The sequence below is a fragment of the Callithrix jacchus genome, chromosome 9 (genome assembly GCF_049354715.1).
Source record: "Callithrix jacchus isolate 240 chromosome 9, calJac240_pri, whole genome shotgun sequence".
Lineage (NCBI taxonomy): Eukaryota > Metazoa > Chordata > Mammalia > Primates > Cebidae > Callithrix > Callithrix jacchus.
In genome coordinates this window covers 16,163,648-16,276,359 of record NC_133510.1, presented here as the reverse complement: position 1 = coordinate 16,276,359, position 112,712 = coordinate 16,163,648, and the positions used below count along the sequence as shown (strand labels likewise).

General features: G+C 45.8%; 5 protein-coding genes and 2 non-coding genes across 23 annotated transcripts; 4 read left to right on the top strand and 3 right to left on the bottom strand.

Annotated features, from left to right (window-relative positions):
• Window positions 1-13,498: 13,498 nt before the first annotated feature.
• On the bottom strand, window positions 13,499-77,620 carry TULP3 (TUB like protein 3). 4 transcript variants are annotated; one of them, XM_035255464.3, is made up of 12 exons: window positions 62,295-62,394; window positions 43,654-43,795; window positions 39,733-39,784; window positions 30,222-30,381; window positions 28,796-28,936; window positions 22,332-22,429; window positions 21,768-21,971; window positions 19,360-19,472; window positions 18,336-18,450; window positions 16,218-16,316; window positions 15,653-15,824; window positions 13,499-15,084 (listed from the first exon to the last, which is right to left on the bottom strand). In XM_035255464.3, the coding sequence occupies exons 3-12, from the start codon at window positions 39,766-39,768 to the stop codon at window positions 14,951-14,953; spliced, it is 1,272 nt and encodes a 423-aa protein (XP_035111355.1). In that variant the 5' UTR covers window positions 39,769-39,784; window positions 43,654-43,795; window positions 62,295-62,394; the 3' UTR covers window positions 13,499-14,950. The 4 variants fall into 4 exon arrangements, with proteins under 4 accessions (XP_035111355.1, XP_054093999.1, XP_009001666.1 ...); XM_054238024.2 differs by lacking the exons at window positions 43,654-43,795; window positions 62,295-62,394 and adding an exon at window positions 77,529-77,620; XM_009003418.5 differs by lacking the exon at window positions 43,654-43,795.
• On the bottom strand, window positions 23,087-23,149 carry LOC118144665 (U7 small nuclear RNA). The gene has a single exon (XR_004729416.1). It is a non-coding gene; the product is annotated as a U7 small nuclear RNA (small nuclear RNA).
• LOC118144648 (U6 spliceosomal RNA) lies at window positions 35,677-35,780 on the top strand. Its single transcript, XR_004729405.2, has one exon. It is a non-coding gene; the product is annotated as a U6 spliceosomal RNA (small nuclear RNA).
• Window positions 63,897-97,029, bottom strand: RHNO1 (RAD9-HUS1-RAD1 interacting nuclear orphan 1). Of its 5 annotated transcripts, XM_078338453.1 has the most exons (5): window positions 96,929-97,029; window positions 94,456-94,607; window positions 90,329-90,562; window positions 68,963-69,172; window positions 63,897-66,582 (listed from the first exon to the last, which is right to left on the bottom strand). In XM_078338453.1, exons 4-5 carry the CDS (start codon window positions 69,086-69,088, stop codon window positions 66,028-66,030), a joined length of 681 nt encoding a protein of 226 aa, XP_078194579.1. In that variant the 5' UTR covers window positions 69,089-69,172; window positions 90,329-90,562; window positions 94,456-94,607; window positions 96,929-97,029; the 3' UTR covers window positions 63,897-66,027. The 5 variants fall into 5 exon arrangements, with proteins under 5 accessions (XP_078194579.1, XP_078194577.1, XP_035111358.1 ...); XM_078338451.1 differs by lacking the exons at window positions 90,329-90,562; window positions 94,456-94,607; window positions 96,929-97,029 and adding exons at window positions 77,154-77,305; window positions 77,529-77,620 and having other exon boundaries at window positions 68,921-69,172; XM_035255467.3 differs by lacking the exons at window positions 90,329-90,562; window positions 94,456-94,607; window positions 96,929-97,029 and adding an exon at window positions 77,529-77,620 and having other exon boundaries at window positions 68,921-69,172.
• LOC103795134 (ADP-ribosylation factor-like protein 2) lies at window positions 64,200-66,938 on the top strand. The gene has a single exon (XM_035255470.3). The coding sequence runs from the start codon at window positions 64,202-64,204 to the stop codon at window positions 64,757-64,759; it is 558 nt and encodes a 185-aa protein (XP_035111361.1). The 5' UTR covers window positions 64,200-64,201; the 3' UTR covers window positions 64,760-66,938.
• Window positions 77,665-96,480, top strand: FOXM1 (forkhead box M1). Of its 9 annotated transcripts, none has more exons than XM_078338446.1 (9): window positions 77,665-77,919; window positions 81,236-81,784; window positions 83,285-83,433; window positions 86,555-86,746; window positions 88,608-88,736; window positions 89,410-89,454; window positions 90,032-90,101; window positions 90,288-90,463; window positions 94,478-96,480. In XM_078338446.1, the coding sequence occupies exons 2-9, from the start codon at window positions 81,283-81,285 to the stop codon at window positions 95,501-95,503; spliced, it is 2,289 nt and encodes a 762-aa protein (XP_078194572.1). In that variant the 5' UTR covers window positions 77,665-77,919; window positions 81,236-81,282; the 3' UTR covers window positions 95,504-96,480. The 9 variants fall into 9 exon arrangements, with proteins under 9 accessions (XP_078194572.1, XP_035111346.3, XP_017831356.3 ...); XM_035255455.3 differs by having other exon boundaries at window positions 90,029-90,101; XM_017975867.4 differs by having other exon boundaries at window positions 83,282-83,433.
• Window positions 97,030-97,156: 127 nt separating the features above from the next.
• On the top strand, window positions 97,157-106,307 carry TEX52 (testis expressed 52). Of its 2 annotated transcripts, none has more exons than XM_035255465.3 (3): window positions 97,157-97,234; window positions 98,782-99,332; window positions 105,843-106,307. In XM_035255465.3, exons 1-3 carry the CDS (start codon window positions 97,163-97,165, stop codon window positions 106,135-106,137), a joined length of 918 nt encoding a protein of 305 aa, XP_035111356.3. In that variant the 5' UTR covers window positions 97,157-97,162; the 3' UTR covers window positions 106,138-106,307. The 2 variants fall into 2 exon arrangements, with proteins under 2 accessions (XP_035111356.3, XP_035111357.3); XM_035255466.3 differs by having other exon boundaries at window positions 98,782-99,379.
• Window positions 106,308-112,712: the final 6,405 nt, after the last annotated feature.

Below are 112,712 nucleotides of genomic sequence, written 5' to 3'. Positions count from 1 at the left end.
CCCACTACATTAGCCTCCTGAGTAGCTGGGATTACAGGCTTGTACCACCATGCCCAGCTAATTTTTGTATTTTTAGTAGAGGCGGGGTTTCACCATGTTGGCCTGCCAGGATGGTCTTGATCTCTCTCTCTCTTTTTTTTTTTTTGAGATGGAGTTTCGCTCGTTACCCAGGCTGGAGTGCAATGGCGCGATCTCGGCTCACCACAACCTCCTGGGTTCAGGCAATTCTCCTCCCTCAGCCTCCTGAGTAGCTGGGACTACAGGCACGCGCCACCAAGCCCAGCTAATTTTTTGTATTTTTAGTAGAGACGGGGTTTCACCATGTTGACCAGGATGGTCTAGATCTCTTGACCTCGTGATCCACCCACCTCAGCCTCCCAAAGTGCTGGGATTACAGGCGTGAGCCACTGTGCCCGGCCCAGTCTTGATCTCTTGATCTGGTGATCCACCCACCTCAACCTCCCGAAGTGCTGGGATTACAGGTGTGAGCCATTGCGCCTGGCCTTTTTTTTTTTTTTTTTTTTTTTCCCCTGTCACTAGGGCTGGAGTGCCATGGCACAATCTCAGCTCACTGCAACCACCACCTCCCAAGCTCAAGAGATTCTCCTGCCTCGGTCTCCTGAGTAGCTAGGACTACAGGTGCCTGCCACTACATCCAGCTAATTTTTTGTATTTTTAGTATGGACGGGATTTCACCATGTTGGTCAGGCTGGTCTCGATCTCCTGACCTCATGATCTGCCTGCCTCAGCCTCTCAAAGTGCTAGGATTACAGCGTGCCCAGCCTCTACTTGGTTTTAATCAACCAATCCAGGTGCAGTGGCTCACTCTGGAGGCTGAGGCAGGAGAATCTCTTGAGTTCAGGAGCTCAAGCCCAGCCTGGACAATATAGTGAGACCCCCATCTCTAACAAAATAAAAAGAAAATAGGCTGGATGTGGTGGCTCACACCTGTAATCCCAGCACTTTGGGAGGCCAAGGTGGGTGGATCACCTAAGGTCAGGAATTCGAGACCAGCCTGACCAATATGGTTAAACCCTGTCTCTACTGAAAATGTAAAAATTAGCCAGGCGTGGTGGCATGCTCCTGTAGTCCCAGCTACTGGGGAGGCTGAGGCAGGAGACAGGAGAATTGCCTGAATCCTGGAGATGGAGTTTGCAGTGAGCTGAGATCGTGCCACTGCACTCCAACCTAGACAACAGGGCAAGAGTCCATCTCAAAAACTGAAAACTAAAAAAACAAAACCCTTTACAGCTATGACAATATCACATTGTGGTGCTTGCCTGGGCAGCAGGTGTACTAAAATTAGAGACTGACACAGGAGACAAGCCTGGCCCCTGAGCACACAAATTCATGGTCTTCCATTTTAAAAAAAATGTGTGGTAGTTCACACCTGTAATCCTAGCACTTTGGGAGGCCAAGGCGGGCAGATCACCTGAGGTCAGGAGTTTGAGACCAGTCTGGCCAACCATGGAACCCAGGAGGCGGAGATTGCAGTGAGCCGAGATTACGCCACTGCACACCAGCCTGGGCAACAGAGCTAGACTCCGTCTCAAAATAAATAAATAAATAAATAAATGAGCACATCGTGCACCATAAAGATATACAGTTTTCATTTGTTAATTATACCTTAATAAAGCTGGTGGTGGTAGCAGAAAGGTTATACAGAGTTAGGAGAACTCACTGAATAGATTCGGAGTAAACACCATCATTTGAGTCTTCTAGACTTCTCATCCATCCACTCATTATCCTATGTATTTGTTTCAACTATTGCTGACTGCCAGTTTACAACTCTAGAAACTTTTTTCCCCAATAAGTCAAACGGTTCTCCCCAAACAAACAAACAACTGACAGCTGGATTGAATGGCCTAATCAAACAGAGCAAAGACAGATTGTTTCCTAGCTTTTAGGTGAAAGACAAATATTTTCCTTTTTTTTCTTGTTTGAGACAGGGTCTCACTCTGTGGCCTGGGCTGCAGTGTGGTGGTGCAATCAGGGCTCACTGCAGCCTTCGCTTTCTGGGCCCAAGTGATCCTCCCACCTTAGCCTCCCAGGTAGCTGGGACTACAGGTGTGCCCCACTTCACTTGGCTTATTTAAAAACATTTTTTTGTAAAGATAAGATTTCCCTATATGCTCAAGCTGGTCTCAAACTCCTGGCCTCAAGCCTTCTTCTTCCTGCCTTGGACTTCCGAAGTTTTGGGATTACTGGTGTGAGCCGCTGTGCTGGGCCACATCTTGCTTTGGAGAGATCCCCAAAGCTGCTCCCCTACACCCTGGAAAGTATTATGCAATGACTCCTACTGGGCAGCTGGGACTCAGGTGCTTTTCCTTTTTTAACCTCTCCATCCTATATTTCTTAACTTTTTAAATTTTTTTAGTAGAGACAGGGTTTCAGCATTTTGGCCAGGCTGGTCTCCAACTCCTGGCCTCCAGTGATCCACCCACCTTGGCCTCCTAAAGTGCTAGAATTACAGGCATAAGCCACTGAGCCCAGTCTCTATCCTATATTTTTCCTTAAGAGAATCTTCACTTGACATCAGCTGGACTTCATCTTGTGCTTTGAAGGACAAGACAGACCCTTTTCTGTTTTGTTTTGTTTCTTTGAGATGGAGTCTCGCTCTGTCTCCCAGGCTGCAGTACAGTGGTGCTATTTCAGCTCACTGCAACCTCCGCCTCCCAAGTTCAAGTGATTCCCCTGCCTCAGCCTCCCTAGTAGTTGGGATTATGGGCTCCCGCCACCACACCCAGCTAATTTTTGTATTTTTAGTAGAGATGGGGTTTTGCCATGTTGGCCAGGCTGGTCTCGAACTCCTGACCTCAGGTGACCCACCTCCCAAAATGCTGGGATTACAGGCATGAGCCACCGCTCCTGGCCCTGTTTTGTTTTGAGATAGAGTCTCGCTGTGTCAACCAGGTTGGAGTGCAGTGGCAGGATCACGGCTCACTGTAGCCTCAGCCTCCCAGGCTCAAGCTATCCTCCCACCTTGGCAAAACGGACCTTTATCAAAGGGTTTTTTCCCCCCCAACTGTCTATAGAATAAAAGTAGTCAATAATTTGATAAGCCTAATATTAGTTCTATAATGTCTTCATGAAAGAGAAATATAGCCAGATGCAGTGGCTCACTCCTGTAATCCCAGCACTTTGGAAGGCCGAGGCAGGCAGATCATGAGGTTGAAAGATTGAGACCATCCTGGGCAACATGGTGAAACCCAGTCTCTACTAAAAATATGAAAATATAGGCTGGGCGCAGTGGCTCACGCCTGTAATCCCAGCACTTTGGGAGGCCGAGGCGGGTGGATCACGAGGTCAAGAGATCGAGACCATCCTGGTCAATATGGTGAAACCCCCGTCTCTACTAAAAATACAAAAAATTAGCTGGGCATGGTGGCACGTGCCTGTAATCCCAGCTACTCAGGAGGCTGAGGCAGGAGAATTGCCTGAATCCAGGAGGCGGAGGTTGCGGTGAGCCAAGATCATGCCATTGCACTCCAGCCTGGGTAACAAGAGCGGAACTCCGTCTCAAAAAAAAAAAGAAAATATGAAAATATTAGCTGGGCATGGTGGTATGTGCCTTTAGTCCCAGCTATTTGGGAGTCTGAGGCAGGGGAATCACTTGAACCTGGGAGACGGAGGTTGCAGTGAGCTGAGATTTGAGCCACTGCACTCCAGCCTGGTAGCAGAGTGAGACTCCATTTCAAAAAAAGAAAAAGAAAGGCTGAGGCAGGAGGTTCACTGGAGGCCAGGAGTTCGAGACCAGCCTGGGCAACACAAGGAGACCCCCATCTCTTACAAGATTAAAAATAAAATTATATGGGTATGTTGGCATGTGCCTGTAGTCCCAGCTACTTGGGAGGCTGAGGTGGGAAAATTGCTTGAGTCTGGGAGGTTGGGGCTGCAGTGAACATGATTGTATCTCTGCACCCAGCCTGGACAACAGAGCAAGACCCTCTCTCAAAAACAGATGTGAAAGAGAACAGGCCCTAGGTCCACTATCTAGGGAACAGTATATGCTATGGGCTAAATTGTGCCCCCCCAAATTCGTATGCTGAGATCCAAACCCCCAGTACCTCAGAATGTGACTGTGTTGGAGATAAGGCCTTTAAAGAGGTGACTAAGTTAGCACGAGGTCCTAAGGGTGGGCCATAATCCAGTGTAACTGGGGTCCTCATGAAAGAGATTAGGACACAGAACACTCAGACCAAGGGATGATCATGTGAGGAGGACACAGGGAGAAAAGGAGAAAGGCCTCAGAAGAGACCACATCTGCCAGCACCTGCATCCTCCACTTCCAGCCTCCAGAACGGTATGAAATTCATTTCTGTGGTTTGAGCAACCCACTCTGTGGATTTTGTTATGGCAGTGCAGGCTGACTAATTCAGTGTATTCGTATTTCCAGACTGAACAACAGGTTTGCACAGAGGTGGAAGCCTTCTCTGCATAATTCTCAGCGGGATCAGGTTCCTATGGGGGTCTCATCCTCAGCTATCCAGGAGCTTCCTGAAAAAAGTCAAAAGGGAGGAAAGGCTTCCTCCAGTCTTGGCCAGCTAAAATCTTCATCTTCAGTAATCCTGTTTAGTAAAATATTCTGAAAATGAGAGTTAACATCAGTTGTGTGTGACGACCTTGCTGGGGCATTAAACAGAGTTTAAATTCCAGGTTGGCCACCTACTAAGTGAGCCTCAGTTTCCTCATCACTCGTTTTTTCACTCCACATTTATTGGATGTGTGGAAAACAGAGGAGTCATGATGTCTGCCTCTCAAGCTACTGCAAGTGGAACACAGGAGCAGAATTGGTAAGAAGATAGCTTGGGAACCTTTAGTTGAGATTTCTGTAGATCAACCAACTGTCCAACACAGCTTTCTGTGATGATAAAAATGTTCTTGGCCAGATCACTGGAGCACACCTGTAATCCCAGCTACTCAGGTGGCTGACGCACAAGAATTGCTTGAACCCGGGAGGCAAACGTTGAAGTGAGCTGAGATCACATCACGGCACTCCAGCCCTGAGGACAGACAACAACCAAAAAAACTGTTGGGCACAGCGGCTCCCTCCTGTAATCCCAGCACACTGGGAGGCTGAGGCAGATGGATCATGTGAGGTCAGGAGTTTGAGATCAGCCTGGCCAAATGGCGAAAACTCGTCTCTACTAAAAAGACAAAAATCAGCCGGGCATGGTGGCACACACCTGCAATCCCAGTTACATGGGAGGCTGAGGCAGGAGAATTGCTTAAACCTGGGAGGTGAAGGTTTCCGTGAGCAGAGATCACACCACTGCACTCCAACCTGGGCGGCAGAACGAGACTCGATCTCAAAAAATAAAAAAATTTAAAAAAAAGAGAAAATGTTCTCTGCACTGTCCAATGTGGTAGTCACCAGCCACATATGGCTACTGAGGACTTGAAATGTAGCTAGCCTAACTGAAGAACTGAATTTAATGAATTTGAATGTAAATACCCACATGTTGGCCAGCACAGCTGTGCACCATCCAGAGAGAGATGCCCGGCAACAACTGGCTAACACTTGCAAAGCCTGCGAAAAAATTCAGGACTGTGGGAGACAGCAAGTGTAAAGGTGTAAAGTTATGGGAGTTAAGTAAGAAGAATGAGAAAGAAGAGGATTAAGATGACATTAGCCTGGTGTTGGCACACACCTGTAGTCCCAGTTACTTGGGAGGCTGAGGCTGAGGAGGAAGGATTGCTTCAACCCAGGAGGTCAAGGCTGCAGTGAGACATGATTGGCACCATTGCACTCAGTCAGGGTAGCAGAACGAGACCATGTCTCAAAAATTAATTGGCCAGGCATGGTGGCTCAGACCTGTAATCCCAGTACTTTGGGAGGCCAAGGTGGGTGGATTATTTGAAGTCAGGAGTTCGAGACCAGCCTGTTGAACATGGTGAAACCCCATCTCTACTAAAAACATAAAATTAGCCAGGTGCGGTGGCACACGCCTGTAGTCCTGGCTACTCCAGAGGCTGTGGCAGGAGAATCGCTTGAACCCAGGAGGCTGAGGTTGCTGTGAGATAAGGTCACACCACTGTACTCCATCCTGGGCAACAGACTGAGACTCAGCCTCAAAAAAATAAATAAAATAAATAAGTAAACAAAATTAATTAATAGTGGTCATTTCATATAGTTTAATTTTTTTTTGAGCTATTGTCTCACTCTGTCACCCAGGCTGGAGTGCAGTGGCACAATCTCGGCTCACTGCAACCTCCACCTCCCAGGTTCAAGTGATTCTCCTGCCTAAGCCTCCCCAATAGCTGGGACTACAGGCTCATGCCACCACACCTATCCAGTTTTTTTGTGTGTATTTTTAGTAGAGATGGGGTTTCACCGCATTAGCCAGGATAGTCTTGATCTCCTGACCCCGTGATCCAGCCGCCTAGGCCTCTCAAAGTGCTGGGATTACAGGTGTGAGCCACCATTTCTCACCTAAAACTTCTTTTTGAACAATTCCTCCTGGTCATGCATGATGGCACATGCCTATAATCCCAGCACTTTGGGAAGGTGAAGTAGGAGGATCACTGGAGTCCAGGAGTTCGAGACCAGCCTAGGCAACATAGTGAGACCCTCATCCTTACAACAAATTAAAAAACTACTGGGGCATGGTGACGTGTGTCTCTGGTCCCATGTACACAGGAGGCTGAGGCAGGAGGATCAGTGGAGCTCAGGTAACAGGGCTGCAGTAAGTCATGATCGTGCCACTGCACTCCATCCTGGGTGACTGAGACCCTGTTTCAAAAACAAAGAAAAAGATTCCTCCCACATCTGTCTTGCCCTTCATGTGCCCCGAACTGCTCCTAGAGTTAACCCACTTTTTAGTTTCCAGTCTTTCAGTGTTTATGCAAAAATAATAATGGGCTTGCAATTTCCCACCCTTTGTGCACAGAAGGAAGCATATTATATACGTAGTTCTATAGCCTGCTTCTCACTGAATGGATCATGGAGATATCTCTGTATCAGTCAGTACAGTCTTCCTCATGCTTGTTTATTCTCCACAGTATTCCATTGTGGGAAGTACCTTAGTGGGTTTTTTTCTTTTTCCTTTTTTTTTTTTTTTTTTTTTTGAGGCAGAGTCTTCCTCTGTTGCCCAGACTAGAGTGTAGTGGTCTGATCATGGCTCACTGCAGCTTCAATCTCCCCACCTCAAGTGATCCTCCCATTTCAGCCTCCTGAGTAGCTGGGACTACAGGCGTGTGCCACCACATCTGTCTGATTTAAAATATATATATTAAATATATATTAATATATAATTTTTATATATTTATATACCAAATATATATGAATATATATTCATAAGTATATAAAAATACATTAAATATATACATACAGATTTAATATATTAAATATATATTTGTTACATATATTATGTATTTGTATATAATATATAATAAATATATAAACATACATATTATAATATATAATGTAATAAATGTACATATATGTTTTTAAGCAACCCTTTTCTTTTAAGCAACAGGGTCTTGATATGTTGCCCAGGCTGGTCCTGAACTCCTGGGCTCAAGCAATACTCCTGCCTGGACCTCCCAAAGTACTGGGATTAATTACAAGCATAAGCCAACCATGTCCAGCTTTACCTTAGTGTTTTTAACTATAGTTAGGCAATTTGCACATTAATAACGTGTAGTTTTTTTGTTTTTTTCGAGATGGCATCTCACTCTCTCCAGGCTGGAGTGCAGTGTCGTGAGCTGGGCTCTCTACACCCTCCGCCTCCCGGGTTCAAGCAATTCTCCTGCCTCAGCCTCCCGAGTAGCTGGGACTACAGGCGCGCACCACCATGCCCAGCTAATTTTTGTATTTTTAGTAGAGATGGGTTTTCACCATGTTGGCCAGGATGGTCTCCATCTCTTGACGTCATGATCTGCCCACCTCAGCTTCCCAAAGTGCTGGGATTACAGGCGTGAGCCACCACGCCTGGCCTGGGTTTGTTTTTGTTTTTGTTTGTTTTTGAGACAGGGTCTTGCTCTGTCCCTAGACGAGAGTGCAGTGGTACAATCCTAGTACACATAAGCAATCCTCCTACCTCAGCCTCCCAAGTAGCTATGACTACTACTGGTGTGTGCCACCACGCCTGGCCCAAAGATTAAATTTCTCTAGCTCTAGCTCTCTAAATATCTGATACAGAACAACATACAACTGACCAAAGGCAAAATCAGGAAACTTTTCTAAGGTCACGTTCTACCTTAGCTGATATAGTTTCTCCTAAGTAGGCATCAGTAGTTAGAACCACCTTTTTATTTTTTTTTAATTCTTTTTTTTTGAGACAGAGTCTCACTGTGTCACCCCAGCTGGAGTGCAGTCTTGGCTCACTACAACCTCAAGTGTTTCTTGTGCCTCAGCCTTCCAAGTAGCTGGAATTACAGGCATGCACCACCACATCCAGCACAGACACACTTTAAAAATGTTGCCCTGATTCCTAGCCCTCTTCTGCCAGTCACCCTCCTTTCTCCTCAAACCGTTCTTCCTTCCTAATCTTCCTACTCCCAACCTACAGAAGAAAGAACTGCTGGATAACTATTCTTGAAAACTTGAGTTTCACGACAAGGGGAAGAATCTAGGTAGAAAGTGCTTAACTCGATGTTAAACCCTGTGGCTTGAGAGCACCGATATTAAGCTAAAGAGGTACAGTAAAAGCTGGTGATAGACCAGGAAAAAGCCTGCCTCCACCTATGCTCCCACTTTACACCCATGTGGCTTAGCTCATGGCCAAAGCCGTGTTGGGGTGCAGTGTCGAAGGAGCTCAGGCCTGATGGGCCAAAAGACAAGGAACATCCAGGAAGAATCTTGGAGGCCCATTTCAAATATGAAATATTTCAAAAATTTCCATCAACATCAGGGTTAATATTTGTATGGCTGTTACTTCAAGTAAAAACAGAGCGACGGGTACAAAGTGAGGAAAGAGAGGTAGGATCAGGGCTGGGGCCAGCACTGGCATGTGGAGTAACCCAGTTAAATCATGCTGTGCTTCTGTCTTCTCCTCTTGTCCCTGGAAAACCATCTAAATTTGCTTTATAAACACTTACAAGCGATTCTGTATAAGTGCATGGCTAAGAAGATCATTGTTCCATTACATTTTTTCTTAGAGACAGGGTTTCACTCTGCTGCCCAGGCTGGAGTGTAATAGTGTGATCTTGGCTCACTGCAGCCTCCTTGGCTGAAGCCATCCTCCCACCTCAGCCTACTGGGTAGCTGGGACTACATGTTTGTGCCACAATGCTTGACTAATTTATTTTTGTAAATATGGGGTCTCCCTGGCTAGACACAGTAGCTCATGCCTGTAATCCCAGCACTTTGGGAGGTTGAGGCAGGTGGATCATCTGAGGTCAGGAGTTCAAGACCAGCCTGACCAACATAGTGAAACCTTGTCTCTACTAAAAATGCAAAAAATTAGCTGGGCATGGTGGCAGGCACCTGTAATCCCAGCTACTTGGGAGGCTGAGGCAGGAGAATCGCTTGAACCTGGGAGGTGGAGGTTGTGAAAAGCTGAGATCCTGCCACTGCACTCCAGCCTAGGCAACAAGAGCAAGACTCTATCTCAAAAAAAAAGGAAGATGGGGTCTCCCCATGTTGCCCAGACTGGTCTGGAACTCATGGGCTCAAGCAGTCCTCCCATCTTAGCCTTCCAAAGTGCTGAGATTACAGGTGTGAGCCACCGTGCCCAACCCATTGTTCCATTTTGAAAGAGCATTAATAAAAATGATGGCTGGGCACAATGGGTCACACCTGTAATCCCAGCACTTTGGGAGGCTGAGGTGGGAGGATCACTTGGGCCCAGGAGTTCAAGACCAGCCTGGGCAACATGATGAAACCCCATCTCTACAGAATACCAAAAATAAAAATAAAAAATTAGCTGGGCATGGTGGCTCACGCCTGTATCCCAGCTGCTCCGGAGGCTGAAATAGGAGGTTCACTTGAACCCAGGAAGGTCAAAGCTTCAGTGAGCTGAGATCATGCCACTGCACTCCAGCCTGGGTGACAGAGTGAGACCCTGCCTCAAATTAAAAAAAAAAGGATAGATATTTATTCTGTGCCAGCCAGATCCTGGGCATTTTACCTGGAACACCTTAACTAGTTTCTAAACTCCAGAAATGTTAGTGTTCTCAGGCTTTCAGAAGAGAGCCATGGTGTAACACAAGGTGCTTGGTAAGTGCATGGTAATGTGGTCTGCTGCTTTCACTCAGCCCTGGTGACTTCCTCACCTGTGCCGAGTCTGCCCATTTTAACGCACTTGCAACATACATTCCTGGACAGTAGGTGGAGCCATAAAACCACCTACAGTTCCCACAGCACACCTTCATTTGTGGCAGCCCCAGCGTTTTTTTGTTTTGTTTTGTTTTTTTTTGAGACGGAGTTTCGCTCTTGTTACTCAGGCTGGTGTAACAATGGCGCGTGCAATGGCGCGATCTCGGCTCACCGCAACCTCCGCCTCCTGGGTTCAGGCAATTCTCCTGCCTCAGCCTCCTGAGTAGCTGGGATTACAGGCACACTCCACCATGCCCAGCTAATTTTTTTGTGTTTTTAGTAGAGACGGGGTTTTACCATGTTGACCAGGATGGTCTCGATCTCTTGACCTCCTGATCCACCCGCCTTGGCCTCCCAAAGTGCTGGGATTACAGGCGTGAGCCACCGCGCCCAGCCAGCCCCAGCTTTTAATGGATGAGGGGAGTCTCTGGGTTGAGAAAGATTGTGAGACTTTTTTTTTTGAGACTGAGTTTCACTCTTGTTGCCCAGGCTGGAGCGCAATGGCGCGATCTCGGCTCACAGCAACCTCCGCCTCCCGGGTTCAAGTGATTCTCCTGCCTCAGCCTGCGAGTAGCTGGGATTGCAGACATGTGCCACTACGCCCAGCTACTTTAGTATTTTTAGTAGAGACGGGGTTTCGCCATGGTGACCAGGCTGGTCTCTATCTCTTGACCTCTTGATCCACCTGCCTCGGCCTCCCAAAGTACTGGGATCACAGGCGTGAGCCACTGCACCTTGCTGACTGTGAGATTTTTAAAGCATATCCATTGACATGATATGGATATGGATATATGGAGGAGATATAAGCAGGAAAAGAGGCAAAAGGATCCAATATGCCAGTGGTCAGGAAACGTGCCTCAGGAGGTGGCACAGAAACTGGCAAGTCTTTGGCATGCCCCTGGCTGGGGCCTGCGTGGGCCAGACTAAGGGGGCTGTGGACTGAAGAGAGGCAGGCGTTAAACATGCAAACAATTCCCTGGCAGGAGCTGGAGGCTGAGGAAAAAGGCAGCTTCCAACATGCTGGAGTTTTCTCTAGGAGCAAGCTGTGTCTTGAGAGAATTGCTTAGTTACTATAACCAAATTGACAGATGTCAACTTGACTGATAAATCGTACTCGGTAGAATGAAGAGGACATTTCTGAGTACACAATCCTTTTTCTTCTACAATTCCAGTCTCCTCTTCATGGTACCTTCACTGAGGCAATCTGTGCTTTCCCTGAGCTCTGTGTCACCTCTCCTGCTAGCAGTTCTTAGCCATGAGCAGCAGGAAGCTGTCCAGGGTTAACCAGTGAGCTCAGCTCAAAACAGAGGAATGGCAGAGTGTTGTCACCATGAGTGGGGAGAACCATGTAATTCAAGAATGCAAAACTGCCGGGCGCGGTGGCTCATGCCTATAATCCCAGCATTTTGGGACACCGAGGTGGGTGGATCACGAGGTCAAGAGATCGAGATCATCCTGGTCAACATGGTGAAACCCTGTCTTTACTAAAAACACAAAAAATTAGCTGGGCATGGTGGCGCATGCCTGTAATCCCCGCTACTCAGGAGGCTGAGGGAGGAGAATTGCCTGAACCCAGGAGGCGGAGGTTGCGGTGAGCCGAGATCGCGCCATTGCACTCCAGCCTGGGTAACAAGAGCGAAATTCCGTCTCAAAAAGAAAAAAAAGAAGAATGTAAAAGGGCACATAGTTCAAAGCCTCTCATCTATAGATAAAGGAGGCATGTGGCAAATCAATGGCAGAAACAGGGTCAGAACTCAGGGATTTTGCCTTAGTCGTACCATTGTTTCTGCACTTAAAATGCTGCTGGTCTCTGGAAATGAACTGATGCTACTTCACTTCTACGATGTATTAAACTGATCAAAAAGAGCCTTTTGCAGGCCTATTTTTAGACTTGTAAATGACACTTGTTGAAATCTCTCATGTCAATGACCACCAATATGTCCCTGATCATTAGTGTACAGAACTATGTCATAAAGAATCTATTTGGGCCAGGCACCATGGCTTATGCCTGTAATCCCAACACTCTAGAAGGCCAAGGGGAGAGGATCGCTTGAGCCCACAAGTTCAAGACCAACCTGGGGAACATTGTGAAATCTTGTCTCTACCTAAAATAAAAAAATTAGTTGGGGATGGTGGTGCATGCCTCTAGTCTCAACTACTCAGGAGACTGAGGTGGGAGGATGGTTTGAGTCCAGGAGACAGAGGTTGCAGTGAGCTGAGATCACACTACCGCACGCCAGCCTGGGAAACTGCGCGCCTGTATCCCAGCCACTTAGGAGGCTGAGGCAGGGAATCGCTTAAACCCCGGAGGTGGAGGTTGCAGTGATTGCCCCACTCCACTCCAGCCTGGCGAAAGAGCCAGGCTACTTCTAAATTAATAAATAGGCCAGGTTCCGTGGATCACGCCTGTAATCCCAACTGTTTTGGAAGCTGAGGCAAGACCAGGAGCCTGGCCAACATGGTGAAACCCTTTCTCTAGGTAAAATACAAAAAATAGCTGGGTGTGGTAGAACATGTCTGTAGTCCCACCTACTCAGGAGGCTGAGGCATGATAATCACTAGAACCCAGGAAGCAGAGGTTGCAGTGAACCGAGATCATGCCACTGCACTCTAGCCTGGGTGACAGAGCAAGACTCCATCTCGAAAAAAAAAAAAAAGTTTAACAGAGGCAAGCGATGGGTCTATTTCACTATTAGATAGTTCATTTGTCTTGCTGTTGAACCAGTAAGAAATGCCGACAAGAACAAATCTGGGAGGCTGACCTGGGCAGGCATCCAAAGAATATAAACTCTACCCTCTGTGGCCCCTGCTAAGCTCAGCTCTCAGTCCCATCCTCTGTCCAGAAGCCCATGGCTATCATGTGTATAACGCGTCTAGGTAGCCTTTGGAACAAAGCCTCAGTCTGCAGATTTTTGCTCTACACCAGGACGAAAGTTCATATTAGTTATCACCTGGCTTCAAAGAACTGATGTGCTCACTGTGTTACCAAAACATTTTATTTTTTGGCAATTCTCCTGCCTCAGCCTCCTGAGTACCTGGAGGTATAGGTGTGAGCCACCACACACGGTTGATTTTTGTATTCTTAGTCTGGGTTTTGCCATGTTGGCCAGGTTGGTCTCCTGGCCTCAGGTGATCCGCCTACCTCGGCCTCCAAAGTGCTGGGATTACAGGCAATGAGCCACTGCACCTGGCCCAAAACAATAATTGTGATTACAGAACATGACAGTAGGAACTCCATGAGGGATATAAATTAACTTTTATTTCTGTAACATATAAAAGGTATAAATAGGACTTACGTAAAACCAATCACCTGCACATACAATTATGTGTTAGTTTATATATCTCTTGAAACCAGAGGGAGGAGGAGGAAGCAGGATGAGGTCTGGCTGGCCCACCCTAAGTCCTTCCCCAGATGCTGTTGTGTTGGGATAGCTTCTGTGGTGAACCAGGGTGGCCTGCCAGGCAGTGCCTCAGGATGGGGCAGAGGGTGGTGGTGGTGGTGAGGAGGTGAGGCTACTGGGCACTACTGTGAGTGAGGCACTTGGTGGGAAACAGGCCTGAGATGTAAACAGTCTCATCCCCACCCACCAGGTGGGACTTGTTGGCGGGGACGAGCCAAGGGTCTTGCAGCTCCCAGTTGGCTCCTTTACACACTTATCTGATGTGGTGCAGGAACAACAGGCAGGGGTGAGAGGTCAGTCCACAGAAGGGAAGTCTGAGGGAGCAGCTGCCAGGGGTGTCTTGCCCAACAATGGCAAACAGTTTTGTGCACAAGGGATGCAGCTGAACGGTTCTGATGGCAAAGCTCATAGAGCTTCTGCATTCTTGAGATTCGGATACATTCTGGGAAGGGTGAACTGGTATAAGAGTCACGTAATACGTGCAGGGGTATAATAATCCAAAAAACTTAGCAAAACACTTTCTGTGCCTATGAGCCCGGCTTGCGGGAGTCAAGGAGAAAGTCCAAAGCTCCGCCACGTGGGCCAGCAGTCCTCATGTCTGCTGGCTGAGCCTCCCCGAAGCCTCTCCTGCCACCTTTTTTTTTTTTTAAAAAAAGTAAACTAAATAGTCAATACTGCCATCTCTCTTGATAATGACAATGACAAAGTGTTTGCACAGGATGTCTACAGGTGTGTACCTACACACTAATGGATCTGAAGTGATATCGCTTCGGGAGGCACTCCTGGGTTGAAAATGAAGGCAATTATCAAATTACTGTCAGTTTTGACTAAGTCACCTCTAGAGTTTATGCTTTCAGCCTTAAATGAAATGAAGACAATTCTATAAAATTCTCACATAATCGATCACAAATGTGATCACAGCCACTGTGACGAAGATTGGTGCCGGCCAATCGGCTGTGAGGGAATGAAGAGAGGAGAGGAACTGCGATGTCAGTCCCTGGTTCTACGGCGAGTTTCTAAGCACAGGAAATCCCACTCTCACTTCAGGACACCCCAATGTGACAAGAACCTCCCTGTGCTAAGCTGTGATCCCTCACCAAGTCTATGAAACCTGGAAAAGGAGTAAGAGAGTGTGTGTGTGTTTTATATACTCAGGGATCATTCCAAAAGGGGCAAACTATTATTGCTCTTCATGTCCTGGGGCAAGGGAAGGGGAGGGAAGGGGAGGCCACGTCTGCTCCTGCAAGCCCTGTGGGGAGAAAGCCCAGCCCCCAGCTTGATTGTTCTCTCATTCACATGCCAGCTTACTGTCAAAGCTAGAAAGCCCGACGGCAAAGGCCTGTACTGCGCAAAGTGGGTAGCTGTAGTCCAGTGTGAAGACATCATCTGCCACACGTCCGAACTGCATAACTATATAGTCAGCTAGAAACAGAAAGAAATCAGGATGTTAGAAAATAATGTGGTTGCACTAGGGGAAAACTTTTTTTCTTCCTTTTCTTAGGGTTTTGCTCTGTTACCCAGGCTGGAGTGCAGTGGCATGACCAAGGCTCACTGCAGCCTTGACCTCCTGGCACAAGCGATGCTCCCACAGTAGCTGAGATAACAGGTGCCTGCCACCGTGCCCAGCTAATTTTTAAATATTTTTTGTAGAGACAGGGGTTTCACACCACATTGCCCAGGCTGGTCTCGAACTCCTGGGCTCAAGCATCTGCCCAACTTGGCCTCCCAAAGTGCTGGGATTACAGCCATGAGCCATGGTGCCAGCTGACTTTTCTGATGTGCTGTAGCATATCTCTCATACTCCTCTCCCCTCCTCAGCACAGTGACTTATAAGTTTTCTCTACAACTGTAGTTTCATCTTTCCAAAAACCCTGTCTCTCCTCCATGAATATCTCCTATCACTTCCTGTCACATACAGGGAATGTACATTTCCCCATCCTGTAAGAGCATCTATCCTCCGCTTCCTGCCCAACCCCTCCTGGAGGCTTACGGTCATTTTTGTGGACTATCTGGAAGTTCTTCACAGATGCCTGAGTGACCCGGCCACGAAAGTTGAGGACATAGGACTGAGTGTCACTGTTCCAGACGGGGGCCTTGTTGTGCAGTTCAATCAGATTTTCCATAGCTTTGTTCTGCCACCTTGATAGCAAACTGTCATGGTTCTGTCCAAAGGGAAAATCATTATTTTGTACTGGGAACTCTAAGAACTCATTCATTCTCAACTCTCTGAGGTAGAAGGTGGAGCAGGAGAATACTTTCTCCATTTCAGAAAGAGTAAACCAGAAGCAAAGAATGAAAGCCAAAAATGAACAGGTTTTTTTTTTATTATTATTCTATATTATCCAGCATTTCTCTTTGTAGACAAAACAGTTTCAAGGCAACGACTTTGCAACTGCACTTATCCTGAGGTTCTCGAGGGGCAGCTCTCCTAAAGAAGTGTATGGGGCCATGCTCCAGTGTGGGGCTCTGGAAGCTCATTTTTTTTTTTTTAATCTCTCTGTATTGTATTACTGTCTTTTAGAGTCCTTTGCTGATTTAAGTATGTTCTTACTCACGTTTCGTGGCTGATATGGGATCTGCTTATGATTCAGTGTCATTCCAGGAATGATCACAGACATTTTCCTAGGACCTTTAAATCCAAGCACGTTCGTTTCCTGGAAGACAGGAAAATAAGGCAGAACTTGGGAACAGGAAAAAAATAGAGACCACATTCTTTTATAACATGAGACTTTCTTCAGAACGTAAGATGCTAACAATATCAGGTGTACTGGCCAGGTGTAATGGCTCACACCTGTAATTCCAGCACTTTGGGAGGCTGAAGTGGGTGGATCACCTGAGGTCAGGAGTTCGAGACCAGCCTATCCAACATGGTAAAAACCCATCTACACTAAAAATACAAAAATTAGAACGCACAGGGGCAGGCACCAGCTACTTGGGAGGCTGAGGCAGGAGAATTACTTGAACCCAGGAGGCAGAGGCTACAGTGAGCCGAGATCATGCCACTGCACTCCAACCTGGGTGACAGGAGTGAGACTTTGTCTCAAAACAAACAAGTGTACCAAAAATAATTTTATTACTTTGCTGTAAACAGAGACTCAAAAACAGCCACCATGCCCGGCTAATTTTTTTGTATTTTTAGTAGAGACGGGATTTTGCCATGTTGGCCGGGCTGGTCTCAAACTCCTGACTTCAGGTGATCCGCCTTCCCTGGCCTCCCAAAGTGCTGGGATTACAGGCATGAATCCCAAGCCAGGCCACCAAGCAGATTATTATTTTTTAAACAAGATCTCATGCTGTCGCCCAGGCTAGAATGCACAGCGCGATCACAGCTCACTGCAGTCTTGACCATCCCAAGACTCAGGTGATCCTCTTGCCTCAGCGCCCCTAGTAGCTGGGACTCCAGGAGCCTGCCACGATGTCTGGCTAATTTTTGTATTTTTAGTAGAGACGGGGTTTCACCATATTCCCTAGGCTGGTCTCTAGTGGGCTCAAGCAATCTGCCTGCCTCGGCCTCCCAAAGTGCTGGGATTACAGGTGGGAGCCACTGCACCCAGCAAAGCCAAGCAGATTATATATGAGAGCTATAGAGGAAAGGTACTTTACATCAAAGTGTGAAGTCAAATGGTTCTCAGGCATGTAGATAAAACCTCCCAAGAGTCAAATGATGTGATTATTTTCAATTTAAGAAAGTTGAGACTTGAATAAAAAAATCCAGCTGAGATGGGTCAGTTCCTTCTTACTTTCTCTTACTCAACAACTCTTTGAATACCTACTGTGTGCCAGGCCATGTGCCAGTGTGGATATAGCAGTGAGTAAAAGGTCACAGGAGTTTACAACTGGTGGAGATGGTTCATTTTCAACAAATAATAAAAGCACATGTGGGTTACAAATGCCACCAGGACACAGACAAAGGATTGTCAACCACATCTAGTGGAGTACATCAGAAAAGACTTTGATAAGGCAAAAGGCAAGAAAGGGGAAAAGGGAAGGCTCTCCAGGGAGGAAAGATGAGTGGTTGGACAAAGGACTGACAGGAGGACTGCTTGGCTAGTGTGATGGGAAGGGGAGGGAGCCACTAGGAGTCTGAAAAGCAAAGGCTACCATATTAGCTCTGACACAGTGGGTACTCACTAAAAGATGTGAAGCAGAACAGGAGGCTCATCTGGAGCCTTGTTTTAGGAAGATTCATTTGGTAGCAGTAGAGAATGAGCTAGATAGTTCTCAGGTCTTTCCTGGGTGTGAAATAAAAAAGTAAAATAAAACAAATAATAAGATAAAATTTAAAAACAAGTGAACTATAAATGGAAAAAGAGGGAAAAAAAGATTAAAAAGAGAAAAAAGAATAAACTAGATAGGACAAGATTAAAAGCAAAAAAATAGCAACTTTAAATTATTGTAACCTTTGGCCACTGGATAAGAAGTAAAGTCTGCATCAAGTGGCAGCAGAAAAAGAGAAGAGGAAATAAGGGAAGAAATATTCTGAGAGTAAAAAATAATTCAACTTGGCAATTCAAATAACTAAAACTCAAATACATGGAGAATGTGGTATAGCAACAGAAATCATAGAAATAGAAACAAGCTTGCAGAGGGGAGGTTCTTTAGCTATACCAGGTGGAAAGTGCCAGCAGGACAACAGGAGGGCAGGAAGAGGGCCTTGGGAGAGCAGCACTCACATAGGAGATGGCAGCCAGCTCCTGCCGTGTGTGGGCCGTTCCTATCAGACCCCGGCCCTTGATGGGGCAGATACCACGATCATAAACTGTAAACTTGGTCCCCATGAGGTTGGATCTGGAGTCAGGAGAAAAAGTCACCATGATGATCTGTATTTTTTCTCTTACACAAACACAATCTAAGCGAAGGCAGGAAGAAAATGGAAGCCTATTTGCCTATTCTCCAACTATCTAAATGTTCATCATCACTTTTTAAAAAATATCTCATTAAAGCAAGGAAGAAACTGAGATTTTAACTTTTAATTAATTAATTTATTTATTCATTTGAGACAGGGTCTTGCTGTTACCCAGGCTGGAGTGCAGTGGCATGATCATAGCTCACAGCCTCAAACTTCCATGCTCAAGCTATCCATCCACATTAGCCTCCTGAGTAGCTGGGGCTACAGGTAAGCACTGCTACACCTGACTAATTTTTACATTTTTTGAAGAGATGAGGTCTCAGTATATTGTCCAGGCTGGTCTCTAACTCCTAGCCCCAAGTGATCCTCCAACTTTAGCCTCCCCAAATGCTGGGATTACAAGTGTGAGCCATCATACCAGCCTTATTTTTTATTTTTATTTTTGAGACAGAGTCTCACTCTGTCACCCAAGCTGGGCTCCAGTGATGCTATCTTGCCTCACTGCAACCTCTGCCTCTTGGGTTCAAGCAATTCTTGTGCCTTGGCCCACCAGGTAGCTGGAATTATAGGCGTGTGCTCCCACACCCAGCTGATTTTTGTATTTTTAGTAGAAACAGGGTTCCACCATTTGGTCAGGCTGGTCTCCAACTCCTGACCTCAAGTGATCCGCTCACCTTGGCCTCTCAAAGTGCTGGGATTACAGGCATGAGCCGCTGCATCCAACTTTTTTTTTTTTTTAAGATTACAACATCAATATATGCTAGTTGTAACCAAGACATGGACTGTTCTGCAACTCTAGGAATCAGACTATCAGAAAGAATAGGACTGTGATCTAAGGCTGCTTTCACCTAAGCTTGCCGACATAACTTTCTCCTTCACGAGATAAATCAACTGGATCAGTGGAGATAAGGTAGTTGGCTGTTTTGCTCTTTTTCCGCTTTCTAGCTGCAAGAAGAAACATCTGGGAAAAGAAAAAGTGTCAGTCAAAAATGAATTCAAGAGAACCTGCCCCGCCTCCGCCATGGTTGTCCTACCTATTCATTCAGCCAGTGTTTAACAAGTCCCTAGCATATGTCAAGCTGTTCATCTTTGGCTCTTTATCCCTTTTTCTAACTCTCTTATCAGAATTCACTATCAGGGTGTTTTTCCCCATACAATTTTTCTAAATTCACTGGCTTGATTTTCCATATAATTAGTTATAACGTCATCCCTAAAACTTCCAGTTAAAAAAAATCTCCAAAGCTGGGCAAGGTGGCATGAGCCTGTAATCCCAGCTGCTTGGGAGGCTGAGGTAGAGGGATCACTGGAGTTTAGGAGTTCAAGGCCAGCCTGGGCAACCTCACAAAATCCCATAAGTAAATAAATAATCAATGGTCATCCAATGCCATGATTAAGAGTCTTTCCAACTTTAGGAGAGACAGGATCCTGAATACCTTCTCATTCATTACTGTGATGGCTTTCTTTTTGAGACAAGCTCTCACTCTGTCACCCAGGCTAGAGAGCAGTAGCATGATCTCAGATTACTGCCACCTCTGCCTCCCAGGTTCAAGTAATTTTCCTGCCTCAGCCTCCCGAGTATCTGGGACTACAAGTGCATGCCAGCTCCTGGATAAGTTTTTCATTTTTTACTAGAGACAGGGTCTCCTTGTGTTGGCCAGGCTGGTCTCGAGCTCCTGTCCTCAAGTGATCCACCCGCCTCAGCCTCCCAAAGTGCTGGAATTACAGGCGTAAGCCACTGTGCTTGGCCTGTGATAGCTTTCTTAATGCCATGGAGACACAGACAAAGGAATGTCAACCACATCTACTGGAGCACATCAGGAAAGGCTTTGATTAGGCAAAAGACAACAAGGGGAAAAAGGGAAGGCTCTCCGGGGAGGAAATACTCTTTTTCCATGTTGCTGTTGTTTTAAACCACTGTGACTTCAATGGCATGAATACCAACCTATGTACGGATCCTTCCTAAACTCTACTAGACTCGGACCATAACAGGGAAGGAGGAGAGTGGCAGTGGCTAAGCAGCAAGACTTTAGAAACAGGTTGGAATCTGGCTCTGCCACCACTTAGTGCAATTTGGGGTAGGTAAGTCACTCCCTAAGCCCTAGTTACCTCATCTTTAAAGCAGAGATAAGAAATCCTACCTAACAAGGTGGCTACAAGGATTACAGGTGATAATATATATCAACATATATGCTTATGCTTGGTCTGTTGTAAAAACCATTTATTGAGTTTTTACAACAGACCAAGCACAATCAACACCTACTATCATTATCTCATTTCTAGGCTCTTAAAATCATCTGTTAAGACCTGGTATTAATACAAAATTAGTAAAATAAAGTTGTTCATTGGCACGTATTAAATTGGCTCAAACTTATAAAATAAATTAGAACTTCTAGAGTGAGGAAAAAAAGACATTTAACTTATATATTCTTCCATATTTCAAATTATTCCTATTCCCTAAAACTCACTCTCCTTTCACAATGTCATGTTCTACCATAATAAAAAGAAAAACCAAAAGAACACACAGTAACATCCAAAAACTAAATCATGGGAGACAGGTGAAAACAATTACATTAAAAAATACCTGTCCATTTTCCCACATTGTGAATAAAGCTCTTATTTGTGGGGAGGTAGAGCTTGCTGCCTATCAGAACATGAACTCTTTGGAGAAAATGAGAGCACAGCATATGGGGATTAAAAGATATGATCGCCAGGCACCGTGGCTCATGCCTGTAATCCCAACACTCTGGGAGGCCGAGATGGGCAGGTCAGCTGAGGTTGGGAGTTTAAGACCAGCCTGACCAACATATAGAAACCCCATCTCTACAGCCACTCCGGAGGCTGAGGCAGGAGAATTGCCTGAACCCAGGAGGTGGAGGTTGCGGTGAGCCGAGATTGCGCCATTGCACTCCAGCCTGGGTAACAAGAGCAAAACTCTGTCTCAAAAAAAAAAAACCATCTCTACTAAAAATACAAAATTAGCCAACGAGGTAGCGCATGCCTGTAATCCCAGCTACTTGGGAGGCTGAGGCAGGAGAATCGCTTGAACCTGGGAGGTGGAGGTTGCAGGGAGCCAAGATCACACCATTGTACTTCAGCCTAGGTAGCAAGAACAAAACTCTGTCTCAAAAAAAAGATACAATCTACTTCCAGCTGGCTTGATCTAATACCAGAGTTAGGTCCCTAAGGCCCATCAACAGTCTATTCCCATAACATTCTTCTCTCTCTCAAGAGTTTTCTTAGAAATCAATTCTCATACCTTCTGATTTTCTTCTTTTTCCAAGTACATATAGTAGGTGGGGAAGAGGCCTCGATCCATTCCCTTTTTATCCCGGATTATCCGACATCTTACTGTGACACCTTGAGGGGCAGGACTATACACAAAGTCCTCCAGGTCATCTATATCTCCCAGGAGGTTATCAGCTGGCTGGGCTGCAGTAGCAGAACCGGAAGTGGCTGTATCCTGAAACGACAGCCACACATGAGCAACAGGCGGCTGGGACTGAAAATCTTATTCTCTTTGAGAAACACTTAGTGGACAAAGCAACTTAGTGGTTTATCCCTGTCTTCAATCTTCTAACAGAATAAGGAAAACTGGAAAGTGAAATAAGGATATGAATATTCAGAGTAATGAAGAGCTAAGTCTGAAAATGGGACAAAGCCTCACAATAGCTGACCTGAGATAGAAGAAATTAGATCATGAGCTAAATTTGAGCTTACACTTCTGAAGGAATCCTCACTCAGTAATGGTATTTAAATACTGAAGGTATGTTTGAGAAAGAGTCAAATTAGCTCTAATGGAAGAAGTTTCAGAACTACATACGGTTGAATTCTGGCTGCATGCAGAACCGGGTCTTTCTGAACATGCTGACTGGGATGTTCCATCAGTCTCATCATCGAAGTTCACACTTTCAGAGATCTCTAGCAGAAAAGGAAGAAACTGTCAGCACTGCCAACACTGCTTTAAAAAAAGGTCTTTGAAACAAAGATAGTTTTAATTTTCTTGCTTAAAATATTCCTAACTATTCTTTCCCTAAACACAAGAATTTTGTCCAAATACATAAATGAGGCAAATTCATAGAGACAGAAAGTAGAACAGAGGTTAGCAGGGGGTGGGGCAGGGGAGACTGAGGCATCATCCTGCGTGAGTGTGAAGTCTGGGGGTGATGAAAAAGTTCTGGAGGTGGATGGTAGTGACGGCTGCACAACACTGTGGATGCACTTAATGTCACCAAACCTCACACTTAAAAACAATTAAAGTTGTAAATTTTAGGCAGGGCACAGTGGCTGCCTGTACTCCTAGCATTTTGGGAGGCTAAGGCAGAAGGATTGCTTGAGGCCATGAGTTTGAGACTTGTCTCTATAAAAACTTTTTTTAAAAAAATTAGCTGGGCATGATGGTACCTGTGTGTCTGTAGTCCTAGCTAGCTGAGGTGGGTGGATTACTCAAGCCCAGGATTTTGAGGCTAAAGTGAGCTATGCTTGTGCCACTGCACCCCAGCCTGAGCAATAGAATGACACCCGAACTCTTAAAAAAAAAAAAAAACAGTGTACATTTCTTGTTATTTGAAAGGGAAGGGAAGGTTTTCAGTAAAAACAGGAAAACTTGCTAGACAAGTTCTAAAAAGAGCTGTAACACTAGTAACTTTTTTTTTTGAGACAGAGTCTCACTCTGTCACCTAGGCTGGAGTACAGTGGCGTGTTCTCAGCTCACTGCAACCTCCGCTTCCCTGCTTCAAGAGATTCTCTTGCCTCAGCCTCCTGAGTAGCTGGGATTACAGGTATGTGCCACCAAGCCCAGCTCATTATGTATTTTTAGTAGAGACAAGGTTTCACCATGTTGGCCAGGCTGGTCTCGAACTTCTAACTCAGGTGATCTGCCCGCCTCAGTCTCCCAAAGTGCTGGGATTACAGGTATGAGCCACTATGCTCAGCCAACACTAATAACTTTCCCGTTACAATGCATATTTTACCACAATAAAAAAAATTCAGTGTTCTCTACAGTGTTCTCTTCAGCAGTTTTATTCCCCCCAGCATTTTCTTAATCTCTTTCTAGTTAGCTAAATCTAATTAGGAATGTTTGAAATACTAATACTTTGGATTTATGGAGCATCTTTTATAGGAAATTTAAAATTGCTGAATGAAAAACTGTTTTTTCATTTTATGCTTACATTTATTTGAGTTAGAGGAGGAGATATTGCTAGTCTTTTTGTTTTCTTTTCTTTTCTTTTTTTTTTTTTTTGAGACAGAGTCTCACTCTTGCTGTCCAGGCTGGAGGGCAATGGTGCCATCTTGGCTCACTGCAACCTCTGCCTCCCAGGTTCAAGCGATTCTCCTGCCTCAGCCTCCTGAGTAGCTGGGATTACAGGCGCCCGTCACCACTCCCAGCTAATTTTTTTTGTATTTTTAGTAGAGAACCATGTTGGCCAGGATGGTCTTGAAGTCCTGAACTCACATGATCTGCCCACTTCAGCCTCCCAAAGTGCTGGGATTACAGGTGTGAGCCACTGTGCTTGGACCTACTTTTTGTTTTCTATTGTTTCTTGTTTGCTCATGGAGTATATAATCTGGAGGGGAATGCAGATGTCAAATGTGTGTTATAAAAGAATGATGAGCCTCAGATCTATATGTGGGAGTACAGGCTCAGGAAAAGTCATTTCCCCAAGAGACAGAGGCAGAGCAGGACCTAAACTAAATTCCCTTGTCTCTGATCTGGTATCTGCAGGGTGAAGTTATCCTTCATGTAATAGTTGAAATGGTCCTCAAATCATGGATTTACAAATGGAATTAACAATGGTGTGACTTTGTTGGCCAAGTGCAGTGGCTCACACCTGTAATCCCAACACTTTGGGAGGCCAAGCAAGGCAGATCATGAGGTCAAGAGATCAAGACCATCCTGGTCAACATGGTGAAACCTATCTCTACTAAAAATAAAAAAAAATAAAAAAAAAAACATTAGCTGGGCATGATGGCGCACGCCTGTAGTCCCAGCTACTTCGCAGGCTGAGGCAGGAGAATCGCTTGAACCTGGGAGGCAGAGGTTGCTGTGAACAGAGATCGGGCCACTGTACTCCAGCCTCACGACAGTAAAACTCCATCTCAAAAAAAAAACATTAGTGTGGGTTTTTTCTCTGAACCACTTCTTGTGCACTTCAACCATCTCAGAAAGGAAAAATGATTTATTTTTACATGGTACATAAATGGATTGGTATTAGCTTTACTGAAGAACACAAGGATAAGACAAAGGTCAATTTAAAAAAACCAATCTCAAGTGAAAACATAGGCCCACACAAAAGTTTATAAATGAATGTTCAGGCCGGGCGTGGTGGCTCACACCTGTAATCCCAACACTTTGTGAGGCCGAGGTGGGTGGATCACTTGAGGTCAGGAGTTCGAAACCAGCCTGTCCAATGTGGTGAAACCCCATCTCTACTTAAAATACAAAATTAGCCGGGCATGGTGTTGCATGCCTGTAATCCAAGCTACTCGGGAGGCTGAGGCAGGAGAATCGCTTGAACCTGGGAGGCAGAGGTTGTAGTGAGCCAAGATCGTGCCACTGCACTCCAGCCTGGGCAACAAGAGCAAAACTCCATCTCAAAAAAAAAAAAAAAAAATGAGTGTTCATAGCAACATTATTCCTAACAGTTGGGAGAGTGGGAACAATCAAATGTCCATCAGCTGATCAACAAAATGTGGTTTATCCATACAATGAAGTGTTATCCAACAATAAAAAGGAATGAAGTACTGACACTGGTTATAACATGAAGGAATCTTGAAAACATACTAAGTAAAATCCCAGACACACAAAAAAACAAGTATTGTATAATTCTATTACTATGAAACTTCCAGAACAGACAAATCTACAGAGACAGAAAGTAGGCTGGTGGCTGCCTGGTGGCTGCTGAGGAGATTGAAGGGAAATGGGAAGTGACTGTTAATGGCTATGAGGTTTCTTTTGGGGGTGATGAAAATTTTGTAAAATTGATTGTGAATATAGTTGTGGAACTCTGTACTAAAAACCAATTTATTGTTCACTTTATTTATATATTTATTTTGACGGAGAATCTTGCTCTTGTAGCCCAGGCTGGAGTGCACTGCTGCGATCTCTGCTCACCTGCAACCTCCGCCCCTGGGGTTCAAGCAATCCTGCTGCCTCAGCTTCCTGAATAGCTGGGATTACAAGCACCCACCACCACACCCAGCTAATTTTTTTCGTATTTTTAGCGGAGACAGGGTTTAAGCATGTTGGCCAGGCTGGTCTCAAACTCCCGACCTCAAGTGATCCGCCCACCTCTGCCTCCCAAAGTGCTAGGATTATAGGAGGGAGCACCCAGACTGTATTGTTCACTTTAAATGGATGAGTTTTATGGTCTGTAATTTATGTCTCAAAAGAACTGTTACTTTAAAAAATTATTTGGTTTGTGAAGGATATTTTTCCTTCTGCTCTCTAAAATGTTAACTACTTATTATTATTATCATTTGAGATAGGGTTTCACTCTGTTGCCCAGGTTGGAATGCAGTGGCCGAATCACAGCTGCTCACTGTAGCCTCAACTTTCCGGGCTCAAGCAATCCTCACATCTCAGCCTCCTGAGTAGCTGGGACTACACCATGTCCAGCTAATTTTTTGTAGAGACAGGGTTTCACCAAGTTGCCCAGACTGATCTCAAACTCCTGAGTTCACGTGATCTACCCACCTCGGCTTCCCACAGTGCTGGGATTACAGACATGAGCCACCACACCTGGCACCCCCACTTTTATTTGGTAGCAAAAAGGCAGAAAACTCTTGAGATATCACTATCATATGGATATCTACATCTATTACTATGTTTGCAAAATGCCATTTTCAAGTCATCAAAAGAACCAGAGGAACGGCCGGGCGCAGTGGCTCATGCCTGTAATCCTAGCACTTTGGGAGGCCAAGGCGGGTGGATCACCCGAGTTCAAGACCAGCCTGGCCAACATGGTGAAAACCTGCCTCTAATAAAAACACAAAAATTAGCCAGGGGTGGTGGCGTGTGCTTGTAATCCCAGCTACTCTCGAGGCTGAGGCAGGAGAACTACTTGAACCTGGGAGGCAGAGGTTGCAATGAGCCGAGTTTGCGCCACTGTACCCCAGCCCAGGTGACAGTGTGGAGCTCCATCTCAAAAAACAAAAAGTCCCTCACAGGTTATTGTTATTTTTTTTAATTAATTTTTTTTTTTAAGAAGGGTCTTACTCTACACACAGGCTAGAGTGCAGCAGCACAATCTTGGCTCACTGCAGCCTCAAACTCCCAGGCTCAAGGAGTCCTCCCACCTCAGCCTCCCAAAGTGCTGGCGTTATAGGCATGAGCCACTCTGCCCAACCCAAATTTTTTTTAGTTTTTAGAGACATGGTTTCATTCTGTCACCCAGGCTGGAGTGATGTGGCACGATCATCATAGCTCACTGCATCCTTAATAACCTGGGCTCGAGCAATCCTCCCGCCACAACCTCTCAAGTAGCTGGGACTACCAGCATGTACTGCCGTCCCCAGCTAATTACAAAATTTCATTTTGGTAGACTGGGTCTTGCTATGTTGCCCTGGCTGGCCAACATCTAACTTCAAGTGAGCCTCTCAACTTGGCCTCTTAAAGTGCTGGGATTACAGGTGTGAGCCACTGTGCCCAGCGTTCTATTACTCCTTAAAGTCCCAACTTCTTATGTGATCTATCAGGTCCCATATAATTAGAGCCCACTTCCCTCTCCTGGCTCACCTCTCTACATCCCCCTTCCTTCCCTATGACCACATATCCTGAGCTGCTGCCATTCTGAACTGGCCAGCACTTCTTCCCGTATCAGGCAGTAGCTCAGATGTCACTTCCTCTAGAAAGGTTCCCAACCCTCCAAGTGAGGTTTTCAGGCCCTCTCAGGACCTTGATTTTCTAGCTCGAGCCTATTTAAGTGCATGAAGCTTCATAAGGGCAGGAACCATGTTTATTCTTATATCCTAAGTACCTAGAATAATGCCTGAGATATGGTATGTACTCAAAATATATTTTCTTTCTTTACTTTTTTTTGTTGAGACAGGATCTGTCACCCAGGCTGGAGTGCAGTGGTGCCATCTCAAGCTTAGTGCAACCTCCGTTTCCCAGGCTTAATCGATCCTTCTGCCTCAGCCCCTCAAGTAGCTGCAACTACAGGTGTGCACCACTGCACCTGGCCAATTTCTTTTCTTCCTGCATTTTTTGTAGAGATGTTTCTCCATGTTTCCCAGGCTGGTCTTGAGCCCCTGGACTCAAGTGATCTGCCTGCCTCAGCCTCCCAAAGTGTTAGGATTACAGGAATGAGCCATCATGCCTGGCCTCAAAACATACTTTTTTTTTTTTTTTTTTTGGAGAAGTTTCACTCTTGTTGCCCAGGCTGGAGTGCAATGGTGCAATCTTGGCTCACTGCCACCTCCACCTCCTGGGTTCAAGTGATTCTCCCGCCTCAGCCTCCCAAGTAGCTGGGATTACAGGTACCCACCACCACAACTGACTAATCTTTTTCTATTTTTAGGAGAGAGGGTTTCATCATGTTGGCCAGGTTGGTCTTGAACTCCTGACCTTCAGGTGATCCACCCACCTCAGCCTCTCAAAGTGTTGGATTACAGGCATGAGACACTACACCCAGGCAAAACATAATTTCTAAATAAGTGAATATATGAAGTTGTTTAAACGTTCATCTATTCTACCATTCCATGCTAGGTTCTCCTGATTTATATATCCCAGGACCTAGCAATGTTTGCCTAATGCAAAGTAGGTACCCAATGGATATTTATTCATTATTAAGCTTCAGTTTTCTCTTCTGAAAAGGGGATGCTTGACCCCTTCTCATTATAAAATTATTTTTTTAAAAAGGAAAGCAGACTACAAGGGATCTTTGAAATGTATGGGAATATTTATGGAAATGAGAGCTCCAACTAGCAGAAAGGCTGTCAATCATCACAAACTATGAAGTGGAGGCAGAGTAGAGGGGGTTGAGTGACAACTCTGTCAGAAAAGGGTGGGAACTAAAAATAGTTAAAAGGAGAGAAACAGTCATCTATGGTAGCTAACATTTTATATTTAGTTACCTTATTTTTCTCAGGCAATAGTATAAATACTACCATTGCTGAAAATGACCAATATTCAGATGTAAAAGATGCTTAATACTGTCACCTATGTGTGGCCCTAAACCATGAGTAATTTTGAGTCATGTAGATTGTTAACTATAATGAAAGAAAAGAAAAAGATTACAAATGAGTAAGAAGAAAAATTGCCTTAAAATCATTACTAGTCCTCACCATGCTTTTGGAGATTCTCCTTAAGTCCTGGCTTGGAAACACTAGCCACGGTGTTTTCAGTATCTTCTTCCAGAACAGGGGAGCTTACTGATGGAGCATGAACTCCATCTGGTTTCTGGACAGCAGCTGGACCATCAATACCTAGGGCCAAAATGAAATAAATTTTTAAAAAGGAGCAAAGTATTATTCACTATTTAGTTGGGTAGGTTTGGCATATGTGATCAGAATTAAAAACTACTAAATCATATTATGTCCCCTCCTTTCTTAACATCCATAAGAACTTTTCTTAAGACAGTAGGTCAGAACTGGTCTTCTTTTTTTCTGAGACAGGAACTTACTCTGTCACCCAGGCTGGAGAGCAGTGGTGTAATCACAGCTCACTGAAGCCTCGACTTCCTGGGCTCAAGCAATCCTCCCACTTCAGCCCCCTGAGTAGCTGGGACTACAGGTGTGTGCTACTACACCTGGCTAATTTTTAAATTCTCTGTAGAAATGGATTCTTGTTATGTTGCCCAGCTTAGTGTCAAACACCTGGCCTCAAGTGATCTGCCTGCTTCAGCCTCCCAAAGTGCTGGGATCACAGGCCTAAGCCACCATGCCCAGCCTGGTGTCCATTCCATTAACATGCTCTGTTACTAAGGTAATATGTACCTGAGGCTATACTTCAGAAACTTAAGAATAAGACCAAGAAAACAAAGTGGTACGATTTAAAGGCTCTTATAATCTTACTCTTCCTCTGCCTCCTCACCATCTCAGATGGTCCTCTGAACTATCTTGGAAGAATGAATGCTCTCTACCTATTCCTGGTTTCATGATTCACCTCTGCCATGATTTAACAATCAAAAGCTCCTCAAATAGGTCATTCTAAACTCATTCATCTGGCATCTAGAAAACAACATTTCTGGCTGGGCGCAGTGGCTCATGCCTTTAATCCCAGCACTTTGGGAAGCCAAGGTGGGTGGATCACCTGAGGTCAGGAGTTTGAGACCAGCCTGGCCAATATGGTGAAACCCAATCTCTACTAAAAATATTAAAAAAATAGCCAGGTGTGGTGACGGGCACCTGTAATCCCAGCTACTCAGGGGGCTGAAGTGGGAGGTTGAGGCAGGAGAATCACTTGAATCTGGGAGAAGGAGGCTGCAGTGGGCCAAGATCGTGCCATTGTATTCCACCAGGAGAAAAAAGCAAAACTCCGTCTCAGAAAAAAGAAAACAGTTCTAAAATGGACACAAACGTTAAGGCATCTTCCATTGATTACATCATTTATTTTATTCTCTTCAAAGACCCCAAATGTGATTATAAAAATTTAAGAAGGTACCCAGTAACGGTACTAATATTATCCCTTTGGTCTATCTGAGAATTCTCCTACCTTCTAGGTTTGTGAAAATTGTACCCCAGCAGGAAGTGATGCTGCCTAAATACACACCATGTAAGATGACATTGCTGTGGGGAATATGACAGTTCACCAAAGGAGTCTGCTCCTCATTAGTCCTTGGCTTCGCCCGACGTAGCCTGGCTTCCGGATTGGGCTGCACCATAAACGGCTCAAGGCGCTTTTTCCTTTGCCTCTTCTCAAGTAGTAGCCTCTGGGAAAAAAGTGATATAACAGAGAGCCAGGAAAGTTTTGACAAGACCTAGCCACTTCCAACATTTACAGTTTGTTTTTCACTGATCCTCATAAAACATCTTGTAAATTATTTTTTCCTTACTTAAGAAATGGGAAAACTGAGGCACAGAGAAGAGTAATGATTCAATTATTTCATTAAACAAATACTTTTGAACACCTAACACCTATAAAGATCTATTTAAAATAGTACAATGCATTTTTTTCTTTTTCTGGTTTTTTTTTTTTTTTTTTTTTTTTTTGGAAGACTCTCACTCTGTTGCCCAGGCTGGAGTTCAATGGCACCATCAGAGCTCACTGCAGCCTTGACCTCCAAGGCGTACCCGATCCTTCCACCTCAGCCTCCTGAATATGAACAGCTGGGACTACAGGTGCATGCTACCATGCCCAGCTAACTTTAGTATTTTTTGTGGAGGCCAGTTTCCCCATATTGCCCAGGCTGGTCTCAAACTCCTGAGGCTCAAGCAGTCTGACTGCCTTGGCCTCCCAAAGTATTGGAATTACAGGCATGAGCCACCACACCTACCCCACACAATGCATTTCTAACCAAGCTGAGGCCGTGATCCTAGTCTACTGAAGATGTATGTTAATCATCATAGCGTTATCCAAGCTCAAAACATATAAACACACATACATGGGGAAAGACAGAGGAACACAGCAAGGGTGATTTCTTGAGGTGGTAGACTAAGGCATGATCATTTTCTCTTTTCTAGTTTTTTTTTTTTTTCCAAAGTTTTCTTTTATAACTGGAAGAAAAAAATATTCTCTAAAACTCAAATTATTTCCATGTTTTAAGCAGTCAAAGAGCAGTAAATTTGGCATTCTTGTTTATCTTGCATAATTAGAAATCAAATTTGGGTCAAAGGTGAAGAGAAAAAATGGCAGTTGGAACATATCAAATAGAAAGCAGTCAACTCTATAAATAAAAGCAAGATAAAGGCTATGGTAGCAAGAAAAGTCAGGAAAAAAGCATGAGAGACCAGGAGAGAAAAAAAAAGAATGAAATGGAAAGGAAGGTACTAACACATAGTACAAGTACAAGGGTTTATAGGCATTAGCCACTGTGCCCAGCCTGTCCTTGTTTTTATATACATTTTATTTCATTACAATCCATGTGGTGGGTATGATACTCCATAGAGTCCCAGAGAATTCAGTGAGTTGTCCAAGTCACATAGTGTAAGTGGTAGAGCTGGTAAGAAACTTGGATTTTTTTGTATTTTTAGTAGAGATGAAGTTCACATGTAAGGAAAATATTTTCTATAGAAAAGGAGTTTTCTGCTTGTGGTCTAGAAAAGAGAGGCTGAAGAGCTAGAATTTGATAGGGTTTATCTGATTTGTCCAAGAAAGAAAAATATCTTTTTTTTTTTTTTTTTTTTTTTTTTTGAGACGGAGTCTCACTCTATTGCTCAGGCTGGAGTGCAGTGGCCTGATCTCAGCTCAGTGCAATCTCTGCCTGCTGAGTTCAAGCAATTTTCCTGCCTCAGCCTCCCAAGTGGCTGTTATTACAGGCACATGCCACCTTGCCAAGCTAATTTTTATATTTTTAGTAGAGATGGGGTTTCACCATATTGGCCAGGCTGGTCTCCAACTCCTGACCTCATTCCCTCTGATTCCTTGCTCACCAGTCAGCCCTCTAATTTGCAGCTTAACTTCTTCGTATTCCCAGGAAAAGAGTAGAGATGAATACACATTGAAAGAGTACAGCTCCCCTTGTAAATTAATAACTTGGGATTCTGGTTTTATAACTTACTGGTGTGAGTTTAGTGTGAATTTGTGCCAAAGGACCTGGTTATATTTAGGTTCAATGACAAACTGAACTCTCAGACTTGTAAAGGGCAGACTAGACCCCTAACCACAGTGATCCCGCCAAGGTATCTGGGGAAGTCTCTATCTACTTCAAGACCAATCAAACTCATTTAGATCAATGACTTGAGAAAAAAACAACTGTAGACTCAAACTGTAATTAGGGCCACAGCTACTATACCTCAGTATTGAATAGACTATAACTACTGTCCAAGTTTACAAGTAAGAAAAATGTCATTAAATATATACATGCAAGCTGCCATCTTGGAGAAAACTGTCATGCAGTTTGGGTAAGGGAGGAGAGAACTGCTACTTGTGTTTGAATTTTAACAATGTCAATTCTTACTTCATTTATATTTTACTTCCCTGAAAGCTAAGAGTGCTTTAAACAAGGCTACATAAAGGAAGGACTTATAACCAAGAAAGGGTAAGTCAGGGAGATAGGAAGAAAGCCAAAGTTGATGGTTAGATGCCCTAAAAGCAATTAAAATACACTGCCTTCATGATTTTAAGTGTCATGTAACTAAAATTTAATCACCTTTAAACTTCCTAATTATCTTGGAAATTGAAAATAAAAGAATCTGTCTTCCCAAGAATTTAGTGGTATGTCTTACAATTATTGCCTGGAGGCAAAATACTGAATGGTGATGTCAAAATAAACAATAAGAAAATAAAGGAGATTAGATAGGAGGAAATTTCCATGAAATAAATTTATCCAATAAAATAATAAAGGTCTGGCCTGCGCAATGGCGCATACCTGTAATCCCAGCACTTTGGGAAGCCGAGGCAGGTGGATCGCTTGAGCTCAGGAGTTCATGACCAGCCTGGCCAACAAGGCAGAAACCCTGTCTCTATTAAAAATGCAAAAAATTAGCTGGGCATGGTGGCATGTGCCTGTAGTCCCAGCTATTCAGGAGGCTAAGGCAGAAGAATCGGCTGAACCCGGGAGGTGGAGGTTGCAGTGAGCCTGAGCTGAGATCGCGCCACTGCACTCCAACCTAGCGACAGAGCGAGACTCTGTCCCAAAAAATAAAAAAAATAAATAAATAACTAATCTCCCTGCCCACAAAGGGAGATCATAGGAAGACTAAAAATTTTCAACTAGACTTTTTAAAATATCATTAAGTCCAGTGATGACCTCTCTTAGAGGGTACACACAAACAGATGAGCAACTGGGCTCAAAGGGACTATGTTATACTTTAATCCATTTTCATCAGATGAAATAAACTTTCTCCACCTAATGTGTGTCCATGCCAGGAATATCATAGCAAGAATCAGAAAATCCATTCTGGGCTGGGCATGGTGGCTCAAGCCTGTAATCTCAGCACTTTGGGAGGCTGAGGTGGGCAGATCACTTGAGGCCAGGAGTTCAAGACCAGCCTGGCAAACATGGTGAAATCCCGTCTCTACTAAAAATACAAAAGATTAGCCATGCATGGTGGCATGTGCCTATAGTCCCAGCTACTCCAGAGGCTGAGGCATAAGAATCGCTTGAACCCAGGAGACAGAGGTTGCAGTGAGCCAAGATCATGCCACTGCACTTCAGCCTGGGCAATAGACCAAGACTCTATCTCAAATAAATAAATAAATAAAGACAATCCATTCTGCAGCCAGCTAAGGTGCCCACATACCGTGAAAATAAGAGTATCTTGTCAGGTATGTTGGTTCACACCTGTAATCCTAGCACTTTGGGAGGCCAAGGTGGGTGGATCACTTGAGGCCAGGTGTTCAAGACCAGCCTGGCCAACATAGTGAAACTCCGTCTCTACTAAAAATACAAAAATTAGCCAGGGATGGTGGTGGGTGCCTGTAATCCCAGCGGCTCTGGAGGCTGAGACACAAGAATCGTTTGAACCTGGGAGGCGGAGGTTGCAGTGAGCCAAGATTGTGCCACTGCACTCCAGCCTGGGCGACAGAGCAAGACTCTGTCTCAAAAAAAAAAAAAAAAAGAGTATCCTAGTGAAACCAGTAAAAATAAAAGCACCATTATGTTCAATACAAAAGTATTTCAATAAATGGTGTTGGGATAGCTGGATATCCACATGCTAAAGAATGACGCTGAATCTGTTTCACACTATACACAGCAATTAATTCAAATATACAGTTAGAAGGAATATGTTCAAGTGTTCAATAGCACAAGAAGGTGACTATAGTTAAAACTCATTGATTGACTGATTGATTGGAGATGGAGTCTCACTATGTTGGCCAGGCTGGAGTGCAGTGGGGTGATCTCAACTAACTGTAACCTCTGCCTTCCGGGTTCAAGTGATTCTTCTGCCTCAGCCTCCCAAGTAGCTGGGACTACAGGCTCATGCCACCATGCCTGGCTAATTTTTGTATTTTTAGTAGAGATGAGGTTTTACCATATTGGCCAGGCTCCTGACCTCATGATCCACCCACCTTGGCCTCCCAAAGTGCTGGAATTACAGGCATGAGCTACCACACCCTGCCAAGAATCATTTATTGTATATTTCAAAATAGCTAGAAGATTGGAAATGTTCCCAACACAAAGAAACAATAAATGAGGTGATGGATATCTTAAATAACCTGATCATTACAATAATTTGATCATTACACATTGTGTGCGTGTATCAAATGTCAAATGTACCCCATAAATATGTACAATTATCTATCAGTTTTAAAAATAGGCCACAGAAAGTATAAAAGCAAAAACTATAAAGCTTGGCCAGGAATGATGGCTCATGCTTATTAATCCTAGCACTTTGGGAGGCAGAGGAAGGAGGATCACTCGAGGTCACAAGCTTGAGATCAGGCCGGGAAACACACAAGAGAGCTCATCTCTAAAAATAGGAAGATGAAGAAAAAAAGAAAAATTAGCTAAGTGTGGTGGTGCATGCCTATAGTCTCAGCTACCTGGGAGGTTGAGGTGGGAGGATTGCTTGAGTCCTGGAGGTCAAGGCTTTAGTGAGCGATGACCATAATACTGCACTCCAGCCTGGGTGATAGAGAGCAAGACCCTGTCTCAAAAAAAAAAGGGGGGGCACCACAAACATTAAAAGAAAAATAAAAAGTTTAACATAATTAGTCACTAGGGTAATGCAAATCAAAACTAGGAGATGCCACTTCACACCCACTAAATGGCCCTAAATCACAGACAATAACAAGTGTTGGTAATGTGGAAAAACTGGCCAGACTCAGTAGCTCTTGCCTGTAATCCCAGCACTTTTCGAGGCCAAGGCGGGTGGATCACTTGAAGTCAGGAGTTCGAGACCAGCCTGGTCAACATGGCGAAATCCTGTCTCTACTAAAAATAGAAAAATCAGCTGGGCATGGTGGCGGGCACCTGTAATCCCTGCTTCTTGGGAGGCTGAGGCAGGAGAATCACTTGAACCCAGGAGGCAGAGATTGCAGTGAGCCAAAATTACACCACTGCACTCCAGCCTGGGTGACAGAGTAAGACTCTGTCTCAAAAAAAAAAGACTATGGAAAAACTGTGCTTGCTTTGGCAGCCCATATAGTGAAAACTGGAATGATACAGAGATTAGCATGGCCCCTGCACAAAAACCACACGTGAACTCGTAAAGGTTCCATATTAAAAAAAAAAAAAAAAAAAAAGAAAGCGAAAAAACTGAAAGTTTCATACACTGCTGGTAGGAATGTAAAATGGTTCAGCCTTTTGAAAGAGTCTTGACGGTTCCTTACAATGCTAAACAGAGTTACAATATGACCCAGCAATTCTACTCCTAGGTATATACCCAAAAGAAATGAAAACGGGTCCACACAAAAACTTATTTGCAGATATCCAGAACAGCCTTATTTATAATATGCAAAAAGTGGAGGCAACCCAAAAGTCCATCAACTGATGAATGGATAAACAAAATGTGGTATATCCATATAATGAAATGTTATTTAGCAATAAAAAGGAATGAAGTACTGGCACATTTACAACATGGGTGAACTTTATGCTAAGCCAAAGTGGCCAGACACAAAAGACCACATACTGTATGATTCCATTTCTAAGATCTAAAAATCATTTGCATGCTTTACATAGGTGTATATTTACAGTATGTGAATTATATCTTAATAAAGCTGTTTAAAATCTATGTAGAAGAAAAACAGCCACATGTCAATTATCTGGAGATGTAGAAATTTTAAACATTAAATTCTAAGATTATAATACGAGGAAAGCATGACAGATATGAAACCTAATCAATAATATTGTAAGCTGAATGATGAAAGATGAGTTAAGGGAAGGGAAAGAGCAAGATCTACCTTGTGTCTCTAGTCTAAAGCAGGCAGACTGTCCTGACCACATGCAAATCTCCTTCCTTGGGTGGGTACATCCCTTCAGAACAGGTGAATTAGTCATACCATCATATTTTAATGTGTCAGTATAAAGATCACTTTACAAACTCCACCTGATTTTATTTCAAACATACCAAGCCATGTTCTGACTGACTGCAAACTTGTTTCTACTGGGAATGTAATGACCAGCTAATTCTAACGTACAGTTCACTAGAAAGTCATTCTCAGATTCAGATTTATCATTTATGAGACTGGCTCATATGAAGCAAACTTCAGGAGACTGATTAATTTCAGTTGTTTTTAGCTGTTTCTTATCCTACAAAGCTCGAGAGCAGTGACATTCAACCAAAGAGACACTGCCATAGCAAAATTCCTGAGTCTAATCTAATGTACATCTGGGCAGGGATTCCCCAGCCTCTCCCACCTCCATTGAGGTAACTGCTACGGTGTGCCGTCACCAACGGGTATGCACTGTGTTCCTTGGGCAGGTTAGGTTGGCCTACTCTGGACTGTGAGATTCCCACCAAGATACTGCCCACCTGGGATGCCTGGGCTGAGCTGTGGCCTGGCCTTCCTCAATATGCCTCCATCTTGGCTCTAACTTAGTAGACACTCCTTTTTTTTTTGAGACGGAGTTTCGCTGTTGTTACCCAGACTGGAGTGCAATGGTGCGATCTCGGCTCACTGCAACCTCCACCTCCTGGGTTCAAGCAATTCTCCTGCCTCAGCCTCCCGAGTAGCTGGGACTACAGGCACACGCCACCATGCCCAGCTAATTTTTGTATTTTTAGTAGAGACAGGGTTTCACCATGTTGACCAGGATGGTCTCGATCTCCTGACCTCGTGATCCACCCGCCTTGGCCTCCCAAAGTGCTGGATTACAGGTGTGAGCCACCATGCCCAGCAGTAGACACTCTTAAGATCCTTTCTAACATTCTATTATTTTATTCAGTCTCACCTCACTCTACAGATGAAATGACTGAGGCCAACTGACTTTAAAGACTTTATCTAAAATCGCACAGCTGAATAACGACAGAGCCAGAACTGGAACCAAACACTTCTGACTCCCAGGACAATGTTTTATTCATTATGTGGTGCTGCCTTTGTTGTTATACACAATTTGAATGCTCGGCTTGCATTTGTGGAAATTCCCTTACCTCCAGCTGAGTAACTTCCTTCTTAAAAACCTGTTGGCCTTTCATGGCCCCAATGATATTCTCATACATTTTTTTTTAAGAGATGGAGGGTGGTGTCTTGCTGTGTTGCCCAGACTGAACTAAAACACTTGAGCTCAGGGATCCTTCTGCGCCTCAGCCTCCTGGGCAGCTGGGAGTACAGGTGAACACTAATATGTCAGCTTCTTGTACATTATTTAACACCAAAATTTATATGTCTGGTCCAAAGAGATTTTTTTTTAATTTTAGAAAAGTCCTTTGAAACTCCTAGCCATGTGAAAAACAATTCCCATAAAATTTTATGTCTCTAAATTCACTGACTATCTCTGGAAGATACATTAAAAGTCAGTGGTGGTCACTGATAAATAACTGAGCCAAGTAGAGAGAGATGTTTTCAGCAAACATCACTTTTATATTGTTTGAATTCTTATGTTTTTATTACCTGAGTAAAAACATAATTTAAAAAAATTGTGCTATAGAAAGGCTTATAAAAGTAACATTCATACCACGTGTAGTATTTTCAATGAAAAGAATACAAATTACAAAATATTAGGACCACCTTAAAAAAAACAGAAAATATATCTATATACAAAATTTAAAGACTAATGTCTTAGAACATGCTTGATAGATGAACCATAGATTTGACTTAATGTTAGCAAAGTAGGTACAATTGTGCCTTATGATACTAAGATGCCTAAGAATAAAAATGAATACAAATAAATCAAAAATCTACATTTTTGTACCCACTTCTCCCTAAATTCAATTTGCTCTACAATAGAATGAAGAAAATAAAGGGCTCATCACAATTACTGTGATCTCTGCGGGAAGGGATAAGTGTGTACGTTCGTGTGTGTGTAACAGAATTTTCCCCATGATCATGGTAAATTCGTCTCTTAGTTTTCAATAATACCACCTTTAAAATAATTTATTGGGCTAGAAGTCCCATTATTAGTTCCACCAACCACATAAAGAGAAGACAAAACTTTCGAGACTTTTAATCACCTACTGAATTCACGCATCTTGACTGTTAGCAATCCTAGCTATAGAATTTGCTGAATTAGAATAGATTCATATAAAAAAATAAATATAAATGCAACAAATGCTGCGTATACATTCTAACCTGGCTAAACATGATGATCGCAGCATGTAATGCCACAAAACCGTTCATTTATTCCTTCCTTTGTTCAAATACTTAATGAAGAATTACTACATGTCCAGCACTATGCTGAGAACTTCTCATATAATGGTTATCCAAAATATGCTTGGCTCCTGTTCTCACAAAGCTTAGTCTAATGGAGAAAACAAACTAAATGTGCCAGCAACTCTGTGGAGAAAATTATTCTCCATGCGATTAAGATTTTAAAACAGCACAGCATCAAGTTTCAGATCTGCATTTTAGCATAAGAACAGCATCTTGTAGTTAAGCAAAATTACATGGTAGAGAGGTACTTAAGGTAGGAGAACCAAATGACTACATAGAAATACAATGCTGTCAGTCAAGGTGGCTCATGCCTGCAATCCCAGCACTTCGGGAGGCCGAGGCAGGCAGATCACGAGGTCAAGAGATTGAGACCGTCCTGACCAACATAGTGAAACCCCCATCTCCACTAAAATACAAAAATTAGCTGGGTGTGGTGGCGCATGCCTGTAGTCCCAGCTACTCAGGAGGCTGAGGCAGGAGAATTGCTTGAACCCGGGAGGCGGAGGTTGCAGTGAGCAGAGATTGCGCCACTGTACTCCAGCCTGGCGCCTGGCGGACAGAGTGAGACTCTGTCTCAAAAAAAAAAGAAATACAATGTTAACATTCTTTTAATTTCTCGGAAAGAAACCCAAGGAATTTCTGGTGATTGTAAATCCAAGGCCCATCTTGTTGCTGACATCTTCAAAGCCCTTTGGTTCTGCCATAGCCCAGAGCCTTGGTTCAGTAACCACTAACTCCAGACACCACTTCACAGGTAACCACCTGAACCGTCTCCTTTCCAGTATTCTTTCCATGGTCCTACCAAGGCTTCAGAACATCACGGTTAGTATAGTTGGCCACCTATTTTAAAAGAGGAGACTCTGCTCACCTGATAATCCAGCTTAGCCTGTCGCATCTTCATCATTTCTTCATGGAAGACACTGTTAAAAAAAATAAAGCAAGTATATAAAGAGAAAAATCCTTGTCAATTTCATCTTATGTATGTACTCTTTTTTTTTTTTTGGAGACCTAGTCTCGCTGCTCAGACTAGACTGCAGTGGTGTGATCTCTGCTCAATGCAACCTCTGCCTCCCAGGTTCAAGTGAATCTCCTGCTTCAGCCTCCCAAGTAGTTGGAATTATAGGCACCCAGCACCATGTATTTTTGTATTTGTAGTAGAGACAGGGATTCAACATGTTGGCCAGGCTGGTCTTGAACTCCTGACCTCAGGTGATCTACCCACCTCAGCCTCCCAAAGTTCTGGGATTACAGGCATGAGCCACTATGCTCAGCCTGTATGCACTCTTTTGGGCTATTTGGAACCAATCAATTCTGCCTTATAGAAGGCATCAGCTTCTAGAGGCTGCCCACACTGAATGCACGAGGACTAGCCACCCTTAACACCACATTTATTCCAGAGGACCTGAGGAGACTGAAATATCTCAAGGATAAGAAAAAGGTGAAAATACAGACCCCATACATGAAGGGATTGCTTTTTGTTTTAAACAAGGTGTTAAGCATTATGCTCTGAACACAGTGGTAAGCATTTTACATGGTATTTTGTTTATTCTTTAAAACAGCTCTATGAACTAGTTATCATTAATTTTCACACTTTGAAGATGAAGAAACAGACATGAAGAGCCATGTGTTAAGGTTGAACAGCAGAAACAGACCCAATTCTGGTCTCCTGGCATCTAAATTACATCTGAAAAATCAAATATATTTATTTTTTGTAGTTAGTTCTAAGACTAAGAAAAGTACACCATGTATAGCATCTTACTAGAGCCTTAAGATCTGGGCATTTCATTTAACTCACTCAAGTATGTCATTAATAACATTATTATGCCAGTCACCAAAGAGGACTGTAAGTGTGGATGAAAAGATGGCATTTATTGCCACTGAGAGACAGATCTGCTTGAAGAAAGAAAAAAACAACAAAAATGGAATAAAAGCAGTCTTCAGCTAATAAACCAACCCCTTCTGAACATTTAAAAACCCTCTCTGGGCCGGGCATAGTGGCTTACTCCTATACTCCAAATTCCAGCAATTTGGGAGGCCAAGGTGGGAGGATGATCACAAGGCCAGGAGTTCAACAAGAGCCTGGCCAAGATGGTGAAACCCCGTCTCTACTGAAGATACAAAAAATTAGCTGTGTGTGCTGGTGCACACCTGTAATCCCAGTTATTCAGGAGGCTGAGGCAGGAGCATCGCTTGAACCTGGGAGGCAGAGGTTGCCGTGAGCTGAGATCGTGCCACTGCACTCCAGCCTGGGCAACAGGGAGAGACTCCATCTCAAAAAAAATTCTTTCTGAAGGCTTTTCTATTTTTGAGAATTTCCTAATTTAAGACTTTATTTTGTGACTCATCATTCTTAGAAAGTGTGAAGTATGAAATAAAGCAGAAATGGCTCTCAATTATTTGCATGATAAATGTTAATTGGGAACTTAGTGCAAGAAAAACTGGAACTACAAGGTGCTATTTATACCAAAGCATTTATCTATGGCTTAATGGTGTGCCACTATATTCCTACATTTTAGAAGGTTTATGCATCTTACTAATGCATAGCAACTAGGAATTTGCATGCTGTCTCAAAGACTCTTCTTCATCACTTGTGAGGCAGATATAACAACCCTCAGACACAGACATGGAGGTGCTCTCTGATTTTATGACATGCCCCTCCATTAATTCATTCATGACCTTTATGTTTAAAAAATAAATGGCCACGCGTGGTGGCTCACACTTGTAATCCCAGCACTTGGAGAGACCAAGGTGGGCAGATCACAAGGTCAAGAGATTGAGACCACCCTGGCCAACATGGTGAAACCCCATCTCTACTAAAAATACAAAAAGTAGTTGGGCATGGTGGTGCGTGCCTGTAGTCCCAGCCACACGGGAGGCTGAGGCAGGAGAATCGCTTGAACCTGGGAGGCAGAAGTTGCAGTGAGCCAAGATCGGGCCACTGCACTCCAGCCTGGCGACAGAGTGAGACTGTCTCGAAAACAAACAAAGGCCAGGTGTGGTGGCTCACGCCTGTAATCCCATCACTTTGGGAGGCCGAGGCGGGCGGATCACAAGGTCAAGAGATCGAGACCATCCAGGCCAACATGGTGAAACCCCGTCTCTACTAAAAAATACAAAAAAATTAGCTGGGGGTTGTGGCAAACGCCTGTAGTCCCAGCTACTCGGGAGGCTGAGTCAGGAGAATTGCTTGAATCCAGGAGGCAGAGACTGCAGTGAGCTGAGATTGTGCCATTGTACTCCAGCCTGGCACCTGGCGACAGAACAAGACTCTGTCTCAAAAAACAAACAAATAAACAAACAAAACACTGGGTAGTCAATAAATTATCTCTTTTCTCCCAGCTCCAAAGAAGAACAAATAAACAAAAATGTCAGATATAACAGCCTCTGGCCTTGACTTTGTAGCCCCCATGTTTCACCTAGATATTCCTATGTTTCCTTTAATGTTTTTTTATCTACAGTCACATATTTTTAAATGCCCAATTTAAAAATCTTTCACTAATATAGTACCAAAAGAAAAAAAGATAAAACAAAAATAGAGTGCTAGACTATTACAGGTATTCAGTGTGTATAAATATAAATTTTTTTTATTTTTTTATTTTTGAGACGGAGTTTCGCTCTTGTTACCCAGGCTGGAGTGCAATGGCGCGATCTTGGCTCACCGCAACCTCTGCCTCCTGGGTTCAAGCAATTCTCCTGCCTCAGACTCCCGAGTAGCTGGGATTACAGGTGTGTGCCACCGTGCCCAGCTAATTTTTGTATTTTTAGTAGAGACGAGGTTTCACCTTGTTGACCAGGATGGTCTCGATCTTTTAACCTCGTGATCCACCCACCTTGGCCTCCCAAAGTGCTGGGATTATAGGCGTGAGCCACCACGCCCGGCCTAAATTTTTTTTTTTGAGACAAGAGTCTTGCCCTGCCGCCCAGGTAGAGTATAATGCCGTGAACTCAGCTCACTGCAGCCTCCACCTCCCAGGTTCAAGCCATTCTCATGTCTCAGACTCCCGAGTAGCTAGAACTACAGGTTCGCACCATCATGCCCAGATAATTTTTGTATGTTTTGTAGAGATAGGGTTTTGCCATGTTAGCCAGGCTGGTCTCGAACTCCTTACCTCAAGTGATTTGCCCACCTCAGCCTCCCAAAGTGCTGGGATTACAGGTGTGAGCCACCACACCTGGCCATGTATCAGTATAAATTTTTTTAAGTTCTGTATAAAATGACTAAGACAAATATTTATGAATATTATATAGTAAAAGGAGAACTTGGGAAAAAAAGTACATTGTTATAGACTAGTATTTTTTTTTTATTTAAAAAAAAATTTTGGCCAGGTGTGATGGCTCACACCTCTAATCCCAGTACTTTGGGAGGCCGAGGCAGGTGGATTGCCTGAGCTCAGGAGTTCAAGACCAGCCTGGCCAACAGGGTAAAACCCCGTCTCTACTAAAAACACAAAAATCTAGCTGGATGTGGTGGTGTGTGCCTGTAATCCCAGCGACTCGAGAGGCTGAGGCAGGAGAATCGTGTAAACCCAGGAGCAGAGGTTGCAGTGAGCCGAGATCATGCCACTTGCACTCCAGACCTTGCCTCAAAAAAAGAAAAAAAAATTTTTTTTTTTTCATCATGAACTAGTATTTTCAAACAGCTGCTGCTATGAATGTGTACTCTGTTCTCAACACTAAGCCAAAGGTGTGATGACTTCTGGCTTGGGGGCAAACAAATCATTCCCCACGCACCCATGCTAAAACCTCTTCAAATATGCTAAGTTCTGACATACAACTAAATTTTTCAAACCTTTCTGTTAAGGCCTCAACTAGTGGAAAAAAACAGGTGTCTCTTGGACAGTACAGCTAAACAGTACTTGATTCCTTTCATCAAGCCTGGGCATGCCGAGCAGACAATCTGAACAAATAGGGTATCATCAAAGCATTCTGACCTGAACAGAAGAGACAATAAATACATGTCACATAACTGTAACATTTACATGTCTCCTGCACAGCAAAAGTCACATTTTCCCCGAGTTCTAAGTTTAAATAAATTATAACTTAGAAAGCTATACTTTTAGTTAAATTATAACCTATAAGTATATTTTATAAGGCTGGCAGTGGTGGCTCATGCCTGTAATCCCAGCACTTTGGGAGGCTGAGGTGGGTGGATCAAGAGATTGAGATCATCCTGGCCAAGATGGTGAAACCCTGTCTCTGTTAAAAATATAAAAATTAGTTGGGTGTGGTGGTGCGTGCCTGTAGTCCCAGCTACTCGGGAGGCTGAGGCAGAAGAATCTCTTGAACCCAGGAGGTGGAGACTGCAGTGAGCCGAGATCGCGCCACTGCATTCTAGCCCGGTGACAGAGGAAGACTCCATCTCAAAAAAAAAAAAAAAATTTATAGACATATTCAACTAAAAGTTCTAGTCTAACATGGAATATCACCTTACTAAACTTATATTTTTCTGAGTTAATCTTTTTTTTTCTTTTTTGAGAGTCTTTGTCACCGAGGCTGGAGTACAGAGGCGTGATCTTAGCTCACTGCAACCTCTACCTCCTGGGTTCAAGCAATTCTCCTGCATCAGCCTCCCGAGTAGCTGGGATTACAGGCACCAGCTGTGGAGATGGGGTTTCGCCATGGTGGCCAGGTTGGTCTCGAATTCTTTTTTTTTTTTTTTTTTGAGACAGAGTTTCGCTCTTGTTACTCAGGTTGGAGTGCAATGGCGCAGTCTCGGCTCACCGCAACCTCCGCCTCCAGGATTCAGGCAATTCTCCTGCCTCAGCCTCCTGAGTAGCTGGGATTACAGTCTCGTGCCACCATGCCCAGCTAATTTTTTGTATTCTTAGTAGAGATGGGGTTTCACCATGTTGACCAGGATGGTCTCGATCTCTTGACCTCGTGATCCACCCGCCTCGGCCTCCCAAAGTGCTGGGATTATAGGTATGAGCCGCCAGCCCGGCCTGAATTAATGTTCTCTTTTCCTTCATTTTAACTTAGTTATTGAATAGCAAGCTTAACTATAACCAAGCCTGGTTAATAAATCAACACAAAACAGAAAGAATTCCTATAGGAAAAAAAGAAGTGGAATAACTATTTTTCCTCTTTTTCTCAAAGAAAAGTTCCTATTTGCTTGGTATAAATGGGAAACCCTAAACATATACCTTGAAACACAGAAACACCCAAGCATGGCAGAGAATGCCCACAGAACACCATTCTGAACTATTCTCCAGTTACCAACCAGTACAGGCTAAACTGAAGATACCTGCTAGGCGTGGTGCCATGAGCCTGTGGTCCCAGCTACTCAAAAGTCTGAGGTAGGAGGAGTGCTTGAGCCCAAGAGTTTGAAGGTACAGTGAGCTGTGACTGCACCCCTGCAGGGAAGCCTGAGCGACAGAGGGAGACTCCATCTCAAATAGATATAGATAAGATAGATAGATAAAAATTAACTGAAGATATCTACAAGGCCTTACTAATGCACAGTATACACAAAGAGAATTTTCTGAGAATGTGTCCCATCTCACCCACCTTTATTTATGGACACCAAAAAATCCTAGACTAGAAAAGAGACATTAGTGAAAAACTGATAAAATTCAAATAAGGCCTATGAATTAGTTAACAATACTGATTCTATATTAATTTCCTGATTCTGGTAATGGGACGGGGGCTGTATAAGATGTTAACACTAGGGGAAACTTGGTGAAAGGTATAGAGGGATTCTGTAATATTTTCACAACTTTTCTGTAAGTCTAAAAAGATTTTTTAAAGTCAGCTATAAAAAACATTAGTGATAAATCTAGGTGAAGGACATAGGTTTATCAACTGTGCTTTCTTGCGACTTTTCAGCAAATTTAAATTTTTTCAAAATAAAAAGAGAAAAAAGAATATATGCATTTCGGTAAATTTTTTTCATAGTTGTGGACCGACTACCCTTAAAAATACCACTGCCACTGGGTGCAGTGCCTCACACCTGTAATTTCGGCACTTTGGGAGGCTGTGTGGGCAGATTGCTTGAGGTCAGGAGTTCAAGACCATCCTGACCAACATGGTGAAACCCCATCTCTACTAAAAATACGAAAATTAGGCGGCCTGCGCATGCGCTTTCCTGTGCCCAGCTGGGGAGCCGCAACGTTGGCGCTGTCCAGCTACTGCCACACAGGTAAAAAATAAATAAATAAATAAATAAATAAAAATACAAAAATTAGCTGGGTGTGGTGGTCCACGCCTGTAGTCCCAGCTACTCGAGAGGCTGAGGCACGAGAATCACTTGAACCCAAGAGGCAAAGATTGAAGAGAGCTGAGCTAAGATCACACCATTAAACTCCAGCCTGGGCGACAAAACAAGACTCCATCTCAAAAAAAACAAAAAAATCTCATTGTCCTTTAATCTAGAACCTAAATTATGCTCACACAGTATTTCTAGCGAATGAAGACAGTAGGAATAATGGAGAAATTTGCTCAAGGTAAATAACAGAGAAACTTCAAGCCTACTTTAAAATATTACTCGTTCCATTGCTAGTCTAGTGCTATACTCAACAGACAACGCTGCCAAGTACTTTGAAGCACTGAATAATGTTAATGACCCACAAGAATCTATGATTATGTAACACTCTCCACATTCCTATAAACTTCTCTCAGCCTGTTAAGAGTAAATTTTTGAGCTGCCAGTAACACAAAATCCATCACCACTAAGTAATCAATGTTTCTTGCTGTTTCCTACACTGTGCCAGATAAGGATGCTGTAACCAGCACTCAGCTGCATTTTGGCCAGTGATGCAGGAGGCTAAACAGGCTCCTTCTGTGGTACTGGAGAAAGTAAACACCATCCTTGCCAGGAAAGCAGCAGGATAAGACTTGCAAAAATAAAGGCTTGAGCAACCAGTTGCTTTTCCTGATAGTAACTTGAGTGAAGGCTTCCTTTGGACTTAGAAACTAATCAAGTTATCTTCTTTCATTAAATTAATGCAGTAAGTGCCAGTGTGCGTTGATAAAGAGGACAACTTTGCAGTTTATTTTAGAGAAATTTATCATTGTAAATATTTAGTAATTAGCTGCTGCAAGAAGTTAAAATAAATATAATTTACAAAAATTTAGTTCAACTCAACCTATCGGAAATAAATGTAGTATGTGTGACTAGGAATTATTGCAAAGATACTACATAGAAAAGATGAAGAAAATAAAAAGCTTACCTCGAAAACAGCTATAAAAACAATTTTTTATCCTTAAATCTAGTTATGTATGCTTAATTGAAGATTGACTAATATCTTTTAGGAGAAAAATTGTAGGTATAATTATGGCTTTTACTTAAATTCACATACTTAAAAATCAGCAAGGTGGACTTCAACAAAATGAAAATCTTTTGTTCTTCAAAGATACTGTTATGAAAATTAGAAGTCAAGCCACAAACTAGGGAAAATATTTGCAAAACATATATCTAACAAAAATTTTATAATCTAAAGGAGTCTTACAGATTAATTAAGACAAACAACCTAACTAAAACTTAGAACTAGGCATGGTAGCTCACGCCTGTAATCTCAGCACTTTGGGAGGCCTGGATTTGGAGACCAGCCTGGCCAACATGGTGAAATCCCATCTCTATTGAAAATACAAAAAATTGGCTGGGCGTGGTTGTGCATGCCTGTTTTCCCAGCTACTCTGGAGGCTGAGGCAGGAGAATCAATTGAACCCAGGAGGTGGAGGCTGCAGTGAGCTGAGATTACACAACTGTGCTTCCAGCCTGGGCAACAGAGCGAGACTGTCTCAAAAAATAAAATTAAAAAAAAATTGGGCAAAAGCCTAGGCAACATAGGGAGGCACTGTCTCTACCACACACACATACACAAAATTAGCCAGGTGTGTGGTAGAATGCTCCTGTGGTCCCAGCTACTTGGGAAAATGAGGCAGGAGGATTGTCTGAGCCAGGAAGGTCAAGCCTCCAGTAAATCGTGATTGTGCCACTGCACTCCAGCCTGGGGAACAGAGTGATATCCTGTCTCAAAAAAAAAAAAAAAAAAAAAAGAGGCTGGGGAGGGGGGGCAGGGCAAAAGATTCACAAAATAACTTCTATGAATAGGCAATAAGCATATGTAAAGATATTCAATATGATTAGTCTTTAGGTAAGCATATATTGAAACCACAACATGGCCAGGCACAGTGATTCACACCTGTAATCCAAGCACTTTAGGAGGCAGGAGGATCACTTGAGCCCAGGAGCTCACAACCAGCCCAGGCAACATGGTAAAACCGTCTCTCGAAAAAAAATAAATAAATAAAAATTATCTGGGCTTGGTGGTGCATGCCTTTCGTCCCAGCTACTTGGAAGGCTGAGTTGGGAGGATTGTTTGAGCCCAGGAAGTTGATCTATCATCATACCACTGAACTCCAGACTGGGTGAGAGAGTAAGACACTCTCAAAAAATAAATAAATAAAAAGAAAATAACTGTAAGTAGAAAAAAAATTATCTGTGATGTCTACAGGCACAGAAGAATTCCAGAAGGATATATACAAACTATCAACAATAGTTACCTGAAAGGTAGGGTGTTAAAAAAAAAAGAAAAAGAAAAAAAAGTATTATTCAGAACAGATGTTTAATTAAAAAAAGAGTACTTTATTAATGATATCAGGACATCAGCTGACAAGGGTAGCAGAAGAGGAAAGCTTACCACTCCGCTTAGGCTTTACTTTAGTAATTTCATAGACCCAGTCACCAATCATTATTCCCTTTCAGTTTATGGACACTTAAATTTTGCACTAATAATCTGTTACTGACATATTGATGTTTACACAGGTTACCGTTATACAGGCAACATTTTCAATCCAAGTGCTTCTAACAGTCTTAAGAAAGTGCCTTTATGCTCTAAAAAAAATTGGGGAGAAAGGAGGAAAGTATAGTCCAGAGACCATCTACAGAACAATATTATCTTTAGAAGCCAAGTTTTTTTTTTTTCCTTTTGAGATGGGAGTCTTGCTCAGTCACCCAGGATGGAGTGCAACGGCATGATTTTGGCTCACTACAACCTGCTCCTCCCAGGTCCAAGCGATTCTCCTGCCTTAGCCTCCCTAGTAGCTGGAACCACAGGCATGTGCCACCATGCCCCACCTTTTTTTTTTTTTTTTTTTTTTTTGTATTTTTAGTAGAGATGGGGTTTCACCATGTTGGCCAGGCTAGTCTCAAACTCCTGACCTCAGGTGATTCACCTGCCTCAACCTCCCAATCATGCTGGGATTACAGGTGTGAGCCACCATGCCCATCTCCAAGTTTTATTTTGGAAAATTAAATTCCAGGTTTTATTCCATAATGGAACAGGTTCCATTTGAATATAAAAACAACCCTCACTGCTCTCTTAAATAGTATTCATAGTATGAGTAACTATGACCTTACAGGAAAAAATACTTTTATGATTAAGCACAGGGGCAGCAAACTATAGCCTATAGGCCAAATCTGGCCTGCTGTCAGTTTTTATATTGTCTGTGAGCTAAGAATGAATTCCACATTTTTTTTGTTATGTTTTGAGATGGAGTTTTGCTCTTGTCGCCCAAGCTAGAGTGCAATGGCATGATCTCGGATCACGAACACCTCTGCCTCCCACGTTAAAGCAATCCTCCTGCCTCAGCCTCCTGAGTAGCTGGGATTACAGGCATGCACCACCACCCCGGCTGATTTTCTATTTTTAGTAAAGACTGGGTTTTGTCATGTTGGTCAGGCTTGTCTTGAACTCCTGACCTCAGGTGATCTGTCCCACCTCGACCTCCCAAAGTGCTGAGATTACAGATGTGAGCCATCAAGCCCGGCCTATGGATTTTGCTTTTTTTTTGAGATGGAGTTTCGCTCTTGTTACCCAGGCTGGAGTGCAATGGCGCAATCTCGGCTCACCGCAACCTCCGCCTCCTGGGTTCAGGCAATTCTCCTGCCTCAGCCTCCTGAGTAGCTGGGATCACAGGCACGTGCAACCATGCCCAGCTAATTTTTAGTAGAGACGGGGTTTCACCATGTTGACCAGGATGGTCTCGATCTCTTGACCTCATGATCCACTCGCCTCGGCCTCCCAAAGTGCTGGGATTACAGACGTGAGCCCCGCGCCCGGCTGGGTTTCGCATTTTTAAAAGGTTACAAATATCTGAAGAAAAATATTTTGAGACACGTAAAAATTATACTAAATTCAAATTCTAACCAGGTACAGTGACTCATGCCTGTCATCCTAGCACTTTGGGAGGCCTAAGTAGGCAGAATGCTTGAGGCCAGGAGTTTGAGACTAGCCTGAGCAACATAGTGAGACCCTGTCTCTACAAAAAGTTTAAGAATTAGCCAGGCATGGTGGTACACATCTGTAGTCCCAGCTACTCAGGAGGCTGAGGCAGGAGGATTGCTTGAACCTAGGATTTTGAGGTTGTTGTGGGCTATGATTGCACCACTGCACTCAGCTTGGGCAACATAGTGAAACCCTGTCTCAAAAAAAAAATTATCACTGTGTATGAAGTAATGAATAAAAAAAGAAAAAAATCTTCAAATTCCAGTGTCTATAAATTCTTATTGAAACAGACACATTCATTCACTTACCTATTATCTATGGCTGCTTTTGGGCTACGACAGCCAAACTGAGTAATGAGTAACTGGGACAGAGACTGTATGGCCCACAAAACCAAAAAGATTTGGTCCAGATCTTTACAGAAAAGGATTCTTGGCCAGGGGTGGTGGCACATGGTGCATGCCTATAGTCCCTGCTGCTAGGGAGGCTGAGGTGGGAAGATGGCTTAAGTTTAGGAATTCAAGACCAGCTTGGGCAACAAAGCAAGACCCCTAGCTGAAAAAAAATAATTAAAAATAAAAGGTTGGCTGGCCCCTGGCTTGGCCTTTATTAGTTCAAACTAATTGTAAGTCCCCATTTTTTTTTTCTTTTTTGAGACAGCGTCACCAGGCGGGGAGTGCAGTGACACAATCTTGGCTCACTGCAACCTCTGCCTCCTGGGTTCAAGCGATTCTTCCACCTCAGCCTCCCCAGTAGCTGGGACCACAGGTGCCTGCCACCATGCCTGGCTAATTTTTGTATTTTTAGTAGAGATGGGTTTTACCATGTTGGCCAGAATGGTCTCGATCTCTTGACCTCGTGATCCGCCCGCCTCAGCCTCCCAAAGTGCTGGGATTACAGGTGTGAGCCACTGCAACCGGCCTTCAGTACTTTTTAATACTACAAATGAATGTATTACCTTCAGCTTCACTTCAGTGAGAAGACTAATAATTTCATCATAATACTTTATCACCTTTCAAAAACTTCTGCATAATCTTTCGAATGTTAGAAACCCAGACATTTCTAAGAATTCCCCCTGTATTTAAAAAATCTTTAGGCTGGAGATGGTGGCTCACACCTGTAACCCCAGCACTTCAGGAGGCCGAGGCAGGTGCATCACCTGAGATCAGGAGTTTGAGATCACTCTGGCCAAGTTGGTGAAACCCAATCTCTACTAAAGATACAAAAATTAGCCAGGTATGGTAGCAGGCACCTGTAATCCCAGCTACTCGGGAGGCTGAGGCAAGGAGAATTGCTTGAACCTGGGAAGCGGAGGTTGCCATGAGCTGAGAATGCGCCACTGCACTCCAGCCTGGCAAGAGAGCAAGACTCCATTTCAAAAAAAAAAATCTTCGAAAGTCAAAAATTGCATTGTTACTGAAACACTGCTAAAATATGTTGTCACTCTGCTAGCTGCACTTAAGTACAGGTCCACTTAATGAATACTTAATACTGCATGCCAGGAATTATATTAAATATCTGATTCTCACAATAACCTTTACAAAGCAGGCACTAAAATCTCATTTTACAGAGAGATATGAAACTCACAGATGCTCTAAATGAATTTGGGGAGAAAGGAGGTGAACTCCTTTCATGAGTTTCATATCTCTCTGTAAAATTAGATTATAATACCTACCTTGTAGATTTATTGAAGTTTCTTCCTGCAAAGCTAAATAGCAATAATTTTATTTTTCCAGAAGCATATTTTAAAAATATTTCGGGCCAGTCTTGGTGGTTGACGCCTGTAATCCTAGCCCTTTGGGAGGCTGAGGCAGGTGGATCACTTGAAATTAGGAGTTCAGGACCAGCCTGACCAACATGGAGAAACTCAGTCTCTATAAAAATAAAAAATAATAAATAAATATTTCTCGCTTTCTTGTTACAGCTTTATTTTCTACACATCACAGGAAAAAAAATTTTAAACTTACAACTATCGCTCATATTCTAAAGGTCAAACAGCTGATCAGCGAAAGAGCCAGAATTCAATCACAAGTTTCCCTCCCAATCTACCTGAATGTGTTAAACTACATGACTGAATACATGTATTAAAATGGTCAGCAGAGACAGGAATTTCATTCTCTGGTATATCAAGATCTTCATTAAAAATGCCAGCTGACTTGCTATTTTTGGTAGAACTTCCAAGCCAGTGAATGGATTTTAAAGCAGCCCTGGGGAGGCATGCCCTGAATAATGACATTTAGGTCAACCATGGACTGCATATACAATGGTGGTCCCATAAGATGATAATACCATCTTTTCAGCCTGGCGTATCATGCCTGTAATCCCAGCACTTTGGGAGGCCCAGGCAGGTGGATCACTTGAGGTCAGGAGTTCAAGTCCAGCCTGACCAACATGGTGAAACCCCGTCTCTACGAAAAATACAGCATTAGCTGGGCATGGTGGCACATGCCTGTAATCCCAGCTACTTGGGAGGCTGAGACAGGAGATCTGCTTGGACCTGGGAGGCGGAGGTTGTAGTGAGCCTAGATGTCGACATTGCACTCCAGCCTGGGCAACAAGAGTGAAACTCCATCTCAAAAAAAAAACAAAAAAAATTCTTTTTTAGGAGTAACAGATTGCACCACAGGGCGTAGGTATGCAGTAGGATGTCCCATCAGGGTCCGTGTACACTCCATGATGTTCACACAACAAACTCCACTAATGACACATTTCTCAGAGTTAGGAAACAAGTATGCTTCCCAACTCAACTGACAAATAGGTTCACCTTGTCCAAATCCTAAATGTCAACATTGGAAGGCCACATTTTTACATATACCGATGTTCCAAGAAGAAAATGCTGCTTCTGAGAAAAGACACGAAAGGTCTCATGAGAAGAGTCAGAAAAGAAGTCCTCTGACATATATCCTTCCTCATCTAGGGAGAAATGTTAGTATTCTAGGCTCAGCTGTCTTCTACTTGAAAGACTGCCACAATCCGGAGCTAAATTAATTGAAGCTGGGGAATGAACATCCATTTCCTAAAAGGCCCATTTAGTAGAGACATATTCAGAGCAGGCAGAAATGCTTGGGGAGAGGGAGATAACGAGAAGGAAAAGCTAGCCACTGATTTGAGCATTCACATAGCCCCATAGAATGCAGCAGAGAAAACTATTTTAGAGTAAACCCCTCCTGATTTTGCATGTACCACATAGCAAAAGCAAAAAGCATTCTTTTGAGTGAACTAAACAGAAAGACTATTTAAGATATCTGATTTAACCCAGAAGTTAAAAGAATGCATTTATTCCTTGTAGATTCAAACAGACATTACTCAGAACTTAAGTTCATTCTAACTTTTGCCCAATTCTCCCTTTTCAGGGGTTACATTTTTCTCTCTTCGGGAATGTTATTTATTTTCACTCTTTCTTATTTTTATTACATTTTATTTTTGAGACAGAGTTTCACTCTTATTGCCCAGGCTGGAGTGCAGTGGCGTGATCTCGGCTCACTGCAATCTCTGCCTCCAAGGTTCAAGCAATTCTCCTGCCTCAGCCTCCTGAGCCGCTGGGATTATAGGTGTGCCACCATGCCCGGCTAATTTTTTTTTTTTTGAGACAAAGTTTCACTCTTGTTGCCCAGATTGGATTGCAATGGTGCAATCTCGGCTCACTGCAACCTCCACTTCCTGGGTTCAAGCAATTCTCCTGCCTCAGCCTCCCGAGTAGCTGGGATTACAGTCGTGTGCCACCACGCATGGCTAATGTTTGTATTTTTAGTAGACACAGCTTCTCCATGTTGGTCAAGCTGGTCTTGAACTCCCAACCACAGGTGATCTGCCCACCTCAGCCTCCCAAAGTGCTGGGATTACAGGCATGAGCCACCATGCCTGGGCCTAATTTTTGTATGTTTAATAGAGACGGGATTTTGCCATGTTGGCCAGGCTGGTCTTGAACTCCTGACCTCAGGTGTTCCACCCGCCTCGGCCTCCCAAAGTGCTGGAATTACACGTGTGAGCCACCGCACCTGGCCATAATCAGTATATTATTACCAATCATATGTGCAATTGGCCTCCAGAGTATCTGGAATCAACCTTTTGATAACGTGAGAAAAGAAGAGACAAGAAGCTGAAGCCTCAATTTTACTTCTGATGACATCATTTTACTTGTCACATCATCTTAGGTATAAAATAACCTTTCTGAGCATTAATTTCCCCATCTACAAAATGCAGATGACACCTGCACTTTGCTTTCTTCAGAGTTATAAAGCTCAAAAGAGATAAAATGTGAGAGCGTGATGAAGTCTGAAAAAACACAAATATGTAAGCCATTATTACTGAGACTTTTTTTTCTGAGATGGAATCTCACTCTGTCATCCAGGCTGGACTGCAGTGGTGTGATCTCAGCTCACTGCAACCTCCGCCCGCCTCCTGGGTTCAAGTGATTCTTCCACCTCTGCCTCCTGAGTAGCTGGGACTACAGGTATGCACCCCGACACCTGGCTAATTTTTGTATCTTTTTTTTTTTTTTAGTAGAGACAGGGTTTCACCATATTGGCCAGGCTGGTCTCGAACTCCTGACCTCATGATCCACCTGCCTCCACATCTCAAAAGTGCTGGGATTACAGGTGTGAGCCATCTCGCTCGGCCTATTATTGAGCTTTTTATCTTGACAGATCTCTCTTTTTTTTTGAGACAGAGTCTTGCTCTGTCGCCCAGGCTGGAGTACAGTGGCACGATCTCGGCTCACTGCAACCTCTGTCTCCTGGGATTACAGGCACATGCCACCACGCCAGCTAATTTTTGTATTTTTACAAGAGATAGGGTTTCACCATATTGGCCAGGCTGGTCTCTAATTCCCGACCTCGTGATCCTCCCGCCTCAGCCTCCCAAAGTGCTGGGATTACAGGTGGGGAGGCACGGTACCTGGCCTTGACAGACCTCTGGTTTTTGGTTTTTGTTTTTGAGTCAGTCTTGCTCTGTTGCCAGGCTGGAGTGCAGTGGCATGATCTTGGCTCACTGCAATCTCCGCCTCCTGAGTTCAAGTGATTCCCCTGACTCAGCCTCCCAAGTAGCTGGAACTACAGAAGCTCACCACCACACCTGGCTAATTTTTTATATTTTAGTAAAGACAGTGTTTCATCAGGTTGGCCAGTATGGTTTCTATCTCTTGACCTTGTGATCCACCCGCCTGGGCCTCCCAAAGTACTGGGATTACAGGTATGAGCCACCGTGCCCGATAGACCGATCTCTTTTTAAAAACAAAGCTTTGGCCGGGCCCGGTGGCTCACACCTGTAATCCCAGCATTTTGGGAGGCTCAGGTAGCCAAATTGCTTGAGGTCAGGAGTTCGAGACCATCCTGGTCATCCCACTTAGTAGAGAGGAAATCCCATCTCAAAAAAAAAAAAACCCACAAAAAATTAGCCGGGCATGGTGGCGCATGTCTGTAGTCCTAGCTATTCAGGAGGCTGAGGCAGGAGAATCACTTGAACCCAAGAGGTGGAGGTTGTAGTGATCCAAAATCGTGCCACTGTACTCCAGCCTGGATGAGACAGCAAGACTCCCTCTCAAACAAACAAACAAAAAACACAGCTTAAGGCTGGGCATGGCAGCTCACACCTGTAATCCCAGTGCTTTGGGAGGCTGAGGCAGGCAGACTGCTTGAGCCCAGAAATTTGAGACCAGCATAGGAAACATGTGAGACTCCACCTGAGTAAGAAAAATTATTTTTCAATTTTATTTAAAATTTCTTTTTCTTTTTTTTTTTTTTTTGAGACAGAGTCTCCCTCTGCTGCCCAGGCTGGAGTGCAGTGGCACAATCTTGGCTTACTGCAACCTCCACCTCCTGGGTTCAAGCAATTCTCCTGCCTCAGCTTCCCTGGTAGCTAGGAATACAGGTGCACACTGGCATGCCTGGCTAATTTTTTATATTTTAGTAGAGAGAGGGTTTCACCATGTTGTCCAAGCTGGTCTTGAACTCCTGAGTTTAGGCAATCCGCCCGCCTCGGCCTCCCAAAGTGCTAGGATTACAGGCATGAGCCACCACGCCCAGCCTGAGATCCTGTCTTTAAAAGAGGGGGGAAAAAAAACCAACCCTAAAATACCCAGAAGTAAGGCAGCTTCAACTCCTCTGAGTAATTCAAGCATTCTTTGTTTTTTGAGACAGAGTCTTGTTCTGTCGTCCAGGCTTGAGTGCAGTGGTGCAATATTAGCTTACTGCAACCTCCGCCTCCCAGGTTCAAGCAATTCTGCCTCAGTCTCCTGAGGAGCTAGGATTACAAGTGCCCACCACCATGCCCAGCTGATTTTTTTATGTGTGTTTTGAGTAGATAGGGTTTCACCACATTGGCCAGGCTGGTCTCTAACTTCTGACCCCAAGTGATCTGCCCGCCTCGGCCTCCCAAAGTGCTAGGACTACAGGCATGAGCCATGGCACCCAGCCAATTCAAGCACTGTTTTCCTCTTGTTAAGTCGAAACTAGGCCGGGCATGGTGGCTCACGCCTATAATCCCAGCCCTTTGGGAGGCCAAGGTGGGCAGATCACCTGAGGTCGGGATTTTGAGACTAGTCTGACCAACATGGAGAAACCCCGTCACTATTAAAAACACAAAATTGAACTGGGCGCGGTGGCTCAAGCCTGTAATCCCAGCACTTTGGGATGCTGAGGCGGGTGGATCACGAGGTCAAGAGATCGAGATCATCCTGGTCAACATAGTGAAACCCCGTCTCTACTAAAAATACAAAAAATTAGCTGGGCATGGTGGCGTGTGCCTGTAATCCCAGCTACTCGGGAGGCTGAGGCAGGAGAATTGCCTGAACCCAGGAGGTGGAGGTTGCAGTGAGCCGAGATCGAGCCATTGCACTCCAGCCTGGGTAACAAGAGTGACACTCCGTCTCAAAAAAAAAAAAAAAACACAAAATTAGCCGGGCCTGGTGGTGCATGCCTGTAATCCCAGCTACTTGGGAGGCTGAGGCAGGAGAATCGCTTGAACTTGGGAGGCGGAAGTCTGAGTGAGCTGAGATTGTGCCATTGCACTCCAGCCTGGGCAACAAGAGCAAAACTGTCTCAAAAAAAAAAAAAAAAAGATGAAACTTGAGTTTTTCCTTCACTGGGCACAAATAAAGAGAAAACAGCAGAGTTCCATAGGAAAGAATGAGCGAAGTCAGCAATTAAAACTATTTCAGGTTGGGTGTGGTAGCTCATGCCCGTAATCTCAGTACTTTGGGAGGTCAAGGTGGGAAGATCACTTAGGTCCTAGGAGGTGGACAATAGCATAGGCAACATAGCAACACCGCATCCTTTAAAAAAAAAAAAAAGACTATTCCAAAAAAGTCTGTATCTGCCTATATAGAACAGAAGAACCCTGAAAGAAAAATCTATTACAGATTAGCACTCTTTATTCAGGGATTATTCTTTCCTTTCTAGGTGTGTATGTAGCCTTCACACTTGAAGAAATACATGTATGTTCTTAGATATTATTAGGCCTTTACGGTAGCCTTAATATTTACTAATTATACTGTAGTCAAGTATTAGTTAATCTAAGCATTTTTAAGCACTGGTTAAGTCTGTTTTCTACCACTTAGGTGATCTGATAAAAATTTTTTTAAAAAAGAACATGAGAAAAGATAACAAAACTGGACGGAACATAACTTCCAGCCATGACTACTGTTCTTTTTTTTTTTTTTTTTTTGAGATGGAGTTTTGTTCTTGTTGCCCAGGCTAGGTTGCAATGGCACAGTTTCAGCTCACTGTTACCTCCGTCTCCTGGGTTCAAGCAATTATCTTGCCTCAGCCTCCCAAGTAGCTGGGATTACAGGAGCCTGTCACCATGCCCAGCTAATTTTTGTACTTTTATTAGAAACGGGGTTTCGGCTGGTTGCCGTGACTCACATCTGTAATCCCAGCACTTTGGGAGGCCGAAGCAGGCGGATCACGAGGTCAGGAGTTCGAGACCAGTCTTGGCAACATAGTGAAACCTCATCTCAACTAAAAATACAAAAAAATTAGCTGGGTATGGTGGTGTGCGCAGGTAATCCCAGCTACTCGAGAGGCTAAGGCAGGAGAATCACTTGAACCTGGGAGGTGGAGGTTGCAGTGAGCCGAGATCTCACCATTGCATTCCAGCCCAGGAATGCAATGTAAGTCTCCATCAAAAAAAAGAAAAGAGAAAGAAAAATAAAATATTACACATTAAGAAAGAGGTATGGGGCCAGGCGCGGTGGCTCACGACTATAATCCCAGCACTTTGGGAGGCCGAGGTGGATGGATCACGAGGTCAAGAGATAGAGACCATCCTGGTCAACAAGATGAAACCCTGTCTATACTAAAAATACAAAAATTAGCTGGGCATGGTGGTGCGCACCTGTAGTCCCAGCTACTCGGGAGGCTGAAGCAGGAGAATCGCTTGAACCCAGGAGGCGGAGGTTGCAGTGAGCAGAGATCGAGCCATTGCACTCCAGTCTGGGTAACAACAGCGAAACTCCATCTCAAAAAAAAACAAGAAAAAAAAGAAAGAGGTATGGGAAATTTAAAAAACAAAAAAAAGAAAGAAAGAAACAGGGTTTCACCATGTTGGCCAGGCTGGTCTTGAACTCCTGCACTCAGGTGATTCTCCCATCTCAGCCTCCCAAAGTGATGGGATTACAAGCATGAGCCACCACACCCAACCTACTGTTCATATTTCTAAAGAGAACTCATGGCATATGGATAAACCACAGACTGGGACTTCTTAGATGACTCCAGCTCACAAGGTCACACCACAGCGGGCAGTATGCCTTCAATACTCTATCACTTACAAAAGGCCAGATAGGGCTCAAGTTCCAGTACCAGCCAACCCCTATCATCTCCAGGGAATCTATATTATAAAATGCCTAGCCTCAACAAAGGTCCTGAGTGTTGTTTCAAATTTCATCTCCTATTTTCATTAAATATTTCAGATATAAGAAAAATAGGCCAAGCCTGGTGGCTCACACCTGTAATCCCAGCACTTTGGGAGGATGAGGCAGGAGGATCACTTGAGACCAGTTCAAGACCAGCCTAGGCAACATAATGAGACCTTGTCAATACAAAAAAAAATTTCAAAAAAAATATTTGTAGTTGTTAATATTTCTATTTCGTTTAAAATAAATCTGCCTTATGGTAAAAGTTTAATTCCAAGAGAAAAGAAATTACAGAAAACCTAAAAGTTGGTCATTATCCTTACACCAAAAGGTAGTAATACAAAAAATTCTATCATTGTATTTCATCAAAAACATTAAACAGCCGGGTGCAGTGGCTCATGCCTGTAATCTCAGCACTTTAGGAGGCTGAATCAGGACACTCACCTGAGGTCAAGAGTTCGAGACCAGCCTGGCCAACATGCTGAAAACCCATCTCTATTAAAAATACAAAAATTAGCTGGACATAGTGGTACCTGCCTGTAATCCCAGCTACTCCGAAGGCTGGGGCAGGAAAATCGCTTGAACTTGGGAGGCAGAGGTTGCAGTGAGCCGAGATCACATCATTCCATCATTCCAGCCTGGATGACAAGAGCAAATCTCCATCTCAAAAAAAAAAAAAAGTCTGGGTGCGGTGGCTCATGCCTATAATCCCAGCACTTTGGGAGGCTGAGACAGGTGCATTGCCTGAGCTCAGGAGTTCGAAACCAGCCTGGGCAACACAGTGAAACCCCATCTCTACTAAAGCACAAAAAAAATTAGCCAGGCCTGGTGGCAGATGCCTGTAGTCCTAGATACTCTGGAGGCTGAGGCAGAATTGCAAGAACCCAGAAGGCGGAGGTTGTAGTGAGCCAAGATCAAGCCACCGCACTCCAGCCCGGGCAACAGAGAGAGCCTCCATCTCAAAAAAAAAACAAAACAAAAAAAAAACAAACATTAAACACATAACCTGAAGCCAAAAAAGAGAAAAAAGCAAGAGATTCCCTCTTAGTAACAAATGAGTTAAGCAGTGATAGAAGTTACACTAACATTGGAGGGCAAGAGAAACACTGACTCACACATTCCCCTTTGATGTCAATTTTACAATTTAGGGCCAAGTGCAGTGGCTCAGGCCTGTAATCCCAGCAGTTTTGGAGGCTGAGACAGACAGATCGCTTGAGCTCAGTTTGACACCAGCCTGGGCAACATGAAGAAATCCCGTCTCTACAAAAAATACAAGAAATTAGCTGGGTGGTGTCACACACCTGTGGTCCCAGCTACCAGGGATGCTGAAGTGGGAGGATCGCTTAACCCCAGAGAAACAGAGGTTGTAGTGAGCTGAGATTGTCCACCACAACCCAGCTTGGGTGGCAGAGTGAGACCCTGTCTCAAAAAAAATTAAAATTAAATGAAAATAAAATGAAATTTAAAGAGCTAGTTTCTTTCGGAAGAAAAAGGAGGGAAAACTTACAAATTATACCTTTAAGCTTCAGGACCAATAAATCAAAACCATTTTGCCCACTGGTTCCAATTTTAAAGTCAATCCCCCATTCCTTTTTTTTAATCAAAAATCATGAGTCATCAAACATCTGGTACCCAGGAAATTTACTGATTTAAATTCATTGAATTAAAACTGAGCACCCACAATTGAACAAATATTTTTCGAATTCAACCAGAGATGAACCTTATCTCCCCTAGCACTTACACTTGCAATTGTAGTTTTCTTCCTCGACTTTGGGTGGGCGGGGGTGGGAAGTACAGTGAACAAATTTCAGAGTACAGCTAACCACCTCAATAGAACTTGACGAAAAAGGAAAACAGGTGTTCTTTACCCCCAACAACTTTGTGACAATTTTAAAAAATGGTTTAAAATTATTTAAATATCTACTAAATATCAGACTAAATCCTTATACATCAAATCATTTTTTAAAAGTGGACAGGATCTCACTGTGTTGCCCAGGCTAGAGAGCTCAGTGGCTGATCACAGGAGTTTGGAACTCCAGGTTCAATGAATTCTCCCACCTCTGCCTCTGGAGTAGCTGGAACTACCGGTGCGAACCACCGGCGTGCACCACCGTCAGCTAAATTTTATTTTTTTTTTTAGATGGACTCTCACTCCCAGGCTGGAGTTCAGTGGTGCAATCTCGGCTCACTGTATTCTCCGCCTCCCAGGTTCAAGCAATTCTCCTGCCTCAGTCTCCCGAGTAGCTAGGACGACAGGCACCTGCAACCACGCCTGGCTAAATTTTTTTATACTTTAGTAGAGACGGGGTTTCACTGTGTTGCCCAGGCTGGTCTCGAACTCCTGAGCTCAGGCAATCAGCCCGTCTCGGCCTCCCAAAGTGCTGGGATTACAGCACCGCGCCCGGCCAATTTTTTTTTTTTTTTTTTTTTTTTTTTTTTAAGAAATGAGGATGTGGGGGGGGGGGGTCTCGCCATGTTGTCCAGGCTGGTCTCGAACTCCTCAGCCCAGGTGATCCTCCCGCTTCGGTCTCCCAAAGTGCTGGGGATGACAGGCGTGTTCCACCGCGCCGGGCCCCAAATCTTTGTCTTGGTCATGGAATAAAAAGCAGGGTATACAGTTGGCGTGTAGGACTTAAATCCTCAGATGACGCCAACGTTTCTAACCAATGATTTCAAATGGCTCACCATTAACTTCTCATTAACCCAACGAACAAGAGAGTGACACGCTGAGATTTTGGATCCTTTTTCTCTCCCAGGCTCTCCCTCTAGCAAAGAAAGAGGCGCATAAACAAGAGGTGTGGCCCATTAGCAAATCAGACAGACCGTCCCGAATCAGGGACAACTACTGAAAAGCAGAGAGGAAAAAGAAGAGTTTCGCGTTTCCACTCCTCGGACTCTGCTCCAGAATTCAGCGTTACCCGTCCAAAGCAGCGGCGTCAGAACAAGTTACTAAACGTCACCCGCAGTCTCCCGCTCCGCCTCCCGGGAAGGGCTGGGTCCCCCTCTCGGCTGTGACACCATCGGGTGTATAAGCGGAGTGGGGCCAGCGTGTCTCCCCCGAGAGAAACCCGAGGCCCAGAGGAGCCAAGGGAGCCCGACACGAAAACTACAGAAGTTCCTGAGCAGGGACCTGAACCAAGGTCTCTGCCCACGGCGCGGGCTGTAGAGATGCCGCTGCACTTGAGAAGGGGTCCCCACACGCGAGTGGGGCGAGGGGTCAGTTGAACCAGTCCCCCCCGGGTCGCCAAGTCCCAAGTCCCGCCCTCTCCCCGCAGGACTCCCGGAGAGGACCTCAGCCTTCTGGCTTCGCCTCTCCGCCTCACTCAAGAGGAGACCTGCCAGGCCCTGTCTGACCTGTCGCCGCTGGGACCGAGCAGGCAGCGCGAAGACTCCATGCCTGCCTCGAAGAAGCGCCCACCACCACGTACACACTCTTCGCCACCGTCGCTAGAGTGGCGAGGCTGGCACGCCGCCGCGTCCCGCCTCCTGGCAACCTCATTCCGCACTGTCGCCGCCGCCGATTGGTCCGTGTGCTCGCGGCTCCTGTCTCATTGGCTACTGCCGGGCCCAACGATGCCGGAGGGTTGCTAAGGGGCGGGAGGCGCGCGGGAGTTAAACGCGCCTGCGCGGGGGCGAGGTGACGCGCATCAGGGCTTGGTCCGCTGGAGCGCTTCGTGGGGCCGGGACTGAAGGCGGAAGGATGTGTTTGCCTTGGCTGCGCCCGCCATCCGGTCAGCGGGCGAGTCCGGTCAAAGGAGTCGCCCATACCCCACCAACTGCCACGCACGCAACGGTTCCCCGCAACCCCGCCATTTTTATCGAGCCCACCCAGAGCTCTTCCCGAGGTCTGCCCTGTGAGGATGTCCAGACCTCTGCAGCCTCCCATTCCGGCTCCTGCCCTGATACCAGTGGCCTTCGTGGACCCACTCTCCAGCAGTCACTCCCAGTGAAACGCATCTTGCATAGGCTGGCCTTGACTTTGAACTGCACAGAACTCTTTCAGCCTCCCCTACTCCAGCCCAAACTTTTAGGTCATTCCTAGACCTGCTTTACAGACTCCCCTAAAACACACCAAGGTATCCACTTTTTTTCCTTTTCTTTTTTTGAGACGGTCTCACTCTGGCTCAGACTGCAGTGTGGTGGCCCAGTCTTGGCTCACTGCAACCTCCGCCTCCCAGGCTCAAGTGATTCTCCTGCCCCAGCCTCCGGAGTAGCTGGGATTACAGGCACGGGCCATTACCAGGGGGCTATTTTTCGTATTTTTAGTAGAGACAGCATTTCACCATGTTGGCCAGACTGGTCTTGAACTCCTGACCTCAAATGATCCACCTGCTCCGGCTTCCCAAAGTGCTGGGATTACAGCCATGCTCCGGGCCTGGAAACTCCATCTACCTCTCTAGCACCTGTGGGCCTTCCTCAAACATCCATAGCCCACAGTGAGACCTCATCTAAATGTGTGCTTGTGTCCAATAAATCGCATCCCCAAGTGTCAGTCCCTTCCTGCCGACATGCACATTACCGTCCCTACAAAACATCCCGAGTCCTGACAAGTCACTGCACAAATGGCTTTATGGCATTCCAAGGTCAAAGTTGTTTCCACGTTGGTTTTGAACCTACAAGTAGTACTTCAGAAGGCACACGCTGAGAGTGGAGCGTTACACTGCCTGGCTCAGCCTGCACTCACTGCAGTCAACCAGAGTCAACCATAGTGTCACAGAGTTTGATTTTTTCCATCCATCATGACCATGTGCATAGTTCATTCTCTGCCTCAAATTCCTATCTGCAAAATATACAGAGTAATCTCTGCCTGACCTAGTTGGGGCTGCACCTGACACAGTAGGTTCTTAAATGCTGAATGAATGTGGTTTAATGAGATTCTAGTTTGAGTAAAAGGCCATCTGAGACATTCTGTTGACTTAAGAAGTCCTTCTGCCTTAATTACAATAAATAATATTCTTTGAAAACTTTCCATGTTTATTTACACAGTTTTACAGTTACTCTAAGAAACCATTCTATTTAATATTTACAGATTGTTTCAGTTAGGAAAAAAACTCAAAACACAAGCACTCATCTATGTTCCCTTTATCTACCCTGATCTCATGTAGTCCCTAAAACAGGGCTTGCTGCCCTTCTTGCCTTTCAGCAGATGAGTCAAGGTTGCAGAGGTGGCAGTCAACCATAGAGTCACTTATTTTTTTTCATCCATCAGGTCACAAAAAACTGCCACTGAGCCTGACAGAGTTGGTACTCAAAAACGCAGAATGGGAAGAAACGGTGGCCAGGAGGGGGCTCCGGGGACCATGGGGCTCCTGACCATTCTGAATATGAAGCAGAAAGAGCGGGAGGTGCGACTGCTCATGCTTGGCCTGCACAATGCTGGGAAGACAACCATCCTGAAGAAGTTCAACGGGGAGGACATCGACACCATCTCCCCGACACTGGGCTTCAACATCAAGACCCTGGAGCACCGAGGATTCAAGCTGAACATCTGGGATGTGGGTGGCCAGAAGTCCCTGCAGTCCTACTGGCAGAACTACTTTGAGAGCACCGACGGCCTCATCTGGGTGGTGGACAGCGCGGACCACCAGCGCATGCAGGACTGCCGGCGGGAGCTCCACAGCCTGCTGCTGGAGGAGTGCCTGGCCAGAGCAACCCTACTCATCTCTGCCAACAAGCAGGACCTGCCTAGAGCACTGTCCTCTAATGCCATCCATGAGGCCCTGGAGCTGAACTCCATCCACAGCCACCACTGGTGCATCCAGGGCTGCAGTGCTGTCACCAGGGAGAACCTGCTGCAGGGCAGACTGGCTCCTGGATGACATTTCCAGCCGCATCTTCACATCTGAATGAGCCACTCCAAATGCTCCCCACATAGCAGTCTAGGTCCCCCAACCCTCACCAAACACTATCCACAGAGGGATGGGAGTCAGCCAGCCAGACTAACACCCCGCCTCCTCCACCCCTAACCTGCTGCTGCTACTGCTGCCTGCTGCTGCCCAGTGGCAGAAGGGCTGTGCCCTGGCTGCCTCCCTCGCTCCTAACCTGGCCTTTGGCTGCCATACCAAGAAGAGAGGGCTAGGTAGACAGAAGCTGCCTCTGCTGCTACCGAGGCTGTGGGCCTCATCCTTCACTCAGCTATGAAATAAATCGCTCCTTGTCCTGGAAAAAAAAAAAAAATTGCAAAATGGACCAGGCAATGTGACTCATGCCTGTAATCCCAGCCCTTTGGGAGGCCAAGGCGGGTGGATCACACAGTCAGGAGTTCAAAACCAGACTGGCCAACATGGTAAAACCCCGTCTCTAAAAATAAAAATAAAAATAAATGCAGAGCTATTAAAGGATTAATGAGTAGGGGTTAAGGAAACAAAAACCTTTAGTAGATGGGGTAATATTGCTGTATTACTGACAGAAGCAAGATTCTCTTTTTCTTTAAAAGACAGCGTTTTTAAAACTCTGGCCAACATGTTGGTCAGGCTGGTCTTGAACTCCTGATCTCAGGTGATCCGCCTGCCTTGGCCTCCCAAAGTGCTGAGATCACAGGCGTGAGCCACCATGCCCGGCAAGAAGCAAGATTCTCTTAAAAAACCTTTCTGTACCCATTTATTTACATACATTTTAAACAGTTATTACAAGATACTTTAAAAATTTAAACAGAAAAATATGAAGTGAACAGTTCATGACACTAAACTGATTATGACACAAAGTATTTTAGAAAGGAAATCCTGGCTGGGTGTGGTGGCTTATGTCTGTAATCCAAGGAAGGTTGAGGCAGGCAGATCACTTGAGGTCAGGAGTTTGAGACCAGCCTGGCCAACATGGTAAAACCCTGTCTCTACTAAAAATACAAAAAAAAAAAATTAGCCAGGCATTGTGGCAGGTGCCTATAATCCCAGCTACTGGGGAGGCTAAGACAGGAAAATTCTTGAACCTGGGAAGTGGAGGTTGCAGTGAGATTGCACCATTGCACTCCAGCCTGGGTGACAGAGCAATACAGTATCTCAAAAAAAAAAAAAAAAAGTTCTTGGAATTGAATTCCCTTATGACTCTAGAAAACGTGTCTCCTTTCTATTGAGATTGCTGATGGCAGTCAGCTTTTCACAAGGAATTGGCTTCTGCTCAGTTTCCCTCTCTCTCTGAGATAAGCAAACAGGTGCTGTCGTCTCCTCCATGTGACCTTTATTCCATACTTGTCCTCAGGGGTGTCTTTAACCAGAACAGGTCCAGGCTCCAGGCTACTGGGAGTGCCAGTGTGAAGAGAGCAGCTTGAAAGGTTGTTTTCCTTCTGATCTGGGGGAATGAGTCCTTCCTTCATAGACGATGACTCTGGGGTCTGGATATCAGGTGGAATGAACACATAAGGTAAGCTCTGAAGTGCCTGAGCTGACATGTCCCCACAGCTTTGGGGACTGAGCACTGGAACTAAGGGTCTTCTGGAAACAGGCTTTTCTGATTGACTAGGGAACTCCCTGATTAAGGGGATCCCCAATGTCTCTGAACTGGAAGATTGCGGACTCTCAAAATTTAGCTGTGGAAACTTGGAAGTGGTAGATTTTCGACTTAAATGTCTCGCCCGGTCTTGGTGGTGGTGTTTCTGGTAGGCTGGGAACAAACTTCCTGCTGTTGTATCAAAATCAGGTGATACCTTAAAAAAAAAAAGTGAGGTGAGCCAACTACCAAGTACTAACCTAAGAGAGGAAACTATATCCGATGAGCGGACTCTTAAATCGGAGTCCACTATAGTAATGAACACAGAACTAAAATAGCTGTCTAATGGTATAATAACAGGAAGCTTTGGACAAGTTATTCTGTCTCTGGCTTTCAGTTTCATCATGTGTAGTAAACGGGATGATGTCTCTTTCACTTCATCTCACCATATAGATATAACTTTTTTCCCCCCTGGGATGGAGTCTCACTCCGATGTCTAGGCTGGAGCACAGTGGCACAATCTCAGCTCACTGCAAACTCTGCTTCCCGGGTTCAAGTGATTCTCCTGCCTCAGCATCTTGAGTAGCTGGGACTACAGGCATTCCCCACCATGCCCAGAAATTTTTTTTTTTTGAGACAGAGTTTCGTTCTTGTCACCCAGGCTGGAGTGCAATGGTGAGATTTCTGTTCATGCAACCTCTGCCTCCCTGATACAAGTGAGCCTCCTGCTTCAGCTTCCCATGTAGCTGAGGTTACAGGCATATACCACCAAGCCTAGCTAATTCTTGTATTTGTAGTAGAGACAGGGTTTTACCATGTTGACCAGGCTGGCCTTGAACTCCTAACCTCAGGTGATCCACCCACTTCAGCCTCCCATAGTGCTGGGAATACAGAGGTGAGCCACGGCACACAGCCAATTTTTGTATCTTTAGTAAAGTTGGGGTTTCACCATGTTGCTCAGACTGGTCTCAAACTCCTGACCTCAAGTGATCCATCCAGCTTACCCTCCCAAAGTGCTGGAATTACAGGTGTGAACCACAACACCTGCCCTGGATATAACTTATTTATCTTTAAACTTCATGAAGGTAGAGACCAGCGGTCTTGTTCTTGATTCCCAGCACCCAGCAGAATGCCTGGAACAAAGAAGGCCCTCAGTAAATAATGAATAGCCAACTCCAAGCATAATGGGTGAGAACTAGCAGAGGACCTGGCATATAATGAATATTCAGTAAATGTTCATTCCTATTCTCATCCACAAAATTCTGATGTTTAGGTTTCTTTCACAATCCTGTAGCAGGTACTATGGTTCTTCCAAGCAGTCCTGAATAAGTTATATTTATTAAATATTCCTAAGCCAAGCTTATGCTTTTGTCTGGCCCTTTTGCTATACTACTTCCTTGTTGTATACTAGCTATATTCTCTTCCCAGGGTCTCACTCTGTCACCCAGGCTGGAGTGCAGTGACACAATCTCAGCTCACTACAGCCTTGGCCTCCTGGGCTCAAGTGATCTGCCCTCAAGTAGCTAGGACTACAGGTGTGCACCACCACGCCCAGCTAATTTTTATATTATTTTTAGTAGAGATGGGGTTTCACTCTACATATTGCCCAAGCTGGTCTCAAACTCCTAGGCTCAAGCAGTCCTCCTGCCTTGGCCTCCTAAAGTGCTGGGATTACAGGCATGAGCCACCACAACCAGCCTCTCTTCCCAGGGCTTTTAAGTGGTCAAAATATAATATATGCTATTCTTATGGGGTTTTTATTGTTCAAGGTTCAATCCATTAAACAATAAACAGATTATCTACCTAAATACTCCACCTGTCACATGAAGTTTAGGAAATAATCTCATTTCTTACTTGTTCTGCCATTTATCTGGCTTTCTCATCCAGCTAATAATAAGTAAAAAAACCTTTTTTTTTTTTTTTTTTTGAGACAGAGTTTCGCTCTTGTTACCCAGACTGGAGTGCAATGGCACAATCTCAGCTCACCGCAACCTCCGTCTCCTGGGTTCAAGCAATTCTCCTTCCTCAGCCTCCCGAGTAGCTGGGACTATAGGCGCGCACCACCATGCCCAGCTAATTTTTGTATTTCTAGTAGAGACAGGGTTTCACCTTGTTGACCAGGATGGTCTCGATCTCTTGACCTCGTGATCCACCCACCTCGGCCTCCCGAAGTGCTGGGATTATAGCCGTGAGCGACCGCGCCCGGCCTGTAAAAAAACTTTTACACTGAACTCTTTCAGATGAAAATAGGGAGAGAGAAAGACTCCAGTTCCAACTAATCCATTCCTCAGTTTGAACGGAGAAAAGACAATGTACCAGAGAACATGGTTGGCCACAGACAGAAAGAATACATTAACTCCCTGCCCCTGCCCCCAAGAATCTTATTCTTTGGAGGCCCTGGTTCTAGGGGCAGAAGAGTCAGCATTCTGGAAAACCTAACAGTAAAAGTGGAAGTAATAATCCCATGGCCCTACCCAGGAAGTGATGGTGCTGTGCGAGTCAGCATTCTGGAAAACCTAACAGTAAAAGTCGAAGTAATAATCCCATGGCCCTACCCAGGAAGTGATGGTGCTGTGGTCAATGGGCTTGCTGGGCACCTGTCGAGTGTGAGTGATGGGAAGCTGTGTAGATGCATAGCGGTGTTTGGGGCCCTCCAGTGGTTGTTGGTGGAACAGCAGCTGGGCTTTCTGGGAAGGCTGGCGGCGTTTTTTTCTGGGAGGCATCAACCGGTGAATGAGGAACAGTTAGTAACCACATGATGCTGATAGCCTTCGGGATGGGAGATAGGCTCCAATTCCAACCCATGCCTGTAGAGAAGAAACAAACGCTGGGAACAAATATTCCCTAGATTTTCCTGATCCTCTGCCCGCCAATTCTACTGTAAATCTCAAGGTTGTGGGGAGCACTGCCTCCTAAAGTCTATGCCACCAATCAAAACACAGTATTCATATTCAACATTCATCTAACAAACATTTATTGAGTATGCACTAAATGTCATGCTAGGTGCTGGGAATTAAAAGATGAATAACCATTTATTAAACAATCATTTACTGAGTGCCAAACACTTGTAGTGATACAGAGCTCATCCCTGTTTCAAGGAGCTGAAAGTCTAACAAAGGGAAATGGACATTCACAACACAATGGGAGAATACAATATGGTTCCATTCATTCCAAAGGAAGCTTTCTGGAAAGGGAGATACCTAACCTAGGTATGGAAGGCCTAGAAGAAACAAAAAAGCAAGGACACTCCAACCGGAGGAAGAGCGTACACAAAGGCACAGAGACAAGAAGGAGTATTGTGAATTCTGGGAATTACAAACTCAATGTATCTGGATAGAGTATGAAAAGATAAATGGCAAGAACTGAGGATAAACATGGTGTCAGGGTGAGGTGAAAAAAACAGATGACATGGCCAAGTGTGGTGGCTCACAGCTGTAACCCCAGCACTATGGGAGGCAGAGGCAGGCAGATTACCTGAGGTCAGGAGTTTGAAACCAGCCTGGCCAACATGATGAAACCTCATCTCTATCAAAAATACAAAAATTAGCTGGCCGTGGTGGTGCATGCCTAAGGTCCCAGCTACTCAGGAAGCTGAGGATCACCTGAACCCAGGAGGCAGAGGTTGCAATAAGCTGAGATCACACAACTGCACTCCAACCTGGGCAACAGAGTGAGACTCTGTCTGAAAAAAACGAAACAAAACAAAAAGGATTAGCCAAGTGTGGTGGTGCTCGCCTCTAATCCCAGCTACTCAGGAGGCTGAGGCAGGTGAATCGCTTGAACCTGCGAGGTGGAAGTTGCAGTGAGCCAAGTTCGCCCCACTGCACTCTAGCCTGGGCAACAAAGCAAGACTCTATCTCCAAAAACAAACAAACAAACAAACAAAAACAGATGACACCATATGAGTTTGGACTTTATCCTGAGTAGTCATGGCAGATTTTCAAGCAGAACAATTTGATCCCACCCGGCTTTTTAAAAAATTTTTCACTCTACATAACATCAAATACACACTGAAGTAGACTGAATAATATAATAATGGGCCCTGTGTACCAAACATCCAGCTCCAAAAACTATCAACCAGGCTAATCCTGACTCATCTATACCCCTAGCCACTGCTTCTACCCCCGCATTATGTCGAAGAAAATATGTTCTATTGGCCGGGCACAGTGTCTCATGCCTGTAATCCTAGCACTTTGGAAGGCGAGGAAGGCAGATCACCACAGGTTGGGAGTTCGAGACCAGACTGACCAACGTGGAGAAACCCCATCTCTATTAAAAATACAAAATTAGCCAGGCATGGTGGAGCATGCCTACTCAGGAGGCTGAGGCAAGAGAATCACTCAAACCCAGGAGGCAAAGCTTGCGGTGAGCCAAGATTGCGCCATTGCACTCCAGCATGGGCAAGAAGAGCGAAACTCCATCTCAAAAAAAAAAAAAAAAAAAAAAGTTCTATCATTCCCATGAATACGACTAAATAAAAACATAAACTCCTTAACATTATCAAATACCCAGCCAGTCAGGGAATAAATTTTTTTTTTTTTTTTTTTTTTTTTTTGAGACTGGGTCTCATCTGTCACATAGGCTGGAATACGGTGGCACAATCACAGCTCACTATAGCTTTGAGCTCCCAGGCTCAGGTGATCGTTCCACTTCAGCCTCCCAAGTAGCTGGGACTGTGCCACAACACTGGCTAATTTTGTATTTTTTGTAGAGATAGGGTTTTGTCGTGTTGCCCAGGCTAGTCTTGAATTCCTGAGCTCAAGTGATCTGCCCACCTCAGCCTTCCAAAGTGCTAGGATTACAGATGTGAGCCACCACACCCCAGGTTTTCTTTGTCTTTTTTTTTTTGAGACAGAGTCTCACTCTGTCCTCAGGCTGGAGTGCAGTAGTGTGATCTCGGCTCACTGCAACCTCTGCCTCCCAGGTTCAAGCGATTCTCATGCCTCAGCCTCCGGAGTAGATGGGACTACCGGCGCCCACCACCATGCCCAGATAATTTTTTATATTTTAGTAGAGATGTTAGCCAGGATGGTCTCGGTCTCCTGACCTCATGATCCACCCACCTCAGCTTCCCAAAGTGCTGAGATTACAGGTGTGAGAAACTGCACCAGGCCTTTTTTTTTTTTTTTTTTTTTTTTTTTGAGACAGGGCCTTGCTCTGTCACCCAGGCTTGAATGCAGTGGTGTGATCACGAATCATTGCAGCCTCAACCTCTAGAGACCAAGTGATCCTCCACATCAGCTTCCTGAGTAGCTGGAACTACAAGTGAGCACATTGCACCTGGCTTTTTTTTTTTTTTTTTTTTTTTTTAAGAGACGAGGTCTCCTTGTGTTGCCTAGACTGGTCTCAAACTCATGGGCCCAAGCAATCCTTCCCTCCTCTACCTTCCAAATTGCTGAGATTACTAGTAATTCTTCAGACAGGCCTTCTCTAACAACTATGTCTAAAATAACAATCAATTCAAACCCTTGTTTTATTTGACTCTTCTCTGTACTTTTATCTTTTGAGACAGAGTCTCACTCTTTTACCCAGGCTGAAGTGCAGTAGCTCAATCTTGGTTCACTGCAAGTTCCGCCTCTCAGAAAACGATGTTCCTGCCTCAGCCTCCCAAGTAGCTGGGATTATAGTTGCCTGCCACCACGTCCAGCTAATTTTTATATTTTAAGTAGAGATGAGTTTCACCATTTTGGCCAGGCTGGTCTTGAACTCCTGACCTCAACTGATCTACCCACCTAGGCCTCCCAAAGTACTGGGATTACAAATATAAGTCACCATGCCTGACGCCTCTGATAGCCTTCTGAGTTCCCTGTTTCCTTTTTCCCCACTCCTCTCCAACCTGACTTTTCTTACAAGGTGCCTTGAGCATCTTTTCTTAAAGTTTTATTATTTTTTTTAGAGAGAGAGTCTTGCTTTGTTGCCCAGACTAGTCTCGAACTCCTGGGCTCAAGTAATCCTTCTGCCTCGGCCACCCAAAGTGTTGGGAATATAGGCATGAGCCACCACACCTGCCCCAGATCAACTTTAATGAGAGCTTCTTCAGTGGAATGGTAGGGTGCAAGGTTGAATGCAATAGATAGAGACTTAAGTAAATGAGAGGTGCAGCTGAGCATGCTGGAATGTCACACAACGGAGTAGGTTGGTTCTATATGTTCGTAATCCATTCAATCAACAATAACAAAAAACATGGTTTGACTTACATAATTAGGCAGTAGAGTTACAGGTAAAGAAAAAAGGACAAAGTCTCTATTCTCAAGGAACTAACACCTTATGAAGAACACAAAATACAAATACATCTATTTGTTCATTCACTCACTTGAAAATCTTTAATGAGTGCCTACTGTGTGTTAGGCACTGTTCCAGGTGCTGAAAATATATACCAGAGAATAAAATAAAGCTTCTGCTGTTGTCGTGCTTACATTCTAGTTGGAAAGGGATAAAAAGTATAGAGAGGCCGGGCGTGGTGGCTCATGCCTGTAGTACCAACACTTTGTGGGGCTGAGGCAGGCCCCACACTTGATCACTTGAGGTCAGGAGTTCAAGACTACCTGGCCAACAGGGTGAAACCCATCTCTACTAAAAATACAAAAATTACTTTGGGAGGCCGAGGTGGGTGGATCACGAGGTCAAGAGATCGAGACCATCTTGGTCAACATGGTGAAACCCCGTCTCTACTAAAAATACAAAAAAATTAGCTGGGCATGGTGGGCGCATGCCTATAATCCCAGCTACTCAGGAGGCTGAGGCAGGAGAATTGCCTGAACCCAGGAGGCGGAGGTTGTGGTGAGCCGAGATTGCGCCATTGCACTCCAGCCTGGGTAACAAGAGCGAAACTCCGTCTCAAAAAAAAAAAAAAATACAAAAATACAAAAATTAGCCAGACATCGTGGCATACACCTATAATCCTAGCTACTCGGGAGGCTGAGACAGGACAATTGCTTGAACCTGGGAGGTGGAGGTTGCAGAGAGCCAAGCACCACTGCACTCCAGCCTGGGCAACAGAGTGAGATTTCGTCTGGAAAACAAACAAAAAGCTACCATAGAAATCCAGCGGAAAGATGACAGTGGTAGCAATGGCTATGGCGTTGAAATTCATGACTTGCTGAAAGTCATCAGCTTCAAATGGGTACATTGCTCAGCAATCCTGTTTCCTTGATCAACTCATTCTCCACAAAGATTATGTTAAAATTTCTCCAAGTTATGTACAGTAGCTCATGCCTATAATCCCAGAACTTTAGGAGGCTGAGGTGGGAGGACTGCTTGAGGCCAAGAGTTCAAGACCAGCCTGGGCAACATAGTGACACCTCGTCTTGACTAAAAATTTAAAAGAATAATTAGTTGGACATGGTGGGACACACCTGTCGTCCCAGCTATTTGGGAGGCTGAGGTGGGAGGATCACTTGAGCCTAGGAGTCTGAAGATGCAGTGAGCTATGATCATGCCACTACACTCTAGCCTAGGTGACAGACAGACCCTATCTCGAAAAAAAAAGTGGAAATTTTTGTTTGTTAGTTTTGAAATGAAGTCTCACTCTGTTGCCCAGGCTGGAGTGCAGTTGTGCAATCTAGGCTCACTGTAACCTCTGCTTCCCAGGTTCAAGTAATTCTCCTGCCTCAGTCTCCTGAGTAGCTGGGATTACAAGTACCCATCACCATGCCCAGCTAATTGTTATATTTTTTAGTAGAGATGGGGTTTCGCCATGTTGGCCAGGCTGGTCTTGAACTCCTGACCTCAGGTGATCTGCCAACCTTAGCCTCTGAAAATGCTGGGATTACAGGCCTGAGCCACCACGTCCAGGCTGAAAATTTTTATTTTAATTTTTTAAATTACTGTTAGAGGTGAGTTCCTGCTCTGTTGCCCAGACTGGAGTCCAGTGACATGATCATAACTCACTGCAGTCTCAAACTCCTGGGTTCAAGAGATCCTCTTGCCTTAGGCTCCTGCAGAGCTGGGACTATAGACAAGCACCACCACACCTGGCTGGTTTCTTATTTTATTTTATTTTTTTTAGTGATGGGGTCTTGCTGTGTTGTCCAGGCTGGTCTTGAACTCCTGGGCTCAAGTGATTCTCCTGCCTCAGCCTCCCAAAGTGCTAGAATTACAGGTGTGAATCACCATACCCTGCCCACTTTCTTAGAATGTCAGAACACCCCTTTTCTGTTAACAAATGATTTTACTTCAGACTTGACAACGAATGCAGAAGACATCAAAGGAAATACTCGGATTTTACAGAAAGCAAACACACAAACCTATGCATATCAGCATCTATCTTCTTTCTGCTCTAACTAGAGGTCAGTTCATTCTGGTATCTAAGTCCTTCCCCTCTGGTTGTGCTTCGGAGCTATTCTCACTCTATATACTTTTCTTAGGCAAACTCATCTACCTGTATTTCCGTAACCACCTATAAGTAGATGACTTCAATATTTATATACTCATTTTAGAATTCCTTAAGTTCAGTCCCACTACCTACCTGAACATCAACTAGATATTTCAAATGCACCTCAAATTCAACATGTTTAAGGCTGAGCGCAGTGGCTCACGCCTGTAATCCCAGCACTTTCAGAGGCCAGGGCAGGCGATTGCTTGAGCTCATGAGTTTGAGACCAGACTGGGCAACATAGCGAAACCAGAACTCTACAAAAAATACAATAAATTAGGTGCGCTTGGTGGTGGGCATCTGTAATCCTAGCTACTCAGGAGGCTGGGGTTGGCAGATCACTTGAGCCCAGGAGGCGAAGGTTGCAGTGAGCCGAGATCGCACCACTGCACTCCAGCCTGGACGACAGAGCCAGAAACTGGCTTCAAAAAAAGAAAAGAAAAAAAAATTCAACAAGTTTAAAATTGAACTTGGCCGGTTGCATTGGCTGGCATTACACCTGTAATGCTAGCATTTTAGGAGGTGAAGGTGGGAGGATCCCTTGAGCCCAAGAGTTCAAGATCAATCTGGGCAAGAGTGAGACCTTGTCTCTACAAAAAATACAAAAATTAGCTGGGCATAGTGGCATGTGCCTGTAATCCCAGCCATTCAGGAGACTGAGGTGGGAGGATCACCTAAGCCCAGGAGGCTGAGGCTGTAGTAAGCCAAGGTCATGCCACTGGACTTCAGCCTGGGGGACAGAGCAAGACCCTGTCTCTAAAAAATAAAAAGATAAATAAAAATAAATATATAAAATTTTTTTTAAAAACTGAACTCCGCCGGGCGCAGTGGCTCAGGCGTGTAATCCCAGCACTTTGGGAGTCCGAGCCAGGCGGATCACGAGGTCAGGAGATCGAGACCATCCTGGCCAACATGGTGAAACCCATCTCTACTGAAAATACAAAAATTAGCTAGGTGTGGTGGCACGTGCCTGTAATCCCAGCTACTTGGGAGGCTGAGACAAGAGAATCTCTTGAACCCAGGAGGCAGAGGTGGCTGTGAGCCTAGATCTCACCACTGCACTCCAGTCTGGCAACAGAGCGAGACTCCGTCTCAAACAAAACCAAAAAAACAACTGAACTCATTCTGAGCATTGCTTTGTAGTAAAAAACAAAAACTGAATTCACAGTCATTCCCTGACAACCTCACCGCCACCCCTTGGCCAAAGTGATTATCTTCCAGGGCTCTTGATCAGGGAATGGTGTCATTATTCTTTCAATTATGCAGCCAAATATCTTGACACTTCTATCTTCCCACCTCCCATCCAACCCACCATCAAGCCCTGTCAACTTTACCTTTTAAACACCTTTCATAATGCCCCTTTTTCACTCTCTGTTTCCTTCCTTTTCTTCCTCTCTCCCTGACAACCTTTTTCAAGCTCAAGCAGTTCCTGCCTGGAGTATTGCAATATCCAACTGGTCTGCCCTAATCCACTCTAGCAACCCCTGCTGTAGAGGGACCTTTTAAAATGCAAATCTGACCTCAGTTCACTTCTGCTTCAAGCTTATGATTGATTTCCTTTATTCTTGGATAAGCATAAAACTTCTCAGTATGGCGAAGGCCTGCTTCCTCTGCCTCCAGCTTCAACTCACACCACACTCCACTCAGGCTGATTAGCTCAAACCCCTCAGATATTCCTCACCGTGCTTACTCCTGCCATGCCGCCTTTGCACACCTGATTCCCTCTGCTTATGGAGGTTCCCTCCTTTTTTTGTAAAAGGTACCAGATCTCACACACCAAGCTCTCACGGGAAAAGCCTTTCCTGTCCTACCTCTCAAGATCTCCTTATTGTAAATACTCAAAGTATCATTAAGCTCTACTGTTTCACTTGACAGCAGTAATTCCACTATTGTGTGTTTGTTTGTTTTGGAGATGGTGTCTCCCTCTGTCACTCCCTCCGTCCAGGTTGAAGTGCAGTGGTGTAACAGTTTACCATAGCCTCCACCTCTCCGGCTCAGGTCATCCTCCCACCTCAGCCTCCAGAGTAGCTGGGACTACAGGCACGCACCACCACACCCGGCTAATTTTTAGTAGAGAAGCGGTTTCACCATGTTGGCCAGGCTGGTCTTGAACTCGTGACCTCAATCCATCCACCTGCCTCGGCCTCCTAAAGTGCTAGGGTTACAGGCGTGAGCCACCGTACCCAGCCCACATTTGTTTATTTGATTACTTAAAAACGTCTGAGCCCCTCTCCCAGGATTGGGCTGTGAGTCCAAGGGAAGTTAAGAACCTTGTCTGCCATTGTACCCTCAGGGCCTAGCGGTGCCTGGCACATAGTAGTTGTTCAACTAGACAGGCTAAGTAAATAAATAAAGCACTACAGTCTATTGTATCCGAAGGCTTAGCTTTGGGAGGGGCAAAGACAGGTCAGTACCTTAAGATTTCGCGCGCACGTAGGGCTCAAGGTGCCGACATTTTTTCCAAGATGGAAGAAAGCTGAGATCACACGCAGCCCTCAAAGAACCCTCGGGCTAATCGCGGGGAGCAAATAATCGTTCGCTGTAGGAAAACTGGGTACGATTTCCCCTGGGAAGGAAATCAAGTAAAGCCGACCTTTGAAAAGGGGAGCAGAGCAGTTCGAGGGGAGACAGGGGCGTGTCGCCTGACTTGGCTAGGGCGGCAGGGAAGCGGGCCCAGGGAGCCGGGCCTGTCACGCCGCTTCCGCGCGTCCCCAAACTGTCCCTCTGCTCGCCCACCCACGCCGCGGAGACCCCTCCGGCCCCTCCCTGACCTCACGGCCACCTCTTACCCCACGAACAGGCCAGCGGGCCGCCTTACCAGCCCGGGCCGGCCAGGGCCGCCGCTCCTGTCACACCGCGCCGCGTTCGAGCCCCGAATGCCGAGACAAGCCGGCGCCGATTGGCGACGTTCCGTCACGTGACCTTAACGCTCCGCCGGCGCCAGTTTCAAACAGCGGAACAAACTGAAAGCTCCGGTGCCAGACCCCACCCCCGGCCCCGGCCAGGGACCCCCTCCCTTCCCGGGATCCCCCGGGGTTCCCACCCCGCCCGCACCGCCGGGGACCCGGCCGGTCCGGCGCGAGTCCCCGTCCGGGGTCCGGGCTCGGCCCCCAGGTTGGAGGAGCCCGGAGCCCGCCTTCGGAGCCACGGCCCAACGGCGGCGGCGACTGCAGTCTGGAGGTGAGCGGGATGCAGGAATGGAGTCCCAGGCCTGGCCTAGGCACAGGCGGGGAGCAAGGCCTCCGGGTGCGGAGGTCAGGGCGTCTAGCAGCAGGGCACGGGCCACCAGTGGAGGTTTGGGCCATACGGGGAGAAGGTCTGAGCCAGGGTGCAAATTTTTTCTGCATCCAACCTCCTGGCCTTGGCATTCTCACTACTTAAAGCGCCCCATGGACTTCCCTGAAGTCTGACCTCTGCACCCTGCCCACAGCCTCGGGAGGGCTGGGGTGACCTACTTTCTTCCTTAGGCCGACTGTGGCTGCGATGAAGACTGAGCTTGTACTATATTGAGTCAAAGACCAACATACGTACACACTCCCCTGCTCCCAGGCTGTCTCACCACTAGGCAACACTGCCTCCATCTTACCCTTTGGCCACCACCCTTCTCCTGGTTCTTGAGAATGTAGCAAGATTTCCCCGCTTGGGATGGGGATGGGTCAGAGGAGCCACTCTGGAAGTTTCCCGGGCAAGAAAGTGTCGGCAATAATACTAAGAGGTTGGTCAGGAATTAGAAGAGAAACTTAAGACTTAGATATCCTGTGGAAAAATAACAGTATCTACTGATTGATGCAGGGAGAGAGGGAGGCCTGGAAAGATATGAGGTGAAGGTGAAACAGATTTGAAGGTAGAAGTGTGGAGGGCCTGTGAACTCTATGCAGATGGCAAATGTCAAGAAAGTGCAGTTGCTTTTCAGGGAGACAAGTGTCCTAAAAATGAGACAGCCAAGGCCTGGCGCGGTGGTTCAGGCCTGTAATCCCAGCACTTTGGGAAGCCGAGGCAGGCAGATCACAAGGTCAGGAGATGGAGCCCATCCTGGACAACATGGTGAAACCCCCATCTCTACTAAAAATATACAAAAATTAGCTGGGCATGGTGGCGCACGCCTGTGGTCCCAGCTGCTCGGGAGGCTGAGGCAGAAGAATTGCTTGAACCCATGAGGTGGAGGTTGCAGTGAGCAAGATCGCACCACTGTACTCCAGCCTGGTGCCTGGCAACACAGCAAAACTCTGTCTCAAAAAAAAAAAAAAGAGAGAGAGAAACAGCCAATTCCTCTGTCTCCCATAGTTCCATGAAATAGAATTATACAAGTTTACTTAATAGTAGAATATTCCATATATCTATTAAAATCAGCAAAGGGCCAGACACGGTGGCTCACACCTGTAATGCCAGCACTTTGGGAGGCTGAGATGGGCAGAAGTTTGAGGTCAGGAGTTTGAGACCAGCCTGACCAACATGGTGAAACCCCATCTCTACTAAAAATACAAAATTAGCCAGGTATGGTGGTGCACACCTGTAATCCCAGCTACTTGGGAGGTTGAGGCAGGAGAATCACTTGAACCCAGGAAGGTGGAGGTTGAGGCAGGAGAATCACTTGAACCCAGGAAGGTGGAGGTTGCAGTGAGCCAAGATCGCACCATTGCTCTTCAGCCTGGGCAACAAGAGCAAAACAACATCTCAAAAAAATTTTAAAAATCAGGCTGGGTGTGGTGGCTCACACCTGTAGTCTCAGCTCTTTGCGAGGCTGAGGTGGGTAGATCGCCTGAGGTCAGGAGTTCTAGACCAGCCTGGCCAACGTGGTGAAACACTGTCTCTACTAAAAATACAAAAATTAGCTGGACGTGGTGGTGGGCACCTGTAATCCCAGCTACTCAGGCTGAGGCAGGAGAATCGCTTGAACCTGGGAGACGGAGGTTGCAGTGAGCCGAGATGTAATCCCTGCACTCCAGCCTTGGCAACTGAGCGAGACTCCATCTCAAAAAAAAATAAAGGCTGGGTACAGTGGCTCACACCTGTAATCTGAGCACTTTGGGAGGCTAAGGTGGGTGGATCACCTGAGGAGTTTGAGACCAAACTGGCCAACATGGTGAAACCCCATCTCTGCTAAAAAAAAAAAAAAATTAACTGGCGTGTTGGTGTACGCCTATAATCGCAGCTACTCGGGAGGCTGAGGCAGGAGAATCACTTGAACCTGAGAGGCAGGCAGAGGTGTCAGTGAGCTGAGATCGCGTGCCATTAAATTCCAGCCTGGGTGACAAGAGCAAAACTTTGTCTCAAAAAAAAAATGAACGAAATGCTTAAAAAAGAAAAAGCTACACTGTTAGCATTTGAGAACCACCTTAGTGTATTGATGATAGCACATTCTGGTAGTAAGGAGGCAGGGATTATAGTCTTAGTTCTAGAAAAGAAATTAATGAAGTGGCATGCTTAGAAAGTTAAAATATATGTAGCCATGTGCAAGTACTAAAATGCCATTGGATAAATATAGTACAAATTGTAAAAGAAAACATATTCTTTTAAAATTCGAGCAAGTATAATAGCCTGAGAAATAAATGTCACCCTCTAGAGCTGTTCAGAGCACAAGCTGCACAACTTTACATGGGCCTCCAGTAGAGGTTTCCATTTTATGTGAGGTCTTGTAAACTAGGAGATGATTTTTCCAGTGGTGTGGCAATAGTACAGTCTGCCTTTCTTCCCTGATTCTGTTGCACTGGTCCTATTTACGAAGTAACACAAAAATTAAAAGGCCTGGCTGGGCGCGTAGCTCACGCCTGTAATCCCAGCACTTCGGGAGGCTGAGCTGGGTGGATCACCTGAGGTCAGGAGTTTCAGACCAGCCTGAACAACATGGTGAAACCCTGTTTCTACCAAAAATACAAAAACTAGCCAGGCATGGTGGTGGGTGCCTGTAATCCCAGCTACTTGGGAGGCTGAGGCATGAGAATCGCTTGAACCCAGGAGGTGGAGGTTGCAATGAGCTGAGATCGTGCCATTGCACTCCAGCCTGGGTGACAAAGGCAGACTCTGTCTCAAAAAAAAAAAAAAAAAATTAAAAGGCTTTATCTTAGAATGGATTATGGGATCAGAGTTTTCTCAGGACTCCTAATTACCATATGCTCCTATTCTAGCATCTTCCATTGCTGTCCGTACAGTCATTGCAAGTTATCTATTTATATTATAGTAGGCAATTAGAGAGATTTCCACATTTTTGTAGCTGTCCCATCCATTTCTGTAGCCAAATATTCTGAAGCTTCAAGAAGGAGATCTTTGGCTATCTCCAACCCAGTCCCATTTTTGCCCTTTGAATTGCTTCTGTCTGCTGTAATTTTAGCAATTATTATCGCCTTATTATCTGAGGTCTTTACAAAAGTCCATGGAGCGTTCACCTCTGCCTTTGAGCTCATGTTCCTGGTCATAGGAAGAGGAGCACCATTCTCTTAAAGAACCTCTTCTCAGCCTAAAAAATCTCTGACATCTTGCTGCTCTTTGCATTTTCCAGGGTCCACACTTGTGATTCTCAATGGAGAGTGAAAACACAGATTCATAATGAAAACCAGCCCCCGTCGGCCATTGATTCTCAAAAGACGGCGGTTGCCCCTTCCTGTTCAAAATGGCCCAAGTAAAACATCAGAGGAGGAACCTAAGAGATCCCCTGCCCAACAGGAGCCTAGTCAAGTACAGGCCTCCAAGGAAGTGGCAGAGTCCAGCTCTTGCAAGTTTCCAGCTGGGATCAAGATTATCAACCACCCCACCATGCCCAACACCCAAGTAGTGGCCATCCCCAACAATGCCAATATCCACAGCATCATCACAGCACTGACTGCCAAGGGAAAAGAGAGTGGCAGTAGTGGGCCCAACAAATTCATCCTTATCAGCTGTGGGGGAGCCCCAACTCAGCCTCCAAGACTCCAGCCTCAAATCCAAACCAGCAGTGATGCCAAAAGGACAGAAGTGACCATAGAGACCTTGGGACCAAAACCTGCAACTACGGATATAAATCTTCCTAGATCACCTGAAGCCCTTTGTGGGCAGAAACAGGAGAGCCGTGGTATGTGGTCTTCCAGGCAAAGGGGTGAGGGAGCCCAGCCTTTCCTCTCTAGTGGCAAGGTCTGTAGTCTGTCTTGATGATTGCAACTGTCAGGCATCTGGCCAAGCATGGTGGCTCACGCCTGTAATCCCAGCACTTTGGGAGGCTGGGGCGGGTGGATCACTTGAGGTCAGTAGCTCAAGACTAGCCTGACCAACATGGTGAAACCCGTCTCTACTAAAAATACAAGAAAATTAGCCGAGGGTGGTGGTGTACACCTGTAGTCCCAGCTACTCTGGGGGCTGAAGCAGGAGAATTGCCTCACTGTGTTGCCCAGGCCAGGAAGAGGAGGCTGCAGTGAGCCAAGATCCCACCACTGCACTCAAGCCTGGGTGACAGAGCAAGACTCTGTCTCAAAAAGATCAAAAACAAAACAATCGGGCATCTAGCCTGAGCCAATGAAAATGTCTTTATCCTGAAAGCTTGACCTAGCCCCTTTGGGCACTGTTGAAAGGGTTCCAATTATAATTTAGCATTTCTATTGCTTTCTTTATGTTGGAAAAGGATTTATTATTTCTGTTTATCCTTTCCATTGACCCAAAAGAAAGTAAAAATTTTTTTCCTTTCTTTAAAAAAAATCTTGGCTTGGTGAGGTGGCTCATGCCTATAAATCCCAGCACTTTGGGAGGTCGAGGCAGTTGGATCACCTGAGGTCAGAAGTGGCCCACCTGAGACCAGCCTGACCAAAATAGTGAAACTCCGTCTCTACTAAAAATATAAAACATTAACTGGGCATGGTGGCAGGTGCCTATAATCCCAGCTACTTGGGAGGCTGAAGCAGGAGAATCACTTGAACCCAGAAGGCGGAGATTGCAGTGAGCCAAGATTGCACCACCGTTGCACTCCAACCTGGGCGACAGAAAAAGACTCTGTCTTAAAAAAAAAAAAATCTTTTCTATTTAAAAAAGTTGTTATTCTTTTTTTATTAAGAAGGGGTCTCAAAAAATAAAGAAAAAAGAGGTCTCACTATGTTGCCCAGGCTGGTCTCGAACTCCTGAGCTCAATGGAGCCAACCACAAAGACCTCTCAAAGTGCTGAGATTAGAGGCATGAGCCACAGTGCCCGATCTCATTTTCCTTCTTTTTTTTTTTTCTTGAAACAGAGTTTTGCTCTTGTTGCCCAGGCTAGAGTACAATGGCACAATCTCAGCTCACTGCAATCTCCACCTACCGGGTTCAAGTGATTCTCCTACCTCAGCCTCCCAAGCAGCTGGGACTACAGGTGCCCACCACCATGCCCGGCTAATTTTTTGTATTTTTAGTAGAGGCAGCGTTTCACTATGTTGGCCAGACTGGTCTTGAACTCCTGACCTCAGGTGGTCCACCCGCCTCAGCCTCCCACAGTGCTGGGACTGCAGGCGTGAGCCACTGCACCCAGCCTGCTAGCCACCAATTCTGATGGGCATACTGGGCATCTGATGAGGCAGCTAAGTGGGGTGTTGGATCATTTTCCCTCTAGCAGGTGGTGAGGCAGCAGGCTGCACTATCAACAGTAGCCTCTCCAACATCCAGTGGCTTCGGAACATGAATTCTGATGGACTGGGCTCCTGCAGCATCAAGCAAGAGATGGAGGAAAAGGAGAATTGTCACCTGGAGCAGAGACAGGTTAAGGTGAACTGTTCTGTCCCTCACTAAAGAAATCAGAACCAATGCAGGGAATTCCTAGGAAGGAAAATGGATCAAGTGGCCTGCTGGACCAGAATTTCCATGTTCTGGTATTAGCTCTCCACTTCATGCTATTCTGTATAACTTTTGAGCTACTCTTCTGCCTGGGATCTTTTCTCCTCAGTCTGTGAAATTTCCTTGAGGGCAGATTCCCTTGGTCACTGTATTCCAACCAGCACTGAGTTTAGTATTCTGCCCTTAGTAGGTATTCAGGAAATGATTAAGAGGTCTTCACTTTGGGAATCCACTTGGACTTTAAAGGTGCCTCCCAACAGTATGAATTGAACATAATATAATAAGGTAATTTTATTTGAAGATATAGTATTAATAGCAGATAAAGTTGTATATATATAGTCGTATGTGTGTGTGTATATATATTATATATATTCTTTTATGTGTATATATTATATATATATTCTTTTATGTATATATATTATATATATATTCTTTTATATGTATATATATATTTTGTGAGACAGGGTCTTGCTCTGTTGCCCAGGCTGGAGTACAATGGTGCGATCGCGGCTCTCTGCAACCTCAGCCTCCCTGGCTCAATTGATCTTCCCACCTTAGTTTTCTGAGTAGCTGCATACCACATGCCCACCTAATTTCTGTATTTTTGTAGAGACGGGGTTTCTCCATGTTGCCCAGGCTGATTTCAAACTCCTGGGCTCTAGTGACCCACCTGCCTCAGCTTCCCAAAGTGCTAGAATTACAGGTATGGCTTAGACATGAATTTTAAATACTTCCCCAGCAGTCAAAATTGATCTAACCTAATTGTATAGTCTGGGTTGGTTGGTTTGGTTTTTTTCCACAGTTACCAATATAACACATCTAGATTCTATTGTATATACCTGTTAATCATACATTCAACAGTCTTTATTTTCTTTTTTCCTCAATTTTATTTTAGGTTTGGGGGTACATGTACAGGTTTTTTACATGGGTATATTGTGTGTCACTGGGGTTTGGTATACAAATGATTTTGTCACCCAGGTAGTGAGCACCTGCTAGGTACCTGCTAGGTAGTTTTTCTACCTTCTAACCCTCCACCTCCTCCCACCCTCGACCCTCAAGTAGGCCCTGGTGTCTGTTGTTCCCTTCTTCGTGTTCACGTGTGCTCAGTGTTTAGCTCCTACTTATAAGTGAGAACGTGCAGTGTTTGGTTTTCTGTTCCTGGATTAAATAGCATAGGATAATATTCTCCAGCTCAACAATCTTTAAAAGTTAAAATTTGGCCATGCACTGTGGCTTACGCCTGTGCTTGGGAGGCTGAGGCAGGCAGGTCACCTGACATTGGAGTTCAAGACCAGCCTGACCAATACAGAGAAACCCCATCTCTACTAAAAATACAAAATTAGCCAGGTGTGGTGGGACATGCCTGTAATCCCAGCTACTCGGGAGGATGAGGCAGGAGAATTGCTTAAACCCAGGAGGCAGAGGTTGCTGTGAGCCAAGATCGTGCCATTGAACACCAGCCTAGGCAACAAGCAAAACTCTGTCTCCAAAAAAAAAAAACCAAAAGTGAAAATGTATTAATTGTGCTGTGTACATAAAATTGTGTACTTTAGAAAGTTATATCTCAGTTTTTAAAAATGTAAATGGGACCAGGCACAGTGGCTCACAACTGTAATCCCAGTACTGTGGGAGGCCAAGGTAGGCATATTACTTGAGCCCGGGAGTTCTAGGCCATCCTGGGCAACATAGCAAAACCCTGTCTCTACTAAAAATACCGGAAAAAAAAAACAAAAAACAAAAAAAACCCAGCCAGTCACAGTGGCTCATGCCTGTAATCCCAACATCTGGGAAGCTGAGGCCGGTGGATCACCTGAGGTCAGGAGTTCAAGACCAGCCTGGCCAAGATGGTAAAATCCCATCTCTACTAATAATACAAAAAAATTAGCCAGGTGTGATGGCAGGTACCTGTAATCCCAGCTATTTGGAAGGCTGAGGCAGGAGAATCACTTGAACCCGGGAGGCAGAGGTTGCAGTGAGCTGAGATCACACCATTACGCTCCAGCCTGGGCAACAAAAGTGAAACTCAGTCTCAGAAACAAACAAACAAAAAAATTAGCCAGGCATGGTGGTGTACTCCTGTAGTCCCAGCTTCTTGGAGGCTGAGACAGGAGGATCACCTGAGCCTGGGAAGTCAAGACTGCAATGAGCTGTCTGGCCACTGCCCTCTATCCTGGGTGACAGAGTGAGACCCTTTCTCAAAAAAGAAAAAAAAATGTGAATGATCAGATCTTTGCCTAAAACTTAGCTAACTGTATGTTTTACAGACTCACTGTCTGACTCATACTCTTGGGAATGTTTCTCTCATACAAACATTGAAATGAGATGGGCCAGATGCAGTGGCTCACACCTGTAATCCCAGCACTTTGGGAGGCTGAGGCGGGCAGATCACTTGCGGCTGGGAGTTCAAGACCAGCCTGACCAACATGGTGAAACCCCATCTCTACTGAAAATACAAAATTAGCCGGGTATGGTGGTGCATGCTTGTAATCCCAGCTACTAGGGAGGCTGAGGCAGGAGAATTGCTTGAACCTGGGAGGCGGAGGTTGTGGTAAGCAAAGATCACACCACTGCACTCCAGCCTGGGCAACAAGAGCGAAACTCCGGCTCAATAAAAGAAAGGAAGAAAAAGAAATGAGATGGGTTTATTCACAACACATCCGGAATGAAAATGGGACTAAGACTTAGGTTTCTTGACCCACCAGTCTGAAAAATGGGCGTGTGTTAGTGTAACATCAATGCTTTGAGGATCAAAGTACATACTCAAACTTTCATGAGAAATTTCAACAGGAAGGGACTGGCTTTTCTCCAAAACAAAATGAATAATGACAGAACCAGTTTCTTACTGGCTAGGGTCTAGGCCACTAGGCTAGATCATCTCCAAGATCCTTCCCAACCCTAAAATTTTATTCTATGAAATGGTGTTCTAAGATGAGTTTGTTTCTAGTACAGTCCTATGGAATAAAAGTTTCTCTAGGAGATGTTCTTCAGTGGTTTGGGTTGGGGATAGTTCTCATGAACTCTGTCATGTCATTCACTTTTTCATAACCCTCAGGTTGAGGAGCCTTCGAGACCATCAGCGTCCTGGCAGAACTCTGTGTCTGAGCGGCCACCTTATTCTTACATGGCCATGATACAATTTGCCATCAACAGCACTGAGAGGAAGCGCATGACCTTGAAAGACATCTATACTTGGATTGAGGACCACTTTCCCTATTTTAAACACATTGCCAAGCCAGGCTGGAAGGTAATATGTCCCAATGCAACCAAAATCAAGGTCAGTCTGGCCTGACAGTCTGTCTCCAGTGCTGTGCTGCAGTTTGTATCTGGGGCAGCAGTTAAGTGCAAAGGATGCTAGAACGATAAACACAAATGCATCTTTTGGGCTGTGACTCAATCTTATTGAATTCAGGCAAAATCATTAAAAAGAGCTCTTTACTCTTTACTCATCTGTTACTACCTAAAGTTCATGGAGAGTCTTCAATGCAGCACCCAAGCCCACTTTTCTGTTATGCTCAACAGCAGTCCTAGATACCAGCAGCTAGAGTGGTGAAGTCGTTTTATAAAAATGTCTTGATTAACAAAAAAGAATGCCGCCGGGCGCGGTGGCTCACGCCTGTAATCCAAGCACTTTGGAGGCCAAGGTGGGCGGATCACCTGAGGTCAGGAGTTCAAGACCAGCCTAACCAACATGGTGAAACCCCGTTTTTAAAAATAATTAAATAAAAATAAAATGTAAAAAAAATTAAAAAGAATGCTGTCTGTGAGCCTCATGACCCTAGATGTCACCTCCTATAGCATCACAAAACATTTCTAGCAGGCAGGGGTTTTCCTTTCACTTTATCCATGGAAACACAGACGCCTGGGAGTCAGCGTAGCTCACACAGTTGGTCAGTGTCAGAGCCACAAATAAGGTCTTCTGATGGGTGCTCAATTCCAAGCCAAGTGTGCTTTATTTTCCTTATGGTAGAACTTACTTTTTTTTTTTTTGAGACAGAGTTTCTGTCACTCAGGCTAGAGTGCAATGGCACAATATCAGGTCACTGCAACCTCCACCTTCCAGGTTCAAGCGATTCTCCTGCCTCAGCCTCCTGAGTAGCTGGGACTACACGCATGCACCACCACGCCTGGCTAATTTTGTATTTTTAGTAGAGATGGGTTTTCACCATCTTGGTCAGACTGGTCTTGAACTCCCAACCTCAAATGAATCGCCCACCTCGCCTCCCAAAGTGCTGGGATTACAGGCATGAGCCACCACACCTGGCCCTTCATGATAGAACTCTTAACTTCACTCCCTTACATCAGCTTACTTTCCTAGTTGTTTTTTTTTTGTTTTGAGACAGGGTATCACTCTGGTTGCCTTTTGGCTCATTCTCACTGCAGCCTCAGCCTCCTGGGCTCAAGCTCTTCCCTCCTCAGCCTGCCAAGTAGCTGGGATAACAAGTGCACCACCACAGTTGGCTAACTTTTTTTTTTTTTTTTGAGAGGCAGTTGCCCAGGCTGGTTACTATGTTGCCCAGGCTGCTCTGAACTCCTAGTCTCAAGTACTCCTCCTGCCTTGGCCTCCCAATGCACTGTGACCACACCCAGCCTTAATTTCCTAGTTTCTTTTTTTGCTTCTTTGTTTGAGACAGGGCCTCTCTCTGTCACCCAGGCTGGAGTGCAGTGGTACAATCTCAGCTCACTGCAACCTCTGCCTCCCAGGTTCAAGTGATTCTCCTGCCTCAACCTCCCAAGTAGCTAGGATTACATGTGTGCACCGCCAAGCCCAGCTAATTATATTTTTGGTAGAGATGGGGTTTTGCCGTATTTGCTAGGTCTCACTCTGCTTTTCTAGCTTCTGACAGTTATCCAGGTCTTTTCTTTACCACAATGTGAGGTTGTCATCAGTCTTTATTCCTGTAGAATAGGTGGGTTTATGGGCTGAGGGTAAAAGCTCTGTGGTGTGGAGTGTCAGGAGAGTTGCCAAGAGGCAGGGCTGCAAAGACACCAGACGAAGCCTATGCTGAGCACAGTGGGAGGGGCCTGAGGCTGGTCCCCCTGTGTTGGAAGGGTGATGTTTCTGAGTCTAAAGTAGCTGATAACCAGTTGTCTTGCTCTTCTTCCAGAACTCCATCCGCCACAACCTTTCCCTGCATGACATGTTCGTCCGGGAGACGTCCGCCAATGGCAAGGTCTCCTTCTGGACCATTCACCCCAGTGCCAACCGCTACTTGACATTAGACCAGGTGTTTAAGGTGAGTGCCCTGCTTTCCTCTAAATAGGGCCTAAGTTGGAGGTTGTCATAGCCATCTTAAAAGGAAACAAGTTCTCCTAGTATGCTTTCATTTGGTCAGGGGAGAGTTAGAAGCCAGCCAGCCAAGTAGTGACTTGCACAAAAGCTGCTGAATTAAGTACAGTTGACAAATACCAAATGACACATCTTTGTGCCAAACCAGAGCAAAGAGAGGGCTGTCCTGATCCAACAGAGACGGCTTCCAAGGGCAGTGTTTTTCTAACTTCCCTGTGAATGAGAATTGCCTGGGACATTGTTAAAACACAGCTTCCCACACCCCTCTCTTGCGGCTCTTGATTGAGTGCTTCTGGGATGGGCCCTGGAATTTGTATTTTAGCAACCATCTCAGGTGATCCTTACAAGAAAGTCTGGGAAAGCTTGCTCTAAAAAAGCCCTTCCTTAGGCTGGAGATCAGAAGCTGAGCTACCAGAACGTCGTTTCAAAAAGAAGCTATTTTGGTATTTCAGAGTGCCCATAAGGCTGCTGGTAGCTATAATCATTCTCCTGGGAGGGACAGTTGTCCAGGGTGTCTTTTGTCATCAGTCAGGAAAAGGTGTTTTTCCCACTCTGGTCAGTTGACCATATTAGTGGTAACCTCATCTCATTTCTCTCCCACAATGCCTGGCCGCCACCAGCCACTGGACCCAGGATCTCCACAATTGCCCGAGCACTTGGAATCAGTAAGGTTCTTTCCCTCTGGCTCCGGGCTTGGCCTTGTTTTCCTTTCACTGCTCAGCATGGCTTTAGTGGACAGAGACAAGATGTGACACGGGGAAGGGAGCCTATAGCCATGTGACTGCCAGCCCTAGAAGCAGAAAACTCTCAGGCTCGGGCACACTTTCTTCCCCTCCCATGGGCATCACATGGGTGCATTGAGCTGAGTGGGGCACAGCAGGGGAACGTGCTGCAACAGCCACAAGCGTGTGGCCCCAGCCCCACGGGTGGCAGTTCGTTTGCTCACTTTTGTGCCTGGCTTTTCTTTGCCACGTGTATAGCTACCTGCTCTGGCATCCTTCAAGGGTATTGAGGACATGTGGTTGAGGCAGTAGTTCCACTCTGCCATCATGTGTCTTAGGCCACCCACTAACCACAGCTTTGGAGACTGCTCACCTGCGTCCATCCCCTCAGGTTGGCCTCCTCTCTCTGGGCTGTCGGTTAACTCAAGCATACGCCACCAGAGCAGCCTGTGGGGTTTCTCCATCCCTTCTTTACCTTATTAACACAGGTTTTTTTTCTCTCCCCATCTGCCACAAGCAGCAGCAGAAACGACCCAATCCAGAGCTCCGCCGGAACGTGACCATCAAAACTGAACTCCCCCTGGGCACACGTTAGTATGAGAGAGGGGGTCTCAGGCCTGGTCCTTGTTCTGGGGGCATCTTTAGGGAACCAAACTCCAGGATTCTGTTCCCACCTCAAAGGGATCTGAGCCCAGAGAAGCAGAGCAAAGCTCCTGGGGCTGAGAAGGGGTGTACTCCGTTCCCCCCTGCTCCTGATCTCTCCTGTGTCCTCCTAGGGCGGAAGATGAAGCCACTACTACCACGGGTCAGCTCGTACCTGGTGCCTATCCAGTTCCCAGTGAACCAGTCGCTGGTGTTGCAGCCCTCGGTGAAGGTGCCATTGCCGCTGGCGGCTTCCCTCATGAGCTCAGAGCTCGCCCGCCATAGCAAGCGAGTCCGCATTGCCCCCAAGGTGGGTATCTTCTATTTTCCTCTGAAGAGAGATTCTGGCCAGTGAAAAACGTTGGACCTCCAGTTTGCAAAGCAAAGTGTTCCTCTAGAGCTTATAAATCTAGTTGGGTAGACAAGGCATAAAAACATAGGGAAATGTAATACTATTAGAAAAGCTAAAAAGATACTTGGATTACAACATAAGTGATGTCAGAAGGCCCATAAGTACCTGATGAGTTGGTAAGAATTCAGACAAGGGTGATTGTGGTAGATGGGCTAGGGAGGTAGCCTTAGAAAAAGTGGATTTGAGGCTGGATGCTGTGGCTCACAGTTGTGATTCCGACACCTTGGGAGGCCAAGGCGGCAATATTGCTTGAGGCCAGGAGTTTGAGACCAGCCTGGACAACATAGCGAGACCCCAGTCTCTGCTACAAATGCAAAAAAAATTAGCCAGGGTGGTATTACATGCCTATGGTCCCAGCTACTCAGAAGGCTGAGGCAGAAGCATCACTTGAGCCCAGGAGGTTGAGGCTGCAGTGCACCCTGTTTGCATCATAGCACTCCAGCCTGGGCAACGGAGTGAGACCCTGTCTTGAAAAAGGGGAAAAAAAAGTAGATGTGGGTAAGCAAACAGGTATGGAGAGAGCATGCTAATGGGCAATGTGCCATGGAGGCAAGACATGGAGTTCGTGCCTGGCAGTAGTAGAGTGACTGGGTCAGACTAGCTCAGGGTTTCTCAAGTAAGTCCTATTAATATTTATAGCTGCAGAATTCTTTGTCGGACATGGAGGGGACTGTCCTGTGCATTAGTGTGTTTAGCAGCATCCCTTGGTTTCCCCACTAGATGCCAGTAGCACCCATCAGGTGTGACAATTAAATGCTTCCAGACATTGCCAAATGTCCCCTGGTGGGGAGGGAAGCACCCCTGCTTGAGTGTCACTGGTCTAGCTTGAGGGGAAGGTGAGAAGGGTAAGTTCAGAGCAAACTTGGATCAGTTATCAAATCTGCACTTAACGCTGTTCAAGAGTTTTGTGAGTAAGGGCTTCCCCAGTCCCCCTCAGGGAGATGGAACCAAACCAAACTGAAGGGCTTCCCCTTCAGGGACATGGAAGACTCACGGAGACTAGAGTTTAGAGCGACTTGGGTTTGCTTTTATTTTTTATTTTTTATTTTTTTTTCCAGATTAGTCAGGAAAATTATTTTTTTATAAAATATTTTAGGCCATGCACAGTGGCTCACACCTGTAATCTTAGCATTTTGGGAGGCCAAGGCAGGAGGCTCGCTTGAGGCCAGGAATTCAAGACCAGCCTGGGCAGCAAAGCAAGACCCTCTCTCTAACAACAAAAAAAATGTTTTTAATTAGCCAGGCACTTTTATCTGTACCTGTTGTCCTAGCCACTTGGGAGGTTGATTAGTTGAGCTCCGGAGCTGGAGGCTGCAATGAGCTATAATCGTGCCACTGCACTCCAGCTTAGGCAACAGAATGAGGCCCTGTCTCTAAAAAAAAAAAAAAAATTATTTAATTATATTATAAATAAATGAATATATTGCACAGTTATACAAAGCATACATAATTTAGCATAAATGCATTAGTGTGGTTGTAGCATGGACACTTGTTTTGGTTTTAATGCAGTGGTTTTCTTTTCCCCTTTCCTTCTTTTTGGCTCCCCTCTCCACCCTACCTTCACCCTCATCACCTCTACTTCTGAGATAACATGTTGATAATTTAATATGCTTTATACATGTATAGTATAACTAAGAGCATATTTTATCCATGCTCTTAGTTATACGTGCATAGCGATAGCCATCTTATATGTACACATATAACACATAGAACATTGAAAATGTGATCATGTTGTATATACTTCTCTACATGTCTCTCTCTAACTCAACAATACTTCATGGAGATTCTTCCACGTGACTTGGCATAGTTCTAATTCGTTATTTTCTAATGTCCATAATGTTCCATGATGTGGCTATACCATAAATTTTTCAGCCATTCCATGTTTGTGAACATATTCTGTTTCTCAATTTTTGCTGAATGATACTGCAATAAATATGTCTGCAAGGATCTCTCTTACTAGTGCTTTCATTTCTCTGGGATAAAGTTCCAGATGTGAGATTGCTAGGTGAGAATGTATTTTAAATTCTATTAAATATTGCTATATTGCTTTACAAAAAAGCTGTGATAAGTCATGTTTAAACCAGCAATATATGATAAGATCTGTATCTTTGCCAGCAATTGGTACTATTAGTCTGTTTAATATTTGCCAATCTAATGTGTATAGGTGATATCTTCTTAATTTTTTAAATTTGTATTTAATTTATTTATTTATTTTAAAATTTTTTATTTCCATAGGTTTTGGGGAACAGGTGGTGTTTGGTCACATGAGTTAAGTTCTTTAGTGCTGATCTCAGATTTTGGTGCACCCATTACCCTCTTGTTTAATTTTATCTCTGTTTGTTTATCAGTAAGTCTGAGCACCTTGTCATTATATTTGGTGACTTGAAATTGTCCTCTATCTGAATTGCTTATTTATGGACATTGACCATTTTTCAGGTTTTGTTATCAATATGTGAGAGCTCTTTTTTTTTTTTTTTTTTTTTTTTTTTTGAGAGAGTCTTGCTCTGTCACCCAGGCTGGAGTGCAGTGGTGTGATCTTGGCTCACTGCAACCTCTGCCTCCCGGGTTCAAGCAGTTCTTGTGCCTCAGCCTTCCAAGTAGCTGGGATTGCAGGTGTGCACCAACACACCCTGCTAATCTTTTTTTTTCTTTCTGAGACAGAGTTTCATTCTTGTTGCCCAGGCTGGAGTGCAGTGGTTCAATCTCAGCTCACTGCAACCTCTGCCTCCCAGGTTCAAGCAATTCTCCTGCCTCAGCCTCCCAAGTAGCTGGGATTATAGGCGCATGCCACCATGCCCAGCTAATTTGTTGTATTTTTAGTAGGGACGGGGTTTCGCCATGTTGGCCAGGCTGGTCTTGAACTCCTGATCTCAGGTGATCTGCCTGCCTTGGCCTCCCAAAGTGCTGGGAATACAGGCATGAGCCACCCTGCTGGCCCACTGTGAGAGCTCTTTGTTGTTAAAATGATAACCTTCTGTCTTTTATGCTGAAGCTATTTTTATACCTCTATTGTTTATTTCTTTTCTTTTTTTAAATTTTATTTAGAGACAGAGTCTTGCTATCTTGCCCAGTCTGGAGTGCAGTGGTATAATCATGGCTCACTGCATCTTTCCTTGACCTCCTGGGCTCAAGTGATCCTCCCACCTCAGCCTCCCAAGTAGCTGGGACTACAGGTGCATGCCACCACATCCAGCTAATTTAAAAACTTTTTTTTTGTAGAGATGGGATCTCACTATGTTGCTCACCCTGGTCTCAAACTGGCCTCAGTGTCTCAAAGTGCTGGGATTACAGGCATTATTTCTTAACTTTGTTTATGGTACCTCTTGCCAGAGTAAAATTTTATAATTTTATGTAGTCAAATGTCTCTCTTCTCTTTTACAGCTTCTGAGTTTCCAGTCTTGGTCACGAAGGTCACGCCACCTTCAGATTGTATATGTAGTCTCCTAGATCCTCTTACAGGATTTGTATGGTTTTAAGGTTTTCTTTTTCTTTAAGCCAAATTTAGCAGTTGGGGGGATTGTGTACCAACTTTAGTGACAATAATGTCCCTTCCCAATACCATCAGAGCAGCCTAAGGTTCTAATTTTCATGCGTTAAATCTTCGTATACAGTGTAAGATAGGCATGCAATTGTATTTTCTCTCAGATGAATGCTATTATAATTATGCCAGTACATACTATATATTCTCATCTTTTACCCCAAGAATTGAACTACCAACTTCAGCATACCTGACATTTTCATATTTAATAGATTTTTAAGACTTTTTTTTTTATTGCTCCAGGTTTTCAGCATTTTAAGACTTTAAAACGACACAAAGAGGATCAGTAGCAATATATGATTTTGTGTGTCCTGCCTGGTGACTGCAGGTTGAAGCAAGTGCTCCCTTTCACCTTGTCTCTGTTTCCCTTTCAGGCACTGCTAGCTGAGGAGGGGATAGCTCCTCTTCCTTCTGCAGGTCCAGTGAAAGAGGAGAAACTCCTGTTTGGAGAAGGACTCTCTCCTTTGCTTCCAGTTCAGTCTATCAAGGAGGAAGAAATCCAGCCTGGGGAGGAAATGCCACACTTAGTGAGACCCATCAAAGTGGAGAGCCCTCCCTTGCAAGAGTGGCCCTCCCCAGCCCCATCTTTCAAAGAGGAATCTTCTCCCTCCTGGGAGGATTCGTACCAATCTCCCACCCCAAGACCCAAGAAGTCCTACAGTGGGCTCAGGTCCCCAACCCGGTGTGTCTCGGAAATGCTTGCGATTAAACACAGGGAGAGGAGGGAAATGAGCCGGTCTCGGAGGAAACAGCATCTAATGCCTCCCTGTGTAGATGAGCCAGAGCTGCTCTTCTCAGAGGGGCCCAGTACTTCCCGCTGGGCTACAGAGCTCCCATTCCCAGCAGACTCCTCTGAGCCTGCCTCCCAGCTCAGCTACCCCCAGGGAGAGGGAGGACCTTTTAAGACACCCATTAAGGAAACAATGCCCATCTCCTCTACCCCGAGCAAATCTGTCCTCCCCAGAACCCCTGAATCCTGGATGCTCACGCCCCCAGCCAGAGTAGGGGGGCTGAATTTCAGCCCAGTACAGACCCCCCAGGGTACCTTTGGCCCCTTGCCTGACCCCCTGGGGCTGATGGATCTCAGCACCACCCCACTGAAAAGCATTCCCCCTTTTGAATCACCGCAAAGGCTCCTCAGTTCAGAACCCTTAGACCTTGCCTCCGACCCCTTTGGCAACTCTTCTCCCTCAGATATGGAAGTCCCCAAGCCAGGCTCCCCGGAGCCACAGGTTTCTGGCCTTGCAGCCAATCATTCTCTAACAGAAGGCCTGGTTCTGGACACAATGAATGATAGCCTCAGCAAGATCCTGCTGGACATCAGCTTCCCTGGCCTGGAGGAGGACCCACTGGGCCCTGACAACATCAACTGGTCCCAGCTCATTCCTGACCTGCAGTAGAGCCCTGCCCTTTCCCTTGTGCTCAAGCTGTCCACCACCCTGGGCACTTCTGTGGCTGGGCAGTCCAAGGCTCATTGCACCCCAGGCCTCTGAGTTCGGACAGCAGGCAGAGACTGTTCTGCCACTCCTAGCTCCCTGCTGCCTGATTATGCAAAGGTAGCAGTCATACCCTAGTCGCTGCTGGGACCTTATGCTGCCCAAGAGAATCTGATTCCTCTGTTGTCCCTCCCAGGAGCTGAAGGGTGGGAATGACAAAGGCAATGGTGAAAAGAGATTAGGAACTCCCCAGCCTGTTCCCATTCTGTGCCCAGCAATCTCTCACCTTCCCTGATCTTTGCAGGGTGGCCCTTGTAAATAGTGTAAATTCTCCAAATTATCCTCTAATTATAAATGTAAGCTTATTTCCTTATATCATTATGCAGAGACTGCCAGAAGGTGGGTAGGATGACCAGGAGTTTCAGTTGACTTCTGTTCCTTGCTTTTAGTTCCAAGAGAAGGGAGGACCTGCAGTACACGGTTTCTTCCAGGCCAAGGTACCTGGGTCTCGGGTTCTTTACTGCAGACAGCAGACAAGTGGATCTGCTTGCCAGAGTCCTTTTTGCCCCTCCCTGCCAACCCCATGTTTCCTAGTCAGCTTTCCTGCAAGACATCCTGGTTAAAAAGGTCTTTTGTATTGGGTGAAGAGTTGAAATTGGGGTGGGAGGACGGATGCAACTGAAGCACAGTGTGGGTGCCTAGATATGCGCCATTAGATGTTTCTCTGACAATGTCCCTAATCATAGCAAGGGGACTAGCATTGACGAGAACTCAGGTGGAGGCTTGAGAAGGCTGAAAGGGCCCCTGACCTGCCTGACTTCCTTATCTTGCCCCTCAGCTTTGCAAAGAGCCACCCTAGGCCCCAGCTGACCTCATGGGTGTGAGCTGGCTTGAGAACACTACTGTAACTACCTACTCAATAAAAGCCAGGGTGGACATGCTGGGCTCTGTGGTTTGTTGGTGTCTGACTCCTAAGGAACAAGAAGTGGTTGGAAAGGAAGAGGGTGTTGATGGAGACAATGGTGACAGGGAAAAGGCAAGGCTTCAAGTTAACCCAGAGAAGCACTTGGAGCACACAAAGGGCTTGAGAGGGAATCCCCTCCTTCCTGCCGCTTGCACGGGCACACACATTTCACAACACAAATTGCTAGTTTTCCCAGTGCTAGTCCTGCACAGCTGACCTCTTCCCTGTCATCTCTGACCTTGTTCCTTGAGACCTCTGGGCCTGCTGGTTAACTTAGGCCTTTTGGCCTAAGTTATTATTCCTTAATAAGAGAAAAGCTCACGAGGGGTAGGGCCCCCTGAACATTAAGGCAGGATGGGCCCAGATACAGGTGCTTCATTCCAACTGCCATCCCCACCCTGAGGCTGGGAGCCACTCTGCCCTACCTTTCTGCCCAGCAGCAGCTCCTGTTACCATCTTTTGCAGTCAGAACTTGAGGAGAGCCCTGTCCCCTGCCTGTCTCATCTGTCCAAGGGACAAAAGAGCCTCCAGCAACAGGAGAGGGACTCCTCTATGTGTCATCACTCAGGTAGCATCACCATAGCAACCCTAGGAGTAAACAATGGTGCCAGAAAGGGCTTCCCCATAAAGCCATCCTCCTAGCTCTGAACCCCAGAAGAATGGCCAGTAACCAGCAAAGATCACTCAGAGGGCCAAATCACCCATCTCATGTGGAAGAACCATTCCTGCAGGTAGGGGTGGGCCATCTGTGCTGCCTACCTTTTTGGACCCCACTGGGCTACAGGCTGTCCCCTGTTGTGGGCCAGGCTTTCTCCTAGGGAGCAGACTGCCTGGCCCACACATTTTCTGCTGTTTTCCCCTTTTTGTGCTGTGACACTGGGAACCTGGAGCTCAGAACAGAGAGGAGATGCCTGGCTAGTGCCACATCTCCCAGCCCCAGCCATTGGGATGTTCTTACAGAAATGACTTAGGGGACCAAGCCCAAGAAAGAGGTGGGTTTTTGTAATCAGGAAAGTCCCTGGGGCGAGGCACAGTGGCTCACGCCTGTAATCCCAGCACTTCGGGAGGTCAAAGTGGGCAGATCACCTGAGGTCAAGAGTTTGAGACAAGCCTGGCCAACATGGTAAAACCCTGTCTCTACTAAAAATACAAAATCAGCTGGGCATGGTGGCACAGGTCTGTAATCCCAGCTGCTCGGGAGGCTGAGGCAGGAGAATCACTTGAACCTGAGAGGCAGAGGTTGCACCATTGCACTCCAGCCTGGGCATCAAGAGCCAAACTCCATCTCAAAAAAAAAAGAAAAGAAAAAGAAATGTCCCTGGGGATGAATAGGAGGGAGAAGTATTTTCAAAGAGACACTTCTTTTCTGAGGAGAAATTCATGAAAAATAAAAATAAAAAAAACGCTTCTTGTTGCAGTCAGGCACTGTGCCAAGGCCATTTCATTTCACACGGCATGGTATGCCAAGCAGGAGCACAGACAGAGGGCTTAAGTCCCAGCTGTCACTCAGGCACTCAGCACCCTGCGTGAGTTACCTACCCTCACTGTTTCTTGCTTTCTGCATCTTTGAGATGGGCACAAGAGCAATATTTGTGGGGAGTAAATAAGATGTGTACAAGTATTTAGCACAGTGTCTATATGCATTTGCTGCTGTTTATTTCACAGGGGCAGGGTGCAGAAAGGGGAAGGAGCTGCCATTCTAGATGTTTTCTATACTAGCATTTTAATGAGGAGTGGGACGAAAGCGTCAATGACAGAGAAACCAGTATTGAGAGGAGTCTGGGATGGGAAAACACCTGGCCCTATTTTCTGGGGAAGGAGGTTTCTGGTATGTCACCAAGACCAGGAGCAAGTGAAGGTGGGCTGCTCCCTTGGCATGCTAGGGGCATTTCCCTTCATGATTACCTTCGGCCTGATGTGCCTTCTAAAGAGCACCAGTTCCTGGGTGGGAATGTGGGGACGCCAGAATGGAGGAGGGAGGTGAAGGCAAAGAGTGAAAGCTGAGCACAGAGGATGGGAAGTCAAAGCCAAAATATGGTCAATGGCAGAGAACAAAAGCTGAGTGATCATGAGAATGTTACATTAGAATGATACGGAGCAGCCATAACTTCCGCTGGGTAGGAGAGAGCCGGAGATGTGGCCCCGCCAAGCCTTCTGTGTCCTGATGAGAATCCTGGGCTGGAGGAGGCTGTGCCTGGGAAGGAGATCAGACTGCCTTGCCCACCTTTTTGCGCCCCTGCCCACACAACCTTCCCCGGCTCCCTTTGTCTCTCCCTAGATGGTCCAGGCCAGTGAGAACCTCCTGCCCTCCCAGACGTGGGCTCAGCGTGAGTTCTTCCTGCCCAGTGAGTCCTGGGAGTTCCCTGGTTTCACCCGGCAAGCCTACCACCAGCTGGCCCTGAAGCTGCCGCCCTGCACAGATATGAAGTCCAAGGTGCGGCAGCGGCTCGTCCACCCTTGGAAGGGTGCCACCCAGCACACCTGGGGCTTTCACACGTGGCTGGATGTGGGCCGTCTGCCTGCCACCTTCCCCACCCGGCCTGACAGGCCCTACGATAGCAATGTCTGGCGCTGGCTGACTGACACCAAGGCCCACAGACGTCCCCCCGCAGAGCACCCCATCCCCCCTCCCTCCTGGATGGGGCAAAACAGCTTCCTGACCTTCCTCCACTGTTACTCCACATTCGTGGACAAGAATAGGAAGAAGCAGGTGATTTTCAGGACAGTGAAGGAGTTGAAGGAGGTGGAGAAGCTCAAGTTGAGGAGTGAGGCAAGGGCTCCTCCACTAGATGCCCAGGGCAACATCTGGCCTCCGGCAAACTTCAAGAAGTAAGATGGCGCCTCCTCAGGGAGCCCACCCAGCCTGCCCTGCCCAGGTGACCCCTCCCTCTCTCGGGTTCCTGTTTCTAGCTGGGGACTCTGCCCTTCCCACCTCTGGCCATCTGAAAACCAAACTCTTCTGAGTGTAGCTGGAAGGACAAGGTAGAGACAAAGGAAGGACAGAGAGTGGAGACATGACATTTCACTAAAATCTGGAGGGACAGCTAGGCAGGTGATACCTGCTAGGCACTGGGGATACGGAGAAGTGTGATTCAGTGCCTGCCCTCAAGGAGCTTTGCGAAGAGAGCAATCAAAATAAGGATACTTGTGCAAAGGACCCCAAGTGTGAGACAGAGTGAGTGTTGTAAGGAAGTCAGTTAGTAATGGAAAGAACTGGAGGGAAAGTTGGAGCCCAAAGGCTTGGAGTACAGTTCCAACCCCATCCCCGTGGTGAGGTGCCCAGGTCCTCCAGCTTCAGCTCCATCCATGAAGGGGGATCCTCAGGTACCGACCTCACTGTGGGAGGATAAACTGAGCTAGTGAATAGGTGGAAGAACTCAACAGAAGTTAGACGTTATTACAGAAATTCGGGAGAGAAGGGTTGCAGTGAGCTGGAGTGTCCCTGCAGCAGGGAGGCTTCATGGGGAAGTCGGGGCGGAAACCCTGCAGACAGCTCAAAGCAGTGGCTGGGGCCCTCCAGGCAGAGCTAAGTCACAGCCGAGTCAAGGATGTGAGAGGAGCCGCTGTGAACCCCGCAGCTCCCCCTTCCGGCCACCCGGAGAACTCACGGGTGCTTCCCAACGGTGTCCAGCCCAGGCACTGAGCTTGCAAGAGTAACAGGAAAGCCGGAGGGCAATGAAGAGGGAATGTCTCAAATTCCAATCCCAAGGGCATGGCCAAAGTACTGGGGAGTTGCAGCGGGAGGTTGTGGGGATTCTTAATCTAAAAAAAAAAGGAGGGGGGGCCAGGCGCAGTGGCTCACATCTGTAATCCCAGCATTGTGGGAGGCCAAAGCGGGTGTATCACCTGAGGTCAGGAGTTTGAGACCAGCCTGGCCAACATGGCAGAACCCCATCTCTACTAAAAATACAAAAATCAGCTGAGCATGGTGGCATGTGCCTATAATCCCAGCTACTAGGGGAGGCTGAGGCAGGAGGATTGCTTGGACCTGGGAGGTGAAGGTTTCAGTGAGCTCAGGTTGTGCCACTGCACTCCAGCCTGGGCAACAGAGAGAGAGCCTGCCTCAAAAACAAAACAAAACAAAACAAAAACCGAGGCCAAAGTTTGGTGAGAGATCAGTCCCCTTCTTGGGGACCCAGGCTTCTCCCTGCTGCCCTTGCCCTGAAGATTGCCAATTGCTGATAGGTACTGATCCTGGGCACGCAAAGGGGAGAAAGAGAGCACTCTAGAGCTATTCACAGTGGCAAGACAGTGCCAGGTGGTATTCTGAACACGTCACTGTATTATTTAATCCCCCAGGACCTTCTGACTAGAAACTATTAACCCCATCTTTTTTTTTTTTTTGAGGTGGAGTCTTTCTCTTTTGCCTGGGCTAGAGTGCAATCTCAGCTCACCACAACCTCTGCCTTCTGGGTTCAAGCCATTCTCCCTGCCTCAGCCTCCCAAGTAGCTGGGATTACAGGTGCCCACCGCCACACCTGACTAATTTTTGTATTTTTTAGTAGAGACAGGGTTTTGCCGTGTTGGCCAGGCTGGTCTTGAACTCCCAACCTCAGGTAATCCACCCATCTTGGCCTCCCAAAGTGCTGGGATTACAGGCATGAGCCACTGTGCCAGGCCTCATTAACCCCATTTTACAGGTGGTCTCTCTGCGATGGAGAGGTCAAGTATCTTGTCTAGCCGAGTGTGGTGGCTCAAACCTATAATCCTAACACTTTGGGAGGCCAAAGTGGGAGGATTGCTTAAGGCCAGTTCAAGACCAGCCTGGAGCACCCTGTAAGACCTCGTCTCCACAAAAATATCAAAAAAATAAGCCAGGCATGGTGGCATATGCCTGTAATCCCAGCTACATGGGAGGCTGAAGTGGGAGGACTGTCTGAGCCCAGGAGTTTGAGGCTGCCGTGAGCCATCACCGTGGCACGCACTCCAGCCTGGGCAACATGGTGAGACCCTATCGCAAAAAAAAGTTCCCACAGCAGGGTGGTTACAGGGTCAAATGGCACAGGGCTTAGCGTAGAGAGGGGGCTCAATAGAGGTATCATCATTAGTGTGGTATCTCCATGACAAGAGGGTCCTTGTCTCACCTGTTTACTGCTGGAGGCCCAGGCCCTGGAGCCAGGAATGAAGGAATGAGTTTCAGACAAGGTTTTGCTGTTCACAGAGAAGGCACGACACATAGCAGGAAGTCATGTGCCACATAACCTTTTGGTCAACGACAGACCACATATACCACAGCGGTCTCATAACATTATAATGGAGCTAAAAAAACCTCCCGCTTGATGATGTTGTAGCTGTCTTAACATTTTAGCACAATGACTTCATTTTAAAAATAAATTTAGTGGGCTGGGCGTGGTGGATCACACCTGTAATCCAAGCACTTTGGGAGGTCAAGGCAGGCAGATCACTTGAGGTCAGGAGTTTGAGATCAGCCTGGCCAACATGGTGAAACCCTAAAATTTTTAGTTCTCTACTAAAAATACAAAACGTTAGCCAGGTGTGGTGGTACATGCCTATAATCCCAGCTACTCGGGAGGCTAAGGCAGGAGAGTTACTTGAACCTTGGCAGGCGGAGGTTGCAGTGAACTGAGATTGCTCCATTGCACTCTCCAGCCTGGGTGAAGAAGCGAGACTCTATCTCAAAAAAATAAAATAAAATAAAATAGGGCCAGGTGCGGTGGCTCATGCCTGTAATCCCAGCACTTTGGGAGGCCGAGGCAGGTGGATCATGAGGTCAGGAGTTTCAGACCAGCCTGGCCAACATGGTGAAACCTTGTGCTACCAAGGATACAAAAATTAGCCAGGTGTGGTGGCAGGCGCCTGTAGTCCTAGCTACCCGGGAGGCTGAGGCAAGAGAATTGCTTGAACACAGGAGGAGGAGATTGCAGTGAGCCGAGATCGAGCCACTGTACTCTATCCTAGGTGACTGAGCAAGACTCAGTCTCGGAAAAAATAAATAAATAAATAAATAAAATTAACTTAATGGCTGGGCACGGTGGCTCACGCCTGTAATCCCAGTACTCTGGGAGGCCAAGGTGGGTAGATCACCTGAGCTCATGAGTTCAAGATCAGCCTGGCTAAATGGAGAAACTGGCCAACATGGAGAAACCCTGCCTCTACTAAAAACACAAAAATTAGCCAGGAGTGGTGGTGCACACCTGTAATCCCAGCTGCTTGGGAGGGTGAGGCAGGAGAATCGCTTGAACCCAGGTGGTAGAGGTTGCAGTGAGCCAAGATCAAGACCACTGCACTCAAGCATGGGTGACAGAGCCAGACTCCATCCTAAATAAATAAATAAATTTAGTGTTACCGAATCATGTAGTGTTTATGAAATCCGCAGTAGTGTAATGTCCTAGGCCTTCACTCACACGGAGCAACTTCCAACTGGAAGTCACAAGCACCATTCATGGTAAGTGCCCTGTACACTTTTTAATCTTTAATACCTTTTGTTTGTTTGTTTTTGAGATGGAGTTTTGCTCTTGTTGCCCAGGCTGAGTGCAGTGGCGTGACCTCAGCTCACTGCAACCTCTGCCTCCAAGATTCAAGCAATTCTCCTGCCTCAGCCTCCCAAGTAGCTGGGATTACAGGCACCCGCCACCACACCCAGCCAATCTTTAATATTTTATACCATATTTTTACTTTACCTTTTCTATATTTAGATACATAAATACTCACCATTGTGTTATACTTGCCTGTAGTCTTCAGTATGTAACATGCTGTTCAGGTCTGTAGCCTCAAAGCCATAGGCTGTACCATACAGCCTATAAGTATAGTATGCTGTCCCATCTAGATTTGTGTTGAGTGCACTACGATGTTCTCACAACAACAAAATCACCAAACAACGCGTTTCTCAGAGTGTACCCCCATCATTAAGTGATGCATGACTGTATTTGAGCTAGACCTTGAAGGAGGTGTACAAGTTCACCAGGTGGGAACAAGAAATTGTGATGAAAGGAAAAGCTCATTGAGTTCTGCCATTCCTTCTGAGCAGCTACTTAAGGGATTAAAAATGTTGTTGTTAAAGGGCTGGGCGCGGTGGCTCACGCTTATAATCCCAGCACTTTGGGAGGCCGAGGCGGGTGGATCACGAGGTCAAGAGATCGAGAGCATACTGGTCAACAAGGTGAAACCCCGTCTCTACTAAAAATACAAAAATTAGCTGGGCGTGGTGGCACGCGCCTGTAGTCCCAGCTACTTGGGAGGCTGAAGTAGGAGAACTGCTTGAACTCAGGAGGTGGAGGTTGCGGTGAGCCGAGATCGCACCATTGCACTCCAGCCTGGGTAACAAGAGCAAACTCCGTCTCAAAAAAAAAAAAGTTAAAAATTGGCCTGCAATGTGGCTCACGCCTATAATCCCAGCACTTTGGGAGACTGAGGCGGGTGGATCACCTGAGGTCAGGAGTTCAAGATCACCCCGACCAACATGGCAAAACCCTGTCTCTACTAAAAATACAAAAATTAGCCAGCCATGATGTTGCACACCTGTAATCTCAGCTATTCAGGAGGCAGAGGCAGGAGAATTGCTTGAACACAGGAGGTGGAGGTTGCAGTGAGCCAAAATCATGCCACTGCACTCCAGCCTGGGCAACAGAGTGAGACTCTGTCTCAAAAAAAAAAGAAAAAAAAAAGACTCTGGGCTGGGTGTGCAGGCGTGGTGGTTCATGCCTGTCATCTCAGCACATTGGGAAGCCAAGGTTGGCAGATCACTTGAGGTCAAAAGTTCGAGATCAGCCTGGTCAACATGGTGAAACCCCGTCTCTACTAAAAATATAAAAAATTAGGCCAGACACAATGGCTTACGCTTGGAATCCCAGCACTTTGGGAGGCCGAGGCAGGTGAATCACGAGGTCAGGAGTTCAAGACCAGCCTGGCTAACATGGTGAAACCCCATGTCTACTAAAAATACAAAATTCAGCCAGGCCTGGTGGTGGGTGCCTATAATCCCAGCTACTAGGGAGGTTGAGGCAGGAGAATTGCTTGAGCCTGGGACGTGGAGGTTGCAGTGAGCCAAGATTGTGCCACTGCACTCCAGCCTGGGTGACGGAGTGAGACTCCGTCTCAAAAAATGACTTTGGATCAGTCAGCAAGCACATTGAAGCACGAGGGACCCAGAGGACTTCAGACATAGAATGAGATGTAAGCATGATCTTGTTGGAGAAATAGAACATTTACGTGTAAACCCAGCAGTTCTGAATCCTAGCAGCCCATTATCATGACCTGGGGCCTTTTTTTTTTTTTTTTTTTAAGACGGAGTCTTGCTCTTGCCCAGGCTGGAGTATAGTGGCATAATCCCAGCTCACTGCAACTTCCGCCTCCCGGTTTCAAGTGATTCTCCTGCCTCTCCCTCCTGAGTATCTGGGACTACAGGTGCCTGCCACCATGCCCGGCTAATTTTTGTATTTTTAGTAGAGACAGGATTTCACCATGTTGGCCAGGCTGGTCTCGAACCCCTGACCTCAGGTGATCCGCCTATCTTGGCTGCCCAAAGTGCTGGGATTACAGGCATGAGCCACCATGTCTTTTTTTAAATGCAGGGGCTCTTTTTTAAATGCTGAAGTTTGAGCCTCCCTCTGGAGATTCTAACTTAACTGACCTTGGGGCAGCCTGGGTAGGGTGTGTTTAAATGCTCCCAGGGTGATTCTAATGTGCAGTCAGGCTGAGAACCTCTGCATAAACCCACAACAGCAGAGAACTATCTGCTGAACCAGGTGCAAAGTGTATTGAGTCATAGAAAATCTGCTACTATTTAGCTGTGTTAAAAAAAAAAAAAATGGCCGGGCGCCGTAGCTCACGCCTGTAATCCCAGCACTTTGAGAGGCCGAGGCGGGTGGATCTCTTGAGGTCAGGAGTTTGCGATCTACCTGGTCAACATGGTAAAACCCTGTCTCTATTTTTAAAAATTTGAAAAAAAAAAAAAAAAAAAAAAAAGACTATTTCCTACTGTTGGACGCAATACCGCAGGCTTACTGAGAAGAGGCAGTCATCCAGTTGAGTTGAGTCTGTGATCTTCCCACTGGCACTGCATTAGAGGAAAAGGTGAGACTTGAAGGACAGTTAGAATATGGATTGGGATCTGGATCATAATATTATATAGAGTACGTGGAAAGGATGGAAGGCTTACTAGCTGAGCAACATACGTCACCAGCCTAATGCCAAACATAAGATGCAGGCCATTTGGCATAGGTCAATATCCGATTAGGCGGAGAGACAGAACGGATTTCCTGCTGCCTCATGGCTAACTAGCTGTGGACAGTGGCATCACCCTTCCCCTTCTGCGTCTCTCCACTGTGCCTGGATCTCTTCTTTGATCTCTCTGTTCTCTTCACACCCTTCCCCTAACAGGTACCGGCACATATCAGATGGTGGGAGGTTTGAACCCCAGGGCCTCCAGCTCTTGCCAAACCCGTTTCCCAGTAATTTTGCCAGGAGCTGGCCCTGCCCGAACCCTCTGCCTCACTACCAGGAGAAAGTGCTAAAGCTGGCCTTGCTGCCCAGTGCGCCCCTGAGCCAGGACCTCATAAGAGATTTCCAGACCCTAATAAAGGACAGAGTTGCCCTACCCCTCCACCATCTCTCCAAGGCACAAGCTCGCAACACCCCAGCAAGGAAGAGGCAGAGAAGACCTGGACACTTCTAAAAAGGCCTCCAGATGTGTGGGGACCAGAGCCCCAGGCTCCAGTGTTCTCAATCAATGCTCCTTCAGCAAGAAGCCTGGGGTAGCAGAAGGACTCTGGCTTCTACAGAACAGCCTCTCCACCACCCTCCCAACCTCAAGCCATCTCTGTATCCTGGCTATTGCAATTGAAACTCGAAATTGTTATATGTTTTCCTTGGAGGACTCTCACCAAAGGTGGGAGAACTGAGGCCAGGAAGCTGGGTAGAGCAGGGAGCATGGGAGGGAGGGGGGCTCCAGTTCCTAAGGAAGAAGATGTGTGTGTGTGTGTGTGTGTGTGTGTGTGTGTGTGTGTGTGTGTGTCTGTTGGGGTTAGGGAAGATATGCGGTAAGAAACATGAATAACAAGAAGCTATCTCCACTCTCATAACCCATTGGGAATGAGGCTGGGATTGGGCAGGGTACAGAAAGCCTCTTAGCCAAAAATAACCACAATGCCATCCCCTCCCTGATCATCTGATGTCTGGACAAAGACCAGACGCAGCTGTGCTTCGTTGCAGGGCCCCATGCAGGTTTGGAGGAGGAGAGGTCAGGTCAGGGCTGGTGCTGGAGAAAGGGAGAGTCAGGCCCCAGGAAGGCTGACCAGGTCTCATCAGAGGAACAAGAGTAGAACAAAGTGGAGCTTCAAGGTAAAGGAGTGGTCTCTCCCTTGGGGGAAGGCTGTGGAGGACTTATGCCAAAAGAGCAGTCAGCCCAGAGGCCTTGGGCCTCAGCTTTTTCTATCAGGGAATCCAAGACCAGGGCTAAAGTGGAGGCAGGCAAAGCAACAGTCAGAATGGTGTTGGCCCTGGCTGGGGTGGAGATGGCTAGGGAGGGCAATGGGAAGGTGGATGGAGGGGAAGAAGCTAAAATGGGGGGGCCCTACCTCACCTCCTCCCACCCCCATCACATCCCCATGGTGAGGGTCAGCACCCGCTGGGCTTCTCTTGGCCTCTTGCCCATGGCCTTCTTTGTCTCCATTTCTCTCAAGCCCTGCAGGCACTTGGGAATCAAGACACCACAGGGTTCTAGCACTGCTTTAACCAGTAAGCAGTTATGTGACCTTTGGAAAAGCCGCTATTCCCTCTGGCTTTCAAGTTCCTCACCTGCACAATGGAGGCCATTAGTTTATACTAAATGGAACAAATAAAAGAGTATAGGTGAAGGTCCTGCAAAGTGTGTGGCACACTGGCGGCCCTCCAAAAATGAAGCTGTCAATCAGTGTTCATAAAATAAAAATAATAGGGGCTGGGTGTGGTGGCTCACACCTGTAATCCCAGCACTTTGGGAGGCCGAAGCAGGTGGGTCACGAGGTCAGGCGTTCGAGACCAGCCTGGCCAACATAGCAAAACCCCATGTCTACTAAAAATACAAAAAATTAGCCTGGCATGGTGGCGGGCACCTATAATCCCAGCTACTTGGGAGCCTGAGGTAGGAGAATCACTCGAACCTGGGAGGCGGTGGCTGCAGTGAGAGCAGATTGCACCACTGCACTCCAGCCTGGGCAACGTGCCAGACTCCATCTCAGAAAAAGAAAGAAAGAAAGAAAAAGAACAAAAATAATAAGTAGATAGAATATTATGTAGCCAGGCCAGGTGTGGTGGCTCACGCCTGTAATCCCAGCACTCTGGGAGGCTGAGGTGGGTGGATCATGAGGTCAGGAGTTTGAGATCAGCCTGGCCAACATGGTGAAACCCCATCGCTACTAAAAATAACATAATTAGCTGGGCATGGTGGCAAGTGCCTGTAACCCCAGCGACTCTGGAGGCTGAGGCAGGAGAATCACTTGAACCCAGGAGACAGAGTTTGTGGTGAGCAGAGATCACGCCACTGCACTCTAGCCTGGGTGACAGAACAAGACTCCGTCTCAAAAAAAAAAAAAGACTGTTGTGTGGCCATAAGAAGAAATGGAATATTGATAGATTCTACAGTGTGGATAAAACTTGAAAACATCATGCTGAAAGAAGCCAGACACAAAAGGCCACTCATATGTTGGATGATTTTTGTCTATGGCCATACCACCCTGAACACGCCCAATCTCATCTGATCTTGGAAGCTAAGCAGGGTCTGGCCTGGTTAGTACTTGGATGGGAGACCACTTACATGTTGTATGATTTCACCTATATGAGGTACCTAGAATAGGCAAATGTATATAGAGAGAAAGTTGAATAGAAGATATCAGGGGCTTGGAGGAAGGGCATGGGGAGTTACTGTGTAATGAGTACAGAGTGCAGTACTCTGTGGGTACATGACTGCACTTATTTATTTTGTTTTGTTTTATTTGAGATAGTTTTGCTTGTTGCCCAGGCTGGAGTGCAATGGTGCCACCTTGGCTCACTGCAACCTTCACCTTCCAGGTTCAAGCGATTCTCCTGCCTCAGCCTTCCTAGTAGCTGGGATTACAGGAGGCTGGTACCATGCCCAGCTAATTTTTTTGTGTATTTAGTAGAGACAAGGTTTCATTATGTTGGCCAGGCTGGTCTCAAACTCCTGATCTCAGGTGATCCACCTATCACAGCCTCCCAAAGTGTTGGGATTACAGGCGTGAGCCACCGTACCCAGAGTATGACTGCATTTATATGAAATGTCTAGGACATGCAAATCCACAAAGCTAGAAGGTGAATGGATGCTTACCAGATGCTGAAGGAAGGAAGAATGTAAAATATTTTGGAACTAGATAGAGGTGGTAGTTGCACAGTATTGTAAATATGCTAAAAGCCACTGAATTGTACACTTTAAAATGGTAAATTTCATGTTATGTGAATTTCATCTAAATTAAAAATAAGGCTGGGTGCGGTGGCTCACGCCTGTAATCCCAGCACTTTGGGAGGCCGAGGCGGGCGGATCACTAGGTCAAGAGATTGAGACCATCTCGGCCAACATGGTGAAACCCCGTCTCTACCAAAAATACAAAAATTAGCTGAGCATGGTGGCACGCGCCTGTGGTCCCAGCTACTTGGGAGGCTGAGGTGGAAGAATTGCTTGAACCCAGGAGGCAGAGGTTGCAATGAGCCGAGATTGTGCCACTGCACTCTAGCCTGGCGAGACAGCAAGACTCCGTCTCAAAAATAAATAAATAAATTAATTAATTAATTAAAAATAATATATCACAGACTCTTGGAGTTTCTCACTTTCCTTCTAATGCTACGTCCATAATTCTCTTACACAATCTTTCGTTTTGTCCCTCTCTCCATGCTGTCTGTGAGTGTATGTGGGAGGGGGTGTGTGAGAGCAGAACTGGGGGGCAAAGGAGCATTTCCTGAGTCCCCCACGGGAGTGCCAGGGCTCTGGGAATTTGCCCATTCTCCTCACTCTGGATTAGGAATGAGGGTGGAAAGGAGTGTTCCCTCTACATAGGATCCAAAAATGTCAGAGCTGGGCACGCCATTAGAAAATAAGTCTAAAGCCCTCAGACTTCAGATGGGCAAACTGAAGCCCATGGAGAAGTGACTTGCTTGGGACCACAAAACCAGACAGTCAGCTGGGCACAGTGGCTCACACCTATGATCCCAGCACTTTGGCTGGGCACGGCGGCTCAGGCCTGTAATCCTAGCACTTTGGGAGGCCGAGGTGGGTGGATCACCTGAGATCAGGAGTTCAAGAACAGCCTGGCCGTCATGGTGAAACCCCATCTTAAAAAAAAAAAAAAATCCCAGCACTTTGGGAGGCAGAGGCGGGTGGATCACGAGGTCAAGAGATTGAGACCATCCTGGTCAACATGGTGAAACCCTGTCTCTACTAAAAATACAAAAGTTGGCTGGGCGTGGTGGCTCAAACCTATAATCCCAGCACTTTGGAGGCCAAGGCAGGTGGATCACCTGAGGTCGGGAGTTCAAGACCAGCCTGACCAACATGGTGAAACCCCATCTTTAAAACAAAAGAAAAAAGTTACCTGGGCGTGGTGGCACCTGTAGTCCCAGCTACTCGGGCAGCTGAGGCAGAAGAATTGCTTGAACCCAGGAGGCGGAGGTTGCAGTGAGCCGAGATCGCGTCATTGCACTCCAGCCTGGGTAACAAGATTGAAACTCCATCTCAAAAAAAAAAAAAAATAACCAGGCAGTCTCCTGGGGGGAGGATGGAAGGGGTCTGCCGCAGCCAGGACTGCAAGGCCTGTGCTATCATCCGCTTCTCCGGCTACTTGCCACCTCACAGTGAGAAGCCCCGGGCAGGGTTAGAGGGTTGGCAAGAAGATTTAGGGAGTGGGAAGAAGAAAGCTATTGAGATTTTTGAAAACAAGCTGCCTACTCTCTGGCCTTAAGCTAGGGGCGAGAAGAAAGGAAGTTGCACTCACACAGGCGCCTGTCCCAGCAGACCCTGCCTACCCAGAAGCTCCCAGGCTCAAGTCCAGACCTCATCCCACCCCACCACCTTCCAGCTCTGCTCTGCTCTGTTCTGCAGGAGCGTCCTGGCTCTTATCAGCCAGCCAGAGACACAGAGGCAAGGCTTCTGGCGCCCCCTAGCTCCAGCAGGCCATGAGGGTCTGTGGGACAGCAATAGCACCCAGGTACCTTCCAGGCTTGGGGACCTCCAGCTGTTTGTGCACTGTAGTCCCAGCTACTTGGGAGGCTGAGGCAGGAGGATCACTTGGGCCCAGGAGTTTCAGACCAGCCTGGGGAATATAGTAAGATCCTAAATGAAAAAAAAAATGTAACCACAGCTCAGCCTACATACACTTAGCTGGCAACCATGAACAACCATTCCATCCCCACATGCAAATGAACACAGAGGTTTTTGTTTTTTGAGACAGAGTCCCGCTCTGTCGCCCAGGCTGGAGTGCAATGGCGTGATCTTGGCTCATTGCAACTTCCTCCTCCTGGGTTCAGGCGATTCTCCCTGCCTCAGCCTCCCGAGTACCTGGGATTACAGGTGCCTGCCACCATGCCTGGCTAATGTTTATATTTTTAGTAGAGATGGGATTTTGCCATGTTGGCCAGGCTGGTCTCGAACTCCTGACCTCAGGTGATCCACTTACCTTGGCTTCCCAAAGTGTTGGGATTACAGTCGTGAGCCACTTCGCTTGGCCAAACCTAGAGGTTTTGAAAGCCTTTGGTGGGGTGGGGTGGGGGTAGTCTCTGCATCTGGATCTGCCTAAGCTTCACCACAGCTAAAGTGCAGCTCTGAGAGGGAAGCAGGGGTGAAGGCATGGGCACCTCTTTCCCCCACATACCCAGCACTTCACTCCCCAGGACACTCTGTGCCTTGCTGAATGCCACCAGCTTCATGGACAATAGTTAATCCCAGCAAAGGAAGCCTTCCCAGACATTTCCAGGTCAACAACTCCTCTTCCTCCACTTCCCCTTCTCCTAGCCTGATCTTGGTGTCGTGACCCAAGTTGCTGATGCAAGTTCCTGAGCTGCTGGGAACCTGAGGAATGGCTGGGCCAGGGAGTCTGGAAGCTGTGGGGACTGGGAACCCCTGGAACTATGCAGGGCCAGTCACGTTGCCAGTCATGCTCTGTCTGCCAGGGTTGTCTCATCTAATTGCCATGCCTCAAAAAGGCCCCATAGCTTCTCCTTGAGATGACAAATCTGAGCCCAGATCCCCTCTGCAGATGGCCCCCAACTCACCTTTCAGCTTCCCTGGGACCCTCCGGCCTTTGTTTCTACTCATCGCTGCCTCACTTGCCGGGAACCCCTTGTCTTCATGCCTGTCTTCCATCACTGAGCCCCATGCTTAGTTGTGATGCCACCGGGGTGAACACGTTTGCTCTTTTCATTACACAGTAAAAATAGTGACTGCTGCCTACTTGCCATTACAGTCAGCGGCTCCTGTGGCTACAGTTGCTCCACTTATGTTAGTTCGAAGCCAATTCATTCTCTGCCAGTCCCAGAGCAGAGCCTCACAAATGCCTCCGTGCTTGCAAAGAACGTTGCTGCATCTTGCCATTGTCCAAATTCCAAGGTAGGCATTTCCATGTGTGGCTTCCCTTCGACAACACTGAAGTTTACTGGGTGTTTATTGAACACTGACACTAGGTATTGTGACATGGTTCCCCAACAAGAGTCAGTGCCTTCTTTAGCCTGAGTGTCACTAGAAAGGGGAGGTCATGTCCAAGCATGCCAAGTGCAAGCTCAGAGCGTAGGCAAGGAGAAGGGAAAAAAATGCAGGAGAATGGAAGCAGGAAATAAAGTAGATAAAGAGGGAAGAACAGCAGTGCTGAAGGTAGGTCCTGTATGTTTCCTCTCTTGGAGATAGTAAACGGAGGCATGTAACTTACTATTTTTTTAATTTATTTTTTTGAGACAGAGTCTTGTTCTGCTGTCCAGGCTGGAGTGCAGTGGTGTGATGTTGGCTCACTGCAGCTTCTGCCTCCTTGGTTCAGGTGATTCTCCTGCCTCAGCTTCCCAAGTAGCTGGATTACAAGCACACACCACCAGGCCAGGCTAATTTTTGTATTTTTAGTAGAGACAGGGTCTCACCACATTGGACAGGCTGGTCTCGTACTCTTGACATCATGTGATCTGCCCACCTCAGCCTCCCAAAGTGCTGGGATTACAGGCATGAGCCACCATGCCCAGCCTTATTTTATTTTTTTGAGACAGGGTCTCGCACTGTCACCC

Coding starts and splice junctions, on each gene's coding strand:
- TULP3 (XM_009003418.5), bottom strand. CDS start 62,335: ATGGAGTCTTCGCGCTGCCTGCTCGGTCCCAGCGGCGACAG. Junction 28,937..30,221: donor CAGCAATGTCATCTTACATG/GTGTGTATTTAG, acceptor TTTTGGCCCTAG/GTATTGATGGTCCAGCTGCT. Junction 22,430..28,795: donor GGAGAATCTCCAAAAGCATG/GTGAGGACTAGT, acceptor CTTTTCTGCTAG/AGATCTCTGAAAGTGTGAAC.
- TEX52 (XM_035255465.3), top strand. CDS start 97,163: ATGGCCAGTAACCAGCAAAGATCACTCAGAGGGCCAAATCACCCATCT. Junction 97,235..98,781: donor TGGAAGAACCATTCCTGCAG/GTAGGGGTGGGC, acceptor GTCTCTCCCTAG/ATGGTCCAGGCCAGTGAGAA. Junction 99,333..105,842: donor CCTCCGGCAAACTTCAAGAA/GTAAGATGGCGC, acceptor TTCCCCTAACAG/GTACCGGCACATATCAGATG.
- RHNO1 (XM_078338451.1), bottom strand. CDS start 69,088: ATGCCTCCCAGAAAAAAACGCCGCCAGCCTTCCCAGAAAGCCCAGCTG. Junction 66,583..68,920: donor ACAGCACCATCACTTCCTGG/GTAGGGCCATGG, acceptor TTTTTTTTTAAG/GTATCACCTGATTTTGATAC.
- FOXM1 (XM_035255454.3), top strand. CDS start 81,283: ATGAAAACCAGCCCCCGTCGGCCATTGATTCTCAAAAGACGGCGGTTG. Junction 86,747..88,607: donor TTGCCAAGCCAGGCTGGAAG/GTAATATGTCCC, acceptor CTCTTCTTCCAG/AACTCCATCCGCCACAACCT. Junction 90,102..90,287: donor TGAACTCCCCCTGGGCACAC/GTTAGTATGAGA, acceptor GTGTCCTCCTAG/GGCGGAAGATGAAGCCACTA.
- LOC103795134 (XM_035255470.3), top strand. CDS start 64,202: ATGGGAAGAAACGGTGGCCAGGAGGGGGCTCCGGGGACCATGGGGCTC.